This window comes from Abrus precatorius, unplaced genomic scaffold, assembly GCF_003935025.1.
Source record: "Abrus precatorius isolate BTA unplaced genomic scaffold, Abrus_2018 Scaffold8, whole genome shotgun sequence".
Lineage (NCBI taxonomy): Eukaryota > Viridiplantae > Streptophyta > Magnoliopsida > Fabales > Fabaceae > Abrus > Abrus precatorius.
In genome coordinates, this window is record NW_020874428.1 from 6,022,425 (window position 1) to 6,166,603 (window position 144,179).

Below are 144,179 nucleotides of genomic sequence, written 5' to 3' on the forward strand. Positions count from 1 at the left end.
CTTTTATAGTTTTGCATGTGTTTTCCTATGGGCATATCTCAATAATTTTTTTATGAGATTTTGTAACAAAATGCTAAGGGTCAAGAGACTAATCTTTGATCTAGATGGGTTCTTTCCATAAATAAGCACCTGATCCCTATCTTTCACATTTCCTTAGACTTATTTTGTACTCTTTGCTTTATAGGCAAACATGATGCCATGCATGAGAAGCTTAAAAAAGCTTCAAATTCGTGGTCGAATTCTTCCCAAAAAGGAGGGGATGATGTGATCCTAGGATCCAAAGTATCACATGTATTTTCTCTATTTTGTTGCATTGTTTTTACATAGTATAGGATTTTGGGCCTTATATTTGGGCCATGGGCTTGGGCAACCCATTGAAGTTCGGGTTATGTGTTTGTATTCCTTTTTGGCTTTATTTTGGCCCTCAATTTCATAGGCCTATATTTCCATCCCACTCCCCCATTCCCTAGCTTCATTTGCACGAAATTGGAAGCCTATATAAAGGCTTCCACACTTGTATTTTGGAGCTAATGAATCATTTGTGTAGCTTTTCACCAAGAGTGAGTGAATTTCTCTCTACACCATTCTCCCTAGAATACCTAGGTTGAGATCTCTTATCATGGAGTTTCTTCCATGTGGTGAGAGCAATTAGGCTTATCCTAATTCCTTTTAAGTGGTGTCATTTTACCTCCTTCATTCCTTCCTTATTCAATTTGTTACTTTTCTTTCAATTTGCCTCTAAAATCAGCAACTATACTCCATTATTTTCTCTCAGTTTCTTCCATTTTGTTTGGAGCATTAAAGATCAAGATTCATCAATCAGTTGCATCCTTTTGTAGATCAATATCCTTTTCAGTTTTCTTTAGTTGAGAGCATCTTGGATCACAACAGAAGTTAACTTTAAATTTTTTATAAGTATTTTAAATATAACATTATGATTGAGATACCGTTTCTTCTTTTCAAAATTTTACTGTATAAGAAAGATTTACATACATTATGATTGAAATTCTTTCTCTTTTTGTTCTCAATCTTCGGAAGAGGTTTACATACTATAAGGTTGAGATTATTTCTCTTATTCATAATCTTTTAATTAGTAGAGTTCCTTTGAAGATTTTACGAATCAAGGAAAAGGGTATATATAAAACATGCATTATGCAAATTGAATCTTAATCACATCAAAATCGTATATCATATTTCACCCAAAACTCTGATATGAACTAAATAAAAATAATTAAATTACTATAATTATTTTTTAACAGAATCTAAAATTATTAGTTAATATTTATATGTATTCCCTACATTTAACACATATCTATCAATTAATTTGTATCCTAAAAAAAAGTTACATTTTAGTCCATATATCCTAAAATAAAGTTACATTTTAGTTTATATATAAATATTTTATTATGTATTGATTCCTATTATTTGCGTTTTAGTTTTTGTTATTATAATAATTAATATGAAAAAAAATTAAATCATAACAAAATATTTGTATGAAAACTGAAACGTTAGTTGGTTTAGTAGTACAGACTAATACATAACTTTATTTTAAAAGTATAAGAACTACAATATAATTTAGTTTAAGTAAAACATAATTTTTTTAAATATAAAAACTAATTCATAAGCATGTCAATTATAAAAACTAAATATATATTTTAATTAATTATAATTTTAAAAGAATACAATACATTAAATTTAATTGAAAAAAAAGTATTATAATTCAATTTTATCTTCGTATAACACTTTGTTCTTGATTAATAAATAATTTACTTAATTATATATTTATCTTTTATTCTATTTTTAGATAAATAAATAAAACATCAATATTAACATTTTTATTATAAAAATTTGTAACGTATAACTGTATTAATTTATATGTAATACTTTTTTCGTTATAATTAAGTGTTTGATCTTTAAAAAGTTAGCAAAATTTAAATTTAAGTATCTTAATTAATTATTTGTTTATAAGGACTAATCACTTAATTAAATTTATATTTTTAATATGATATATTCATTTTTATAATTTTTTTTTGCTATTATTCTATAATATCCTTTATCAACACTATTTTTATATAAAAAATAAAATATTTATTATATTTGAAATATAAAATTATAATAAGTATTCAGAGTTTGAATTATATCAACATAAATTAATTCTTTTTCTACATATCTTTTATTTAAAATTAGTAAAGACAATCTCTTTTAAATATCTGTATTGAATAATAATAGTATAAGAAATAAGATAAAAATATCTTTTAGAAAAATTTGAAAATATTGTGGAAAGTTGATTGAGATTGGATGGATAAAAATGTAAATAAAAAATTAATGATAGAAGTTAAATTTATCAAAGAACATATTGTTAACCTGACATATATCTTTCTCTTTTATTTATTCATACAACATATATGTGCTCATTCTCTACTCTCTAGTGGCAATAAGCAGTTGAGCACTGTCACTTCCATTTCACTCTATAATTATAAACTCTAATTTACATTATCGATGATTTACAAATAGTAAAATCTTTTCTATAAAAAGACATAAGAAAACACAGAATTAGAAAACGTTGAGATTTTGAAGGGAAAAAAAAAGTTTGTCCAGACTCCCTTCAGTTATTTGGATTGAACAGATCTTAAAATGTTATATAAAGTAGATATATAATTTGCATAAAAGAGAGTTATATGCTAAAAATCATATTCCTTTAAAGTTTACAACGTTAAAAATAACAACATAGAAATTTTTCATTATTACTATATCAGTTCTTTAAAGCAACCGATGTAGAAAGTGTTACTTTTATTTTCTACATCAGTTCTTTAGTAGTGTTACCGATGTACATCAATTCCTCATCATGCTCGACTCGCTTCTGACTCAACCTGAATCAACTTGTTCATCACAAAACTTCAACTCGCCTCCAATAACCTCAACAATTCTGTGTTTTACTTAACTCAAATGAAGTCCCGACCAAGTCAACCACAAATACTTTACTCAAGTTGGAATGAGTCAAACCATGGATATAGATAACAAATAATAATTATCTGACTTTACTTGTTTTGATTACAAATGAGTTAGGAATGAAAGTTGGGAGGAGATGAGAGATCAAAGAGGAATAACCATAAAGAAGTTAGGAGGAAAGAGATAAAAAAGAATTAGAAGCAAAAATTTGACAATTTGTCCTTCACCAACATATAATTATCTAAAATATATTTACTGAAAAATTGTTCAATTCTAATCATTCATTTAACATAAAATTAAATCAATGGTTGATAATTAACTGTATTTATTTATTAAACATTACTTTATTAAAATTCTTATTTATAAAAGTGAATGGGAGAACGTAAGAATAAAAATAAAATAAAATACATAAGTTAAAATTTTGTAAAATTAATAAAAAATCTATCTTTTTAATAAATTAATAAATTATTTTAAAATTACGAAACATAAGTTTTTGAAATTGGATCAATAATCCAAATTTTTGAATATATGTAAAGGATCCATGAAGAAAGATATAAAAAGTTTATTTTTAATCATAATTAAATCTTTATTTCTTATTTTTTACTTTTTATGTATTGTAGAGATTAAAATAAATAGCTAATTATAATCATAATTAAGTCATTCTATGATATTCTAAAATCATACACTGAAGCAATCAATAAACCTTGTCATGGGATTCAAATTTTCTTCAGTTGTGGTGGGAATTAAATATCTAGTTTCATTTTTACTTAAGTGAAAATATAGAAAATGACATAATTTTTTTATACAAAATTAGCTTAAGCAAATTTTTGCACATTCGCTTAAGTGAATTATTGCAGCTTAAGCGAATTTTGTGTCTTCTTTCTCAATCTTTTTTTCTCCTTCTCCTCATGCCTAACACTCCATTCTCAACCTCTATATTCAACCCTCTTTAACCTCCGTATCCAAACCTCTTCTTTCTGTCTTACTCAACTCTTTTTTTTCTCTTTATCCCATGCCCAACTCCTTTCTTTCTCTTCCTACTCTCACCCTATTCCATACTTATCTCTTCCTCTTTTCTTCATAATCAACTCTCAACCCTCTTCTCTCTTTACCGTCATTCTTATACTACCCGCTTTCTTTATCTCCATTTATCTTTGGTCCTTTTTTTCTCTCATACTCAGCCTCCATATTTTCAAATGCACAAAATTTGCTTAAGCGAAAATAATTTGTTTAAGCAAATCAGCAAAAATTTGCTTAAACAAAAAAAAAATTCGTTTAAGCTAATTTTGCATAAATTTTTTGTCATTTTCTGTATATCCCCTATCATGAGTTTGCATGACCAATTTTAATAGCTCAACCTCCTTTCAATCAAAGTAAGACGAAACTAGCTTTTGTTCTATTTTCTATTAAACGTGAGCATAATTAACATAAAATACTATTTAATATACCTTTTTAATATATTCTTAATTATTGATTAAAATTTATAAAAATGTGACAAAAATATTAACATGAGTACAATATGCGTAAATTTTTTATAAGTTTTTAATAAATTTTAATTAATAAATAAGATTATATTAAAAAGAATGTATTAAAAAATATTCCTAACATTGTTTTAATTAATATTTAGTTCATGTATATATGCGTTAAGAGCCTCCATGTCAAAAGTTATAGGAAGGTTTAAAATATATCTAAGAGATTATTTTTCTTGTATTTTGACACCATTTGAAAAGGGATAACATTTATTATCTTCGATATCTTTTTCCAGAATCTTTTCTTTATCAAGAATTAGATCTGAGAAGATATAATTCTTCTTCTAATTCATAATTTCTTAACGTGGCATGTCAATTAAATTGATTCTGATGACTACATTTTTAATTGCTAGATATAAGAAGGTGGTATGGCGATATATTTTTAATAGCAAATTACAAAAATCTGATGACTACAACTATTTAGTTTCAACTTTCAACTAATTAACTAACTATATGCTGAGATATATAGTTAACTTACAATTTAGATATCAACTAGCCATGGATTGCATTGTTTATGAATATCTAATTACTATATATTAGCTATGGAAATAGCTAAATGGTCAAGCTTTAGCTGCTTAGGTAACTAAAGAATTTTTAAAACAAAAACAGCTAGAGTATTTAACTATTTATACTATAAATTTTAAAAATTTGCTATTGATTAGCAAAGAAATATTTTGCAGTTAATCAACGATCTATATTTATAGTTGAGACAAATTCTATAGTTAATTTGGCAGCTATGTGTTTGGCAAGGAAGTAGATATGGATTAGATGTGAAATTTTCCGTCATTATTCCACAAACTTCTATAAGTAAAAAGAAATTAGTATAATAATTCACCACTCACCCAAATAAATAAATAAATAAAAGACAACTCAACAAAAAAACGCCTAGTGTACCATAAGAGAGATTCTTTTTTCTCTCTTATCCGTTATGCTTTTGGCAGAGTTACTTTCAGTAAAGCCAACAATAATGCAAATGAGTGAATCACCTCATCAAAGAATCATATACCACATTTGACACAAGAATCCTATATTATGGACTATGTGATACGAACAATATATAATAAATGCAACTTTAAAAAATTTGAGAGCATTAGATAATTATGTAAAGTGAACATTATACATAATAGACTAAATTAATTAAGTACAATTCATACGTCTACTGAATTCGGTAAAGTAATGAGCTGGATTATAGAAATTCAACTCATTATTATTACATTAGTCTATACTTAATAATAATTTTTAATATTTTATTATTTAAAAGTCAATATTAAAAAACCTAAAAAGTATTTATATTATTTTGAAAAATTAATAACTAATCCAATTTTTTTGTAATTTGTTTTTCGGCCTTCTTCTTTGTTCAATCATCACTGCTATTACTGTTATCATTTTTATTAGTAATTCGTGGATTTAGTTTGTTTCATTGTGCGCCACTTAATTTCAACTAGTGTGTCTTCACATGCACCACTTGCAATCGTCCTCCATCGAATTTGATTCTCTCTCTGGTTGTTGTCTTTGTCGTGCATGGCAACATGTTTGATCAATTTTTTTATCATTGTTCAACTCTCCTAACTTGTTTCGTCAAGGCTATTCTAGATTTGTGGTCATTTTTTAATTTTTGACTTTGTACAATTTTGTTTGGTCTCTTTTCCCTCTGTTCGGACCTCTTCTCTCTCATGTTGATTGATAATGGATAATAGTGACATGGTCCTCGTTTCCTTTACTCTCCTCTACTTGAAGGAGGAGATGTTATGCTACGAAATGCATTGTTGCACTAATGACGTTTTTTAAGTGATAGAGAGGAGGTTTCTTTCTTCCGTAGTGAGTTTCTCGTTCTCAACAGTAACGAAGATCTTCTCCATGAACTCCACCATCTCTTTGTAGCACTCGCTCTACTAGCTTGACCTTGTATGCAAACTCTTCATGTGAAGTGGGAGTGCTTGCCATTGCAAAATTGGAGTGAGATCTGGTTGCAAGATCACAGAAAGAGAGGAAAAGGTTAAAAGAGAAAATGGGTGTAATTGTTTTACAATATAAATTTTTAAATAATAAAATATTAAAAATAATTATTTAATACAAACTAAAGCAACAATAATGAGTTGAACTTTTGTAGATATTTTTTAATAGAACTCAGTTGACAGTAGGAACTAATAGGTTTAAAAAGTTATAAATTTTATCCTTAAAAAAACTCTTTTAATAGTTTGTTTTGTGAGACTGTGTATAATTAAGGCTCTCACTTGTTAAGAGAATTGAATTCATGATCTTCCGGTCATAACACGACAAATTAACTTAACTCGTTGTTAAAGTGTAAAATTGAATAATTATTAATTAAAACTAATTATTTGATATTTTATAAAATACGACTATTTTAAAAAATATATACATCTCTTTTAAAAATGAACACCCTTTTAATTTTTTCGTAAGTTTGAGAATTCGAATAATGTTTATAATGTTGTAGCAAAAGCACAAAGAGAAGCTATGAAACATTCAGTTGGATGGTTTATATTCTAGTAATATCTTTATTCCAATTTGCTTTAAATGAATTTCCGTACTGCTCTAAGCATGGATTCTAATAATTAATAACGGCATTAATTATCTCTACTTCTCTACTACTTACTTAATTTCATACTCCCTCGTCTCATATTCTATATTATTTAGTACTAATACATCTTATAAAAATATTAATTTTTTCTATAATATATCTATTGAAAGTGTTAAAGTTAATGCATTAGTTAAATAATAATTAATTTTAAAATTATTTTGAAAGTTAATTGACAATAATTATTTCTAATAAATAAAGACATTGTTAAAAAACAGTTAATATTTTTATATTTTAAAATGAAAAATAATTTAAAATAAATATAAAATGTTCAAATAATATCTAAATATGGGATAGAAGGAGTCATTATTCAAATACTTGAGCTCAAATTTATTGTTTTATTTAGTGTATGATTAATTGAAAACTAAATATTAAATATATAAATTAAATTGTGATTTTGTATCCTATGAATTAATTATTTGTTCTGGTTGGAAAAATATATTAAAAAATTAAATTATATTAAAAACTCAAAAATTATTTAAAGGTTGTCTTTCAAATAAGTGGAATCATTTAAGAGGAAATGTTTATTGCTCCTTTACGAATTTAGCAACTAAACTTTTATTGGTTAAAGAATCGTTAATTTATTGCTTAATATTTCTCAGGTTTTATGACTTTTAAAAAGTTGTTCTCCACAGTATATGTTATTTCTCATATAGCAAAGATAATATATACGACATCCACAGCAAAGTTTTACAAAAAAAAAAAAAAAAAAAAGTTAACTTTCTTTGATTACTTAAATTATAAATAACCATGGTGTTTGTAGCTACCAAAAAAAAAAAAAAAAACCAAACATGTCTGTTTCACTAATTTTAAATTTGAAAGGTTTCTGTTATTTTATAGTATAAAATACATTATTATTTTCAGCCAATATGCATTTTATGATCACTGTTCACTCCAATGTGCACTTCATACTTGGTGATTGAACAATGGTGATTGGATATATGAAGGGGTTGTGGATGAACCTGCTAGTCAACTTGACTCAAGATACTCTTGAGTCTGGGTTGATATTATTGAAGTCACTGTTTGTGAGGTATTTGGAAGCCATGCATCATGCCATATACCTAAATCGGTTGGAGAGGCACTCACGGAAGGTGTTAGCTCCATTGCTTTTCGTTTACATCTGTTCTTTTTCTATTTTTAAGGATGCTCTGTTACACAAGGTGTCTCCCTACACTGTTCTTTTGCTACGGTCCATTGATTTTTGTTTATTTTTTTCATTTTTTTTGCTCTAGCCTGACTGATTAACTTCCAATTAGTTGATTAATTGGTTTATATTGGACGTATTATTAAAATGTTTTTATTGATTAATATTTGAAGGATAATCTCCCATAAGATGGAAAGATCAAAATTTCTCCATGTAGAAATAGACAATGATAAACGATTATGGATGTTATGCAGTTGAAGAGAAAAATATATCTTTTGTTTATTTTATTTTTGAAATTTAAAAGTTAATAAAATATGCGGAAAAAAAACATGAATCATTGGATAATGAACGCAAAAATTTGAAGACAGATCAATATCCGAGTTCAAGAAAAATTGTCTCCAAACAATGTAAGGGGAGTGGTCACCAAGAATATATTCATACATACACCTTATAAATAAGCATTGATGCTTTTACTTTTATGTTTTAGTGAAAAAAGATTAAATAGCCGGAGAAAGAAATTGTAGAAAATGAATTATGTGTTTAGATATTTTGTATACTTTGTTGTTTTATGTGGAGCTTACCAATTTGTTTTCTCATACAAAATGGTGAGATTTTGAGTGGGAAAGGATATAGGATTTTAATTGTATTAAAATTGTAAAAGTTTATTAAATATATTTTATAAAAATTTATTATTTTTATATTTTAAAGTCAATCTAAAAAGTTAGGATTAACATTTTTCTTACTTTCAAAACAATTTTAGGTATTTTTATATTATTGAGTAACATAATAAGTTAGAGAAAAAAAAATACAATTTCATTAATAAAAATTCACCATAATTGATTATAAAACCTATTATATTATCTTTGCTATAACCTTATCATATTATTCAACAATACGAGAGGATATAAATACTTTTAAAACTTAAATGTATATAATTTATGGGTTAACATAGCATGGATATTTAGTGGATGAGGAGAACACACACCATATGATGGAGATATATTCTTTCTCTTTACTTATTATTCTCTTGTTTTCGTTGGATAACGTTGCGTTCTTTTCGAGTTATTTCAATGTCTATAAGATAATCGCAGATAATTAATGCGACAGGGTGAGTAATCCCTTCTCAAACATGTCCTCGGATACATACTACATTTAGCCTAGGAATCGGATTTTAGTTGTTTCTGCGTGAGAATAATGCAACTTTAGACTAAACAGATAGGATTTTAATTTATAAAATTAAAAATGGATATTAATTCATAGGAATGGTTTCTATCTGTCTGAATTGTAAGATGATTGAGGCACAAATGGTCGAACTTGATTTGACTAGTTCAATATATGATATGAATTGATTCAATATATATTTTGGTATAACCCAATTCAGTCCTGAATGAATGACCGAGAGCATTTGAAAAATTAAATTTAGATACACTACAAAAAATTGTTTATTTGTGGCGGTTAAATTTTATTATTAGTGACAATTTTAACCTCCTCTAAATATCTTTCCAACGGTTATAAAACTGACGTTAAAATTGACGACGTAAAGCTAAATTTGTGGCATTTTTGAACCGTCGCTAAATTTTAAAATTTGTGACAATTATTTAATAGCAGTTCAAAACTGATGTTAAAATTTTAAATTCAAATTTTAGATTGTGCACGACAATGTTCTATTTTTGGCAGGACAATATTTTATTTTTGGTCAGCAGTGATGGCAGGGGCAGCGGCAGCGGTGGCAGCAGTGGCAGAGAGAATGGCAGAGAGAATGGTAGAACTCGTGAAGTTAAGGTAGAGATGAATGATAGCTTTGAATGGGGGATGGAGAATGAGAGAGGAGTGACATTAAATCCTGTATTTTTTTGTGGTGGTTATGCAAAATTGCTACTAAATTTTACATTTTTTGCGACTACTAAAATCAACATTAAATGTTATTTTTAAAATAATTTATTGGCGATTATTATTAACTGTTACTAAATGACACATTTCTTGTAGTGATTTACGTAAGTTTCTAAAGTTGATTTTTAATAAAAGTGTATTTAAAATAACGTAGTTTTTGTTTAGATAATATGTATTAAAGGATTGATTTAGTTTAAATTGTTATTTGAACATTTTTAAGTCAAAATTACTTTTAAAACGGGTAATTATCAAAATAGAGACTTTTAACATGCTTGAGAATTGGAAAGGCCAAATTGACGACCCGACCCATGAAGCGGTGTATTTAAATCACCTAGTGTGAGCATTGGCAAAGGCAAAGGCATAGCCATTGATCCCATTCCCTCTCTCACTCTCACTCTCACCCTCTGAAGTAGATAACTGAGAAAGAAGAGAACAAAAATGCCTGTGTTAGTCCCTCGTGACCAGCCAAAGGCAATTGGGGTGGACTTGGGGAAGATTCAGAAAATAAGGGAAAAACTGAGGCAAGCAGATATTAACATGGACGGTTCTTACAACAAGGAAGAGCTCAAAATTGCTCTTAAGGACTTAGGTGCCATCATCCCTTCATGGCGAGCCTCTCGTTGTCTCGGAAAAGCTGACTTCGACAACGATGGTCAAATTAGCGGCCAAGAAATTGATATTCTCATCGACTATCTCCTTGATCGTGGCTTTGGAAAGTGATTCATCTCCGTACCCACCAACTCAGGGATTATATATTCCTACGCGCGTGGGGTACTTCCTCTGTTATGGTCTATTATTATGTCTAAACCTCGTCTTTTAACCACTTTAGTTGTTTAGTTTCACGCGCCCGCCTTCGTGGTGCTGCTGATTTACAAACAGCTATGTACTGTTGTTTTCATGTTTTCTTTTATATATATAATTTCTTAACTATGCCTATTTCCATGTTTTTTCAAAACGCGTTATTAGGAATTGAAATATTTTTAGAGTAACAATATTTTACACCCTTTTTAGCGTGCTGAATAGAGGTAAAGAAGAAAGAAATATAAGAAAAAAAATAAAAGATAAAATGATGAATGTGAATAAAATATTATGTAAGACATTAGGCGAAAGCATAAACACGTATGATCTTGAAAATTATAATTTTTCATATTTGGATTAGATGAAAAAGTTACGATCGATCGACAAGAACTTTGAATACTATAGTTGAAATTGGTAACTAAAATTGGTTCTTTCTTTCTTTCTTTTTCTCGCACAAAAATAATGAAATTTATCGGGTGAGCGAAAAATTAAATGTGTTTTTAGATAGAAAGAAGAGTACCCATTTATACGTGTTAGCAGTTAATCTGATGCGTCTATTAAGCATTAAAACAACCATATAAAATTAACTTAATTCAAAATTTATTTAATGGATTGTTATTTTTCTTTATCATTTTATATCACTAAATATAAAAATTGTGGAATGTTTATTTCCAACATAATTTTTTTATTTTCATATTGCAACGTCTTTCTAATCAGTAATAAAAAATAACAAATTAATTTAAATAAATTATATATATTTAAAAGATTAAATTTTCTTATAAAAGTATGAAACAGTAGATGTAATGGTGAGAAGATAAACATCTATCTTCGTTGCGATTCCCATGTATCTAAAACGTGTAAACGACGTTATTCACTGTCTTATTCTCTAGTACGATACTATTTGATATGGCATGCCAAGCATATTGCATTATAAATTGATACAAGAGATTATTCCCTGTGGCTTAACACTTACCATGACAATTGTCACTCTGAACTCTCTATTCACCTTTCACACATTTATTCATTTTATCAAGTGAAAAAAAGGGTTAATTTATACACAACTAATCCGAATAATTAAAATATATTTTTCATTTTTTTTCTTAACAAAAGTAAGGCCTATAATGAATTATACTTATTAATTATGCCATTTTTGTGAGGGTGATGGAACAGAAAATCTATATAATATACTAGCATTCTTCTATTAGATTGTTCACTGATATTTTCTCTTAATTTTAATGTTTTAAAATATATTTGTTTCTAAATTAACAAAGAATCTTAATACACTCACTATACGTGGCTGACTCTCTTTCCTTTCCAATATAGTGGCCATACTTTAGGGAAGTGTTTTCTCCACTCTTTATTATATACTTTGCACGTATTGCATCCTAAGTAGACACAGGACTTAATTGGTTTATAGTAAGAGAATCAGTTTTAACATTTTTTTTAATATAAAACACATATTCTAATAAAGAACATGTTGTGTATGGATAAAAACATGTTTGGAATATTGGTGAAGAACAATAAGCCACGGTTGATTTCATTATGACATGTCTAGAACTGGCATTTTGCTAATAATAAATGGTGCCTGGTTTTTACACTCTTAGGGTTATTTCCAAGGAGAGTTACTACGGAGCATCAAATAACACTTGCTTGGCTGATAAAGCTGGCATCAATTTAGTTGGACCAGATAATGTTAGTTTACATTGCCATATTAATGGCATAAATGGCTCAACTTCGAGCTTGTGTTCCAGAAATCTCAGAGTACTTGATGCTTTTGATAAGATGTACCAGGGGTTGTCATTAATTTAGACCCGTCAAGTTAAATGAAAAATTAAAAAAGGTTAAAATAATTAAATAAATTTGTAATATTTGAAAGTAAATTTATAATAATAATAATAATAATAATAATTATTATTATTATTATTATTATTATTATTATAAGTGTTAAAAGCCCAAATTTTTAAACTTTTAAATGTAATTCATAATTAGATCAAAATTAGTTCAACTGAAAGGAAAAAAAATTAAATAATAAAGTTTCACAATATATTAAAGAGATCAAGATATATGTTATCACTTTAAAATATCTATTGTCAGTCTTCATTTAAGTTTCGTTTTTATTTGAATGTGATTGTTATCAATTTAATTATAGTATTTGATATGAAAATTATATAAAAAAGAGTTGTAATCGTCATTTTAAAATGGTAATAGATGAAAATAATAAACTTAAATGGTTAAGATTTTTTAAACAAATAGACCACTTAATTTCTAAATCAATATAAGTGTGTTTATTTTGTGGTCCAGTGGTATTTGTGCCTAGAAATTGCCCTCACTATTTTGAATATATATCTTACGGACATATATGTAAACATTTAATATTTTTATTCTTTGTATAATTTTTTTTCAACTCTCGTTATACTCTTAATATTATATTTTCATTTCTTTGCTTTTATTGTATTTCAATTATCCTTTACAAATTCTCCTAAAAAAATTATCTTTGAGTTATATCAATGAATTCACAAAATAATAGCAAGGTAATGTCTCTTTGTTTTTTTTCATTTTTTTAAAGTTTAAGGATAAATCATTAGGAAGAAAAGTTCAAAAGTAGATTCCACAAATGAAATGTAACCAAAATTTATTTTATTTTATTTTTGACAAAAGTATGCGCATAGCATTATAAGCACATAAAGCCTCCTTATTCATAGTAATAAAACTTTATCTTAGTTATTTTTTATTCAAAGGTGTTTTTTTTTTTTTTTACTAGCTGATGTATATGAAATTGAATATAAATTTTAGGTATTCTTAAGATTAATTTATCATATTTTTTTCATAATTCAAAATTAAGTTATTACAAGTTCTTTTTACTTTCCCCTTTTTTTAATTGAATTGATTGGAACTTTTGGGTTTGAAATTTGTTCTTGAACCTTATATTTTTCTTAACTATATAATTTGTATTTAATATTAAAAATAAATTTACTTCTCTTTTGAGAACACAATAAAAACTGAAAACAATTAAATCTAACACGCTTTAAATTGGAGCAATTTGTTTCGATTTAGACTCACAATTTTATCCATGTTCATAATCGGGCCTAGACACTATTTTAACCCAAACTCAAACAACAATTAACATTAAATGCACAAATGGTTCTTTCATTTTCAACCAAATTTCTTCAGTCTTCACGGGGCTTAAAGCAATTAGTTATTGAAAAAGGAAATAAAATAATTGAATTAAAAATGAATTCAATTGAATAATGAAATAAAAAAAATCCGATGGTATTGAATTGGATAACTTTTATCCTCAACCCACCGAACACCCGTGTAGGGAGCAAAAGCTTTTCTACATTATGAGAAAATGAAAATGGAGAGTCATCCAAGATTACATAGATACATTATACATACATACATGCATAGGTGATGCAACTCATTGATGATAATGAGAAGAGACACGATGTTTGTATTGGTGGGATTCTCATCATACGATTGTAGTTATATCATGCCCATGAAAATCTAGTGCGTTAAATGTTTCATGGATCACTCAAACAAAGGTATCTGATATATGTCACACCATCTGAAGCAGGAAGCAGGAAGCAGGCATAATGTATCTTGTGCTGTCCTTTATATCCTTCATCTACCCAATTCCACATAATGATTCTATTTTCCTGGCATTCCACACATCACCTGTATTAGCAAATAGTTGCCAAAATGAAGCAGCACGCACAAGGACACACAGCTAATTTGTATCATGAAGAGGTTCAGAACATTAGGACTTGAGAAATTCTCTTTAAGGGTGATTTAGAAACACAGCTTAATTAATGTTTATTTAATAAATTCTTTTTATACGAGAGCTTATAATATATTTGATCATAATTTTTTTAAAAGAAAGTTTAAAAAATCATAAACTTTTCATAATTTCTTTCAACCAGAACCTTAGTAGTTTAAGTTCTATATTTGTTGGACATCATCTTGAACATTTAGTCACAAACACCAAACAAATATTTTTCTAGAAAAGTTAAAAGACATTTCCCCAAACAACTTAGGAAATCTGATTAATAAAAGTATACCATCAATAAACTAAAAAGCTTATTGTAGTCTAAACATATTATGTGGAACCAAAAATCAAATTTACCGATATATTTCTAGGAGCAGCACAGCCTGCAGTCCTGCATCTATCCGCACCAGATCATTGATAATATTAAGCTATAAGTGCCAAAAGACCCTTTCAAATATTTATAGCGGAAGGTAACTTCCAGTAATTCCATGAATTAAAATCCTCCTGAAACCAATATTCAGCAGTCAAAATACAAGTTAACGTTGCAAACAAACCCATATTACATAAAACTTGCATTTATAAATTCTGGGAAGACCCAACATAAAAATCACAATCCCCTATTTGAAGAAAAACAAAAACAAAAAGGAAACTGTTCAGATGAATTTGTAGGGGGGAACATTCCATGCACGAGAGCATGCAAAGAAGTATATGATTTTGTGTCAAGACTACGGTTTACGGCAATTTCTCCCTGAAAATTTTAGATATCAGAATGAAAGTTTAGCAAACTAAAACAATTAAGGAATTTTTCGCATTTATTTATTTAAAAGTAATATGAGATTTATTACCCTGGGATTAATGATGAATATTTTTCCTTTTGGGATTCCAACCCTAAGGTAGCTGATTTCATCAGTATCCCTATTTCCAAAACCGGCATAGAAGGGTTTGCAATCAGGAGGAAAAAGTGCCCTGATGTCCTGAATGCATTAAAATTCAAATTATTTTTAATAACATGATGATCATACTGAAAATAACAAATTTTATCAAATTTGGTATGTTACAGTGGGAACCTAACCTCTAAACATCCAATTTTGAACTCGTGAGGAGCCCTTCGGATAACTGGAAATGTATAAGAAATGTGTTATAACCCCAAGTATTATTAAGGCCATTATCAGGGTATTATAGAATCAAACATTCAATTCTGCACACTTGTAATATGTGCCCAATTAGAGTTATAGGAAGAATCTAAATAGAGAAATCCCTAACTGGAGAAAGATTACGTCTGTGTTTAGATTCATATTTGAATGCCCGGTGATTCACATTTATTTCAAAACCATTAGTTGTAACTCTTGCATTTAATCTATGTCTACAGATTTTTCAAAGTGTTTTCAAACACAACCTACGTCTACTTTTATGAAAAGAATAAAATGATGCACAAATATGTCACCACTAAAGACCCTTATCATCAGCACAGGCAATTCTACATCTATCTTATGAATATAATAACAATAGATTATTATAAACCTTCATTGTGGCTAGTAGTAACCAGAACATTTAGACCATAAAAATGTAGCAGAAGTACTCCTATAAGTAAGAAGGGAAAATTATCATGCATGTCACAAGGCAGGAAAAAATAAGCATACCTTCTCGGTATAGAGAAGGAAAAAGTCCATCAGGAGAAATAACAACAGGACCATCTGGTAGAACTTTCCCATCCTGCAATATAACAAAACAAATAAGAGAATCTAAACCGCTTTCTTTCTTCTTGTTTTGTTCATTCATGACATTTAAGATAGATTTCAAATTTATGCATCACCTGTTTTAGGTTGCATAGAAACTGTCTTGTGTGATAGGCCTGAGAAATTGCACGAGCACTGAGAAAAAGTAGCTGGTAACCATTTTCCTGTAAAGCTTGTGTTAGACAAGAGAATATAGCACACCCCGCAAACAAAACCAATCAGAAGATAGCTGTTACAGGCAAAGGACAGTTTCTATCCTAAAACTCCCTAGACAAATTAATTGATCATTGTCAGGAATGTATGTGGAAAATAAAACACACAAGGTAAACATAGATTCAATGCAGAAACTACAAATAGTGACATTAAAGTAAACGTATATCCATAAGCATTTAAGTGCAAATCCAAACATGCTAATAACCAATTTAACAGACAAAGCAATCAATGGACCACCTGTTCAAGAACGTTGCTGAGATAAAAGTGATGCATGATTAAAGTATTCAAGATTTAACTAAAGAACATGTTATTTTGACATTGAAGTAATCTCAAAACATTTGAACACACAGAGAAGACAAACAAACCTTGATATCTGAGAATAAATGAGCAACCCCTGTCTGTGACCAGTCGATTCCGACTAAAGGCATGAATTGACCTAGAACATCTGACCTGTCAAACATAAAATAAAAGAAAGAATTTAACATTGTCACACCATAGAGTAGAATTAAACTCTAGAGCCAAAAACAAAAGAGAAGATATGGAAATTAAAAGCATAGGCATATATATATGGATGTTAGAAATGCTTCTATTAGGAAGCAAGAAATATTTAACCTCCATTGATTCACTCTGTCAATATTTCAGCATGATTGCTGAGGAAATGTTTTTGATAGATACCAACTATCCTTTATTTTTTAAGGTGATACCAAGTATATTTATTATAAAGATAAGCTATCAAATTAACAATGAAAAAGCAAGAAACTAAGAATAAATATTAATCAGTACTCTGTCACGTATAATATCTATCTGGAAAACAATTTCCATTTCAATAAGATATATCCTCACCGTGTAATTGTTCCATCTACATCTGATACCATTATACGAGTGTTCCATTTCCACAAATATATCCGAGCATCAATCTGATAGTCAATAAAGTAAACCAAAACAACAATAAAAGTAAGATCTCAAAAAAAAGAAAGGAAAATTAATCGTCATTTACTTGAAATAAAATTAGAAATTCATTAATTACCAACCTGCTGCTTCCCCAGCATATCTGTAGAGAACCTGAAGGTTACTGTGTTCCTCCCTTCCTTCAGATTCAAGGATGCTAGCTGTTCAGACGTAGGAGTATTTGCACTATTCTTAACTGAACAACGTCTTCTATCAATATTCACAGTTTGAGATTTTCGAAACATTGGTGTGTTTCCAACATCTTTGGCATCACGCATACCAGAATTGGAACAATCTCTTTGCTGAGAATGCAACTCAGATACCTCCAATACTGGCCTTCCAGGATCAAAATTCTTAGTGAATTCCTCAGTTTGTGTAACCTATACAAAATTTTAACGCATGAGTCTCAACCAAAACAGAACACCCTCTTCACACTTTTGCTTTACAGAAGATCTGTTTGGAAGAGCTTCTGAGTCTCGTAAGTTATTTTCAACTTATCCCAATAAGTTTCATCTTTAAATTCATGACATTAGTCATCATTTTAAAACTAGCTTATTGAATAAGAGCTTAAAAATTTAGTTATCCAAACCCACCCTTAGGCCCAATTCAAATTAGCTTCTACCTTACTACTAAGATTCTTACAACACAAAATGTCGAAATCTATTACATTTAGAAGTCCTTACGCAACAATTAGATAAGGTAACTTCTGAAAATGTTGAGGTATATTAGTTTATTTTAACTCTAAGATATTGATTCATTTTATTTTCTGATGAAAAGTTTATCCAAACTGAATCTTATCGAAGAATTTAACATCATTTACCTCAGGTAGAAGTAAAGTTGTAGCATGCAAGACCTGAGGATGGACATGAATTTGTCCACATCCTGAACTTGCAAGGCGCAACATATCGTTAAAGCCAACCTTGGAACTGATCTTATTTTGTTCACTGAAAGAATAAGCTTCCTCCTTCATTTGACCTCTAGTTTTTTTCCTGTCTCTAGGAGGCATTTTATCATAGGTAAGATTGGTAGACCATTTAAGCTCCAACAACTTGGCTGCAATCTCAGCATGCTCCAAAGAATCCACCCCATTCACATCACCATCTTCACCTTCCCCTTTCAAAGGCCTTGGCCCAAACACAAGCCCAAGAATTCTTGAGCGGCGAGAACTAGTCCTACCCACCACAACCTTATCAACATTAGCCTCTGAAAATGACTTGTCTGAATCAAAATTACAACTATTGGACTTGAAATGCCTCTTATTACCCCTTGGTTGGACATCATTGGTTTCAATTTCATCACCAGAAGATGGATAATTAAACACAGATTCCCCCTCTTGTTCTTGTTCTTGGGCATGAAAAAAAGAAGCTTCCCCTTTACGGTTCAAATACATGTGAAAATCAGATTCGAGTCCATTAACGCTGATATTAACCTTGACATTTTCCTTAAAGCTAAAACCCCTGTGGAACTTTCCAAATCTAACGTACCAAGGAGAGGACTTGAAGGAACCATCTTTCTGCTGAACAACAACAATGTCCACAGCGCCACCGAATGGAAGAAACGGCCCTGAAACGGTGTAGACGCCGCGCGTGATGTAGCTTCCGAGCCTTCCCACCGCTTCCATGTTTCTAATTTTGACACAACAACCTCAATTACGATCGAAAATCTATGTTTTGTTTCCTTAATTCGGAATTCTTGATGTCAGAAACATGGTATGAAAGAGATTCAGATGCAAGGAATTGTACTTCAATACAATTGGTGTTTGTGAGAGTTTCAAAACTTAAATATGGAAGCGCCAATGGCAGCATATTCGGTTGGAATGATTCCAATTTGCGTCCAATAATCACCATTTTGAGAATATTCTTGCTAGTTGAGATCCAACAAATCACGTTACATACGTACTAATAATAATCTATGGTTGAATTTAACAACAATTTTAGTTATTCATTTTTTTCACCTACTTAACACAGAATTTATATATATTAATTTTTTATTCAAAATTATATAATTTAATATATTTATATTATTTCTTTTATTTTATATTAAATATCACTTAATATTAATCTATATAATTTTATAAAATAATTAATTTTATCAATATTTATTATAATATAAAAGATAAAACTTAAGTACAATTTATTAAATAATGTTTGACAATTAAAATTAATTTTTCACTTTAATAATTTATGATAATATTAATATAATTATTTTATTAAAATATTTTTACTAAAAATGTTGTTATAATTATAGTTGTTAGGTTATAATTAATCTTAATATTTTAAAGTTAAAAATAATTTAAAATAAATAAAAGTACTAAAAAAACTTAATATAAGATAGGGAAAGTATTAAATATTATAGTATTAATAATATTTTTTATTATTTACAATTTGATGAATTATAAAATTTATTTATTTATTTGGTTTAAAGTTACATTAAATTATTTTATGAAATTAACATTTTTGTCGAATATAATTAAAAATTTATATTTTTAAAAATATATAAATAATTTTTTTTAACTTCAAAATAAACAATCATATCCACATGTGACATGGTCTCGGAAGTTGGAACTCGTAGAGATAGGTCACAGCTTTTAAGGAAGCTCAGGTGACGACAGCAACAACGAAGTTGTAATTTTTAAGGAAAAAATATACAAATTGCGGCTTTCTACGAGTTTTTTACTGTAAAATTACAAAAAATAAAATAAAATTTTTGAGATAAACCTTCTCCCAATTTTATTATAAAACTAGATTTTTTTCTTTTTATTCAGAATTCGATTTCTTAGTAACCGAATTCTGAGTTAATTTTTAATTTTTTTATAATAAATAAATATTATTATTTAAATTTATAATATATTATTTCAATAAATATTTTATTAGTTATATAATAAAATAAGTTTTATTATTTGAATTTTATTTTTATTTTTATATTATTTAAAAATCAATAAAAATAGTAATAATATTAATTTTAAATATTTATTAAAATTTATTTGACATATTTAAGATAATAAATAATATTTTTAGAAAATAATAATAACTAAATTTTTAAAAAATAATTAAATAAGTAAATTATTTTAGTTAATTTTTAAAAACTATTTAAATAATAAGCATATTATTTTAGATAATAATGTTAATATTTAAATAATTTCTACTTAAAGAATACTAAAAATATTTTTCAAAATTAAAAAAATATATTAAATATTTTTCTGTTTATTTATTTATTTAAATATGTAATTTTGACTTAATATTTTTAAATATTAATATGATAAGATGATATTTTGAATAAAAATTTTATTTTAATTAAATTATTTGTTTAAAAATGTCATTATTTAATATTATAATTTTTAATATCCTAAACTCTAAAATTATACTATTATAATTTTGAATAAATCTTATTTGAGAATAAAAAATTTATTTTTAAAAAATAAATAAAATATTAAATTATAATTTAATTATTTATAGTTGAGACAAATATTTTAAAATTAACGTTTTCGTATTATTAAGATAACATTGATGAAGACAAAGTATATTAATAAAAATGATAACAAATTTATAACAACATTAATAATTAACTATCTCCGTAACGGTGGTCAGTTTCACAATAAGGGCGACGTCTGTGACGTGGTGGGTTTCGTCATTGTGATTGTTGCTCTGAGATTTCAGGATGAACTTGTGGAGAATTTGGATCATCATGAAGATTTAGTTGTTGCAATGCATTTGATGAATTACCAGGTTCATTAGCAAAATCTGGTTGTAAAGAAACTGCATGTAAGTTTGTGCTGAAGATGAAGTTGTAAAATCAACTCCAAATAAGTTTGTAAAAAAATCCTCTGATGTTGTTGCAAACGAATGTCTTGTGTTAATTATGTTTGCTTTTGGCTTAATGTTCAGAGGAATTGATGTAGTCTCGTGGTACGACAGTGTGGAAGTCGTACCCATTTCAAATGTGTTGGTAGTCCTTTGTTGTTGGTCGCTCGTCCTTGGATCTTGTAGTAGTTGTAGCATAGACAGAAAATAGATAGAATTAGCAATGTACCATTCCATGTATTCTTGTGTGTGACACAATGGGCCTTGAATTGGATGACCTGTTATTGTTAGCTCACGTCTGTTGTTCCACATCTTAATCCATTGAACATGTCTTGTAACCCAATTTTTATCCTGTCTTCCTCTCATGTCAATTTTGTAGAGGTCACTCAAATTATTCCGTAGAGAATGAACTTCTTGGATTAGACGAAACTGTAATTTGACTCTATTTATTTGGTGTCATTCAACAATTGCAAAACAAAGGATGGCAGTACATGAAGTCTACAGTTGGACATCTCTATATGCTTCCATGAGTATTGATGTTTGCATGTCTTGATATGACGTCCATAAAAACTACAAATATATTTAACTTTGTTATTTAAGAAAATGTGTAAAAGATAAGAAAATAAATATAACGAGTTACCTGATTAGCTTGAATATGATCAAACATTGATCTGTACCCCACAACATCATTGTGAGGTTTATTTCAAAAGTTTAGTACTCTACCCCTACTCTATCTGCACACGAGAGGGTATATTGGTGGATTACTAGAAATTGGCGCAATATATGGCATGTGATACCATGCCCAAGACATTAACATTGATGAGCAACCACCTATTGTTTTGCTACCAACTTTCGTGGCTCTGCATATTTCTCTGTACAACATAGCTAAACAAGCAGAACCCTAACTATATCGTCTTGTTCTTCTAAGATTAGTTAATAAAGCTAAATATATAAGATGTACTTTGTTGCCTGTTTTGTCAGGCATCAAAACACCTCCAATTAAACCTAGTATATAAGCTTTGCAATGGGCGTGAACTTCTTCTTCAGATGGTTCTTCTCTGGTAATGGCAACATATTATCTCTCAGCCACTTTAGTTTTAGCATAGAGTCAATAAGTGACTCTCGCTTGACTGACACAATACCGAGATATGTGTCACACATTTCCTCTCAGTCCAACATTGTTGGACCAATGACTGGTAAACCATCAACTCTTAGCCCAAGTTGAAGTGCAACATCATCCAGGGTTATGGTGCACTCCCCTGTTGGAAAATGGAATGTGTGAGTTTCAGGTCTCCACCTCTCGATCAAAGCTGTTATCAACGCGTGATCCACTTTAAGATGCCTTAGCTTTGCAATCTCAGCAAAACCAAGTTGTTCAAGTATAAAAATAATTAGAGGACTGGGTTCTGGCATTAAATGACAGAAAAATGAAGTCATGTTTTTAGTTTCCTGCAGTTATTAATAAATTAGTAACATTATATGTAAAATATTGATTTACATATTCATTTAGACTTGCTAATGTGTAAAACTTACCGTTCTTTCAATGAAGGCAAATCTGTGTTCGTTTTGCTTCCAGAACAACATTTTTAGTAATGAGAGCAAAGATAAAGAAAAACAAAGAACAAAGATGGATGCAAGTTTGAATAAAAACATGTGACCTTGGATGAACATATTTATAGATAAATGGATAAGTCACTATCTCTTGGCATGCGTGACTAATATGTCATGTAGCCTTGGTCTGCGTGACTGAAAAGTCACTATCTCTTGGCATGCATGACTGAGATGTCATGTAGCCTTGGCATGTCACTATCTCTTGGCATGCGTGAATGGAGAGGTAATCATCACTCATAGAATGTGGTGAAGCATTGAATGATTAAGAATCCAACGTTATCATTATAAATAGCCATATTCGTGTTTATTTTATTCATTCAACCTTCTAAACTTGTTCTTTGTTCTTGTGAACCTTCTCCTTTTAAAAATGTCTTCAATCTATGTCATTGTTCACTCTGATGGTGCCATTAACCAATGTCCTAATGAAAGAGTCACGTTCACCTCACCATCAGTGAAATTAGTACATCTAAAGAGATGAGTGACTCTACAAAGGCTCAAGAAAATTATCCACACAAAACTTAACCGAGACTCAAATGAAAGGGTGACAACCATATATTTTTGCTACCCAATTAGACTTGGCCCGGGAGTTAGCAACTACACATGTGTTGAGTTGAACGATAATGAAGATGTCGAGGCACTCTTCAACATCCATGATTCAAATCAACTTCAATCAGGTATAGAATTATATGTTACATTTGCTACAAACGTAATCCAGCCACCACAACTTTCACCTTCACCTTCACCTTACCAAACTTACGAAACCATAAGTCCATCCTTTTCAACATATGATATGAATTCCAACCTTCAATCCTACACACAACTTTTAACTGGTCCATTCATAGACCTCAATGAAATACTCTCCGAACCATTTGAGCAAATCCTACCCTCTTAGCCTCTTGAAGAACATGTTGTTGTGGGTCTCTCAATTAAAGTATTTGATCCTTTTAACGAGAACGAAGATGAAATCCTATCTCAACAACAGGATGATGGAAAAAACTATCTCCCATTTCCAAATATTCCACTATCACAACCATTACCATTATACAACTCACTTCCACATTTTCTAAATATTCCCAGTCAAATACAAGAACATGACTCTGAGTTTGGCCATGTCCTTGATTGTGAAATGGTAGTGTATCCGCCTAGAACACTATTTGTTGGCCAACGCTTCCCAACAAAAGAACAAGTCTAAGACGCCGTAAATAAATTTCACATTATCAATCATTGCACTTACAAGGTGAAAATGTCAAGCACAACTAGGCTTGTCGTCGAATGCGTTCACAACTACTGTGCTTGAAGATGTCGCGCTATATTGCACACCAAAGAGCAACACTGAAAAATAATGAAGCTTGAAGGGTGCCACACATGTACTTCCCTAATCATTTCACAGGATCATAACAAGTTGGGATTACAAATAATTTCTCAAACCATTCGTGAAATTATTGAGACTGATCCATCCACACCCATCGCAACCATCTTAGCCCACATAAAGTTCACAATTGGTTATACAATCAGCTATAGAAAGGGATGGTTGGGGAAACAACATGTCATTGAAAATATCTTCAGAAATTGGGAGGAGTCTTACCATAAGTTACTTAGACAGGTTCTTGCAATGCAACTATATGTTCCGGGCTTCATATGGAAATTGAGTACACAATCGACATACAACGGTGACTTGCTTGACGAGGGGAATGTGTTCTTCAAGAGGTTGTTTTGGACCTTCAAGGCATACATTGATGGTTTTGCCTTCTGCAAACCAATTGTTCAAGTGGATGGAACATTTTTGACTGGCAAATACAAAGGGACTTTATTAGTGGCAGTTGCACAAGACGACTTTGCAACAACATAATTCCTCGTGCCTTTGCTGTGGTTGAAGGTGAAACTAGCGATGTATGGTTCTTTTTTTTTGAAAAACTTAAGGAGGTACGTAACCTCGCAAGAGGGGTTGTGCCTTATTTTGGATCATCATGAGGCCATAAAAAGTGCATACTTCAAAAATGAAAGTGGTTGGACCGAAAATAATTCTGTCTATGTCTATTGCATTAGACACATTGTCCAAAACTTCAAGCGACGATTCAAAAATGTTGCACTGAAGAAAGATGTCGTCAATATGGGTAATTTTAATTTTTTACACAGTCTATATTGTCATTAATATTTTATATAATTGCTTAGCTAGTTATATTAATTTAATTTCTAATCTTGTTTCCAGCATATGGGATGACTGAACTGAGATTCTTTTACTATTACAACATAGTAAAAGATAATAATCTTGAAGTTGCACGATGGGACAACAGACGACGCTGGAGACACATAACAACAAACCTAGTAGAGTCAATCAATTCGGTCTCGAAGAAAACTAGAAACTTACTAATTTGCTCCATGGCCATGGCAACATACACTTGTTGCAATAAGTTCTTCATTGACAGAAGCAAGGAAGTAGATGCAATGATTAATGCTGAACATATGTACTTGAAGGTTGCAACTAAAGTAATTCAAGATGCACAGTCAAAGGCGAACACTCATATAGTCATCACCTTTGACAGAACAAGCACTAGATTTTTAGTCGAAGAAACGCAACATCCGACAGAAATTTAACCCGTAGGAAGATTTACAGTACTGTTAGATGAAATGTGGTGTGATTGTGGCAAGTTTCAAAAAGTTCACATCCCATGCTCGCATGTAATTGCTTCATGCTTACACACACACACCACAACTTTGACATCTACATATCTCCTGTGTATACCTTACAACAAGTTTCTAGGATATACGAAAGTCAATTTGGAGAACTCAAACACGAAAATTATTGGCCAACTTACACGAGCCCAACTTTGTGTCCAAATCCAAAACTGAAAAGAACTTCAAAGAGTCGACCCAAGTTCAGTAGGATAAGAATAGAGATGGACATTAGAGAACAACAAAGTTGGGCAAAAAATTATTCTTATTGTCATGCTCCTGATTACATAAGGAAGACATGTCCAAACATCGGTCAAGCTTCTAGTTCCCACCATTGATTTATGTTGTTGTTATTATTTTAAAATTTTCTTAATGTCATTTTTAATTTTATGAATGTCATTACAACTTTTAAATTTTTAGTATTTATAATTTATATTCAATATATAATTATATATATAATATATCTACATAATATTATTTAATTATATTTATTAATGTTAATAACATATTTTTTAAAATAAATAATTATGTATAAATATTAATAAATTTTAATATATTATAATAAATAAATAAACTAGTTATTATTTAATACTTTATTTATTTTATAAATATATAATATTGAATAACCAAAAATATAATTTTAGAATATAATATTAATATCATTTTCAAAAAATAAATTTATATTAAATAATATAATAAGAAAAATAAAAATATTATTTATTATCTTAAATATATCAAATAAATTTTAATAAACATTTAAAAATAATATTATTACTATTTTTATTTATTTCTAAATAATATAAAAATAAAATTCAAATTCAAATAATAAAACTCATTTTATTATATATAAATAATAAAATATTTATAAATATTTATTAGAATAATGTATTATAAATATTTATTTTAACACAATAATAATATATAAATATAATTTAAATAATAATATTTATTTATTATAAAAAAAACCAAAAACTAACCCAGAATTTGGTTCTAGGGAACCGAATTTTGAATAGCAAAAAAAATAGGCCTAATCATATAATAAAATTGACAGAGGGTCTATCTCAAGAACTTTATTGTTTTTGGATAATTTTACGATAAAAAAACTCACTTTCTACCGATAAAATAGAAAGAGATTCGGATAGTATATTTTAGATTGTGAACATAGCAGCTTTTATGTCTTACAAAAACAAAAGGGTGGATTAAATATTTATTTTGATTAATTTATAATAATATTAAATTAAAATTATTAAAAATTTAAAATAAAACTATTTTGGGTAAAAAGTGATTTAATAATTATAATAAAAAAAATTTGGACAATTGAACATTTCTCTCCAGATTTTCATTGTCTGGCCCAATTGATTTAAAATTACTTGGCCATGTCAAGTTATGTTTTTGGGTCAAATGGGCCATAAATAGGGGTCAGAAGTGAGAGCATGGTTGGACAAGTCAACAACCCGTGGGTAGGTGAAGCATATAGTTGACGCATTTAATGGGCTCATTCAAATGAGGTGGGCCTGCATTCGTTTCAAATTGATGCACGAAATTAATGCATAACAACTTCTTCGTAAATTGGACCCCAAAAAAGAAAAACTTCTTGGAAAGGTGGGAAATAAAACCTTAAATATATTTATATTCTTTAAATATGACAAATTTTTATTTAATCTCACATTTTTAAGAAGTTTTAATTTAATATTATATTTTTCCCCTTCTTATGTAAATAGTTACTCTCTTAGGGTTTTCTTCTATTTGTTTTAATTTAATGTTATATTTTCTCATTCATTTAGTTCTTTTTATATATTATATTTTTTATTTGATCCTTTGTTCTTAAGATATACATAAATAATTAACGTGTAAAATAATAAAATGATGATTTAGAGACTACATGTGATGGGAGAGGATGAAAAAATTACTAAGTCTAAATCATAACTTTTAAAAATGATGGAATAAATTAAAAAAATATTTAAAAAGAAACAAAATATATTTAAATCAAAGAAATAATTTTCAAATAGAGTAAATGCAACAATAACTAATGTTAAAAGTAAACTTTTGAGAAGCTATGTTTCTATAACATTAATTGATTACATGATAAACAAAACGACATAGGAATGATAAGATAGTTCCCTACAATTCATTCAACAAGGTCAGTGATGACCTAAAACAAATAAAGTAGTTGCTTATATAAATAAATAAATAAATAAAAGTTTTCAAAAATTTACTTATTATTGATATTTTTAAAAAATAGATAAAAATATTAATTAGATGATAAATAATAATAATTAATATGTTCAAATAATAAAATATTAAGCAAATAACTCTCCTTCTTTTTCTCCAAACGTGTCATATCATTGTACCAAAACTTGGATCCATTCAAGTTCGTGAATTCCTCCCCGTAAGTGAAAAGCAAGGCCCCACAAATAACAGTCTCCAAGCGTTAGTGAAGGATTTTATTTTCCTCCATTGCCATGCACTTTGAGCATATTAGAGTGTGACACCAAAAGGCTTTTAAAGTCATTTTTAGTGAGAAGAGGAGGGCATAAAATTAAGGATCGGTAATCATAGACACTTTCTTAAAATATAAATTCTTTTTATTTATAAAATAATATAAACATTCTTCAATTTTCATAATTATATGTAATCTACAAATAATAGCTGTTGAAATTTAAAAGTGATGTCATTGTCAATTTCTTTGAATTTTGATTTCTTGAACCCCCGCCCCGCCCTGTCTTCCTAAACTTTTCATCATCGCTACTCTTTTTCTTCTATTTTATATTAAAATTTCAAACTTTTGAAGTAAGAGTGTTTTCATAAAAACAAAATAGGAAAAATAAGTTTACATATATATATATAAACCAAGCAGCAGGTCTTATATATCATTATACCTGTTTCATTTGTTATAATTTATACATTCACATAAAATTGATAAAATCATTATAGATGAATAAAATATTTAATTCATACATGGATGTAACACAGTGGATAAGTGGCTAATAATAAGTAATGGTTGAAGCATAGAATGGGTTAGTTAGCGTCTTGGTTTCTTCCATCAAAGACAATACGTGCACTTGCTAACATCATGGGTTTCTGTTTCTAATGGGCTTTTAGTAGATAAACAGCTTTGAAGGTGACCTTGTTTAGAAAAGAGAAGCATTTTTTGAACACAGAGAGAGAGAAGCGCTCGTGGTTATCCTTGCCAGTTGCTCGTATCTATATGTAGACTTCATCATTGTGTTCACTATTTATCATTAGTATGATCTTTATGACTTTCACCACCATTTGTCCATCATGATAATTACACATTTGAAAAGTGAAGATAGACAAAGTACTATAATCTTAGGCTTCATATATGGCTGTAATATAATTGTCGTACATGGTACTCATAAATTTCCCTTAATTTGTTCAGCAGCCATCCCGTCCCTATCCATTCACGTCTTTCCTTTATTTTCACTTATAGTTGTTATGATTAAATTATATCCCCACTTTCTAGTTCCTTTCACTGCCATTATCGGTGGGGTCTACAACTGATTTCATTTTCAAACGTTATTTCTTGTTTGATCAACTAAAATGTTATAAATCATCCAAGTTGAGGTTTGGTTCAATTGGAGAACAAAAGTTTTAACTTACATTAAAATCACATTTCTTTGAATTCAATGGGTTAATGTCAAGTTTCTTTAAATTCAATGAGTTAGGTTAAAATTTGACTCTCTAATTCATCAAGTTAGGACATTTACTTTGCATGGTCTCGATATAGACTTCAAACACCATGGAACATCCCTTTATCATGATTTCTCACTTCTTTCCTCTCTCCTTCCTTGAGCTACTTGCTAGAGCCACTGCTTAACCCATAATATAAGATTATCAAAATTAATAGTAATATATATATATATATATAGGTCATGATCTTTTTACATCAGTATAAATTTAAAATTTTTTACATCTGATTTGAACCTTTTATTTAACTTAAATTTAATAAATTATAATTTATTATTTCAGTGGCTGATAGATTTAAGTTAAATAAAAGGTTTAAATTAGGTGTAAGAGTATTTAAATTAAATAAAAGGTTTAGATTAGGTGTAAGAGTTTTTAGATTTATACTGATAAAAAAATGCTTCCTCTCAATCTCTATATATATTTTGTAATATTCTATTATTTTGAATAAAAACTTAATTACTATATACAATTTGTGTCTCATTAGATACATATTACAAACATTAATAAAAAAAATTAGGATTACAACTTTAATATAGTTAATTAAAGTGTAACTAATACATATATTATGGTGTATATACTATATTATAAAGTGTAACTTTTCTTTTGCATTTATGTTTGGAGTTCTATACAAGGAAGTCTATCTCTTAAGAAAATAATTAAGACGAAGAATTAGAAAGACTACAAAGATTTTATATTTATTGTGTATTGACCTCTCTCTTTATATTTCCTCAGTTTGTTTATTTGGAACATAATGATGATATTCCTTATGTTTCTAGGTAAATGATTTGGTTGGTGTATATTGAACTTTCGTAACAGTTAAGTTTGTCAAGAACAAAGTCACACACCTTTTAAGCATACGAGCATTTGTGATTTGTCACCAATAGTTGTAAGGTGTAACGTTACCCTTCACAAATCCATACAACCTTTCTTTGAATGATTGTGACAGGATAGAACAGATAATTATTTGGCAAGGGAATCTAATATATCTGGTCCAAACAAGTCTCAGTTGGACAGGTCTTGGATATGATTTTGAAGGAAAACTAAGTACCAACGCAAAGGAAAATGAAAGAAAAAGAATAATAACAAAGCCGCATAAATAATGCATATGGATCCTGCTAGGACAAGGCAGAGAAAACAATGGCTTTTATGGAAGATAAATTCTGGCACATCTCTGGCTGCTAGGTGTTTATTCGTGTCAAAATTCCCACATATAAAATCTGTACAATTTTTCACCAAAAAGAAAATAACAAGATATATCTCAGTAATATATCTTATTTACCTATTGTATTGTGAACTATGGCATCAATACTTCTATCATTGATCCGAATGGAAACAGAATCAGCCACTAGCTTGAGCTTCCAAAATTTCATTAGATACTATAATACAAGTTGGTCCAGATTCTAGCTAGAACAAGCTAGACACAAATTCATAATCTGCTTAGATATATTATTTCTAGTTGGGCTTTATTCTCATTATTATAGTACAATTTTTTTATGTACACAATTACTTAAAACACCGCATACCAAATCAATAATAGGAAATAAAATTCTGGATAAAAAAAAAAAAAAAAACTCCTATCTGCGAATCAGCACTTGAGCTTCTCTTCTTTTGCAATTGAATTTTTGCAGTGAGCAATTGCAGCTTGAATAGCTGCTTGCAACTCTTCCATGGTACTGTCACTAGCAGAAGGAAGAGGAGTGGCTGCAAGCAAGAGACCACTGTTTGTTGGAGAAGTCCTCATTGATGCTGGTGCTGAATATTGTCCTCTCCAACCCTTCAATTCTTGCTTATAATTTCTCGGAGTTACATTTCCTGAATAAGAATGAGAATGTCCACGGGATCTAATTTTCTCTCTTTTTCCTTTGAAAAGCATGATCCTTGGCTGGACTATTCTTAAGTACTTTTTCAGTGCATGGATCAGAGCAAACTTGAACTTCTTCTTGTGTTTCTCTTTGTTATCTTCCTTATCTTGACACCCTTTGAGCCCTTTGGTTAATCCAAATAATGAAAAAGCAAGCTTGGACTTACCTTGTACCTTTTTTACTAGGTTGTTGTCTTGGTCTTTTTTGATGCTGTTATTGCTGGTGTTGCTGCTGCTGCTGCTGCCACTGCCACTGTCCTTAATGGGATTTTGATCTGCTAAAAGATCTCTTATGGGGAGGGTGAAGCTGTCCATGGAATTGGTTGAAGATCGAGGCGATGAAGGTAGGTGTGTGAGGAAGTGTAGAGGGAGTAAGTGGCCATGAAAGAAAATGTCATCAGCAGGTGAAAGATCAACTGCAAGAGATGGTGGGGCTTTAGAGTTGTCAGGGAATGTGGGGTGGAGAGAGATTGTGAAGGAGAACTCATGAGAAGGCGAAGAGGATGCTGAAGGTTGTGATGAAGATGTTGGTGATGTTGCTTGGTCTTGTATATTTTCTTGCCTTAACTGTGCTAATCCTTCAATTTGTTGCTTTTCCACATCGTTTTCTGTGTTCTTTTGGTGCTGAAGAGTTTCCATAACAGTAAGGTTGGCTTGAAGGATAACAGATTTGATGCAATATCTGAAATTCTTGGCCTATAGTCTTTTCTTTTTGGTCGCCAGAGGAAAAGGTTTGTAATCTTCCTTGTATGAAATGATAACAAACCTTTAGAGGGATAAAGGCATCAAAAAGCAGGAAAAGAATGAGAGGGAGTCTTTGTCAAAGCGCATTTGGTCTTTTAAGTAAAGAATCATTCTATTTTTACTTCATATTTTCACAACACTTTTTTGTTTTCCTATCTTTCTCCTTCTATTTATTCATTTTATTTCACATTTTATCTCTTCTCTTCCTATTTCTCACTTGTCATAACATGATGTGGGAACAACATTAATTTTAATTGGTAACATTGGTTTAAGAAAGCTAACCGTGTAGAAACTCGTTGTCACATTTTTACATCACACATTTATTTGCATATGTTTATGAACATGTGTCCCTGGGCGTGATGCAAGCATGTCGCAAAAATAAAGTTGAAACCAAATCAAATGCATAAATTAAATTAAAGTAAATCTTACAGTATTATAATATTATTTAGTTGATCGAGTTGGGTCATTTTTTTTTCCTTTGCACTATTAACATAGGGGTGTTTAGCAGTGACACTATGGAATGAGATGACCGGTGAGATGATAAATTTCACTCGTGTGTTGAAAAAAAGGTTTGGTTCTTCGTTGAGTCCTTGTCAGGTCGACCAGCAATTGCGCTGGTTTCGGAAAATGGGCTCACAAAGATCCAAATTTGGCCACCAAAAGAAGATGGGATTGGCACGGTGGATTTCACTTGAGAATTTTGGACTTGTTTATAATATTTTTCTATCATGAGTCTTGTGTAATTAGCGATAATCTTAGAAGAAAAGGGATACGTGAAGGTGTGAGGCTCTATAAATGAAAAATATTTATTTATTTTATTCATGTCAATGGGACAAGATTTCATGGTCCTTTGTACGAGTCAGACTTATATTATTCTAAGATTTTTCTTTTCTCTAAAGCTTTTTGTTTGTTTGTTACATTCTTATGCGATACATACTTTTCAATGCATTGTTTCCAAAGATTTTTTTTCACCTTTTCCCAGCTCTTGTTTCTCGTTGAAATAAACAAGCAGAGATAAATTCAAAACCACTCTTAATTAACTATTATTGATTGATTAATAGTGAATGGTTAGTTTATCCCATATAATTGTATTAACAAAAGTCCTTAAAATTAAGTTTAAACATAAAAAAGTAGTAGTAACTTTTGATTAAAAAAGCATTTAATTAGTACATTAAAAACATTTCAAATAATTTTTAATAAAAATATTTAGATCCTTAATATCAGCTTCAAAAGACTGATGTTAAAAGTATTACATATATAATTTTTTAAACATACCTAAGGACACATAATAATAATAAAATTAATAAATATTTATTAAAAATATAATATTTAATATTATAACGCATCAGATATTATATATATATAATTTATTGACAAGTTCTAAGACTTGCACTAAATTTTAATCATACAAATTAAATAATTTAACAGTTAAAAAATTATATAAAAAAAATTATTTGGTGTCAATAAATTCTATATATATATATATTAAAAAGAGTTCCAAATTATAGTACGAATTTTTCAATGGATGCAATGCAAACATAACCTTTTAAAGTATTCCCAATAAATGTGAAATGTCTGGGTGGATAGGTGAGGACCCCAGAAAAAGAAATTTGCATGTCCATTTAGACGGAGAGTTTGAAAATTGAAGCGTCGGTTGAGAAAGGAATCTTTGAATATGTTGCTTCTGAATCTGCCATGCTTCGCTCGCTCCGTGTGATTGGGTTCCTCTTCCCCACGTGCACTCAAACGTGTTTAGAGTTCACAGAGCAATGGCCTAACAGTCAAAGAAAAATCCAACCCAACATATACTTCTACGAACTGTAATGTTTATTTTATATCAACTAGTGAATGGCCTTATCCTTTTGCATTTCAAGATGCTCTTCCTTTCTTTTTCATTAGTTTTCCATTTCTGCAATTGTTACGCAAATCAATATCCATTTACTAGTTCTTCTGCTAGGAAAAAGGGTCATACATATAGATATTAAGTACAGCCATGCATTCACCCAAAAATGGAAATGTATTTTGTACACATTCAGAGGGACGAAGGTGTCTCTTCTCTTATTTTTTCTCTCTCCACATGTATTGTTTTTTATTAGAGATAATCTTATTCAGGCTACTAATGAAGTTTCTCCCTGTCATTATAAATATATTTTTAACATGCATGTACATTACAAAAAATAAGAAAATAGTTTTGATCACGTAAATAAGTATAAATAGTTTGCAAAAGAGAATGAGAACATCACCATCGAATCGTTGGGACCTGGGAACGAATAGTGATTCATTGAGTTCACTTTCGCCCATTCATTAATGAACGATGTTGTTTAGAAGAGAGAAGTCAGGTGAGTGACTCCTCAATACTGTGTCCGTGTATGTGTACATTGACTGGCATGTACACAAAAAGATAGGGGAAAATAAAAGGAATAAAAAAGCACTTAGGTAGTGTGGTGGGGTTTTGTAGACCCACACACACGTGTATACGGTAACGGTGGTCCATGTAGCAAGCATAAAGGAATTTTGTAAGCGTGGTTTAGGTCAACATCTTAATCATGGAGGCATTATTTGGTTGGACAGGCTCGTCCTCACCACTTTCACCACTCAAATTCATGTTCTAAATTTCTTACCTTTCTCCTTTTCAAGATAAGAGTACGAGTTGGCAAAAAAACTATATATATTAACATTAAATAATATGAAAACGGAGCATAAGACAAATACTTTACACTCGAACCACACAGGGGACACAGATCCTCATGGGTACCGAACTTTTTCTTCATTTTCTGATATCAATTTAAGAAAAATGTTATTTATATGCTTATTAAGTACCTATGGCTATTAAAAGATGGGAAAGAGAATATATATATATATATATATATATATAAAATAAGTAACGTGATTTTTAAAAAAGAAAAGAAAAATATCAAAGTTATTTATAAATATATGAATATCATTATTATTGCACTAGTGAAAAAATATATTATATAACACAATTTTATATTAGTCAATAAAAAATTGATAAAAAAAAGTGCAGTAATATTTTAAAAATTTACAAAAATTTTAAAAAAAGTGCAATAAAAATATAAGAGAACATATGTTTTATGATAGATTTTGCAAGAGTTGTACAAGATGGATATAGCATGGCTAATTAGTAAATATATGCAACATTTTCCAAACAACTAAGATTTGATTTGTGATATAAGAAAAAATTCTCTTGAGAGATGACATATTCTAATAATTTGTGCAAAGACTTTAATAAATCTTTGTATGCAAGGTGTATTAATTTTACACAGTTATCACCAATATTAAAATTAGTTAATTTAAAGGAAAAAATGGATGGACTAATCAAAGTTTTATAAAATTGATTCAATTGAAAAACATGCTTCTATAAAATAATATACTTACATATCGTAAATACAAAATAGAAGATATTATGTTCAATGGATATAGAGTATAACAAAATACATGTTTGTCTTAATGATTATATTTTGTATAAAAAAATTATAAAGGGTTGCATGAGTGTCCTGTTTATGGAGTTTCACGCTCCAAAGTAAAGGATGGTGATGAAAGTTGTGATGTGAGAACAAAAGATCCCTAGCTAAAGTTTTATGATACTTTTCAATAATTTCAAGATTCAAGCAATTATTTTTTAGTGTTAATAAGGAAACATGATGGAAAGTTGCATCATCCATCTAATTTTATTTAATAGAAAAAAATTGATCAATTGTTTCTAAAGTTTAATAACGAGGTAAAAAACCTTAGGCTTGGACTTGCTAAAGATAGAATGAATTTTTATGGTAACTTAAGAGTAGTATACATAATTCATGGCATGTTCTACTAGTAATTTACAATTTATCTTTTCGTTTGTGCACAAAATGCAAATATGTTATGTTGTTAATAATGATTTCTTGTTCGAAACAATAAGAAATAACATTAATATTTTTTTAAAGCCCTTAAATATTGAAGACTTGAAAACATTGTGGGTAGAATGTGTTGATGTCTTTGATACTTACCATTATAAATACTTTAAGTTGCACACTATGATTTTTCATATGATTAATGACTTCACAGCATATGAAAACTTAAATGAATATATAGTGTTAAAGGATATAATGCATGCCTTATTTATATGGAGGGCACTTGTTATCACTAATTGAAACACGGAAAGAAAATAGTGTATACTAAATAACAAAGATTTTTCAAACAAAATCATTCATATTGGATATTAAAAAAGGCTTTTAATAATTTTCAAGTGAAAGTAAAGGTATTAGGATATACAAATAATTATAGTATATCAACAACTCATGCTAACACTTTTTGGGGTCATAGTGGATGGGAAAATAAAGATATTAGGATAAAAAGATTGAACCATATTTCATAAAGATCATGTATGTTCCGATAGTCCCTATACTAAGCCATTTATATTGAGACTAAATATATTTAAGTTTGAGAATGGGTCATGATTTGAGTTTGTACATACCTGTTTAAAAGTAAATGGTACAATATAATTGAAAATGTATTGAGTTTCACTTGGGATTTCTTACTGGTTTTGTTTTGTTTTCCTTTTTTAACAACATGAAATGTGAAATTGACTGATCAAACTAATAGTTTTAAGATTTTTATCAAGTAAATCAATTTTATAAAATTTCATACAAAAATAAAATTAACAGTACTTCTTCATATTACTTTATTTTAGTAGGTGTTATGTTTTTAAAATATAAGTAAATATCAAATTTTGAATAACAAATCTACAAATATTCAAATTATATGAAATTTAATATAAATGATCATAAAGATAATATAAGATGATTTAATGGTTATATTGATCAATCTTACATTTTATAAAAAATTATTAAAGATGTAAATGTTTAAAATTAACGTTTAGCGTTAACGAATCTTAACTCACATATTAATTATAGAACTAATCTCAAATATTAATAAATTAGAAGACAAGTTTGATAGTATAAAGTTTAAAAAGAAAATGAGGGAAAAATATATGCTTTTTACATTTTTTTTTCTCGTTTCAACTTTTATGCAGTATAAGCTTACTTCTCTTCAGAAATCACGAAAAGTAATCACGGTGTCTTCCTTGCTTGACATATTACATAACAGTTCGTATCAAGATTGTTTTCGTCTAACCCATGCATGTTCTATAAGAAGATCCATGTGCTCACTGCTCAGTGATCTTGTGACAAGTTAATGTTAGAATAGTTTTAATTGACTTTCCAAATGAAAAATGATTTTCGGACGATTAGTTTTCACAGGTTTATACTTGCAAGTATCAAGTTTGTTATTTTGGCCAATATATTACCAGACATACTTCCAACGTCATATTCGATTGTTAGTGTCAATATTAACGACATTTGATTTCCTGCATGATAATGCTCGAACTCGGATGTCATAACTCGGATCTTCTAAATTTAGTACCGTCAAAATGGAAAAATTAAATACTTCTTATTAACTATATAGTTCATGTTGGCAAGCATCTTTCGTTCAATAGTTCTTGTATGTTCACAGAATGACCTGAATTTGGCCCCTGGATCCAAATAGTGTTATCCTTCGTTCTTCTGCTTTCAATTATATTCGAGAAAGAGACTCAAAAGTTTCATGTAGTCTACCCACGCGATAGAATAGTCAACAGAGATAGGTGCTCTGGTGTGGTTCCCCTTCCTAAGGATGATAACTTATTTTAGGGTCTTAAATTCTAATCAAATCCCCCAAAAAGGAAATAGTAGTAAAACAAAAACAGTAATAAAACAAAAGCATACCGCCAAACATGTAACATTCATTATTGGGGAAACGGTTCAGTACTTCTCAAGGATGAGGAAAATTTACAACTGTTATTTTAACAGAGCTTCGCGCAAAACTGCAAATGCATGCAACAGGCAACGTCGTAAAAATAATTCCAGGCATATGTTCCTGCTTATACATCTAACAAACTGAAAAAAAAAAAAAAAAAAAAAAAAAGAAGCTAGGTGGGATATAATAAGTACCCTTTCTCCTTTTCCAGGAAAACTTTAGGGGGCGTGGGGTTGAGGGGGAAGAAAGGTAGGGAATACTTTCACCCAACATATCTGTTACAAAATACCTAATGTTCGTATAGCAAAAGGAAATGTCAAAATGGAATGCTAAAGGAACAAATCATTCAGAAGACTTAACACACGTCTAACCTACAGTGGAATTGATTCTATGAATTCTAATTAAACTTCCTATTTTACATTATAATAACAAAGACCACTTTCATTAAAGGTCGTCTATGGTAATTCCAAAAGATCCGTACACAAAAACGGATCCCAGAAAAATAAATACATTTAAAAGAATGCATTACCTCTGCAATCCTGCTGTGCACTGCCACTTTTAACACAACCCTTCACAACAGTTGGTTGTTGCTATTTCATACTTCCAAGTCAAAAATCTTCTAACAAGCTGCTATTTGTTTTCTTGTGTATTTCCATGTGGAATTCCAGATTAGATCCATAAAGCCCCTCTGATAATAGAAGGGAGTCATCGTAGCTTGGAAGTTTGACCTTCCCATCATATGAACAATTTTTATCACTCTCACAATGCAAATATACATGAGAGTTCATTCGTCACTTCCACTGCTAAGTCTACCTGAAATCAGAATATCAAAATAGTGGGATATATTATGGACTCGTCTCTCAATTTAAGATGGGAAGAAATGAAGAGTCATAAAAAAACCTGATGATCTTTTCCCTTCCATGGCTTCTTTCTTCTCTTGGCAACTTAAGCAAAGGAAAGGTCCATCCCAAGGACGAACTTTTCGGGAGTTGGGTGCACCCTCGTGTATTGAAATGCCCTCTCCAGGTTTTATCTCTACTTGACATACCGCACACATAAACAGCTTGAACATGTTGCAGATAGGATATTTACTATCTAACCTGCATATCACATAAATACATACTATTTGTTAAGACTCGAGTAAAAACTAGAGAGAAAGCTGCTAGCTAATTTTGACAGCGGCTGTTACAAAACTAAACCTCTCTGAAAGCATAGCAGATCCTTCCTCGTACAATTCCTCCACTACATCTGGCTCCAAGCATTCCTTGTCAATATTAGAAGATGATTCAGAAGACTTTTTACGAAACATGGACTTGAGCATTCCCTTTACTGGCTTCTTTGGTTGTGGCACAGAAACAGGTGGCTTCTCCTGAGGTAATATATCAACAACAATGCAAGTTGTATCATCTCTAAGTCCCTTTGCTTGTACAGCTTCCTGAAGATAGAAAGAGACAGGGTAATAAAGGAGTCAAATACATCATTATACCATCAAATGAAGAAGTTATCGATTCAAAAGATGAACAGTAATCTCACTTCAACAAAAACATCATTAAGACCACCGCCAAATGATAAAGTTATCAGGAGAAACAAATGCAAAGTTGCAAACAATATATCTTATGATTTGCAAGTCAGGATTATTATCATACAATCATACCCAAAATTGAAAACAGGGCTAGCAAACAATTCATAAAAATGATTCAAATTATGTACATTAATCTCACTTTAACAATATGTGGTGCAGCAGCCTCTGCTGACATTCCACGACAACAATCAAGGGCCACTTCTGCAAGCAGAGCATCCCAAACACCATCACTGCAGATTACAAGCCGGCCTCCACCAGTGGACAGCTAATAAACAGAAATAAATGGGGAGGGAAGGAAGAAATTAAATTCTTCTTTAGACAAAAAAAAAATAAAAAGAAAACACGCATAAGGATTTCTTAGAAAACAGATGATAAATTCACAACATAAGAATCCAATCATTTGATCTAACACAATATCATGTGGTTAGCAGAAATACTTGCTTAGAAGATTTAAAACAGATGAAAATCTGTGTAGAATCAAACAGAAGAGAAAGGAACTATATAAGCTAAGTAACCTTGTGAGCAAAAAAGTGTGCATGAGAAAAGTAACTAATCAACATAAACCCAACACTGCTTTTATGAGTCAGATAGTGTAGTGACCAACCTTCACTTGCTTTACATACGGTACAGGGACAATAAATTCACCAATGTCCATATCTCCGATAGATCGTGAGAGACACAAGCCACCAGGCCAACATCTCAAAGGACCAACCTACAATAATCATTAATAGTCAGGCAGGCATATTAGTACTATGATATTATCAACACAGACAAATTTATTATAAAAAGAATATTGGTAAACAACACATACAGTCAGTGTTGTACAAAATTTAAACATTAACAAAAGTGTCCCCAAAAGATTGTAAAAGCTTTAATGCTACGAGTAATATGATTGCAAGTTAATATGGTCTTATCACTCATTGTAATCAACTAGTGTATGCTAGCCTCTCAGTTCTCCACGGGCGATTCACCTAGGTTACTTCTTAATTATGTAGTTTAATGGGGACCTGCATCTTGTACCAAAAATAAAAATATCGGAAGGCATCGGATATTCTTTCTTTCTTTTTGGTAGTGATGGGGAATGAGTGGGTTGAAGTTTGTTATGGAGCAAATACCATCTGGGATAAAAAAGGGCACGTACCTCTGCACCTCCCCCGGTATTTAGCCGACCAACCTCACCCCCACTAGAGGTGATGCGCACCCTCCTGATGAAAGTAAAAGAAGGGTAAGTCTGTGTTATAACTGAACAGCTCCAGTGTTCCATAAAATCATTCAAGTAACAACTTACTCCTCTTCATTTGTTTCTAGCCTATGATCTGCTGACAAGTAATACAGCACACCTTCAGAAGATTCAAGTATGCAACGGGAATCACCAACTGATGCAACTGTTACAAACCATCCTTCTATAATCACAAAGGTGACAGTTGTTCCTGATTTTTGTCCTGTTACAACAAATTATAATAATTAAAAATTATTATTTCATAAGTATAAAAACTATCAATCACATCTCAGTTACACCATGTTAATAACTTTCATGCGTAATTGATATTCAACCATATGATACTCTAATATGCCAATAATTAGCATGCAGTTTAAAATCGTGGTTGCAGTGGCATCGCAGCCACAGTCATGTTGCAGCTTCATGCAAACCAATGTGGTCAACAATTGCAATGCAATGCAACAGTGGCAAGTGGCAGCTGCTGCAATTGAGAGGTAGCAGATGCATCGCATGATGCAATTAGTAATTTCAATCTTATGCCAAGTTTACCATCCATATGGAACCGAAATAATATTAGACAATTAACAGTCATCATGCATTATGCATTAGACAATCTTAAGGGTCAAGCTTAAGCAAAAGTAGTATTAGTAAATTTTAATGGCGTGGCCAATTAAACCACCCAACAAGTGCTAATAGGGGAAAAACCTCTAAAGCCTCTGGAAAAATGCTACAAAAGCGAGAAATGAATCCAGTGTAATTAAGCAAAATTCATAAAACTTTCAAAAAGGGGAAACCACATACATTTTTTTAGGGAGGTACCCACAAACTTAACCTAACCACCTTTAATCAAGGAAGAATGAAACTGCACATCGTGCCAACTAAACCTGTCACAGGGATTTTTCCAGAAAGAATTAACTTCTGTTTGAAAATTTGAAATTTGGTTCTTAATAAATTTGCATATCAAGCCAAATCAATGCCAACTGTTCAAGGTAGTTGGAGCTGACGCCTGGAACAAGTAAGATTCACGTCCAGAGTTTAAAACAGGCAAAGAAAGTCAACCTAAGTCAACCAATTCCTGTACGCACTTTCAAAAAGCCTTGAAAACATGTTGATTAAAAAGGAAAAAAAGCCTCCCCGTTTTGTATCTGAGTTTCCTATCAATGGACAGTTACAACCAAGATATTTAAAAATAAAAAAAGAACTATGGAAGGAGGCAAGAGTATGATAGCTTTTGTAGCTTACTTTCTAAAAGAGCCAGTAGCAAACCTTCCAAACAGATGTTAGAAGTATAAAAATGGTTTTTCTAATATGTACCACATAATAAAAACCTATGTATAATAAGTTTTAATTGAAAATAATAGGGTATCACAGAATTGAATATATTTTCAATAAAAACTTAGTATCTGTTTTTTTTTTTTTTTGCTATTTAACATTTTAACTTTAATAAGCCTTGAGTAATGATGACAACAAATATTAGAAATATGAACAAATACTTTGGTGATATTAACATTAAGATTGCGATCTGTTGTACATAAATTTCCCTCCTAAACAAATAATCAACAGAGGATGGAGAAAACACTAAAAGAATGAACTATCCGTACCTTTCTGTTGAAAATCTTTGTCAGTTTTTACAAAGCCAGCAACCAAAGCCCTAGGCAATGCTGCTATCCACTCATCTCTGTTAAGATCTGAAGGAATCGCACTTAAAACATTATTTAGAAGATTCTCCTTAGCATAAATAGCAGCAGCAGTTCCATTGTGTCCATCAAATAGCTGTAAAACTTCTATATCAGAAAATGAAACCAGGGAAAACGCAAAATAATAATAATAATAATAATAAAAAGCAGAAACCAGGAAAAGCACAATAGTGGATTGAATTATAAGTATTCATAGCATAAATGACTTGAGTCCTTCTCGCGATCCAACTAAAATGAGTGCACGTGAACAAAACCATAACAAGAAAACCAAAGCAAACTAAAAAAACACCTTAGCATTATATTAACCTGTTCACATCAGCTGAGCAATAAAGTCAGTAATATGTAACTTGCTAAAGTCTTTCCACAGTCTATGAAGTCAGTACACCAAATATAACCATAAAAATAAAACAATGGACTCCTAGTAAACCTATGAAAAGCCCCCACTCCACAAGCCTCTAATCATTGACAGTGGTCATCCTAGCATAAGATAGTTAACTGTCACGCAAGATGCTTAAAATCCTTTTTATTCTCCCATTCATCATGTCTCATGGCAGAGAATGGTAACATGTAAAATACGACAAATTAAAATTTGTTGATAAGTTGCAACCCATCAAATCCAAATAAAAAGGCAATGTTACATTCAATCTGGAAAAGCAGACCGTGAGAAATATACCCCAAAAACGGAATATGTAGAGACTCCATCCCCCACCACCCTCTGGCATTCCGTCTTGAGCAGAGTGAAATCCTCCCCTTTCTTGCTCTGACACGCTTGACCATGAAGAATCTCAGGTTTCTCAATTTTCTCATTCGCCAATTCACGCTTCAGGAGCACCGAAAGAGGAACCGTTTGGTGTTCGCTCCTAGCAGCCATTTTTGACGCCCCCGTCAATCCTCAAATGCCGAAGACCACCACCACCACAACAACAATATATAGAACAACAACAACTACAACGCGTGCTTGGGCAGCTTTAAACCTCCATTAAGTGCAATTACAATCAAATCCTAAATAAGGAAACAAAACAAATACGCATTAATTAATTATACGAGAACAAATTGAAACCTCAACACCTTTTTACATATTCTCCAATTAATAAAGCATTTTCATGCGCAATCAACAATAAAACCCACGCGGCAACAATAAGGATCGTAATGCACACAAAACGACGACATAACAAAGGAAATTATCAATATAAGTTTCCAAAAACGGAGGAGAAAAAAACAAAAACACTGAACGTCGTCGATCGATCAGATAAATACAAAAACAACAACAGATTCAACTAGTAGAAATACAACAATGAGGGAGAAATTCGCGAAACTAGAAATCGGATGCGAAAAACGAGAATGCAGCATAGGGAGAGGAATTTTACGAGGAAGAAGAGAAGAATGGCGATGAGGTTCACGCGCGAAAATGTGGAGATGCACTGAATTTGATTGCTGTGTGTGATCGAGAAACGCGGATCCCAGAGTCCTGCAAATATTCCATTGTTGTTGATAGAGAGAACGGAGAATAAAAGCGCAAGTGAACCATTTCATTTTCTTCCCAAAAAAAAAAGCACAAAGCATGATGCGATGACGTGGCAAAAACGCATCGTTTTTTCTTCGCTCGGCGCTGCGAGCCATTTATGAGCCAGCGAGGCACCCAGCGTACTCTCCTCGTCCGGTCAACGTCACTGTCTTTGACTTCTTTTCTCTTTCGGCTCTCCGTGAAGCCTCCCATTAACAAATTCACCCGCATTTTGTGTTGCTTTCTAATATTACTAAATTTTAACCATGTTTTTTATAAAATAAAATTATTAACAAATTTCAACTTACACGAGAAATTGCTTGAGTTTTGAGAACATGCTTTTATGATTGCTTTCTTTTTTGCTACTCTGTCCGAACTGGCGCTAGTTAAGGGCCGGAAGGACCCAGTTTTAGTTATAGCAACCGGTCAACTACGACACTATCCCATTTGGCATATATTACAATAAAGATCAAACTTAAGTTGAATACTATAATCAGCTATAATCTTTTTTTTAATCAGAATTAAAGTTTTATTTTAATGATTTGCATAATAAAATCGATATTAAAAGTGATTAATAACAATAATTATTCGTGAAAATTGTTGAATATGAGTTATTTTGTTTCATAAAATAATTAAATATTTCTAATTTTAATTTGAACGAAATTGTGGTTACTAGTGATGAAGCTGAATGGGTGCATTGCATGAAGCATGGGGCCATTGCAGGGGTAGTAGTCAGAATCACCTTGTTTCACTGCGCCAACCTAAACCTTTGAAACCAATTTGGAGGACCCGCAATTATCGCCGCCAGTTATCGTTATAGCTAGGAACCAATCAGCCAACCAGTGCCGGCCGCGTGCTTATCACTGCCAATGGTATCAGAGGAACAAAGATTGAAGTATTGATAAGGTCAAGGGCTTGAGGCTGAGAGTGTTTTTTCTTTTTTTTTTCTTCAGGATTTTGGGGATTTCTTTCGTGTGATTTTTTGACATGATTATGTCATATGACCAATATCTTTGTAATTAACTTTTCGTGCATGATTCTATTGCATAAAAAACTTAATTTAAATCGACTAATGTCATGTCCTCTTGTTATTTGTTTTTATTAATCATCTTAATATATAATTAAGTATTGAATAAAAATAATTTTGTTAAAGACACTGATTAAATGATTAATATTTACTTTTTAGTTAGCAAATAAGAGGATTCATATTTATAATAATTTATTTAAATATAATATGGAGTGAGTTTGATAAAGTCATTGAATTGGAAAGGAGCAAGTCATAAATAAATCAATGTGCAGGCGCGTGACGGCTCAAATATATATGGAACAAAGTAACATACGCGTCCGAAAGAATCAACCAAGATTAATCAGCTGAAAGACTTAGATCTTATTTATATGTGAAATGTGTCATTTTCCTAATTAGCCTTGAGAAAATCAAAGCTAACTTTTTTCATGGCTCATGATAGCTTAGCCTTAGCCTTAGCCTGAGTGACTAACCTGTAACGCATTATAAAGGAGGATGATATGAAGAGAGTAGACCCAATGTTTTGATATTCCTTCTTTTTTATTACTTTTAGGCGTATGAGATGCTCAAACAACTAGTCAAGCCAGAGGGACTTGGACTTGTGACATGCTTTTGCTAGCTGTAAACATTCACCTTATCAAGCGAGTGTTGCAATCAAATATCAAACTTCAAATACGCGTATTCCAATACAGCTCACTATATCCCATTACTCGCGCTACTTTGAGGCATTATAGCCAAGATTAATGGTTGAGTGTTGTTTTTCTTAGTATTAATTTTGGAACTACAATTTAGTTATATGCTTCTTTTCCATGAAAATTCAGTGATTAAGTTCCCATGCAGGGTATTGGTGCGACCGTGTCAAAAACATGTATTAATAATTCATTAATGATTACATCCACCCACGTTATGTGTGATTTGGATTGGAAAACACATGGTCTCTACTCTCTTGACATGTTGGCCACCAGGTTCAGAATGAGACGTGTGTGTTCTCCCCTTTTATTTCTTGTTAAATGTGAAATTCGATGCCTTTTGTTTTTCAATCAAATGCATTTACAAGGACGAATTTGATTTCTCTAAAGTTAAACATTTTGCATATGAAAATAAAAATATATGTGCCATAAATTTAAAATGAGATGATGAATTCACAAAGTACTTTAATTATGTTTCTATATAGTTTCTTACTTTAAAAAACATAACATTTAACAAAGTACTCCCTTATTCTCCATCTAAAGTCAACAATCCTACAACCTTAAAGCGTCGAAATGGAACACTCTTGCAACTTGAGAACATAATTACACATATCAAACAATATTTGGCCCCAACCCCATGCACACGGATACTTGGAAGGCTTACAGATGGATCAGACCTTGCATTTGTTCATTTGGTAGAGAGCCAACACGTTACCATACGTAATTGGTGTTAGAAAGAAATAGGGAATAACATGAGACATGTCAATGGATAACTTCTTGGGCATTGCTCCGGTGCCCTACATGTTTTGGGTGGTTTTAGAAAACCTTGTGACGTGGAAAGAATTGATTGGCGATGACTGAGTTTAGAGAGAAAATTTATTTTTTAGTTTTTTTATTGTATTTTAATATTGTTTTTATTAATTTTTATAAATTAATCTCGACATATCATTTTTAGTACAAACGAGATAACCCCCATTTTATTTTGTCTTTTAAAACTTTTATTGCTGAAAAATTGATATCTTTAACGGAATGCATGCAATTTTTAAAAATATTAATGTAATTTCTCTTAAATATAAATATGTATAAAATAAAAAAAATTATTTATTATTGATTTTAAATTATTTATATTTATTAAATACTTTATAATTTAACTCAACCATGATGATTAGAACTTTTTTTTTTCTTAAGATATAATATACTATTCTATGATATTATAATAAATAATATCATTTTGTTGCAACGAAAAAGGGAGAAAAAGAAATATACGTGAAAAGTTACGAAAGAGTAGTAGAGTATTAGCGGGAAAAAAACTTAACATAAATACGTTAATATTATATGTTAAATTTAGATACTTAAATTATTTAATAAATTTTTTAATAAAATGAGAGATTTATCTATCGTTAAAATTATTTTATATCATCTTGATAATTATGTATGTAAAATTTTACGTGATTTAGACATTTATACATATATTATTTAAAATTTAATTTTTTGTTATATCTTAAAAACACATTATCTGCTAAAATGTAATAATGTAATGAAATATTTAATAATTTTATTTTTTTATAAAATTTAATAAAGTTAGTCTTTTCAATACAACTTTTATATTAATGATTTGATTAGTCAATCTCACATTGTATAAAAAAAAATAATGTTATTAAGTGATGTAAGTTTATAAGTTTGACATCTAATGTCATGAAATTTATTTTATTAATATTAGATATATAGTATGCTAATACACGCAGAATTGTAGAAGAATAGCATACTTTTATTAACATACTAGGGCTTATATAAGCCTTTAAGCATTTGAGTTTAATGTCCCCTAAAACGTGGAAGACTAGATAGGAATGATTCAACTTACAACTAAGTCCCTAATATTTAGAATTTTACTAACAACAAATAACAAACTAAATTGATTAATAAGAAACCTTATCCTAAGATATCCATCCCTAAACCTGATTATAGTATAATTAATTTAAGTTAGAAACTTTGCAAACTCTCACTAACTCCCTCAATCTCACAAATGCATATACATTGAGTGGTTTAGTCATTATGTCTACCACTTAAATAAATGAATCACAATATACTAACTTCACCTTGTCATCATTGTTGAAGTTACATAAGAGATGGAACAAGACTTAAATATGCTTACTTTGCCCATGAAAGACAAGATTTTGTGAAAAGTTTAATAATAAAGTTGTCAAAAAATAACACAATAAGTTGTTATATACTCTGCTTTTGTAGTTGACAATGTAACTATTGACTGCTTCTTAGAACTCTAGGGCTATAGTTCCACCACTCAAAGTGCTCTTACAATCTTCCCTGTTATCTACATAATTGTTATATATGTAAGCTAGTAACTCCACGCCACCTCTTCGTTTACAAAAGATCTCAAACTCATTTGTTCCCTTCATATATAGCAAATCTCTCTTCACAATTTGCATATTGAGTTCTATGAGATCACCTATGAATATGCTTTCTAAACATAATATGTACATCAAGTTGCATCTTATAACTATTAGATACATCAAGCATCCAATCATATGTTTGTCTTTATTGCATTAACTCTCACTCCACCTCTATCTTTTGTAGAACAATTGAATTGTTCACAAAATTACAGTTTCCCATATCAAACCTCTCAAGTATTTATCTAGCAAACTTTCTTTGAGAAATATAAATTTTCCTATTGCATTGCAAAATTTCTACCCCAAAAAGTTACCTTAATTTGCCTAGCTCACTCATCAAACTCACACTTCATTGACTCTTTAAAGTGAATCATCATCATCTCATAGATTCTTGTAAAAGCAAGATATCTACATACAAACTAACAAAAAAAACTAACCTTTTTCTTTAGTTTGAGAAATAAGGCTTGTTTGAAGTTACACTTCTCAAAATCCTTCTTGAGAAAATAGTCTTATGTTTTGTTGTACCACACCCTTAGAGCTTATTTAAGTTCGTGGAGTGCTTTTTTGAGTTTGTAAACTTTCTCCTCTTCTCTTAACTTCACAAAATTAGGTGGTTACTCTATATACACAGTCTCACTCTCAACTCCCTATGCAAGAACACATTTTTCACGTTAAGTTGGTATATGGGCCAATTCTTTTGAGTTGCAAGTTCTATGATGCTTCAAATGGTATCCCATCTAGCCACATATGCATAAACTTCATTGTAATTAACACTGAACCTACACACATACCTTTTGGCTACCAGCCAAGCTTTGCACTTATCTACCTCACCTTTCTCATTCAATTTCATTTTGAAAATTCATTTGACATCAATCTTCTTCATTCCTATAAGTAGACTTGTAAACTTCTATATTTGATTTCTTTCTATTACATCAATTTGGAATGCCTTACAACTTCATCAAAACCAACTAGATCTTCACTATTCATAAACATTGCCATGTTTCTCATTTCATTTTTTGGTTATAAAAGATTTTTTCAGTTACATAATCTCTACTCTGCATTCAAACAGGAGGCAATCTATTTTGTTCTCCATCCAAAATAGTCTCTTGCACTTCAACAGGTGTATTACTTAAGCATGAACTTGCAACTGCAATTGGTTTGTTCTCTTCCTCAAGTATCACTTCCTTTTCTTCTAGTGTAACTTGCTTATGTTCTTCCCCATGTTCATCTTCCCAAACAAGCATGTCAAGTTTAACCTTTTTAGCACTATTTTTCCAATCTAAGCTTGCTTCTTCTTCAAATATTACATCATTGTTGATTACAATCTTTTGGTGACGGGATTATACATGCAATAGGCCTTAGATTATTCGCTTACACCAAAGAACACACACTTCTAACTCTTATCATCTAGTTTGATTCTTTTGGCATCTAGGACATGGATGTGTTTGATGCAACTAAAGATTTTGAAGTGATCAACTCTTGCCTAAATTCTACTCCACTTCTTTAGTGTGACTCCTTAAACTACGATAGTAGGACTCATTCAGTACATACTTCGATCAATTATTTGTTTATGGCCAAAAATTCTTTGAAATGTCTTTAGCTAAAAGTATATTTCTTACTAGGTTCATAGTTGTTTTGTTCTAACATTTTATAATCCCATTTCGCTAGGATGTATATGCCACAGTGAATTACTTTTTAATTCTATTCTTCTTGCAAAAATTGTTAAACTCGTGTGAAGTAAACTCTTCACCCCCAATTAATTCAAAGACAACATATTAGAAAATTAGTTTTATTCTCCACAAGTTTCTTGAAACAATTAAACATGGCAAAGGTTTTGACTTCTCCGTTAACAAATAAATCTACATATTGTGACTAAAATCATCAATAAAACTGAAAATGTGTCTTTTTTCACTATTAGAAGAATGTGAAATTAGACCACATAAGTATGTGTGTACCAACTCAAGATGTTGAGAAACTCTCTAACTACTTTTCTTTGACATTAATCCTTTGTTTTGCTTTTTCATTAAACAATCAATGCAAATCTCTGTAAAAGGTTGAAATTAAGGTAACCTTTTCACCATCTTCCCACACTGTAATGTTCTTCGCCCTTTGTAATTAAAATAGCTATACCTTTGGTGCAATAAATAAGCAAGTTCCTATGAATTTACTTGCAAACAATATGATGACACAGGAGAAGATAGGACATAGATCATTCTATTTGACGACATAGGAATGGATATAATAAGACCCTTCACTTGATGATAAACTTGACATTCTCTATTCTAAATTAAGATGGCTATACTCTTCTTTTATAATTAACTAACACTTAGCAAATTATTGGGTAACTTAGGAATATAGAGCACATCACTTATTACCTGTGTTCTTCCTTGCACTTCCAATTCAAAGTCTCTTTTGCCACGTACTATCATGCTTGTATCATTGCCTAGCTTTATTGAGTGTGGAAATACTTCGTACATCTTGTAAAATCACTATTTGTTGTTAGTCATATGATTGCTACAATCACTATCGAGGAATCAAATATCCTCTTGCTTTGCATTATTTTCTTTCACGTACACCATCAACAATTATTCCTCTTCTTTATCTAGTTCCATGTAATAACTTAACTTCTCCCATTTACGACACTCATATTAAAAGTGTCCCAGTCAATAGCACTTAAATCATTCAATGGTTGTTTTATTGAAGGATCTACTCCCCGGTCTCTTCTCCTTGCAACTTCACTACCTCTCATTGCCTCACGGCCTCGTTCTCTTCCATTTGTTTTCTCCTTATATGCAATCTTTAAAGCCTCTCACCTCCTCCTTTTCTTCATAATAATTTCTGCTCATGAAAAAGCAGAGAATTTTAAAGTACATCAACTATAAACTTGTTAGTGTCCTTTGCCTCTTCGATAGAACACAATGTAGAGAGTTCATATTTTCTTCTTAACAATCTTACCATCTATCATGTCTTCTCTACAATTTCTCATGTCAATGGCCACCACCATGACTCATGTAACATAGTTTGTGATCATCTCTCCCACCTTCATCTCTAATAGCTCAAAGGTCCTCTAGAGTCTCTAAAGTTGAACATGTTGCACCATAGCATTTCTTTATTCTACAACTACTTGGAAGTCTCTTTTTGAGTGATAATTTTCATAATAGACTTCTTAATAGCTTAAAAAAATAGTTGTTAACCTTTAAATCCTCTAGCCTCATCTCATCTCCTTTACAAAATTGTTTGCCTCAATTGCCATGTCCCTCACACTCATGTTTCTAGCTCTCACACTCTATTAGGCTTCTTTCAAAGCTCTAATATTATAATTTGTTAGATACTAAGCTAATGCATGCAGAATTACAAAATAATAATACACCTTTATTAACATACTAGAGTTTATATAAGCCTTTTATAACAAATTAAAGAAGATTAAGCATCTATGTTTAACAACTCTTAAATCATAAAAGACTTAACAGGAATGATTTAATCTACAACCAAGTTCCTAACATCAATCTACAACCAAGTTCTTAACATTCAGAACTTTATTAACAATAAAATACAAATTGAATTTACTAATAAGATCCTAACTATATATATATATATATATATGAGAATGGATCAAATTATATTGTTACAAGTTACGTACAATCTTACGTCATTAATAATTGAATAAAAATTCAACTGTTAAATTATAATTATATATTACCTAAATTATGTGTCAAAATTTTTCAAAATTAAATATATGCAAGACTGTTATCAAATAGTTCTTATTTTCATAAATTTTAAAAAATATATATTACATTAATTATGATATATATAAATAAAGTGTCAAATAATTTTTAATCAGTCTCAAAATTTACATATATGATAACAATATTGTACATGCTTAATTGATAAAATTTAACACAAATAATTTAAGTAATATATAATTATAATTCAACAGTTAGATCAATAAAAATTATTTTTATATTAAATTATTAATGATACAGAGTGGGTATAACTTACTATAAATAAGATTAAATTTTCACCTTAAAACTTTAGAATACATTCAAAATTTTCAACTGAACAAAATATTCATCCCTCCCATTCGAGAACACAAACATCAAACAAATTTGGCCGATAACCCACGCGCTTTGATGCTTGGATGAAACCTTGCTTGTGTTCATTTTGTAGAGGGCCAGCGGACACGTTATCCCATGTAATTGGTAAAATTTTAGCTTCTCAACAAATTTAGTTAAAAAAAAAAAAAATATTCACATGGCAAGACAAGACTCAATGGACAAGAATAGAGTAGGAACGTCAAGGAAAATTTTAAGGTACAGGTACCAAGTGAAGATGATGGGAAGAAAATCGAATGGAAATTAATTGGTTGATTGAGATATTTGATGGGTTGTTCATCAAAAAAGACAAATGTCAACTGGCTTGACATCGACGTTAGACAAATTTGGAGCATTATTAAAACCTCGATTGGAATCAGCAAGAAGGATAAGGGTAAGTAGAGTTGTTCAAGACTAAGGACATCACAAGTCTTCTTAACAAACTATTAGTTAATGGTTAAGGACCACAAGGGGACGCTTTCATGGAGTGTTCCAACTTCCAAAGGCTTTCTTCATTATGTAACAAGTCAACTCAATGCCAAAATTTAACAAGGTTCGCACAAGTAAATTGTGAATTATTAGTTCAAATTTAAAAGAAAATAACACTATGAAGAGATTCAATTGAAGAACTAACGTTAGTTTGGATTACCAAATTAGTTTTTTATTGTTTCAAATGTGATGCGTCAATGTTGCTCATGTAGGACTATTTTCCATTAGATGTCAGATTAGTAATGCAATAAGGATAGGTGCAAGATATTATTAGAGTCATGTTTGCCTATTTACCTCGTTGCAAAACATTAATGATAATGTAAAAGAAATAATTATAAAAATATTTGTTTAGCATATATGATACATGTTAGACACTGTCACTTATTTTATAATTAAAAACCTAACAACATTTAGAATGAATTAATTTTACAAACGAGTATAACTTCATAATATTGATCCTGTATTAATAATATATATATATATATATATATATATATATGCATAATTGTCTGTGTCTATATATCTATATAATATAAATATTTATTTATATAATTTAGATTACAATATATTTTGATGTAAAAAATTCACTTGTTATGATGTAATTAGTTTTTATTTAAGATGTAGATTTATTGTAAATAGTTTTTAATAACAATTTCCACAGAAAGAAAATACATGAGAATATAACAAGATGAATACTGTAATAAAAATAAAGAAAAAAAATATAACTATGTAAAAATATTATAAAAATAATATACTTCTCGCGAAACATAAACATCGAAGTATATTAGGCCCCTAACCCGACGTGCATTGATTCTAGAAAGGCTTATAGATGGATCAAATCATTTGGTGGCAGAGAGACACGACACTTAATCTATGTAAAGTTGATAGCGTCTTTTAACCCAAGGAATGGAGTACGAGATCATCCCATTTTTTATAGATTACAAGTTTACGACTCTATCTGTCTTTTTGGAAGAAATCAATTAAAAAAAATGTGTAAGTATTTTTTTTTTGTCTAACAGTTTTTTCTTTTTTCTTTTTTTACAAGTTTTTTTCTATTTTGAAATGGAACACTTTTTTTCTCTTAAATTTTGTTATTGGAAAAAAAATAATGTTTTTAACTTATTCTTGAAAAAAATTAATGTCTTTAAAGACTTTTTTTTGTCACATAAGATAAATTTAATAATACAAAAATGTTTTTAAGATGCAAATTTAACTCTTCTAAAATGAGAAAATGTGTCCAGAAAAGGTGAAGATTTATTTATTGCTAATTTTAAGCTGATTATATTTACAAAATACTTTAATTCAAATAAACAGTGGATAAATTCTTAAGATATATGATAACAAATAATATATATATATATATATATATATATATATATATATATATATGCATGCATTAGAATTTAGAAGACACAAAATAGTAGAATATTAAATGAAAAAAGGTTTTAAAAAATAAAGAACAGCTTATGAGTGAACTATTAAAATAGAATAAGATAAAAATTAGTCAATATTTTAATTAATTAATTAATAGGGTAGAATAAAAAATTACCCCACACACATATATATATATATATATATATATATATTTTAATGAGTTATAATTTATTATTTCACTTACTATTAAATATATATTAAATAAAAGACTTAGATTGAACGTAAAAAAATTTAAATTTACACTGTATGAGAAGATTCTTCTCTATATTTATATAAGATTAAAATTAATTTTCACTTTTAAAACTTTAGAATACATTCAAAATATACAACCGAACAAAATAGTCAACTCTCACGTTGAGAACACAAACATCGAACAGATTTGGCCACCTGCGCTTTGATGTTTTGATGGTTTGATCGATGGAACAATTTTTTTTACTGGTCAAATGTGATACACGATTGCAAAAAGATGTAAAAATGCCAATCCATGAAAAATCTCAAGGTGGTAAAAATGCATTTAGAATATTTAAGTGTCAAATATTAGTTATTTTCATTTTCAATTTGTTTATTGACACGTGAGATTTATGAGTGGAAGCAATCGAAAATATGTCGCCGCTGGTTCATTAACATCTTTTGACAAACATAACTTGTCTAAACAATATTCCAGATCAAGAAAAACAAATCTGATCCATGTAGAGTTTAAAAACTAGTTTAAAAACTTAAATTCTTTTCAATATATTTCCATAAATTCCTTTGTAAATTTATTAAAATGAACATTTTTCAACTTATGTCTATAAGTTTTATATTTAAATTAATGATATAAACTGCTTGTATAATTAAAACTTATTGAATAAGTGCTAAATTAAGTCGTTATCCCAATGCACCCTTGGTCAATTTCCACTAAAAAAAGTGTCTGCTTGCCATCCAATTTTGGAAAATGTGTAGGAACTAATTCGCTTTCCCATTCAGTTTCAGTTGAATCAAGATCCCACTAATAATTGATCTCAAGCATAACTTTCTGTAGTGCTTCTGCTGCCAGAGGGATGTGCAAGCAATCTTGACCACCATCAGAATGCTTCTTAATCTTGACCAGCTCATGATCCTTAAATTCAGTCAAATGAGCATTCAGCGTAACCTGACTGCTAACAAGGAAACGTTCTCTACAGACTGTGTACAGATCATTGATTGGCATTCCTATTAAACAAAAAGGAAAACATTTAACAAAACATAGCTATGAAAAGAACAATATATCCAAGTAAAATGGTAGAAATTTGCCTTCTTCAGGGTGTGAGAGTTGATGTTCGGCAAGGACTTTGAATACACTCTGGGCATTGCGTGTCAAACTTAGCAAAACTATCGTAGCTGTTTTGACAATTTGGCTAGCACTGCCATGTGCAAGAATCAGAGGATAAAACATGCCTTCAACCTTATAAGGGGCATAAGTAGGAACATGATACCAGCACCAATTGAACTGTGTGTGAGCCATATTCTTGTCCCAAACTGCCAACAGATGATAAAATTATTAAGCAATAGACAGAGACTACAAAAACAAATTCCACACATTCACAAATCCTTCATTTGTTTTCCTACGGCAACAAAAAGCCATTTCCTAATAGGTGGGGTCAGCAACATAGATTAAAGGACACTTTTGTATGATGTCAAGAGTAAGTCATCAAAGAGGCCATTTAGATATATGTCCTTTTTAATATTTTACTAAAACGTTTTTCTTGGTCTTCCTCTACCCCTAATTCTAGCTATTGGACTATTCTCAACTTGATCAACTCTTTTAACTGGCCCTTCTGCTGGCCTTCTTGCATGACCAAACCATCTTAATATGTTATTCCACCATCTTTTCCTCAGTATGTGCTATGTGGATTGCTACTTTCACTATCACAGAATTTCTGAGCTAATGTGTTCAATCTTTTCCCTACAAACAACTTTAAAGAAGTGAAAAATATTTACAGTAGCAATTTAAGTCTCAATACTAAGAATAATTTTGGTTCATCAATTTTCTGCAAGGGCAATACCACTTCGTCCTCATGCCCAGTTAAACAGAGAAAAGAAAGTATGATCAGAACTTCAGAGGACCTCATCTAACAATGTGTAGATCAAACAAAAAATCTAAATATCATTTTGTTTTACAAAGGAAAATTTATACCTTTTAAATTGTAAATTAATATTGCACCATTCAAGCATCTATTCAAACACTAAAAAACAAATCTTAGTAGAAAAACTTAAATCATTAAAAGTTAATATAATTAGACATGTTTTTTAAGACATATACAAAGATGACACTTACAACTTACAAGGAATAAAACACTCTGTACAAGATAACTTGACAGTATCAACTAAACTTACATAGAGGAGCATTAACATGGTCAATAGAGGCAACGACACGAATGCGAGCACAAGCAGCTAGTCGAGCAAGATATTGTTGGGTTTCCGAGTCCCTTAATCCAGGTCCATCAATATTGTGAATGACAACACAAACAAAAAAATCACTGTCCTCTATTTTCACCTGATCTAAAAATGTAAGAAGATCTTCCATGGATTGAGAATTGAATGTCTGCTGGCTCTTGGGCAAGTCCCGAAGGGAAACTTTTCGTTGAGTTTTCACTTGATCCCACAGAACTTCAGCTAAAGCTATCACTACCTAATAAATTTGTGGGGAAAAAAGATGCAGGATCAGACAAATATTTACGTTTTTGCCTTTTCTTTTTACAATGAAAGAGCTACAATTTGGAAGTAGCAAACTTGGTTCAGACTTCAAGTTTCTAATGGTCGAGTCAGAACAAATCAGCTTCTTATTAAGGCGACAAAATAGAAACTCGAGCCTGAACCTGCATTTTACACTTAAATATACCAAATTATCCCAAACCCAATTAAAGAAAAACCTGAACGGATTTAGACAAAACAACCCAAATTAAGTTAGATCTAAAATTTATAACTCAAACCTTATACTTTTTTTATATATTTTTTTTAAGGGGCTTACGGGTCAGGTTTCCTAATTTTGTCAGACCTATTATAATTACATGAATCTTTGGAATGTGAATTGTTTGGGGTAAAACACAAACCTGTTTTAAGTTAATAGTTTGAAGATATCCGTTAACGACAAGTACCGAGCATTCAGTTAGCGCAGTTGAAGCAAAATCTTCAATCAGAGCCTTCTTAGATCCAAAGCCATACATTAGAAGACCAAAACCACATCTGAATCATCAAAGTAAACAAAAGAAGTGAATATAACACAATAAAAGTACTTTGTAAAAATATGATCCAAACGAACCTTAGCGCGAGAAGCCATTCAGGATACATAGTTTTATAGGAATCCATTAAGAGGGTGACCTCGTTTTCATGCTTGGGTTGAATTTGCGATGCGGCTTCCCTCAGTTCCTAGTCAAGAACGAAATCGAAGGTTGATTGGAGAGAATAAAAAAGGGAAATACAACAACCTAGGAAACTACGAGTGGTACCTGTTCATCAACAACGTTTATGTCGGTAAGCTTGTGTTTTGATTTCTTGGCCGAAGAAGCCAATTCCTTCGCCAGAAAATAATTCCTTGAGAATTCGAACTCTTCTTCCTCATCCTCATCCTCCCAATTGCCATTAATGTTATTGTTCATCGTTCAATTCACGAGGAAAAGCTAACACTGTTGATGCAAATTTATTGTGCACTCTTCTCTCTGCTTTTGTACTGTGCCCTAAACATTTTCCCGCCAGTTTTGCCTGGTTCCGGATACACGACCAATACGGTCGTGTTGGGGTTCCTAGAATATTTAGAGCAGTCTGGGGTAATATATATAAAAAATATAGTTTAGGATTATAGCTAGACTAAAGTTAATTAGTTTTCTTAGAAAGTAATTAATAAATAAATTTAATCATATTTTTAAAAATATTTGTTAAAATAAATTTGAGAGGATATGTCATTTTTAAATTAAGTTTATTGTTATAATTTTTTAATATTTTAAAATTTTAAAAATATTTATACAGTTGTATTGGATTTTTTAGAATATTTAAAATAATATATTAAAAAATATAGTATAAAATTAGGGTTAGAATAAAGTTAATTGATTTTTTAGAAAATAATTATTAAATAAGTTTAATCAATTTTTTTTGTTAAATACTTGTAAGAATAAACTTGAAAGGATATATCATCTTTGAATTGATTGTTATAATTTTTTTAATATTTTAAAATTAAAAATATTTATATTTTTCTAAATAAATTATTGGATTTCATTATTTATTATATATTTAATATAAAATTAATAGAGATAATTGTTTTATATGTAAAATATTTTCTTAATTTACAAGACATCATAGAAATTACTTTTAATTCTTTGAGATAGGTTTTTAATTTTTTTTTTTTCCCTTCTTCTCTTTCCTTCTCCTTTCCTTAACATTTTTCTCATAAGACATTACTTTTATTCATGTATCCTTTTGTGCGGTATTAGTCTAAAAGCATTTTCTTATAATAATAAAAGACAAATGTGTTTGTTTATTATTTTTATTAAATTATTTTATTTAAATTTAATTAAAATTTATATTTTAAATATTAAAAATATTTTTTTAAAAATAAAAAATTCAATTAATTTTATCAAATTAAGTTATTTTACTTTTTAAAAAATTATTAAATTAAAATTATCTAATATTTAAATCTGTAAATATTTATTAATTTTTATTAAGTTCACATGTTATTTTCTGAATCTATATATTGTATAATATTAAATATCATACAACTACAATTTTTATGATGACAGAATTGCATTAAATTTTTTTAAATACAATAAATTATTTTGAGTATTTTGATAACAAATGACTTAATAAATTTAATTAATGTTACTTCTCTTTGTTAGTTTTGTGTTTTTATTTTAATATCAAAATTATTTATTGAACATATGATATTTTTAAAATAATTTTATAAAAAATTAAAAATATTAATATAAAAATATTAAAATGTAAAACATTTTATAGTTAATGTTTAAATAAAATTATAAAATAATATGCTAAAAATATTTATAAAATTATATGAATGAAAAATGCTATTATGATTTAATAATTATCAATAATACAAAAAATTAGATGAATGTGTAACTTAATTTAATAATAAATAATATTTAAAAAAATATTATTTAATAATAGTAATTCATTTTATATATTTAATATTATACAAATTTAATTGTTGTTCATCTATTTTTAAGTAATTTTATTTATTTATATATTTATAATAAAAAATTATTTTAAGTAAATTTTAATATTTTTTAAAAAAATAGTTAACTCATGAGTTAGTCTTATTCTATTTAATCCTGTAAATCTTTTTAAGCTTTATAAAGTTCTTATACAGGGATTTTTGGCAATATAAGAATATATTTGATTTATTTTTTAAAAAGAGTTTTTAATTTTTTTTAAATATAATATAAATTTATACTATATTTAGAAAAAAAAATTAAAAACTCTTTTAAAAATAGAAAACATACATACCCTAAGTTTTTAACCCTATTCTGCATAGATTAAAGCTATATCAGTTAGGACTCATCGTTTGACACTTATAACATTAAACATTGATGATTCAAAAACAAACTATTATTTTGGTCCTTTCGAAATTATATACACGTAACGGTGTAGAAATAAGAAATTGTTCACTTTGTTATATTCATAGCCTATTTTACTGATAATTTGTGAATTCTTATTATTCATAATATTAATTGAAAATTTGAAATATTTATTTTTATTTTTCATATGAATAAATAATTAATAAATAATATTAATTGGATTCGACGGCAGGAAAAGGGTTTTATCAAACGAAGAGAGATACTTTATTTTATTCACAAGAAGAAAATAAAATAAAATAAATTTATTATTATATATTTGAATAATTAAATATATATTAAATAAATAATTTAAAATATTCTTCGAAAATGTTCATTTTTATAGGAGAATTAGGGCTAAATAAAAAAAAAAAAGTCTCTTCTCCTTTCATCTTCTTTTTAAAATGTTAAATCACTCGTAAAAAAAGTGATGAAGGTTTCATTCCACTCTCATCCTCTTCTGCACTTGCTTCCAACCAATTAGTACTTAAACTTCGTCAACAGTAACTTATGGGTGGTGATGCTTGGGGTGGAAAAGAGGAGCTCCATGGCAGCATTGCCACAGTACTGATCTGTGGCCAATCATATGGGGAAGAGATTTCTTAACTAAGTATGTGTTTATGGAAAAAAAAAATTCAATATGCAAAAGCTATAACTAGCAATATTAAAATAAATATAATTTACTTACATTCTAATGTAAACATGCTTTGCTATAATGTAATAGTGTTAAGGAAAAAAATAAAAATATAATTTAATATATATTTTAAAAATATTTTAGATATTATGTTTTACTTAAATTTTATTTAAATAATTATAACTACATTACATATAAAAATTTTATTGAGATAAAAATTGAGTTTTAATTTAATAATACTATAAATATCTAAAAAATTATACTTAAATTTATTCACTATAATATTGTAGATTAGAATAATTAAGTAAAGAATTTCAATTTCACAATTAATTGAGTCAATTGACTACAAAACAGTTTTGTTTTTTTTTTAAAAAAAAATACATGTAATTGAATTAATGCAATTTAATTTCCTTACATTTTAAAAATTTCAAATTTTAAAATACTCCATCCAAACTCAACCTTAAATTTATTACACTCCATCCAATAAATTTCATTTTAAGAATGTGAAATTAGATGATTAAAGAAATATCTAAAACTTAAAAATTTTTAAAGCTTAAAGTTAACAATTATACAAAATATAACGTTAAGGTGTTTTTTTTATAGATAAAACATATATTATTAGAAAAAGTTTAAGGAGAACTCAAAATTCATACATACAGAGAAAAAAAACTAATACTTACTTAGGAAAATAAAAAGCAAAAACATACTTATACATAGTTAAGACGTATGTAATTTTGTGAGTTCAAATACTAATCAATTAACAAAATAATTTCTCCCTTACAAACAAGTGATAGTCATTTCTAGGACTTCAAAATAATAGAATCTATGATTTTCCTCTCATCCAAAACACTATTGGAAAACACAATTTTATTTATATGTAACCACAAAGGCCACATTGTACTTACCTAAATAATTAATAAACATATCTCTTCTCTTCTATTACAACCAATACTAACCTAAGAAAGCAAGTGAGTCAATAAATTTGAAGGTAAAACCAGTGAAAATCTAAGCCAATGCACAATAAAGTACTAGATTTGAGATGAAATTGAACACATTAAAAATAAAAGAGTTGGAAGTTCCTATAAACTATGATAGAGGCAACAAGTATATCATCAATTTGAACACCACGATCAACCAACAAATTTTTACAAAAAAGTGCATTCAACAATAATTGCTAAGAAAATATCAAACATTTAATAGGTACCTTCACTTTCCATAACCTTTGCAAAGTGTTCGTTGTACACTGATTTACACTGTTATGACCATCAAAAAGTTTAAATAGTCATGAATACGCAGATTGCACTGAATAACAATATGAAGAATCTGTCTTCTATACCCATTTATCTTCTTATAATACCTTAATAGAAACTACATCCATAAGCTCTAACAAAATATTAAAGCTTGAGATATCATGTTGAAAGAGTCCTTTTCATCAACTATCATCTCAAACCTATCTAGTGCCATCATCATGAAAACCATTCTCCAATACACAAAATTTAACATTCTCGTCACCGTAAATAATCACAGAAATAACTCACACAATCACATATAATGTTAAGGTTTGGTTCCTATAATTTTATTATGTTTAGATTTTAATCCTTAAAATATATTTAAACATTTGTCTCAATTATCGGTCCATGAAATATAAGTGTTTTGATATATTATTGATAACAAGCATCAAAACCAAAAGATTTAAAATAGTAGAAAATACAATATAAAGTTTAAAGTAAAAAACAAAATAAAAAATAATGTAAAATACAGATGAAGAGCATTTAAACTAATTTTAAAAGATATTAGTGTTTTATTTCAATAAAAAAATTTAAAGTATTAAGATGTGTGTAGTTAATCAACTTAAAATACCCGAATTAGTTAAATTATATAATATAAATTGTGAGTATATATGTTGTATCTTTCACACCCATTTTCTTACATAGCAATATAGCATGGGCAATCCATTGAAAATAATTTAAAGGGTTAGTATATGCGTCACTAGTTCTATTGAGTGAACTTACATTATTGATGCATGTTCGATCGTTCACAAAGATTTTCTTACATAGCTTGGTTGCAACCTGCAAGTGTAAATGTGTATTTGCTTAAGTAAAAAATTTGCTTAAAATATTTACTAAATAGAAAAAAAAAAAAATCCCACGTCATAACGACACTTCAAAATCTTAAAATTTAAATCGATATAAAATGAATAAAAAACTTGAAAATATATCTTCTGAAAATTTTCAATATAAGTAGATGTACAAGTACAGTTGATTTTAATAAATTATTGATATAAACATTTTTATTTTATTTAATGACTTTAATTCTATTAACATTGACATCAAATGTTAATTTTATCAAATACAAAATACTAATCATTAAAACATTTACAGAATTAATTTTGACAAGCATTTTGTTCTAAAATAATAAATAGAAAACTGAGTTAAATACATCAAATCTCTCTTCTTTCCTTTCGAACAGTGGCGCACGTTAGCTGCATGAACACAAAATAGAATCGTGGATCACATGTGCATTTTAGTAGGAGCAACAGGTCCACCATCAATGATGAGGGGAATCACCGAAATTATTAGGTGATCAATCCATCCAATTCCCACGACACTCTCAAACGACAAGCGTACGTTAGCATACACGACCGGTTTGTTTAAATGTTCCACTTCCCTTCACACAAGAAAGCTAGCTGGTCACGATCTGATTCTATTTTGGGTCGCAATATTTCAGCTCAAAATTCCCAAAGTTGCAACCTTTTTTCTGTTTTGCATCGGAAAGAGAAAGTGGGCAATGGTGGGATGAGGAATAAAGGGGAAGCGAAGAAGAAGGGAGGGACATGGCGAGAGGGGAGTGGAGGGTTCAACTTCAGCCAAGAGGGAACTCAATTTGTTCATACAAGAAATTCACTCTTTTAGTTTGCATTTTCAACATTGTCGTTGCTCTCTTCTCTCTTCGCTCTCTCTATGCTTCTCTTTATATCTACTCTGGTAGTGCTGCACAAAACTGTAAGTTATATCAATAATTTTATGATGTTTTTATGTGAAATAAACAAAAAGGGTAGAAAAAAAAAAGGTGTATGCTTTATGATAAATTTTGAACCTGGCGAAAGGGGTTTTGTTTGAGACAAAAAATGTTAAATCTTTTGCTTAACCCTTTTTTATTTGGTTGATTTTGATTGTGTTTTCAGATGTCGTGTATAGACCAGATCAGATTCGGAAAATGGAAGAGTCAAATGAAATTCGGAAGGTATACAAACCGGTGGAGTTAATGAAATTGGTATGACTATGAATCGTTTTATACACGGCTTGAGCAAACACTTACTGTAAAGTTATCCTCAAGTTAATGATGTAAAACTTGTGCTAATAGGTGGAGAAATTAAAAGGGGAGTTTTCTAGCAAAAATGTGGTGGTAGAGTTGCCTCAACACTTGAAACAGAAAATAATTGATGAGGTTTTGCAGAGACTAGGGAACTTGAATGGACGCAGTGCAAACATCTCTTACTCCCTGCGCATTGCTAAGGAGCGAGGTGAGGTTATGCTTGTATAGATTGTGCTGTTAAGAATCTAGTTACTCCTTCTATACTTAAACACTGAGAAGCTTATTGTATTGGATAATATTCTTTACGTTAAAGCTTGGATTAGAAGAAAGAGTGGTCGGAGCTATCGTCTTTACCTAGTCATTTCATTTCTAGGAATGGGGAATTGCAAAGTTTTTTTGTTGCTTGTTGATTAAGTTTTATATATTTTATAGGAAAGTTAGTACCAATTTTACATGGCGAATTTGATTGTTATGCTGAATTATATACGAAACGTGTCCCCTGTGAACTTGATAGGATCTGGTTAATCTGAACTGTTGATATAATTAATGCTATCACTATATGATGCAAGAGGATCAGGATCTCATATTAACAAGACCATTGACACTGAGATTTGACTTTTTAATCTCCTTAGCATATTGGTTCTTTTTGTTGACCCTGAATTGTATAATTGCTACATTATTAAAAGTTTCGCAGCAAACATGAATTTGTTTGGATATGTTGTATTCACAATTTCATATACGATTCCTTTTAAAAAAAAAGAAATTATTTCAATGTATTTGTCGCTTGCTAGCTAGTCATTAGTGAACATTTTGTCGTTTAAGGACGAAACTAGATGTTCGATGTTCGATGTTCGAATGTGAATTGGACTGTAAAGTTTCTTTTGTGTAAATCTTAGGTCAAGTTGCAATTAGAAGACATACTTGTCAGTCTTTTATAATTTTTTAAGGAATTTGCTTTGAGATGATTATTCACTATCCCTTTTTGTTCTCTTTTTTTTTTCAATCTTAAATTTGGAAGGAGACCATTTTGGATTGTACTAATTCCAGTCCTAATTCAAATATTTTCCTTTCAAGAGTGCTTAACCAATCATTTCTTTGATGTCATGTGGCTAAAAATGAGGTTCATATTTTGTATTTGAAAGCCTTCTACTGGGGTGGGGGGTGGGTTAAAATATGTGGAGAACGGGGATTGTTAGTCATTCTATTTCAGACACCGATTTGGTAGTGTTATGTCAATGATAATTTTACAATTTGAAAGGTATTTTTGATGTCTTTGACCCATTTTATTTACAGAAGTAGTTGAAAATTGGCGCAAGGAAAAATTGGAAGAGGTAAAGTTGGTTGTTGTCAGAAGGACATCTAACTCAACCATTCCTCATGAAGAGGCAGGTATGAATAATGATTTTTTGCTGTGTTTCTGACATTTGAATTGATTGTGTGACATTTTAAGAAGAAGCTTGTGTCGTTTGCACACTAACGGATGATGAAAGCTTTTTATATCTTGGGCACCTTGTATCTAATGTTTATTTCAATTTCCTAGAAATGCTAGTGAGAGCTTTGGAGTCTGATTGGGCTGTGCTTTCTGAAGAGATTGGCCTTTGGATACCTAGCGAGGTTGCTAATAAAGAGCACAATGACAAACCTGAGGGCGTAGAGGAGTTAGGTAATAAATTCTCCAGTCAAAACGTTAGTCCCCATCTTACTTTTGTAATCTTTCATTCTTTCCCAATAACCCCTATACAGTAGAAAATTCTTCGCTAAAGTGGTTTGTTGGATATTTTAACAACTTATGATGCATGCTGGTGTGTTGGAATCTGGAAGTGTGTACATATTTTTCCATGTAAAAAGCTCATATTTGTATTTACTAAATACTCATTCTCCCCAGAGGAGGAAGTTCTTCCTGGTAGGTCCCTTCCACCAGAATGCAATGTTGAACTTCATACAGATTATGGTGGCACTGCAGTAAGATGGGGTCTTACTCATCGCAAAGATAGTGCAGCTGATTGTTGTCATGCTTGCCTGGACCAGGCTAAACGTGCCAAAGAAGGTGAAAAGAAATGCAATATTTGGGTTTATTGCCCATCAGAGTTTGGGTGTCATTCACCCGATATCTATCAGCACAAACATCAAGAATGCTGGCTAAAATATGTGAGTGGTACCCTATGACTGTGATTCTGATTCACTACCTTTCCTTTTCTCTATGTATAATGCTTAATAGCCCTTGATTCTTTATTCTATATGAGATCTGACCAAAATACTCTTGAACTTTGAGATAATGTCTGTTATAAAATTTTCCTTGCTAGTTGTGTATTTTCTTTCCTTCCTGGCTAATAGACTTCTGAATCCAGGCTGAAAAACCCAAGCTAAATTTTAAGGATAGGTATCCTGAATGGTATCGAAATTCACACCCATCTGCACCAGTGATCGTTCCATGGGTCTCTGGAGTTGTCAGTGCATGAGGAAACAATCAACACTACAGGTAACATAATCAATCGGAGTCTAGAGCTATTGTAGATGGTAGGCACGCAAAGATGCTTTGGCAAAGCCCTTTCATGCTTTGTGGACTACGATATTGTTCTTCAACATGATTTTACCTTTTTGTGATAAATGAAATGAAGAGCAAAGGATTTTCCCCAATGTTCATTTACTCATTTAGGACTTGGGTCTGGTCAAGTCATGGCTTTTGACAAACTCATCATCTCATTGCCTAGACTTTTTCCCCAATACGAGTCTAATATTTGTTTTAGATTCTTAGATGATGATGCAGTTGGACATCTGACATCATAATGGGTTGTGTTGGGTTACACGTTTGGGAAGCCAAATTCCCTTTTGAAGATAATTTATTTATTCTTGGGCAAATATTTGCTAACTTTAAAAGTACACTGGAAATTGTTATTTTCCTATTTGTGTTCACCAAAATGTGAAACAAACATGCACTAACTGATGAGGAAATTGTTGTGTTGTAAGCTATCTGACATCATAATTCTTTGTATCAGTGGGATTTATAATGTTAATGTTGACGATCATCAAAATCATCTCAATGTACCATGGCTTCCTTTTATCCATTAGAATCACACATCACATGCATAGTGCATGTATGTATGCACGTGTTTAAATATATGTGTATATGTTGCTTGTTATTAATATTAAGTAAAAATTACATAATCGAATTTTGTCAATCAGATCCCGAAGGGTTTCCACAATAAAGTATCAAGCAGAATAGGTTACCGGTATTGGTATTGATTGCATATTTCGTGTAAGATATTACTTAAGAATAACCAAAACCTCCTAGCATCAAGCTCTGTTCATGTGCAAAGTTAGTGGCTAGGAGTTTAAATCGTCTTACTCTTTGGTTAATCCACCTTCAGAAGTGGTTTTCACCTTTATAAACGTCAGAGTGCTTTGTTTATCCTTCTGCTGATATGCTCTTCTGCATGCTTCTCACTGTTAAGAGAAAGTCTAACCTTCCAATTACAATTACAACGAAATCAGCGTGCAGGAAAAGTTATGTATATCCAAACTGAGAATACTTGAAACATTAACGACCTACTTCGGCTTTCGTTTGTTTTTAGCACATTTAGTTTCATATTAGGATGCAGTTGGATTTACGCTTATTTTAACGCTATTAATTATGAACTTTTATGTTGAATTTACGCTTATAGATTCTCTAACGTGTCACAGCAACAACGCCTTAATGCAATCTTGATCTAAACCCAAGTTAGAGAGTCACAGCAATAATTCCTGGCTTCTCGGTTGAACTTTTGGCCGTTGGGAGAATTAGATGAAAGGTTTTAGGTTCGAAAGATCTTGCAAAATTTGCAAGAAAAGGGCCATTTTGGAAGAATTGCAACTACTCACATGCAAGTTGTTGGATTAAATACTCTTTTGAGAAACATTTGAAATACGTAGACTAGACTCTTCCAAAGTGTAACTAAAGTACACAATAATAATTTATATATTATAATTTTTTAGTAAAAATATATAATATAATACATTAATAATATTGAATATTATAAATTTTAATAAAAATATTATTTATTAATTTTCTGTTATGTACTTTTGGGCACCAAAATAAAAAAATCTAAACAATACCTTTAATTTATAACTCATATTTCAATGTAAAAAATAATTTACGCACATTTTATTTATGTTCAGCAATTCAAAATTTTTTTGTTTTCCAAATTTTAAGACAAACATACCTCGATTATGGGGCACACACAAAGAGAAGCATGCTTCTAAATTTTTATGCCAATGAAAAATCTTTTTTTTTCGTCCCTTGTTAACCTTTTAATTTTAGAAGATTGTTTTTAATGATCTATTTGTTCAAAAGTTCAATCCGACATTAGCTCCGGCCTTTTCTTTTATGTCGTTTGTATCTTTACTCGAATCTTAAATATTTACGCACTTTTGACAGTAGATGTCATATTATAATCAATGAACAATTAATTTATTTGACATTTTTACCCTTAATATTTAATGTGTGTTTGATAAAAGATAATAAATAAGTAAAATATTAATTAGTACAGTAGATAAAAAATATAAGTAATAACTTTTTATAAAATTTATAATACTAATTTTTTTAATTCCTACACAAAATTTTAAATGTAAGAAAAAACGAAAGAAGTATTATTTTGATAAAGTCAATTAATCTAAACACGTGCTACAACAATCTTTAAGTGATTTTTTTTATAAAGTGGATAAAGAAATAAATCATTTAACGTTTTTGTCATGAATTCTCTTAGTATTATACAAAGAAAATATGTAATAAATACATATAATATTTTAAAAACGTAAAATGTATTATATTTTTTTAATTTAATAATAAAAAATAGTAAAGAAAATTTAGAATCAAATTATTATTAAACCTTTGTGGTTAAATATTTTATTTAACTATGAAATGAAATTTTACAATCTAACTTATATAGGAAAAAAAAGGTTACTTCACATCTTTATTGTGTGAATTGTGATTTGTGTCCCCAAAAGACAGAATGAAAAGACCCAAGCCCCTAGGGTTTGAGAGCAGTTAGTTACTAAGAAAATCAGTTATCATAGAAAATCGTTACCCCTTTCCCCTCAAATGGGTTCAGGTTCGGGTTCCGGCAAGGTCCACTGGAACGTATTCGACGGCGTGAAGATAATCGCGGCGACGCCGGAGGCTCTGATGGCGGAGATCGACTCGGCGATTGTGAATCTGGAATACTCACGCGCCACCGCTCTTCTCGACGCCGACGATGGATACGACGCTCGTATGGCGGACGAATCTTACAAGGCAGGTTGCGCCGCCTTAGCCGCCGGCAAGCTGGAGGAGGCTCTCCGATCTCTGAACCTTGCTCTCTCGAAATGCCCTCCCGATAAGACCACCGCTCTCGCCAAGCTTCACTCTCTCATCGCTCTCACTTCTCAACACCTTCAAAACTCTTCCAAATGACATCGCCGGATGAATCTCAATCTTCAATTCTAAATCTTCATTCAAAAGATTCAGTAGTTCATCTTGTCTCTCTCGTTGTGTTCTATGATGCATTAATATATTGTTTTCAGCCTTTTTGTAAATTGTAATCGACCCCGTTATAGTTTGTATTATTATTACTTTTTCTTATCAATAACAACATTGACGGTAAATATTTTTTTAAGCAGAAAAACACACACAAAAAAAGTATGTAAAAATTCACCTTAAGTAATTTAACTGGTAAAATCTACGCTATCATCATGTAAGGGATAAAGAGTTTAATATTCTTTTTTACTAGAGTTTGTTTTTTTTTTTATTAAATTAATTTATTTTAAAATATAAAATATATAATTTAAATCTAAAAAATATATAAATATAATAAAAAATTTATTTATCAAAATAAATTATTATTTAAATATTTATAATTTAGTATTTCTTAGCATAAAATAAAATAGCATACAAATATTTTATTTTTAAAATATAAACATAAAATTTATATTATTTCATGATATCATAAATTATTTATTATTATAAAATTATAAATAAATAATTATAACAATAAATTATTAAATATAATAAATTTTTAATATACGTTATAAAATTTAAATAAAAGATATTATAATTTTTTATTTATATATTTGTTTATATTTGTTGAATTAAATTTATATGATAAACTATCTATTTATAATTATAATTTAAAATTATTAACCAAATTTTACTATATAATTATTAAAACATGATATTATGTTTTTCAAAAATAACTTATCAGACTAATATATAAAAAATAAAGTATTCATTCAACTAATGTATGAAATTTTAAAAATCTGCTTTACATATTAATATACACAAAAATATATGTTAATATTTAAAAATAAAAATATATTAAATTTTTTATATATAAATAAAATTATCATAAAAAATATTATAAATAAAAATTAATAATTATATAATATATATACTGAACTTAGAAGTTTACTTTTTGATAAAAAAAAATATAGAATTGAGTTTTTTTTAAATAATTAAATTATTTTATTTTTTTATAACTTAATAGAATTAATATTGATTGGCATTATAAATAAATTAATTTTATTTAATAACTAATTACGTATAATAAAATTATGTTATTTAGATAATAAAATTAAAATAATAAATTTATTAATTTTTCTTATATAATTATCTTTTAATTTTTGAAAATAATTAATATAGTTTGTTTATTATTTATTATTTATTATTTTAATTAAGAATTAATATAAAAATAAATATATCTATAAACTAATTTAATAATGAAATAATATTTTAAAAAATTTATTGAAAGAATAAATATTAATTTAAAAAAAATTAAAAAATAAATTTAAAATGCTATATAAAAAGAAACACATAGATTGAATTAAAAATAAGTAAAAAAAGTATATTATTATTAGGTCTCTAATTATTTTAAAAATATATAAATATAAATTTAATATAAATGTATTAAAATATTATATCTTCATTAAAAAAATAGATATGTTTCAACTATTTTGACGCAAAAATAATAAATTAAATATTTAATTTTTGTTTTCAGATATATATATTTTTTTCTATCTCTCCCATACATTATCTAATTATATAAAAAGAGGTTAAGATTTAGTGAATTTGATTTAATTTTTTTAATTAAAAAATATATAATTTTAAGAATATAACATAATAAATAATTATATTAATAAAAAAATATTTGTACTAATTTTATATTTTTATGTATAATATTTGCATTTTGATTTATATCTTGAAAACTAATTAAAAATTCACAAAATGACTAATTTTTTCATTAGGAAGCACTCTTCTTTGCGTTTGTAATTAAATATTATCATAAAAATTTTCAAAAGTATTAGAATTTATATTCTAATCTAAAAATTTTAAATAATCATATAGTTAGAATATGAAATTCTAATAAATAAATATAATTTGATATGTTAATATAAAAAATATTTTTATAACATTTTAAACACGAACTTCTATTTTTCTTGGATTTAAAATCTTTTAATAGTTGTAAAGATTTAGACTTCATACTCATAAAATTTTAAAATAAATGATATATATAGAAATTAAATATAACATTTAAACTTAATTCAGAGTTAAAACATTATATTTTCTTTATTTATTCATTCATTATGATATAAAATTATTAAATATGAAAATATAATAGTTAAATCATATTCATTTTCATTATTATGATATTTTGTAATTTTTAATTTATTTTAATTATTATAATTAATTAGTTTTAATTGGAGAATTTTAAATTTATCATCATCGTTATAGCATTTTACAAAAAAACATTGTAACAAAATTATTAAGTATGAATATTGTTAATTTTAAAAAAATTAAATTTGTCATCATAATTATTAAAATATAAAATATAAATAAAATATTGTCGATGTTAATAGGTTACACATAATTTTGATATATCAATTTTTATTAAATTATTTTCTAAAAAATTAAAATAATAGAAGAGAAAAAAAGAGTAGTTAAAAATTTTTAGTTAAGATTTAGGTAAAAACTAAAAGAGAATAATTGTTGTATTTAATACAAAATTAATCTCTATATCAATTAAATTTACAAATATTGATATAATATAAAATTTATGAATCACATATAAGGTTTGTTTAAGAACAAAGTTAATATATAATATATATAATAATAAAATAAGAAAGATATATATAATAAAATTATTTTATAAAAGACTTAAATGTTTGGAAGCATTTTATTTTTCAGATTCTAGACAATATTAAAATTATCTATATAATACTGCAATAAAAATAGTTTAATATTCTAAATATTCAATTGTTGTCTTTTGTTTACAATTTTTTACTTCCTCTTCCTTAAGTTACAACTTAAAAGAAAATATCAAATATAAATTATTAATTTAGAAAATTTGAACAATACAGTATAAATTTATAATTTACATTAATTTTGTCATTTTTTTTTGGGTAAATTTGGTATTTCTATGGTTAGAGATATAGGTGAACAACTTATTGCCAAATTATTTTCTTTTGTTTTTACATTTGTATTATCTAAACCTTCTTCCTTCTCAATATATAAATATAAACAATAAAAACAAAGTTATTTATCATTGTATTAATAAAACTCCAATTTAATTTTCTATATTACCTTCACTATCGGCTTTACAATTTTATTTGCAGTGAAACTTTGTCTTTCACAACTTTCAAAGTAAATACTCATTTTTATTTGAACAATATGTGAAGTGCCAATCATCTTTAAAAGTTGTGAAGACAACTTTAACACTTCACCATTACCTTTAAAAAAATTATCACATAAAAATAGTTATATATTTTAATATATTTTATTTATAGAAAGTTAGAAATTAACACATTTGCTTACAATTTCATATGTTGCAATAAGATCTATTAACTTTACTTGTGCTAATTGTTCAACAACTTCATCAAATAAGACAAATATAGTTGAATCTGTAGAATCTTTAACATCAAGTTCAAGATGAAACCTGTAATGTATATAAATTAAGATAATAATATATAATTTAATTTATTTTAATATGAAAATTTAAAAATTATAACACATAATGATAAATTAATTACCTTGTCATTGGATACTTTACGTCTTTATAACATGATTCATATTTAAAATTTGTAGTTATGAAAGAAACTTTCTTCTTGTAACGGGGGCAAAAAATATAATACCAACCATTTTTAAGCATTACATCATTCACACTTATAATGCAACCAATTACGATATTTTAAAAATTAATTAAAAAAAAATTAAATAAAAAGAACAAAGTATAAGAGAGATTAAATTTATCGTATTACTCTTTGATTTTGACATTGTCACAATTTCAGATATGTTTTTGAAATTTTCTAACTTAGAAAAAAATAGTAGATCTTGTATTATCAACATTGTGAGCAATATGCATATTATTAAAATCCTTTCAACAAAGTGATAATAAATAATTGAAAATGTGGTTAAAATAAAAAGTAAAGAATTAGCAATAATTAACGTAACAGAGAGATTTTAAATAATTTCAATACTTGAATGAATCAATAAAATGAGTAACTTCTGGTATGTCAATATTGACATAATTCTTTATTGATCTTGATGTGGAAATATAAATATTACCTATAATACATACATTCATATTTTTTTATAATTAAATATCACAGTCGTGATATTCACACTTTTATTTTCCATTCATCTATCGTTGAATTCAGATCGTTAAGAAAAATTCATTTATCTTCATTGGAATTTGTTGTTCTCCTACAACATCATGGAAATATAAAAGTAAATAATTATTTGTGATGAATATAATAAAATAATAAGAGATTTGATACAAATTAATCAATTAAAAATAAGATTCAATATATTATATAATTTAAAAATAATACTTTATGCTTATTCAAAAAAATAATTAAAATATATAACATAATTTAGTGAAACAAATAAAAAATATCAAACTTGAAAACACATGTACTTACGTAGATAGATAATTCTTGACTGCTGACATTGTTGCAAAATACAAAGAAAAAAATATGATAATTGAAAGAACAGTAAGCAAATTTTTAAAAGTTGTGTAAATATAACTTATATAAGTAGAGAAGAAGTCCTTTCTTAAGATATATGAAAATTTAAAAAATAAAAGATGAATATAATAAAAGTTATCTTTTTTTAAAAAATTTACTCTAATAATATAATTATAATATAAAACAATAATTCACATTCAACGTATATTTTGATTTTTAAAATATATATGAAACTATATATTATATTAAATTAATTAATAAAATCATTTAAATATGTAAACTTACCTTTTTCATTAGAAATGTAATTTAACAATATATAGTATAAACTAATAATTTTATAAATATTTTAATTTTTGAGATATATATTGAACTATATATTATATTAAACTAATTACTAAAATAATTTAAATATGTAAACCTACCTTTTAATTAGAAATTTAATTTAATAATATATAATATAAAGTAATAATTTTATAAATATATTTTTTATTTAAATTATATTTTAGTATTTGAAGTAAATATTAAAATATAAATTAAATTAAACTAATTAATAAAATAATTTAAAAATTTAAAAATAATTTATAAAAAATTTAATTTAATAATATATAATATAAAGTAATAATATTATTAGTGTAATTTTCTAATTCAATATATATAATATAACCATAAATTTTAATAAATTCTTCTTAAATGTATTTTATAATAAGTATGAATCAGATATAATTTTAATTCATAAATTTTAAAAAATGTTATAGTTAATTTTAATAAATTATAATTTAAAGCAATTTGTACTATAAATATTTATGATATCATTTGTAACATAATATAACTGTCAATTCTAATAATATTTTTTTAAATATAATTTATCAAATTCTAATAATATTTTTTTAAATATAATTTATCAAATCTACTAACGATTCTTTAAATATAATTCAAAGATAATAAATATGAATAAAGTATAATTTCAATTGGTAAGTTTTACGTTTCGAATTTTAATGTAGAGAGTAATAATTAGATGCAGTTAACATGAGTGACTTTATAGGTTCTGAATTAATTCTTTAAATACAATTCATCAATTCTAATAAAAATTCTTTAAATACAATTCAAAGATAAATAAGTATGAATAAATATAATTTCAACTCATAAGTTATACATTTCGAATTTTAATACATGGAGTAATAAGTGAGTGCATATAAGAGTGACTTTATAAATTCTAAATTTTAATGCATAGAGTAATAAGTAAATGGAGTCACATATATAAAGATGAGTTTATACGTTTCAAAATTTAATATATAGGATAATAAGTATGTGTAGTTAATTTTACATATAGATAAAGATATAGATAGGGGGAATAATTATTATTATTAATTTTATATTAAAGATTTAGATTCCTCCCTCCTCCAAAGAAATCCTCAAAAACTATTTTAGAAAAAATTCCTTTCTAAGGATTATTAACTCAGAAAAAAATATTACTGAAGAATCTAATTCTAACTTATTTGAAGGAAAAACAACTGGAGAATCTTCTAAAGTTTACAATCATAAATACAACCACAAATACTACCCAATTCTCTTTCACTGAAATTTCTCTTGTCCTCTTAAACTCACCAATGTATAGAAAACCTGATTGAATATACTTATATTCTTGAAGATGCAAAAGTCCATGAATCTATAGCTCCTTTGTTAAGCCCCTACAATGTGTTTAAAAGAAAAAAATCTCTTACCAACAGGATGAACTTGCTGATTCTCAGAAAATAATCTCCTATTAAGGAATATGTCCAGTTTACCAGAATGGACCAGTGTGAATTGCTAGCCCCCTCAAAAGAACAGTACGTTGATCTTGAAATTCCTAAGACATTCATTGACCACTGGAGAACTGAATGATATATTTCTCTACACTTTGGAGCAATTAGATTAGTCATATCATTACATGGTAGGAAAAATCTTCCTATCATTGATAGAATTGTCCTCCTTGATACAACTTATATTCATTATGAGCATGTTGTCATTGCCACTTTGTTAACCACCCTTTATGCTGGAAGCGTGGTCCTGACAATCTTTTCAAATTATAATGTTTCCTTGAAAGATAAGACTCTTCCAACCAGGTTGAAGGTTTAAATTCAGATTACCGGAGCAGAGCAGATTGAAGAAGCTCTATCGGCTACACTCCATCATCAAATGATTTATAGGCTTCAAAATCGTGTACATGATCTTCCTCTTCCAGGAATGACTAATGAGAATCTCTTTGTCATTATTAATAGAAATGAAGACGATGTTCCTTCTATCATCCAAATTCCTAGACAAATTCCTAGGGAAGAACTTCTCAAATTGATCCCACTTGAATGGACAACTAATTATGAAAAAATCTGAAAGAACAACAAGCCAATTCAATCTTTTGAAGTTATCTTCAGGAGATTTGTTGATAGTGGTGTTTGGACAATCTTTAGAAGACTAGAAGATGATCCCATCCAGTCCACTAACTATTTTCAATCTATGATGGTCACTCCAGTAACAGGAGAAGACATAATTCCAGTGTACAGCTTTAGACCAGATGGATTTGCCATCTTTTCTGATAAATTTGATGGTCACTTCAATGTGTGATCTTGACTGTGATTGCTGGATGCACTTTAGTGATACATCTGATGAAGACTCAGATGATGATGATGAGGATAATTCACGAAAAAAGAAAAAGAAGCCTTGCAAGCCACTTCCTAAATAAAGAAGAAAAGACCCTAGATTTACTCTATTGATAGGAATCAGGAGAGAAAAAAACCTCTACCTATTTATCATGAAGCCCTAGAAATCTTAAGAAAAGAAGAACTTTTGTCCAAACCACTCAGTGATCCAGATATGATCATCTGGCCTCCTCTACCATGACTTTGTAATTCTTTTGCCTCTCCTCCCGAAAAAGTTCAGAATCCTTTTCCTTGCATGATGTTTTCTAAATACGATGAAGAATTTCCTTCTCTTAAAAGGAAAGTAGATCCTGTTACTAAGGTTAACACTAGACCTTTAGTAATCTCTTCTGAAGTCCAACTAGATGGAGTCTTAAAAGCTCAATCCCAAGTTGAAGAAGTTCTCAACTAGCAGACTTGGAATTCTTTGGCCCAAAATAAGTTTTTGAAAAAGATGGATGGAAAAATAAATCAAATTGCTGATTCTGTCCATAAAAATGATGAAAGACATCAATACTTATCTGACAAGCTCAGAAAGTATTACAAAGAATCTCAAAAGCAAATTGCTAGATTGGAGTTAGACATTTCAAAGCTAACTGAAGAAAAGGCTGTATTCACAGGAGAATACCACAAGAAAGACAAAGAAATCAGGAGATTAAAGGAGCATATCAAAGAAATGGATGAGTTAGTGTCGGCTAAACAGCAAAATAGATAACATGAAATAAATCCTTTTTTTGTTCCACCTCCTATTCAATCAAGCTACTATTCTCCTTTCAGTCCATCTTCTTTTTATTCTAGGGAGACATTTACAGCCCCTTCATACTCTCTCCCTTTAGCATATTGGCCAAAACCTGAGCCTATTCCTAAAAACTCAAAAGGAAAAGGAAATATGAGTATCTCATCTTCAGATACTATTAAAACAAAAGATTTAGATTCCTCAGAAGATGATCAATCTCATCCTCCAAAGAAATCCTCAAAAACTAGTAAAAAAAAAACTCATTTCTAAGGATTAGTAACTGAGAGAGAAAACATTACTGAAGATTCTGATTCTACTTTATTTGAAGGAGAAACAACTGGAGAATCTTCTGAAGTTTCAGATATGTCTGAAGAATCATCTGAAATAATCTCAACAAAAACAACGGAAACATTAAAAAATGATTTCACTAACATTACTGAAATGATGATGGTCCATACAGCTGAATTCAGCAATTTGAAAGGATCCTTTTATGATTCTCAGGAAGATGAAGAAGAAGTCAACAAGAGGGATAAAAAAGGATCCAAACTTAATGGAGGTCCTTATTTTACTCTCGATGATGTTTTTCCTCAACATTGGAGAAATAGATTACTTGATTTTAGTGCATGGCTTGACACAAAATTCATGAAAGTAAATGCTGATCCATATAAAACCATTGAAGAATTCTGCTGCAGAATGACTGGTTCTTTAAAAGAATGGTACCACAATCTTGGAAGTGTAAAACAAGACTCGTTTCATCAATTGACCAATACACGCTCAGTTCTTGGAGCAATTCACCAAGATTTTGTGGGAGACATGGATCTTTATAATAAAAAGGTCAAGCAAGATTATTTCGAAATGAAGTGTTGCTCACTGAAGAAAAGTTATCTGAATAAGCATCATAAGAGGGGTGGAAAGTTTTTATCTCCTCAATGGATATAATGATAACAGTCTCAAGTACTTATATTTCTTCTCTTCCCCAAGAATTACAACCTGAAATTCACAAGATGATTACTGCTCAAAGAAAAGACTTAACCAACTCAAGTCTTGGACAAATCCACTAGATGACTATAGAAGCTCTTGACAAACTTTGCAGACAACATTTGTTTTTTACAAATGTTATGAATCAGAGATCAAAATTCACTAAAGCCTGCAAGAAGAATTATCTTGAAATTGGCTGCAAAGACAAGAAGCGTGTCTGTTCATCCAAAAAGAAAGGAAAGATAAAGAAGTTCTCAAAAAAAAAAAAAAAAGAAGATAAAATTTTTTAAAAAGAAATTAAAAAAAGGGAAAAAAAAACAAAGACACTAGATGTTTTATATGTGGCAAGAGTGGGCATTTTGCAAAAAAATGTCCTAGCAAAGATCCAAAGCTCAAAATCTAATAAATTCATTAGATCCTATTGAAAGAGACATTGGATTAGAATACTCTGAGCAAGAAGAAGCTGACCAAGACACAATTTTTGCCATACAAAATTCTTCTGATGATTCCTCTGAGAAAGAAAATGATTTCATTCCACGTTACTCTGCATAAGAAGTTCAGAGTCTTACTCAAACTCCTTCACAACCTTATGTTGAAGTCCAAGTTCTCTCTTCAAAGTTTGCTACTCCAAAAAAGACTATTGCTTATATGGATACTAAAGCTTCAAGAACGATGATGAATCCAAACATTCTTTCCAAAGAAATTTGGAAAGAAAGATCCATCCTTTTTTGTAGCTGTTGATGGAAAGCTTTTCAAAAATGATCTAGTCTCAAAAATGCCCATTGGAATTAAATTTTTCTCAGACTATATAATTTGGATGAAAGTTATAGGAAGTCATCTTCCCAACAAAGATATTCTCTTAGGCATGGATGCCTACTGCCTTGCTGAAAAACACCAAATTCTTATGAAAGAGATCAAATTCAAAAGAAACTTCAAGCCTTATACTGATATCTTGAAGCTTTATTCCCTTGAATAATGTTCAGAAGAATATGCTGAAATCAAAGAAAAACTTAAAAAATTATGTGTTGAAGGGCATGAGAATTTTTCTCATCCAAATCCTATTTGGCACAATTTAGAATTCTTTATTTATCTTCCTTTTAAACTCAATGAAAATATCAATCCTACAAAAGCCACTTATCCTGAAATGAGTCTTAGTAATCTTCAACTAGCCAGACAAGAATGCAATGAACTCTTGAGATAAGGATTTATTGAGCCCACAAAGTCTGAATAGGCATGCTAAGCGTTTTATGTAGAGAAAAGATCAGAAAGACTGAGAGGAAAAAAAATGTTAGTTATTGATTACAAACCATCGAACCATCTCCTCAAAGATGATAAATTTCCTATTCCAAAGACTTCATCTCTTCATATTTTGATCAAAGAAGCCATGATCTTTTCAAAGTTTGATTTGAAATATGGTTTTTGGCAACTTGGGATTGATCCAACAGATCAATACAAAACTGCTTCCTGTATTCCTAATGCTTAATACCAATGGAAAGTACTCCTGTTTGGTCTGAAGGTTGCATCGTCACTATTTCAAAAAGCTATGACAAGAATCTTTGAGCCTATTCTAGACAGTATTTTCATCTACATAGATGATGTTCTTCTATTTTCAAAGGATAAAGAATCTCATAAGGTTCTTTTAAATAAGTTTTTTGGACTTGCTGATCTTCATAGAATTATGCTGTTTGAAAAGAATATACAATTGGCTCAAACCCAAATAAATTTTCTAGGAATGCATTTTTCTCAGGGAAATTATCAACCTCAACCTCATATTGCAAAAGAATTACTTAATTTTCTTGATGAAAATTTTTCTGTAAAACAGATTCAACAATTTCTAAGGGTCTTGAATTATATCAAAGATTTTATTCCTAATGTTGCCAAATATACAAGTCCTCTATCAAAGCTCTTAAGAAAAAAATCCTCCCTCATAGGATCCAGAACAAACTGAAGCTATTCGTCATCTGAAACAGATAGCTCAAAATCCTGCACCATTAAAGATTCTTGGAGAAAGAAAAAAAATTCTACAAACTAATGTCAGTGATCACTATTGAGGAACTGTTTTATTGGAAGAAATAAAAAGAAAGAAGGCTTACTGTGGACATACTAGTAGACAATTCAAAGAATCAGAAAAGTATTATCATACCACATACAAAGAATCTGTGGGGTAAAAAATGAAATTCAAAAATTTAATTTTCATTTAAGAGGACATAACTTTGAAGTCCAGATGGATAATTCCTCTTTTCCCGCACTTCTTAAATTAAAAAATAAGATGCCTCCTGATCCTCAAATTCTTAGCTTAAAGAATTGGTTCTCCAGGTATGATTTGTGTTAAACACATTAAAGGAGAAAAGAACATAGTCCTAGATCTGTTATCCCGTCCAAAAAAGCCTATTTCCATTGTTACTTTTGTACAAACCTAACCCTTGATATTCCCACTTAATAATGCAGAAGCCAGCTCTAGTGATAGTCCTTCTCACATGTTTCCACTAGATTTTGCCTGCAATCATATGTTTCATTATCTGGCACTCTCTCTTCATAATCATAGAGTTAAACCAAAACCTTCCTGGTTTCATCCAGATGCTCCTTAGCTAAATATTTTTGCCCTGTTAATGGAAACTCAAATGATTGAAGAAGACCTTTGGTACTTATGGTGTGTTTCTCTCTTGTTCCATTATCTCATAGTTTTTCCCACTTTCAAAATGTTTGAGTTTCTCAATAATTTCCAAAATGAGTCATCCCTCTTATGGAAATTATTAACCTGGTATCAACCCATTCCTTATTGGAAAAAAGATATCCAAACAGAAATGGAGAGGCTATCCATTTAGAAAGAGATTAATTTACCACCATCTGAGTTCCCAAGAAATGTTACTGTGGTAATCATTTATAGGCCTTACTTTGAACATCCAACTTCTAAGTTACTTTATACCTAGAATCAAGTTAGATTTTGAAATACATATGGAAGTATAAAGGATGTATTTGAACCAGAAAGACCACCTTTTCACCAGGCATATTTAATTACCCATCTTCATGTAATTGATGGAGTTCAAGAAGAAATGACCAAGGTAGATTCCACTTGTTCAAATCTAAAACCTATGGATATTATTTTCCCTCCAGATCCTCATGATGATAACATGTGGAATAAGATTCAACAAGTGGTTCCACCTCTTGTCTCTTCTAATCTTGCTTTCAGAAATTGGGAAAGAGAAGCACATGTCATTATTCGTGATGAAGCTGAATCATCACCAGCTGATACTGTGATGGTTTCTCAAGATCCTTATAACTCAGTAATGGATCAAGAAGGGTGAGGTATTGATGACGATCCAAATCTCTCTCCTAGTCATGAGCTTATCTTCAAGGACTGAAGAATCTCTAATAAAGAAACTTTATGTAATAAAGCATCTTTATGTATTATGTTTTTAATGTGACTTATATGTACTAAAAGCTTTATGCTTTGTTTGGTTGTTTAAAGTCTCTTTATGAAAAGGTCAAAATCTTATCCAAACCTTTATCATGTAATAATTTAGTTTGCTTTCCATCCTCTATATAAGGAGGAACTCTTGCCCTTTAGAGGCAGACCGAACTGAAATAAAACGTGTTTTTATATATCATGAGTTCTTTCTAAGTTTCTCTCTGAAAACTTTATTTATGATGATTATTCTCTAGTCTCTGACTAGAAGTAAGTATGCTCTACACTTGTCTTTTCATAAGGATCATGTGTATTAGAAAACTTCTAGGCAGTAGTCCAGTAGCTATGGTCCTTCTTATTATGGCTTTGATAGATTGATTTAACACGAGTATAAGAAAAATGCATATAGGTTTGCTCAATGTATTAGAAAGTGCTATATGTTTCCATTTCTATTATGATATTAAAGGCTCCCGACCACATATGGTATCAAAGCCTAACAGTTATCTTATCTTGAGTTCCTCAAGGTTTATAGGCTGAAAAGTTGACATGCACCTATCAGATAGATTGTATAAATAGTCGTCCTTGTCTGTAATAATGCCACGAACACCTGATTTAACTCAGAGCTTAAAGACTTTGTTAAAAAAAGGATAAATGTGATAGTCATCATAAATAAAGTGAGTAAGATCTTTACAACCATGAATACAACCACAAATACTATCCAATCTTAAAAAAGATATTAATATTTTATAACTTTTAAATATTAAAAGAATTAATGTTATTAATATAAAAATATTAAATATTTTATCAAATTTATGAGTATTATTATATTTATGAATATTATAACAGATACTAATTTCAAAAAAAAATTTATGATGCTTTCAGAATATATATAAAAAGTCATATATAATAATAAATTTATTAAAAATTATAAAATTGAATATAATAATAATATAAAAACTATTTTTTTATTATGTAATATCTAACTTTATTCAAACACAATCTCAACACTCATTTCCTTAATTTTCCATTTCATTGTCGCCACTTAATGCACAAAACGAAAATTTTACTTTATGAAAAAAATGTTTTTTTTTTCTTTTTTGTAAGAAAAATATTGATCTTAATAGACTAAGTGAGAACTTTTTACGAAAATAATATAAAAAATAAATAAAAATATTGAAATAGACTTCTCCTATAAATATTTACCAAATTAAACACTTTTATTGTTGAGTATAGAAATCGTGTCCTTGGGACTGAATCCTGATCTTCTATTTCACGTTCTTAAAATAAATTTATTGATAGAATACGGTTTTGGGGCAATCGAATTTCAGACATAATTTTAATTTTTTTTCATTTTAATCTTTTTTTGTTTTTATATAATAAAAAATATTATGTAATATTTTATGTTTATATAATTATATATTGTCAAATTTAATAATAAAAAGATTGTTTTAAATAATAAAATAAAATTTATTATTTAAATTATATTTTTTTACATTGTGAAAATAAATATTTATGTTATGTTAATTTGTGTGAAATAATAATTATATATTTATATTATGTGAAATAATAAAGAATATTATATTTAATATTTATTTGAATTTTAAAAAATATTTATATATCAAATTAATAAAATTAATAAATAATATTTAGGTATATATTTATTTGAATATGTAAATGATAACATATTTTTGAATTAGTATTTTTTTAAATTAAAAAAAATTGTATATAAGATGAATAAAAATAATAAAGAATATGATGTAAAAATTTAAAAGTATATTTAAAAGAAATTATAATTTATTAAATATTTAATAATTAAAATAACACATAACGCAATATTGATAACAACATTCATTAGTGATTTTCAGTATCACTATCTCCGTAATGATGTCCAGTTGCACAACGAGGACGACGTCTGTTACGTGCTGGATTTCGTCGTTGTGGAAATTCAGGATGAACTTGTGGAGGATTATCAAGTTCTAGTTGTTGGAATGTAGCTGGAGAACTATCAGGTTCATTAGGAAAATCTGGTTGGTAAAAAGACTGCATGTAACTTTGTGCTGAAGATGGAGTTGTAAAATCAACTCTAAATAAGTTTGTAAAAAAAATCCTTTGAAATTGTTGCAAACGAATGTCTTTTGTCCATTATGTTTGCATGTGGTGTGATATCTAGTGGAGGAATTGATGTAGTCTCGTGATACAATGGTGTGGAAGTCGTACCGGTGGCAAATGTTGTGGTAGTGTTTAACTGCTAATGGTTTCTCTTTGGATCTTGTAGTAGTGGTGGCACAGATAGAAAATAGATAGAATTAGTAATGTACCATTGCATGTAATCTCGTATGTGACACAATGGGCTTGACATTGGATGACCTGTTAATGTCAGGTCACTCTATTGTTTCACACATCGATCCATTAAGCATGTCTTATGATCCAATTTTCATCATGTCTTCCTCTCATGTCAATTGTGTGGAGATCATGCAAATTATTGGATGGACAAGGGACTTCTTTTAAGAGCCGAAATTGTAATTTTACTCTATCTGATTGGTGTCATTTAACAATTGTAAAACAAAGGATAGTGGTACATGAAGTCTACATTCAGACATCTCTATAAGCTTCCACATGCATTGTTGTTTGCAATTCTTGATATGGTGCCCATAAAAATTACAAATAAAATTAACTTTGTTAAATAAGATAATATATAAAACAAAATATCACAAGAAAAAAATAAAATTATATTTATGAAGATTTACCTGATTAGGTTGAATGTGGTCAAACATTGATCTGTATCCCACAACATCATTATGAGGTTTATTCCGAAAGTTGAGGACTCTACCCCCACTCCATCTGCACACTAGAGCGTATGTTGGTGGATTATTAGAAATTGGCGCAATATATGGCATGCGATACCATACCCAGGACATTAACAGTGATGCACAACCACCCATTGTTTTGCTCCCGACTTCTGTGGCCTTGCACATTTCCCTATACAACATAGCTAAACAAGCAAACCTCTAACTATATCTTCTAGCTCTTCTAATATTAGTTAATAAAGCTAAATACATAAGATGAACTTTGTTGCCTGTTTTGTCAGGCATCAAAACACCTCCAATCAAACCCAATATATATGCTCTAACATGAGCGTAAACCTGCTGTTCAGATGGTTCATCTGGTAATGGTAACATGTTGTCTCTCAGCCACTTCAATTTCACCATAGAGCCAATAAGTGTCTCTCTCTTGACTGGCATGATACCGAGATATAAGTCACACATATCCTCCCAGTCAAACATTATTGGAGCAATGACTGGTAATCCATCAATACTTAGCCCCAGTTGAAGTGCAACATCCTCTAGGGTTATGGTGCACTCCCCTGTTGGAAAATGGGACGTGTGAGTTTCAGGTCTCCACCTCTCGATCAAAGCTGTTATCAATGCATGATCCACCTTAAGATGCCTTAGCTTTGTCACCCCAGCAAAACCAAGTTCTTCAAGTAAAGGAACAATTAAAGGATTGGATTCTGGCATTGAATGACAGAAAGATAAAATCATGTTCTCAGTTTCTAGCATTTATTAACAAATTAGTAACATGATACGTAGATCTTGAAAGTCATATTTATTAAAACTTACCGTTCTTCCAATGAAGGCGGACCTGTGTTTGTTTTGCTGCCACAACAACATTTTTAGTAATGGATGCAGGTTTGAATGAAAACATATAGCCTTGATAAACATATTTATAGATAAACTTTGGTATGAGAGAGGTGCTTGTGGTGTCATGGAGAGGTCACTCTCACTCGTAAAACGTGTTTGGCAGAGGAGAGAGTTATTACTTGGAAAGAGAAAAAGCTTGTGCATATGGTGTCATTGAGAGGTCACCGCCACTCGTAAAACGTGTTTAGTAGAGGAGAGAGTCATTACTTAGGAGGAGAGAAAGCTTGTGCATGTAGTGTTATTGAGAGGTCACCATCATTCGTAAAACGTGTTTGGCAGAGGAGAGAGTCATTACTTGGAAAGAGAGAAAGCTTGTGCATGTGGTGTCATAGAGAGGTCACCATCACTCATAAAACGTGGTGAAGCTTTGAATGAGAGGGAATCCAATGCTACCGTTATAAATAGTCATGTAGGTTGTTCATTTTCTTCATTCACCCTTTTAAGCTTGTTGCTTGTTCTTGTGAACCTACTCCTTCTAAGTTTGTTCATCTTTCACTTGGTTCAATCTCAAAATGTCTTTAATTTATGTCATTGTTCACTTTGATGGTGTCATCAACCAATGTCCTAATGAAGGAGTCACGTTCACCTCACCATCAGCCAAATTGGTACATCTAAACAGAGGAGTGACTCTACAAAGGCTGAAGAAAGTCATCCACACCAAACTTCACCGAGATGAAAATGAAAGGGTGGAAATGATACATTTTTGCTACCCAATTAGACTTGACCCGAGGGTTAGCAACTACATATGTGTTCAGTTGAACGATGATGAGGATGTTAAGGCACTCTTCAACATCTATGATTCTAATCAACTTCAATCAAGTATAGAACTATATGTTACATTTGCCACCAACGTAACCCAGGTACCACAACTTTCACCTTACCAAACTTTCGAAACCATTAATCCATCTTTTCCAACTTATGATATGAATTACGACCTTCAGTCTTACACACAACTTCACACTGGTGGTTTCATAGACCTCAATGAAATACCCTCCCAGGCAATTGAAGTAGAGCCAATTGAAGAACATGCTATTATGGGTCTCCTAACCGAAGTTTTTGATCCTTTAGTAAGGATGAAGATGAAATAATGTCACAATAGCAGGATAATGAAGAATACTCCCTCCCAGTTCCAAATATTCCACCATCAGAACCATTACCATTATACCACCCACCTCCATATTTTTTGGACTTTTGCAGTCAAATACATGAACATGACTCTGAGTTTGGCCACGTCCTTGATTGTGAAATGGTTGTGTATCTGCCTGGAACACTATTTGTTGGCTAGCGCTTCCTGACAAAAGAACATGTGCAAGATGTCATAAACAGATTTCACATTGTCAATCACTGCACTTACAAAGTGAAGATGTTAAGCACAACTAGGCTTGTCATAGAATGCGTTCACAACGACTGTGACTGGAGATGTCGAGCTATATTGCTCACCAAAGAGCAACACTGGAAAATAATGAAGCTTGAAGGGTGCCATACATATGTTTCCCCACTCATTTCACAGGATCATAACAACTTGAGATCACGAATGATTTCTCAAACTATTCATGAAATTATTGAGGCTGATCCATCCACACCCATCACAACCATCATAGCTCACATCAAGTCCACCATGGGTTATACAATCAGCTACAGAAAGAAATGGTTGGGGAAACAACATGCCATTGAAAATATATTCGAAAATTGGGAGGAGTCATACCACAAGTTACCTAATATGTTGCAAGCAATGCAATGTTCCAGGTTTCATCTGGAAGTTGAGTACACAACTGGCGTACAAGGGTGGCTTGTTGGACGGGAAAAATGTGTTCTTCAAGAGGTTGTTTTGGACCTTCAGGCCATGCATTGATGGTTTTGCCTTCTGCAAACCAATTGTTCAAGTCGATGGAACATTTTTGTACGGCAAATACAAAGGGACTTTATTGGTGGCAGTTGCGCAAGACGGCCGCAAAAAGTTAATTCCCATTGCCTTTGCTGTGGTTGAAGGTGAAACCAGCGATGCATGGTTCTTTTTTTTTTAGAAACTTAAGGAGGTACGTAACCCTGCAAGAGGGGTTGTGCCTCATTTCGGATCGTCCCGAGGCCATAAGAAGTGGATACTCCAGAAGTGGAAGTGGTTGGACGGAAAACAATTCTGTCTATGTCTATTACATTAGACACATTGCACAAAACTTCATGAGATGATTCAAAAATCCTACACTTAAGAAAGATGTCATCAATATGGGTAATTTTAATTTTTTTTCATACTTTAAATTATCATTAATTTTTTTACACTTGTTAATTTGACATATTTTTTTCAGCATATGGGATGACTGAACCGAGATTCTTTTACTATTACAACATAGTAAAAGATAATAATCCTGAAGCTGCATAATGGTTAGATAATGTCCCAAGGGAAAAATGAGCACTGGCGTGGGACAATGGACGACGCTGGGGACACATGACAACAAACCTAGTGTAGTCAATCAATTCGATCTTGAAGAAAGCTAGAAATATGCCAATTTGCTCCATGGTCATGGCGACATACACCCGTTGCAACAAGATCTTCATTGAGAGAGGCAGGGAAGTAGATGCAATGATTAATGCTGGACATGTGTACTCAGAGGTTGCAACTAAAACAATTCAAGATGCACAGTCAAAGGCAAACACTCATAAGTTATCACCTTTGACCGAACAAGCACTAGATTTTTAGTAGAAAGTAGGAAGATTTACAATACGGTTAGATGAAATGTGGTGTGATTGTGGCAAGTTCCAAAAAGTTCACATCCCATGCTCGCATATACTTGCTTCATGCTTACACGCACACCACAACGTTGACATCTACATATCTCTTGCGTATTCCTTACAACAATTTTTTAAGGTATATAAAGGTCAGTTTGGAAAACTAAGACACGAAGACTATTGGCCAACCTGCACTGGCCCAACTTTGTGTCCAAATCTAGAACTGAAAAGAACTTTAAAGGGTCGACCCAAGTTCAGCAGGATAAGAACAAAGATGGACATTACAGAACAACAAAATTGTGCAAAAAATTGTTCCTATTGTCACACTCCTAATCACACAAAGAAGACATGTCCAAATATTGGTCATGCATCTAGTTCTCGCCATTGATTTCTTTTTTTGTACTAGGTTATAAAGAAAAAAGAAAAGCTAACTAGAGAGGACGTTGTATTAATAAATGTCATAGTTTTACTTTCCACGCAACAGCTCCTTCAATCACTTTTGCATATTAGTATTAAAATTTCTCATGTTGCATTTAAAATGAAATACTTATTCAAAATAATATTATTATATTAATATTCATAATTCATAATACATATTTACATATTCAAATAAATATATATCCAAACATTCTTTATTATTTTTATTAATTTGATATACAAATATCTTTTTAAATTCAAATACTTATTTAAAATAATATTTTTATATTAATATTAATAATTCATAACACAAATTTACATATTCAATATAATATTTTTTATTATTTCACATAATATAAATATATAATTATTATTTCACACAAATTAACATAATATAAATATTTATTTTCACATAATATAAAAATAAAAATATGATTCAAATAAATTTTATTTTATTATTAAAACAATCTTTTTATTATTAAATTTGACAATATATAATTATATAAACATAAAATATTACATAATATTTTTTTATTATATAAAAACAAAAAAAATTAAAACAAAAAAGATTAAAATTATATCTGGAATTCAGTTGCCAAAAAACCGAATTCTATCAACAAATCTATCTTAAGAACGTGAAATAGAAGATCAGGATTCGGTCCCAGAGACACAATTTCTATACCTCAACGGTAAAAGAGTTTAATTTAGTAAATATTTATGGTAGAAGTCTATTTCAGTATTTTTATTTATTTTTTATATTATTTTCGTAAAAAACTCGACTAAGTGAAGCTGATTTTTGGAAATAGGACAAGTGAATAAAACCAAAGCCCAAGAGGTAAGAGTGATGAGGAGCCGAATTAGACTTGTGTGGTTGCAGGAAAAATTTACAGGCAACACCAAACATTTAATGTTGATGTTTATCTACAAGTTGTTTTGTTTTACTTCTTCTCTTTCTATGTTGCTTAAAACCCTAGAGGAAATGGAGGGAGGTGACGCTGTTTTAATAATGTGAAGATCAAGGTTCAGACACATCATTATTAACAAAGCAACGTAGTTAACTCTCTTAACGGGTCACAAGTGTAGTCCAATTAACTGAAGGACGAACTGACGAACATGAATAATGGTATAATTTATAAGACCTGTGTTTTAGTTATAAATCATTTTAGATATTTATTCCACAAATATGAGATATTGGTCATTTTCACCTTTTTCTTTTTTGATGATCAGAGAAGCTTTCTTCCTTTTCTCGAAACCTTTATGTGCGGACAGCAACCTTTTTAAGATGTGTTTTTAACACTTTATTTATCATATTTTTAGTTTATTGTTTAAATTTATTAAAAATTATAAAAATAAGAAAAAAAATTTAAGCTAGTAATAAAAAATTACGACATTATTTTTTTAAGTTTAATATATTTTAATTAATAAATAAAAGTGTGTTAGAAAAAATACAATTTTTTGAACACTTTTTCCTTTAATGTCATGCGAGTCAGTTTCAACTTTCAATAATGCCACTTATCACAAAACGTACCGATGCTCTTGTCCCTTTCTGGATTATTATTATTATTATTATTTTCACGAAATAGCTTCAATTAAACGACAACCATTAACCAATTAACACAAATTCATCAAATAGCAGCATCTTCTGTTCGGTGGCAAGTCCTGTTTAAGCATGACTTTAGCTTCAAGTGTAACTCTGAACAAGCACCACTACTTACGGAGAGAACCTCACCAGAGGTATTTACTATTTGAAGCAGTCAAACAAGCATTTGAATCACAAGTTGAATTTTCTCAATATTCATAAAAAGTGTGTGTGTATGTCATTTTAACTTGCCTTTACCTTAAAGAACGGAAAGCTTAGTGGGGTTTCAGTAGGCTGCAAGGCCACTATCAATGAAGCAGATCAATTCGAGCATCAACACAAAGTGTTCATACAAGAGGGTATTGGTATTTGGTGGTTCAATATAATAATATATATCCTCTTGTGTGAAAATTTGGATCAAGTAGTTTCCACCATGGGTGTCTTCTACCATGAACATGAAGAGCCACCAAACCATACCAAGAGATGCAAATGCCTTGGTGAGACTCTGAAGGAAGTGTTTTCACACTGTCAAACTTTTAGTCGACGGCTTTCAACTACAAGCCTTGAGGATGAGTGCTTCAACAGTGATATTGATGAGGAACAGCAAGTACATTCAATCCACTTTTCAACTTTCATCATATTCATATACCCTTCTGAAAAGTTCTTCACTTTTGGTTATTGTGAATTCATGTTGAACTTTGAAGTTTGAAGTAACCTCAGAGGTAATTGTTGTTCTCTTGTGCAACTTCCTCAGGTTGTTGTCTCAGCAGTTAGAAGCCGAGCTATGGAAAAACAAAAGCACAAGTTAAGCCCATTGAAGGAAGTGTTTGTGACACACACAAAGGCACCAAGGGTGGTAGGTGATGGAGAACAAGATGAAAGAGAAGAGTTTTTGTCCGTTAAAAGTTGTCTCTCACGCTGTTCTTCAAGTGGAGAAGCATTTTATTCTGTGAAAACTAACCTTTCAAGGTGTTCAAGCATGAATGAACTTGACATCACAGAATTTTGGAGACGTTCAATGATTCAGGAGTTTTGTCATTGTGAGGGATGGCCTTTTGGTCTGTGCCGTAAAGCTGTGTTGCTTCCACCACTGCCCAAGTCTCCATCTGAGTCATGGCTGTCGCGGAAAATACAACGAAGCACCAAAGTTACTTGAATTTATGTAGCTTTTACTGAATTTGCCTTTCCTTTTTCAACTATGTCTAGAATTAGTAAGAATCAGAATTTAGTTTAAGATTATCAAATGAAATCAGAAATAGCTCTCAAGCTTCACTAAAGATATCTTTCAGAGACGAGAAAATTAATCCTTTGGGCTGCATAAAGATTATTAGTGTTTTTTGTCTGTCTTAAGTTTAAAGAACCCAGCTATCTCCGACTTTGTTGATAAAATAAATGAGGTAAAGCAAATTTTTATACTATTGCATAACAGAGGAATGCCCAGAAATCAGTTTTCTGAAATTTACTACGACTAAAATATCAACCAAAACAAGACGAACTTTGTCTACTAATTGGCCAAACCGCCAAGATCAGTTAAAAGAATATCTTTACTTAAACTACTTTAGCTTCAAGCTTTTAGCTGATACATACATGAACAAAAAACAATAACCAATGGTGCCTTCATCTTTCAACCAGCAAATCTCTTTAGTAACTATGCTGATACATTTGGCTAGATAAAGAAAAGGAAAATCTAAAAACTAGCACCACCGTTTTGCTTGGCCTAGGACGAATTTTATTACTTCGTATGATACAATGGTCTTCACATTTATGAAGACAAGCGCATTTCATCAAATATTGTAGGCGTTTTAATGTTTCATTTTCTCTGAAACGCGTGCTTGCAGATACAAAAGAGGAGTAGCTATACATAATTAACTTCTTGACTTGTTATTTTCACATTTTCAAGAAGATATAAACAAGTCCCTAAAATTTCAACAGCATTATTATCTTATTGAAAGTGACATTGAAACTGAAAGAAAATCCGGCATAAGAATAATTATGGTTAACAAAGTTATGCGCTCTTATTTCCATGCCATCGCTTGACAATAAAAAAGGTCAGGAGAAACAAATCGAACGGGTCTATAGCCATCAGAAGCATGATACAAAACACAAACAATTACATGCACTGTTTCTAAAATATTTCTGCTATGCTCTTTGCTCAACATATGAACCAGCAAGTCCAGAAGTTCCAAGAACAGTAACCTGCAATAGAAACCCCAGATAAGATAAGTAAATGTGAATTGATCTGCATTCATAAATGCAGCAATGCTATTTCCTACGGAAATATTTTATACAAAAACCATTACGAATGGCTAATAAGTAAACCAATCATGATGGGAAGGAGAAAAAATCAAAGTTGAAAAAATAGAATGAAGTTGACAAAACACAACAATTTTCCTTACATTTTTCTCCTTCTAAGAGTTATTTTATGAAAGCATATTCATACTATATCACATTATTTTATAAACAACCATATAAGACGGAGTGACAGACTACCAACCAATAATGTATGAAAAATTTAATTCACCGAGGACTTTGAAAAAGCACATGAAAAAGTTAAAATGATAATCCAGTAAATGTTACATACAATATTTCAAGGACTTAAAAATCTTCTTGCAATTAGCAAATGCACACAATAATTTCAATTCAGTGTACTGAATTGGGCTATGCTGGTTTTGGGCGGCCTTCACCATAAACCTCTATGGTGTGAAATTTTCAAATGGTGGTGCCGTGGTGTCAACCATGAATAGTGGCAGCCATAAATTTGCGTGCTATGGCAAAATACCCAAGTGAAATCAGCAGATTTTTTGGATATTTCACCTCATTTTTCTCTTTCAGACAATGGGCTTGAGATTGTCAATGTAAGCCTTAAGGGTGAAAATGACTAAAGGGAAACTGTGCAGAGATCTCTGAAAACTAACACACAAACACTTTTGCAGCTATGGATTAATGGAACTCATTTAGAAACATACCCCCATTGGCCCCCACCACTGATAATGTAATTTGAAAATTGAAATACTACTAGATACGTGACAATGAGGGAAAATATATGATACCTTTCCCCACTCAGAACCAAGGCCACTGCATCTCATTTTTAAGTGAATCATCTTTGTGCCCAACTCTGTCTCCACTTTCTTCCGCAGATAGCTCTCATCAGGCCCAAATGAATTCAAATAGGTGGCGTAGCGATCAAAAATGGTTCGCAGAGCATTTTTTATATGAGGAGGCAATGGCTTTACATCCTATAAAAAAGAAATTGAATTGTCAACCTAATATAAAGGTCGAATGAGAATAGAATGCAACAGCATAATTTTACAGGTATATGTGTAAATTGACATACCTCACCACTCAATCCAATGCTATCATCAATTTCCATTTTTAAGGTGTCTAGAATCCCACCAAACTCCTCAACAGCTTCAGCTACACGGAACACATTTTCCACAACCTCCTTGCCAGCTTTGTCATCAGTACTTTTAGATAGCGCATTCTTAACATCGTAAACAACAGAATCCGGAAGCTCACTCCAATTTTCAGCCATCAAATCCTTGAAAGCATTTTGAAGCTCGGGGTCTTTAATATTAGGCATGTGGGTAACATCTTCACTATAGAATCGCTTGCTTCCTAAGCCCATTGAGAAAGGAGATCCGCACTCTGCGAATGTTTTTCATGCAAAACTGATTCAGTACATAATAGCCATCCTATGTACAACACTCTAACTCAATGCCAAACAATCAACAAAACAACAGAAGCAAACATGCTCAGAATGATTAACATTCACCATCCTCTCTCAATTCAACACATGCAGAGGTTTCAAACTCGTACTTACTCTGATTAACCAAATTCATAATTAAAGTGAATCATTATCGGCTGGGAGCCACTAACAACATGAAATCACTGTTCACACTCCACTACACCATGACACCACCATCAATTTTGTCACCAGAATACAAAATCATGCATTCCAATACTAGTGTCTGCCTGTCGTTTAAGACCATTGATGGATGCTTTCTTCAGCGCGATTAAACATAAAAAATATAGCAACAACATTAAGTTCACAATGAGGTGAAATTAACAACTTTGGTTCCAAATAATTTCAATTTGTAGAGCCTGTATCCAGGCTGATAGAGTCAAATATACAATAGCAATGGATTGATTCAGTCATGGAGTTGCAAAATCGAAGTCACAAAGATAACGAAGAAACTACCCACAGACACCGTAGGGATTCGAACGAACACGAGATATAACGAACATGAACAATAGCATCTTATTCGTTAAAGCGTCGCATATCAGTAAATTGAATATTAAATCAGAGACCAGAATAATTTAATTTAATTTTTAAAAAATCAAATTCAGTGTTGCGGTGAAAAATGCGAGGGTTGTGGGATGAGTAATAAAAATGATGGAAAAGAAAAACCTAATAGAATAGAGAAAAGTACCTGAGGGCGAGGGAGAGGGATTAGGAGAGCGTGAGAGAAGAGAGAAAGAAACGGTTCGAAGGGCGAAACGGTTGGTGGATGAAGGCGCGGCGAAGGCATAATGAGATCTGAAACTCACTGATCGGAACAATGATCTGAGTCGCACCATTTTCTCCATCTGTTTGTTCAACACTCCGTAATTTGCAACTCGGGGATTCTCCTTGTCCACCTCCAGACATTGCACTTAAATCCAATTTATGTAAATAATTAAATTAAATTAAATAATTTTAGTTAATCAAATTTGTGCTTGGACCATGAGATTTTTAATTTGAATAACAAAATATAGATTTAATTTAAAAATTAATTAGTGAGTCAGGGATTTATAACAAAAATTATGCAAGTAATTTATAACTTTCATATGTTGTTTTTAATTTGTGTCAACCCGTGTTATGCTGAAAGTTATGGTATTAAGAAATATTTAAATATAATATATAATTAAGTATTTATTTAATAAATTATTTTTAAACAATATTTTTTCACATAAATTTAATCATATAATTGACTTATTTATTTAAATAATATTTTTTAAAACTAATTCTAAAAATAGGATGAGTTTAACACTATTTTTTTGTGTATGATATTTTTCAACAAGTCACCTTGTCACTTTATGTCTGATACAATATTTTTAATAATATTTTATTATTCTATCATCCTACTGCAACTAATACAAGGGCTAAAGTTGATATGTGACGAAGATCAAGCGTGTATCGTCATAAAAAGAGAGATAAATTTGACAATAATGATTAATATATGTGTCATTTCTCATAATAATATCAGATAATCAAGAATGATAATATTGTTATTGGTCAAATTACATTAATAGTATCAAACATGCAGAGACATAATATTGCTTGTCAAACTGTGTAATGAAATATTGTTTTATCTTATGGTCCAATATTTAATACACCTTTTTATCCATTTTAGATGGTATAAATTGCACTACCAGAAAGTAGCGAAGAAGTTTATCAAAGTTAGTAAAATTTAGAATTTTATTTTTTTAAGTACGAGATTTAATTTTTGTAAGTTTAAAAATTTGTAGAATTTCATATGGGTAGTATTTAATTGTAAGATATATAAATTATTTTTAATTGTTAGTTTAAATTGAAATTTTTACATTGTTATAGAAATTTTGTTAAGAAAGAAAATAATGAAGAATATATCGTGTAAGAAAAATGTAGAGAAGATGTAGTATTTAAAAAAATGTATAATTATTTTATACAGTATTAGTGATTACAAATGAAATTTTTTTTTTAGATGTTAAATAAAAAATATGAAATGTGGAAGTAAAATGTAGAGAAAATGATAAAATTTTTGACATATTAGTCATTATATGGGTACTAGTTTCTTTTATAATTTTTTTGTATTTTAGTAGTTGTTAAAGAGCTTAATAAGTTATGAAAGCGTAATAAAAAATTAATTTAAAAAAAAATTGAAAATATGTAAAGCACGGTAGTAATTGTTTATATTGTATATGAGTATTTGATTGTATATGTCAATAATTGATAAATAAGTGTATTTTTATAAATAATAGTTAGAGAGTATTTATGGAAGACATTGATTATGTAAATAAATTTTTTTTGTACATTATATGGACGTTTGATGTTAAATTTTGATGATTTAGGAAAAATTTGTGATATGTGAATTTAATTTGTTGATGCAATTTTGTGATTATCGTATATTAGAATAGTAAAATATTTTCAAATAATGAGGGTATTACATTTGAAGGAAATAATAAAATGATTAAGATTGAATGTGGAATAAGTTTTGAGACATTGAAAGCAAAGATACATATAAAATTAAAATTGTCTACTAATGAGATTATATCTAGATTGATTTCACAATTTTTAATAGATCCAATTAGTAGACAATACATAATTATAAATATATGTGATGATGAAAATATTGATTGCATGTTAAGTGAATTTTTTACAACAAAACTAGAGAAGTGCAATTGAAGTATATGTAGATATTGCGTTTGGTGAGACTTCTTGTATTCGGTCACAATGTGTGGACTTAAATTTATCATTTTCATGTGATAATATTTGTAAGGATGATGAACCTGAATTTGGATCAAGTATAGTAATGTATTTGGTTTGATGATAATTTATATTTATTTTTATTGTAATTATGTTAATCTAATAATAAATTTTATGGTGATGTAGAAAATGAATACGATGATGATGATGTTGATAACAATGAAAATGAATGAGAAATTTTATCAGATAGTTCATTGTGGAAGGTGATTTAAATTCAATGTTGTTGACAATGTAGAATAAGGAGGTATTATATATTTTACAAATAATTTTTAACTTTCATGAAGAAAGTAAAATAAGTTGATTATAAATTTGATATACAAGCACAATTGAAACTCCTTATTGGAATTCAAGTTCGCCTTATGCTTATATTAATCTAAATTTGTTATCTACTTGATGACTAATGACATACTCTTTTGTTTCAATCTTATAGATAGATCTCAGAACATGTAATTGCATACACTCTAACCATGTTAACAATGTATTATATGATTTATCATAGTCACTTTTAGTTTTCCCTTCTAAGTTTTTTTTACGAAATTTTATATCCAAATTAAGCAGTTATCCTTTCTTAATCTAAACTTATAGGCATTGATGATTTTTGATTCACCATGCATACACCAAATACAACAATCCAACACAAAATAATGTTTCAAACTCATATTTTAAATATTAAAAAATATAATACACATTGTATTTATATATGTACTGTAACACCCCAAATTTAGTAATGATATTTTAATTATCAAGGTAAGTATGTGTGTATACATATATGTGAGTATTAACTTGGGTTGGATGAAGCTGATGGAAAATAGTTTAAGTGTGTAGTACTGGGGAGCTCTCGTTGCAGCGAGAAGACCTTGGGAGAAGGACGTGAAACTGTCGCATTCTCGCTGTAGCAAGAGTGTCTCGCTATAGTGAGAGGTCGGCAGTGAGGGGTGCATTTCTGGGCGCAGTTTCGCTGTAGTGAGAGGGTCTCGCTGTAGCGAGATTTTACAGAAATCAGAGTGCAGTTTTCTCTGAGTAGGGACAAGGAGCGTCGCTGCAGCGAGAGTGTCGCAGTCAGAGGAGTATTTAAAGGGTTGAGAGTTTAGAAAAATGCATTTCTCACTTTCCCTTCATTCTCTCATTCGGTTCTCTCAATCTCTAGCCTTTTTCACTTATCAAATTCCCTTTAAGCCATTTGTGCCCTAGATTGAAGGTTAGATTCGTGTTTGGAACATTTGAAGGTAAGTATATTGAGTTAGGGTTCTCAGTTTTTACCCCCTTCTTCATCTATCTTAGTTTCTCATGGATTATTCCATGTGTTTAGGGCAAGAATCCCTGTGAGTGGTGTTTCTACCATTGATTTCGTGGTGGGCCTCCATTCCAAGGTAAGGGGGAGTAAATCTCAAACCCTAACCTCTCTTGGGTAGTTAGAATGGGAAATCTATAACTATTTTGATAACTATCTAAACGTAATTTGTAATAAGGGTTGTAAATAAAACTATTTTTGAAGGAACACTACGTTTTTAGTAAACAAACATTGTTTGGGGTAGTTGAAATGATGTCAAACCTTAGGATAGATGATCCTATTGTTATTATTGAGAAATGTGAGTGATGGGTTGTACGACTGGGCTGAGTCTGGAGGTGTTCGACCTCTGGCACATTGTATTGATTGTGTGATGTGTGAAATGGTGTGTTGGATGAATATTCAATGATGATTGAGATATGTTGGCATTGGTTGAACAAGGTTGTAATGAAGAGTGTTAAAGTATTGCGAATGAATGAGTTGGTTGATGATACTTGCATGATGAATGATATAATTATTGTATATGTGTTGTTTAATGGTTGAAGTATGCAAAATGATTGAACCGATGATATAATGCAAGTGTTTGACTGTTCTTAAATAAAGAAAGGTTTTCTGTGTGATGAGATTACGGTGTCACAGTGAGCATGACTACTTGCAGTGAGTGCACATGTGAATGAAATGCTGGAAAAAATGATTATAACACGGGAGTCAGAATAGATGAATGAATGTGATTGCAATACAAGTATTATGGTACGACCCAAAGGGTGTATTTATAATATAAGTATTGTAATACATCAAATTATTTGGTTAAGACTCACGTATTATGACACGTTGCCCTATAAAAGGGTGTGGAAAAGAATGAGAAATGTGGTGGTAAGTTTAGATAGCTACAGAGATACAACTAGGGGTATAAAGTCCAGAGAAGATTTAGAAAATTTTGGGAAAATGAGGATGATGAATGCTAGTGTGAATAGTGCACAACGATTTGCTGAAAATGAAAGGCATTCACAGGCCGCACACTTATCTTCTGACAGGTCTCCTTACTATACCTTTGCTAGAAGGGGTCGACACACGTATATTTGTGTTGCTGCGCCTAACCGGCAGGTATCTAAACTATGAAGTCCTCAAGGGATCCCAGGGGCATTGAATGTGAACGTGAAATAAACGCGAAATTGTGATGTGTGTGAAGTAGTATAGAAATTGTACATTTGTAATATATGCATTCTAACATGTCTGTTGATATTGTTATGATATATGTGTTGTAATACATCGGCAGGTGCGATTAGGACACATGTGTTGTGACATATTGATTGACGTAGTATAATACATGTATTGTGACGTGCAGATTAGTAGAAAAATGCATGTTATGAAAGTTTGTGAACGAGATTGATTGTCTATCTTGTGTGTACTAACTTGTGATAGTGAGTTGTATGACATAAGTGTCAGTGTTAACTCAATCCATGTCAGAAAGTACTTTAGTGATATATATTATATATATATATATATATATATGATTATTTTGTTATTTTAAATAAGAGATTTAGTGGGGGCGAGAGATACTTACCATTACTAATATTTTCAGGTAATGAAAGTGAAGAGATAAAGAAGTCTGGTCCGTCCTAGAATCATAATCCAAGGGTATTGGAAGGAAGACTGCTCTATAGAGACTGAGATAATTTGAGAAAATTGTATTATTTTATTTAATTATATTTTGTGCTGACCAAAGTTTGTAAATAATTTCAGTGTCAGAATTTAGAATTTAAATACTTGAGCAAATTTGATTGTAAAGAATATTTTGGGGAATGCCCTTAGCAAAATTTCAAAATTTATATATATTCAAAATAAACTAAATGATTTGGTGGAAGTAAAGTTAAGTTTTATCTAATTATTTCAAAGTTTATCCTTGGAAGCTTGACTCTTTTAGAATTTTATGAAACTTTCATCCGAAGGAAATATAAAATTTTGGCTTGGTTCTATTATTAAATCTATGAATGGAAATAAATTTACTTTTATCTGCCATAACAATTTGTTTATTTGGATAAAGAAAATTGAAGGTGTTACATGTACTTAACGACAATGCATGGGCAATCAAATTTGAATCAAACTTTTGATGGTCTTGAGATATTGTAGGATTTACACATGTGTACTACCTCACCCCGTTATATTCCACTTATTTGGTCTTTTAAGCAATGAAACTCTCACTCTCCATCGATAATTATTACTATGATTCAAACACTTCACCTGTAATTTTATTGGGTTGACTCAACTACAAAATAATTTTGATGTATTCTCATAGTATAATGTTTTAATGCATTTTTAACTTCTTCTTTAGAATTAAATAACAAACGAACATATAATAGATTTTCTTGAAACCATGATTTTGACTCATTTAAATCTTTTGTTTTTATTTCTTGATCAAGGTGTTCCTAATTAATATACTTGTAGTGTAGACTTATATTTCAAAAAAAAATTTAACCATACTTGTATTTAAACCTTATCAATATTCATCATTCAAACTTGTATAAGCTTATGAGTGATAAAAATCCTAATCATTAACAATACCTCCAGTACTTTATTATGGTAAGTTTAAGTTTGAATCAAAATCACCATCCAAGTTAGTATCACATGAACTGTCGAATAAAATATGTCTTTTATCATCCTCATCTTCATGTTCACTTCTTTAAAATTATAATATGTGTTGTCATAATAAATAATTTAAGTAAAAAATAAATAAATAAAAATTTTTGTACCTTTTGTAACTAGATTCACCATGTTGATATTATTAGTCATTAAAATTGATAAATTTAAGTCTGACATATGTGAGACAAATGTTGAACTCTCACCAAATGTAACATCAACATATAAATTAATAACAGTTGTATTACTTTGATGTTGATATGCATTAATCATGTAATCAATGTCTTCATTGTCACATATATTTAATATAGTAGATTGTTTATCACTTGAACAAATAAAAAAACGTGAAATTAATCTAGATATAATATGTCTGAGAAATATTCAATTTTTCACGAATTTTTCTTTTTAAAATCTCAAAATTTATCCATATTCTTATCTTGACCATTTTTTGTTTCTTTCAAAAGTCACACTTTCATTTTCTTTAATTTTTTTTTTCCATTTCAATATACAATGATAACAAATACACTCATTTTGTATTTGTAAAAGAAAAATTCCAACATAATATTATTCAACGTGCCCAATTTTTTAAAATAATATAATTAATATTTCATAAATAATTTAATCTATTTTTTTTTAGTAAATACCACTAAGTAATTTTTTGGTTGTATTCAATTTATTCATCAAATTATTAATCTAATATTCCCTAAGTAGAAATATAAAAATAAAGTATAATTTAATTGGAAGATGTTAACTAATTAAATTTATTGAAACAAATTTAACTAAAGTAACTAAATAATTAAATTAAACTTATTCAGATTTTTTAACTAATAAATATTAAAAATAATAAAATAAAGTATTAATCTAGTACTATCAATATTTTTCAAATTAATCTTTAAGTTATTTCAGACTATGATGCAAATGCTCTTAGATCATTATTTATACACCAATATTTTTTTTTGGATAAAATAGTATAGATGCATATTTTACTCTAAGAGTATTATCACATAACACAACCTTATTAAGTTTCATTTGTATAGAATACAAAATTGTTCAGACAATAATGCGTGACATAATCATAGCAAGTTTCATCTATGATAAAGATGAAACTAATTTTGATGTGTCAAATATGAAACTTGTTGCGATTACTGTTTCGTCTTTAGTACATATTAAAATTTAATAGGATTTGAACTTGTGTCTTAATCTCCTAGTTTTATATCTTTTGTTGATAAAATTTAATTAAAAATATAAATTTTACCCCTTGCATGGACGAAACTAGTGATGATATAACAAAAAATTTTAGATAATAAAATTATTTTAAAAAATTATTATTTTATTAATTTATTTTAAAAAGTTAAAAAAAAGTCAAACAATTCAAACACAATAATCTCAATCACTAATCAACACACAATAAAGCCTAGTAATTCAAACAAAAAATTTTATTTAATATTTTTGTTGTTATTATATTTTATTATTTATGCATATAATATATGAGTTAATTAGTATAATTTAATGAACACGTGAGATATATTATTAATAATATTAACTCATTATCGTTTGAAAAATATTAAAAGTATAAAAAATAAAAGTATAGATACTACATTATTATCTACATTAATTATATGTTATACTATATGAATCAAGTTAAATATTACATAAATAAATATTAAATAAAAGTAATAAATAATTAGTTTTATTATGTTCTTAATTCCTATAAAAGGATTACTTTTTTAAATTATTTCTTAAAAGAATTTTGTTAAGATTTAGTCACTCATATTTTTAAAATGTTTGAAATTATTCTATGTGTCAAATGTTTTTTGTCAAGTGATGTGTTGGATAACTAAAGTCTTTTGTCATTGACACATAATTTAAATTTTTTTTTATTTAACATTTAATATTTGTAAAAAATTGCTAAAAATATTTAAATTATTTTAAAAAGTTAATAATTAATTAAAAGTTCAAAACATCTTTATCAACTTCTTCACTTTTTAGTTCTTCTTATCTCTAGTGAGTTGATGATCTGACTTAATTATCTATACTATGTGCCTAAATTTTTCTTATTAGAAGTGCATGTGAGGTCTTCATCTCAATATTATTTCCTATGTTCAAGAAACTAGACCGATCATTGATCTAGTCAAAGTATTGGTTTAAGATTCAATGGTTGAATTGTGGTAGAATCATTTTAATTAAATAATATTTTTTGAATAAATTATAAGTAATATATTGTATAAATTTTTCAAAAAGAAAAAAATAATATCATAACTTCATAACACTAAAAGATAAAAATCAAATAATATTTCTAAGTTCTAATTGTCAAAGTTTCACTTAATTATAATGATTGAGTGAAACGATATCGTACAAGATTAACATTTAGAAAATATACTCAGAAAAAGATATTAATTTCAATAAAATATTCTCTCTAGTTGTTAGACTCACCAGTATCAAAGTAGTTTTAGATATGTGTGCGACATTCAACTTACATTTTCAATAGGTAGATATAAATACCATTTTTCTTCTCTTTCTTCGTAGAGAAGAAGAAGAAATATATATGGTCCAACTAGAAAACTTTGAAGACAAAGAAAACTTAGTTTGCATGTTGACTAAATTTTTGGACGGGTTGAAGCAGGTGCAAAAGTGTTGGTACAAGATATTTGATTCTTTCATTATTAGTCTCAGATACAATAGGTTGAGTTCAAACCATTGAAGATGCTACAAGAAGTTTGATGATAATAGTTTCATTATTTTGCAGTTGTTTATGAATGACATGTTGAATGTAGGCTCTAAAAAATATCAAATCCAAGAATTAAAGGCACAATTGGCTAGGAAATTTGATATGAAAGACTTGAAACTAATAAACAAGATTTTATGGATGCAAATTTACCAAGACATGAAGATAAGAAAATTTAGCTTTCTCAAAAGAACTATTTATGTCTTGCAGCGCTTCAACATGCAAGACTGTAAGTCAATATCTATCTCATTTCTTATCATTATAAATTATCCTCAAGTATATGTCTTAGTGATGAAATGAAGAGGATGTAAATGTCTCGAGTATCGTATATATTAGTAGTGGGAAACCTATGCAATGATTTATATTAGACTAGATATTGCACAAGCATGGAAATGTGAGTCATTTTATGGCAATTCTTGGAATGGAGCATTGAAATGTTGTTAAGAGGATCCTAAGATATATTAAAGGAACTTCTGGTGCTACATTGTATTTCGGAGGATCAAAGTTCATTGTTAAATGATATGTTGATTCAAATTTTATAGGTGATCTTGATAAAAGAAAATATACTATAAACTATGTGTTCATACTTATTGGAGGAACAATAAGCTAGTTATCAAAGTTTTAGATTGTTGTTGCTCTATCTACTATAGAAGTTGAATACATGGCAGCTATGCAAGGAGGCAATTTGGATTCAAAAGTTGTTGGAAAAACTTGAGCACAAACACCAAGATATTTCTATGTATTGTGACAGTTCGAGTGCCTTGCACATCTCAAGGAATCTAACATTCCATTCCATGATGAAACACATTAGTGTTTAATATCACTTTGTTTGTGTAGTAGTAGAAGGAAGTGTGAATATGCAAAAGATTCATACCAAAGAGGACCTAGCAGATGAAATGATGAAACCTATTAACACTGACAAGTTTATATAATGTAGATCCAAATATAGCTTATGAGAGACGTAAACACGATAAAACTAGAAAGAAGAGTATTTTTGAAAGCATAACAAAAGTGACATTAAGTGAGAGATTGTGAATATAATAATATCACCTTTGTGGCTTGAAAAGGTCAAATAAAATAAATAAGAAAAATGTAAGAATAAAAGTCATATTTTATTGCTACATAAAATGGTGAGAGAAGGAGAAGAAATCTCTTGTGTCTACAGTGACATTAGAGGTTAAAGTTTGTGAACTTCATATATAAATCTAAGTGTCTTATTTTAGTGTAATCATCTTATATTTTATAGAAAAAAATTTTAGAGAGGAAAATAATGTAATTTTATGTTTATTTAATAAATTAAAATGAAATATATAGATATTTAGTAAAAAATAAATAAAAAATACTAACCTAAAAAATATATATACTTACTTTAACAAGTAACTCTTTGATAGTTAATATGATTGCAAAATAAAAAAATAAAGTTAAATGATAAAAAGATTTGTTAACAAATTTTTAAAAGTTATATAAATATTACTCATAAGTGGAGATGAAGTTCTATTTAATGATATATGAAAAATTAAAATAATTTCATAATTTTTTTAATATATTATATTATATATATATATATATATTATAAATATAAAAATTCTTAAATTTAAGTTGTTTATTTAACTTACGTTATATATAATTATAAACTCGAGTATTGATAAACATAATTGCATTTGAGGTGTGGAGTGAAAGATAGCTGTTGACCATCTATGCTGAAGATAAAAAAAAAAACGATGGATGGTTCAAATTGTTTATAAGAGAAGTGATCCTCATCATAACCTACCAACATTAACAGTATTAGCAACTCAGCATCACTCACTCTCAAGATGGAAGACAACAATTCAAACACCACGGACGCACAACAGAGCGTAGCACGCCACTTGCCGGGTCTCTTACGGGTCTTCACCGACGGTCGTGTCGAGAGGTTCATTGGAAACGACTTCGTTCCGCCCTCAATTAACCCACAAGCGCCAGTTGCATCCAAAGACATCACAATCCACCCTCAAACCAACGTCTCCGCTCGTCTCTTCCTCCCACAAACCACCACCAACCACCGCAAATTGCCTCTCGTAATCTACGTCCACGGTGGCGCGTTCTGTGTCTCCTCCCCCTTCACCGCAAACCACCACAATTACGTTTCCGCTCTGGTTGCCGAAGCCAAAGTCGTGGCCGTCTCTGTGAAATACAGGTTAGCGCCGGACCACCCTATCCCCGCCGCATACGAGGATTCATGGGCTGCACTAGAGTGGGTGGCGTCACACCGGAATAAAAGTGGACCGGAGCCATGGTTGAATGAGCATGCTAATTTCGAAAGAGTTTTCTTGGCTGGGGACAGTGCAGGCGCAAACATAGTTCATAATCTAACAATGATGGCTGGGAATCCGAACTCGGAGCTTCCGATGGACATTCTTGGAGCTTGTCTGGTCCACCCGTTTTTCTGGGGTTCGATTCCTGTCGGGTCGGAGGCATTGAATCCGGATATGAAGGGCATGATGGATGAGTTATGGGCATTTGTGTTTCCGTCAATGGCAGATTATGATGACCCGAGGATTAACCCGGTGGGTGAGGGTGCGGGGAGCTTAGAGTGGGTGGGTTGTAGGAGAGTGCTGGTGTGTGTGGCGGAGAAGGATGTGCTGAGGGATAGAGGGTGGCTTTATTACAATGCATTGAGTCGTAGTGGGTGGATGGGTGTTGCGGAAATTGAAGAGACTGAAGGGGTGGATCATGGATTTCATCTCTCTGGTTTGGGCACCCAAAAGACCATAGATTTGATCAAATCCTTGGCTCTCTTCTTCAACAGAGACCCTCCTCCTTCAATTTAATTTTCCATTCTTTCTCTCTCCTCTTATCGTGTTTGGGCCAAATGTTCTACTTTTTCAATGCATCCAACTCTCTTTTCCAATTTTCTCTTTAGATTCCAAATTGTCTGTGTTAAGAATAAGGAACCATCACTTCCTAACCCCACTCCGTATCATTTTGCTCTCACAAGGTGTTTTCTAGAGACTACAGTGCCTTTGAAAGTAGGATAGCTAAACTTAAATGACGTGCTCCTATGTTTTTGTAACATATGTTTGCTAAATATTTAATCCTGTCAATCATGTTTGCCAATTCTATTAAATTTATTTTTTCACATAAAATCATTCTATTCCATGATAAAATTTCAGTGCAATTTGACTTAATTCGGTTTAAGAACATAATTAAATTTAATGCGATCTAATAAAAAAATACTCGGATAATTCAATTTTGTAATTTTATTTTAAATTTAGTTAAAAATAATAATAAATACGTTGTATTAACACTTTTTAAATAAAATTATTTTTATATAAAACATAAAATTCAAGAATACTTTTAAAGTATTCTAAAAATATGTACCTACATAATTGTGAAAAAATAAAATGTTTCCTAAAAAATAATAGTATGGTATAAATTCAAATTGAATTGGATTAGATAGATTTTTTAAAATAGAATTCAAAATTCAATTTTATTGAATAAAAAAATATTTTTATAATTTTTAATTTGTCCCGTTTTTTTTATTAATTCGGTTTTCTATTTTTTTTTTAGTCAGTTTTTGCAATGAGCACTCCTACTTGCAACATTAGTATCATCACATGTAGTGTCCAATGACAATGGTTTCATGCTAAAATTCAGTTTTAGATTTCACATCAAGCTTGCAACATACGAGTTCAACTTTTTGAAGATGGTACAACTTTCAAATGGTCGATTAACTTGATAAAGCTTGATTTATAAATTTTTTTTTACCGAAAATTTCTTTTCTTATTTGAGATTAAGAGATCATGATGAATACATTTCTCATGTTTGGTCTTAAATGGTGTTAAGAAAGCCAAAAATAAAAATTATTGAATCTCTTAGGTTTAATTTGAAGAAATTTTTAATAAATATTAAAAAATAAGTAATAAAATAAAATTTTCCTGTACATTAAAATTAACTTATACTTATTTATTTTTTAAAAATTTCTCATTTAATTTTTATAAAATTTGAAAATAAATTATTTTTTAGAGAAATTTTATTTAATTTTTATATTATTTTTTTCTTATAAAAATTTTGAAACTTATCCAAATCTTTGTTTCCTCCTTTGACAGTGGAGGTGCAGGAATCCAACACTTCCATCATTGTATAGAAGGCCATGGTAGTTGCTCTGCCTGTACCGAAGATGGCAATGAAGTTAACTTTCCGGTGAGAAAAAAAGAAAACGTAGAATAGTAGACATAAAAGATAGATAAATAAATAAAAGTAAGATTAATGACGTATTTCTCTTTCAGCTGTCGGTAATGTATGATAAGAATGAATATTTCAGATGGGCATTGCTCCACTACTTTTCGGTTCCTCTAACGTAGAAGAACACAAATGGTACTGACTGGGTTTACTAGAAAAAAATAATTATTAAATTATTAACTTTTATAAATTAATCTATCATCTTTTGGCAGTCGCTCGAGTGTTCCACTAAGTACCACACCACCTAGCAGGTTGCCTAAATGCTGATTCACGGTAAAAAATTGGACTTAACTAAACATGAAACATATCTGAATTATTTCTAGTTTTGGTGAAAATTAGACTTCTAATTTTTTATTTCGCTTAAGTAAAAAAATTTGCTTAAGCGAAAATGAATTATTTTCACTTAAAATCATAACAAAATAGTTTAAGCTAATTTTTATAAAATAAATGGCTTAAGCATTTAAGCGAAAAATAGACCGAGAGCTTTAATTTTCACTCAATGTTCTCTTCTCTTTCTCCTTAAACCTAATATATATTCCTCAACTTCCTTTAACCTCCATATTCAACCTTCTTCTTTCTCTTATACTTAACTCTTCTTTTTTCCTTTTAATTCTCTTTTCTTTCAACCTCATTCCTAACTCATTTCCTCCTCTTATCATTCTCACCTCACCCAATACCTATCTCTCCCTCTTTTATCTATACCACCCGCTCTCTTTGTCTACATTCATTCTTAGTCCTCTCTTTTCTCTACACCCAACCTTCATATCTTCAAATACGCAAAATTCGTTTAAGTTAAAATAATTCGCTTAAGCGAATATACACAATTCGCTTAAGCCAAAAAAATTAGCTTACACTAATTTTGCATAAAAAAATTTTGATAATAAAAGAAGAGGAAAGTGAAGAGTTGAGTATAAATAAAAAGAGGAGAAATAAATATTGAGTGAGATGAGAATTAGAAGAGGAGGAAAGTAATTAGGTATGAAGTTGAAGAAAAAGAGAATTAGGAGAGAAAGAGAAGAGTTAAGTATAAGAGAGAAGAATGTTGAATATGAAAGTTAAAGAAAGTTAAATATAGAGGTTGAAGAGAAAATATTAATTTAAAAAAAAAAAGATTGAGTAAAAATTAAAGCTCTTTGTCCATTTTTCACTTAAGCTTATCATTTTTGTTTAAACTATTTTTTTCGCTTAAGCTATTTATTTTATAAAAATTGGCTTAAACTATTTTATCATAATTTTAAACAAAAATAATCTATTTTCAATTCAATTCCCGCCTAAACTGAAGACAATTCAGATCCACATGAAACCCTTTTTTATTTAGTAAAGCAACAAGTTAAGGCTTCAAAAGGCACTTATGCCCTTCTTACTGACAGCACAGCAACATGATGGCATGAAAATGAGAATATTTTTTGTAAAAATTAATTTATTCAGAAGAGGGACTAAATTGAAAATACAAAAGAATTATAAACCAAATGTCTAAAGTACAAGAGAAATCTCCATTTCAGATTTGACAGGCACATGATTAAACAATAAAGGAGAGGATCCCAATCCTTCAAAGGAGACCAAGAGCCAATTTACTGATGCACATGCAATTTTGATGGCTCCGTCTTTCAACTGAGTCAACAATACCGTTTATAAAAATAAATAAATAAAACTCATGCACATGTACTAAAGATCTCCATGACATTTATAGTGATTAAAATATGATTCTCACTCAGTGACCCGCAAATTGCTCCCGCATTTGAAACGAACACAAAATGCAAAACACTTCGCAATAAAACATTTTCTCTTAACAAACAAGTCAAGCGAGCTAATGAAAATACTGTTAGACATAATCACGAAGAATACAGTGGATGATGCTTAACTCTAAAAAACAACTGTGTCGAGCATCATTCCCAAAGTCTGAACAATGTTTGAAGACATCAAATTGGAAACATGCTCTTCAAGGTGTTTCTTAGCATCTTGCCTTCCCACGTTAGCAATTGCAAGTTTTTCTGGTGGGAGCTCATCTTCCTCCTGCACTGCCTTGTTGTACTTGGCTGCTAAATTTAGCATCTCCTGAATCACCAGAAATTAAAAATTGAAAAATGAAAGAAATATTATCTCCTTTGAAAAGACTATATCCATAATGCAATAAATCTTATATAGGGTAAGTATAGGTGTCAACTTCTACTATCATTTTTTCTAGCCAGCTGTAGTTTTAATTTTCATTTTATTCATATGTTTATATGCTATCTACATTGGGATTGATTAGTTGCTCTCTTAAAAAAGGTTTCCATTATTGAAAAATTAAGCACCGCTAGGGTCCTACCCGCCTAACACCATCTAGTGAAAAAAGGAAGGTAGAGCAGTTTTGGGAGTAAGGACGTAGTGCTCCCCATCATCTTATCCTTTCTTCATTACAGGAAATGTTGAGTTTAGAACAATTATTTTGTCTGTTGTTATGTTGTACATGTTGTCTATAAATATTAGGTGCTTCATAAATGAATGAAAATCATTTCATTTTGAATCACTTTATGATATAGAAGTCCTCTGGCTTCACAAGCCCTTTTGATCCTCGTGGCCTCTTCATCCACTGCTGCCACCAAAAAAGTTGTTTCCCCTACATTACTAATCCTTATCACCTCATTGAATTCAACGTCACTGTCAATCTTCCTATCAAATTAAATGGAACAAACTATCCTGCTTGGTACAAACAGCTTTGGTCTCTCCTTGTTGGTCATAATCTTTAAGTTTATGTCAAGGGCAACTCCCTATCCTCATGCCACCATCAACCAAGGTAATGCAACCACCTCCTCTCAATGCAAACTTTTCTCATAGCCCTATATAATAATGGTTGTGGTAAGCATATCTCAAACAATGCCTTCCTATCTCCTACCAAGATCTCTCTACTTATGATATTTCTGTGGCATGTCAATTTTTCGAAGGGGAGAAAAGGGGTCTAAGTGCCAAAACCTACAAAAAGATCATTAGCTATCCACCTAAAACTAATGCTCCCCACTGCTACTTGTCTACAAAGACACGCCATTCCTCGCCTTCCCACTTGGTTGTCGAACTCGAGCTATTAGTGATTTAATGAATGCATCTATCTAGAATGACTATGCTGGCACTGGTCAGTTACCATTTACCAAGGCCTTCCCATTACACATGCAGATTTCCCTAGCATTTCTACCCCTATTCATCCTCTTCAACTTTCCTCTATTTTATATGTTCCAACAGTAAGACAAAATCTTATTTCAATTCCTCAAATCTCAATTTTGCAAATTATGATGTTTCCATTGAATTCTTAGTGTTTTGAGATGGAAAATCCAAACACAAGGACAGTACCGATGTGTGGCCTGAACAAGAACTTGTATAAGCTCCCTCTCCCTCTTCGCAAACTGTTTATGTCTAGTCTCCACCATCCCTTCATCTATGCCATTAATGTCTTGGTCACCAAACTCTTCAAACTCTTACATACCAATGCACTCAATAGTTCATACCTGGCTTGTCTCTTCAAAAGTTATAAATTATTGTTTTATAGGTCTAGTATCCATCCTTTAAAATTTTACTTTGATGTTTGGTGTACTGCCCTCACCTAGTGAGATAAGGCTGGGTTGTTGTTGTTGTTTGGTGTCTTGCCCTAGTTTAATCAAGCACCACCTCTACTCACACATCTATCCATAGGCCTCTCATCTCCACTCATCCCATGATTACATGCCAAAGATGGAGCTTATAAAACCAAACAGCTAAAATCAAGCATCAAATATCCCATTCCAAACTTAGTGAAGTCCATGTGTCTCATGAACTCTAAAGAACACTAAATGTAAACATGTCAATGAATATATTGCTCTCATGAAAGGAAGTACATGGTGCTCTTGACGCACCTCAATCTCATTACAACATTATTGGCAACAAGTTGGTTTTCATACCTCAAATAAGTCATGAAAAATTTATAGCTCACCAGTCAGCACAAAGCAATACTTGTCAAAAAAATTGACTTCAAAACACCTCGAGTCCATTCAATACACTTCATACTATTGAAATAGTTTAATTGCTCTCCATAAGAAATTATCTATTACTCAAATGGATGCCAACAACACTTTTTTTTGCATGGGACTCTCCCTGAAAACATGCCTGCATGGCCTAACCATTATTAGGTTTCATTCTTCCTGTTAAGATTTTTCACTTTGGCTAGGACTAGAGCCAGGATACTCCTTATAATGGTAATCCTCTCCTTATGAGTTAGCTTTTGGGAGTGAGTTAGACCCAAATTTCTTAACTTGGTATTAGAGTCTGTCCAATTTGAATGTTGGGCTACCCACAAAGGTCCAGTCCTGTTAGGGTACTCATGCACGTGTCTAGTCTTACAAATTTCACGCATAGATTTCAAGTCCTAGGTATGATGGGGGGAGGTGTTAAGATGTCTCACATTAGCTAGAACTAGAGCCAAAACACTCCTTATAAGGGCTACAATAGTCCTCCTATGAGCTAGCTTTTGGGAGTGAGTTAGGTTCAAGTTTCTTAACACATCCCATTTATCAAACCATGTATGTAAGCTCAATAAAGCTCTTTATGGTCACAAATAAGCCTCCCATACTTGGTGTCTTGAACTTAAATTTTCTTTTTCGTCATGGCTTGACAAACTCCCACTCTAGCTCTTACTTATTTATCACATGGTCGAAGACAATTTTCTTGAATATGTTAACAGTCCTCTTATAATTCTACTTTTATACACCACTTTCAACAAGCTCTTGTGAAGAAGTTTTCTCTCAAAGATCTAGGCCACCCAACTCAGGTTTTAGGAGTGGAAATTATTTCCATTTCCCAAGGACTCTTTTTCTCACACAACATCAAGATAGTTGTGTCCTCACCCCTAATCTAATACTTCTACATGTAATGGTGCAGTGCCATTTATCATTGACTTGCTAGCTGCCTTCAACCCCTGGCAATAACTAGGCAAGAGCCCCATATAATGCTTTTTGTCTGCACAAGATATCTCAATACAAGCATGCACCTTTTTTGTGCATAAATTATCTCAAAACATGCATGCATTGTAAGACCTGCACATGCAAGTCTTGTAGAAAGTCCTAAATACCTTGAAGGAATAGTGAGTAATGGCCTCAATCTTAGGAAAGACTCTAACCTTACACTCTTTCTTTTACCATCCAAACTGAGCAGGGATGAGAGACCAAAAAATCTACACCAACCTACATTGTCTAGTTTAGATCCAATGTTGTCTCTTGATCATGCAAGAGGCAAACTGCAATTGCTTCAACCACAAATGAGTGACTTTGCCTATGTCAACTTCACCTCAAACTTGGCCTTTCTTCAATCTCCTACTATTTTCTCAAACAACCTATGACTTGGAGAAACATATTTATATGTTAATCCCTTGTTCATTACATGATGAAACATTTAGCCATTGATTATCACTTTGTTTGAGTTCTGGCTGCCAACAATCATTTGCAAGTTACGTGCCACCTCCACCATCTTGTTGAAGCATGCTGGAGCAATGATCTAGTGCAACCCAATTATCTTACCCTTTTCATAAAGTAAATTTTCAAATTAGTTTATCAAATAGTAGCAATCATGCATATTAGTCATTTACTTATTTAAATTGTCTTGTTAATCCCTCACATATTAGTCTGTCATGCATTTAAGTCTTTACTATTAATAGATGTCAAAAAAACTTTTGCTTTTACCGTTAAATGATACGTGAAAGTTAAAAAGATGTTCTTTCACACCTTCCTTCCACTCTCTCTCTTCCTCCTCCTTAAATCCACATTGCTCACGGTGGTCCATTGCCACCTCTGTGTGTGTGTGTGTGTTTTCCTCTCCTTAGAGCCACACTATTTGTGGTTACCGTCTCCAAAGCCCCCACTTCTTCCCCTCTCCTCAAAGTCATATTGATCATGATGGTTCGCACTCTCAAAGCCCCCACCACCTCTCTCTCTTTTCCCCTTTCCTTGGAGCTAGTCATAGTGGCCCACATTTCCAAAGCTCCTATCACCTCTCTTTTACTCTCTCCCCACAGTCACACCATTAAAACCCAATAATCAGCTCCTCACAAACAATAACTCCAATAACATTGCATTTTCTAGATTTGCAAAAACATTGTCACCATTGTTAGAGTTTGAAGGTTTGTGTTTGCATTAAGGACATTATTGATTGTTGTTTGAAACACCAACACCACTATTGTTTTAAGGTTCTATATGTGTGTGTGTTTGAGAGAGAGAGAGAGAGAAAGAGAGGAGGTGGTGGGAGCAGTTAGGAATGCTGCAATTGTGAGGGAAGGAATGTGAGAGATAGGTGCAGAAGCGCCAGCAATGATGCATACTCCATGAGATTAATCCTTGGTATTGTGTCAAATGACATTGTTTTAACTTCTACATGTCACTTAACAACAAAGTTAATCATTTTCAGGCATTTGTTATCAACAGAGACTTGAATGCATGATAGACTAATATGTGAAGAACTAACGAGACAATTTAAATAAGTAAGTGACTAATATGCACAACAACTACTACTATCTAATGGACTAATTTTAGGCTTTACTCCCTTTCCATAAGTATGCAATAGATTTAACTTTTGGAACTCATTTTGTATTCTTATGTGGTTGTATCATAGTTATCAATAGCGGGCTATAGCAAAATACTAGAGTGGCCACAGCCCACAAGTCACTACAAAATTTGAATAGCATAATGTTTTTAAATATGGATTGCAACAGTGGGCAACAGTGCCACAAAAAATTTTAAAAAGTCATTTTTGCCTTAAAAAAGAACTGTTCCTTTTTTTTTTTTTAACTTTTATTTTTATTTACTTGTATGTTTTGCTTAAAAGATGTGACTTTTTATTTTTAATTATGAATGTCATGGATTTTGAGGTTTTTTTTTTCTTTTTAATTTTTGAGCATTTATATATCTAGTATAAATTATTTAATATGTAGATAAAATTTCTAAATAGAAGTCATTTTGCTATGTGCTATCTTGCTACAGCATTTTTGGCATTGGTCTCTACACGCCGCTGTCCAAAATTGATAACTATGGATTGTATGTCTATAAATATCATTACATATATACTTCAATAATTAATGAAAATCATTTCACTTTAAATCTCTATAGGAGGGAGGGAGGAGAGGTTGTGAGAACAACAAGGAAACAACAGAAAAGAACCAATCAGCATAGTAAGAAATTTATGAAACTACGTCAGCAGAATCTCCAATCAAGTACCACATCAATAACTAATTGTTGCAGTGCAAGAGAGTAAGGAATGCATGCAGTTACATTAAAACAGGCTCCTTTGCCTTATATCTAGGATACATACAGGACAACAAAACTTATTAATTTTCGAAGTCTTGTATTATGCTCGAGGAAAAATGTTGAAGCAGGAGAAGAAAACAGAAATTAAAGGGTTGAATGATCTATATTTCTATTTCACATTGAAGAATTTTTACTCACCTGAACAGTCTGTTCATTAGTTTTAGAATGTGAATCAAAACGCATAAGTGTCAAACCATCAGTCCATTTCTTCTTGTGAAGGTTAAGCAACATCTTCTCTTCCAGCTCATTCTTTCTGTAATTAATTGCAATAGAGTAATAATGTCGATTCAAGCCATGGATCAGGGCCTAAAAAGGAGAATACAAGGTCAAAAATAGTAATGACAAAAGACAAAGAAAACAGAACACAATTTACTCTTGAATAGAATAACAGAACACTCACTTGGATAGATGGCTTGTTTAGATGCCCCAAGTTGGAAGTTGTCTGTCGTGGTTCCTGACCCAGCATCATAGTTTGTGGATTAATCAGCCGGAAAGCATCAATCACCACCTTGCCTTTAACACTCTGAATAGGATCCACCACCACAGCCACTGCCCGTTGATTTAATGCCTCAAAACTCTGCATTATATCAAAGAACACACATATTATATATAACTTTCTAAAACTAACAGTCTTATCAAAGAAAGGCTTGTCATTGTTCACTTAACTAAATTCTACATTTTATTCTTCTCAATCTGCAGTGAGTTTTATGATATCCACTAATTGACCTGTTGAATCATAATTTATAAATTAAGCTTTAAATTTAGGTACAACAGTCCATCTACCAACTTTTCTTAATCATATTGGATTTACTTAAATCACAGGAATACAAATACAATTTTGTTACTCAAGTAGTATTACATCTTCACAAGTTTCCATAGTCATCCAGCAAGCTTATAGCACAATTAGCACCAGCCCCAACCTAAGACTGGGATGAGATGATAATGTCGGAGGTTCAATCCTATACCAGGCAACGTATCACCATCCCCTACATTTGGCTTCGCTTCACTATGTACCCAATAAAAAAATGTTAATGCTGCTTACATATAAAATTATGAACAACCAAACTTAAGCAAGGGCATTACTTGTCTATAGTATACAATTATACATTCATCTCCACGATTTCACCAATAAAAAAAAGGTAATTTTCCATCTTCACGCCTCAGAAGTTCCATAAAATCATGTTTCAGTTTGTAATTGTGTATGTTTGGTAAAGAAATAAAAATATGAAATATGAGGTTATAAGCATAAATGAACATTAAAATAACAAAATGTTTACACAACCACACCACAAACTCTGCTCACTTTTTGTATTCCCCCCCCCCCCCTCTTCTGTCATGGTTTTTTCTAAGAGATGCATCAATTTAATGGCATGCCTTGTTTTTCAATTGAAGAAAGAATAAAAGGAAAACAAATTTTACCCTCATCTCATCTATGAACCACTTGGTTTCAAACACAAAAATAGCACAATATCACAAAAAACAAGCTGCCGTGATGAACTAAAGACTGAAGAAGAAGCCAAAAACCTGTTGTGTATTAATGTCCACTCCAGAAAGCCAACATCCAAATCCGGGATGGGAATGATACCACCCTACAACCATCTCGGGCCTGAAACAAAACGCCAAAGATTCAACTAACTGATTCAAAATAATCAAAACATTATTATTCATGTTACACAGTTATAAATCATGTAACAACAGACCATAACTAGATCCAACAGTTATAAACGCATAAAAAAATGTACAAATCAAGAAAATAAGCTTCAATAAACAATAAAATGAAAGACAAAAATACCTTCCAGTCTGCTTCAACATATCAAGCATGTTAGTCTGAAAGACATGGTCAACAGCTTCAACACTAACACCGGTACCACTCTGAGGCATAGCAAAGACATCCACAACCCGCACAGTGTACTCATCCACAAACTCCCCCAACATCAAACCCATCACTTCCATGGGTACACCAGCCCTTCCTATCCAATCAATTAGGGCACTGATTTATTTTTTAAAAACAAAACGGGAAAATGGAAATGTAATGAATATAGGAATCAATAAGAGAAACATACCGTGTTTGAGCATTTTGAGAAGTGCGAGAGATGATATGTAAACCTGCTCCGAGGAATCGAGGGTGGGGGAATCAGGTGGTGGATGGCCCAGTGCTCCTCCAGCACCCGCAAACATTCTTTGAAGCCTTTCCATGCCCGACATAATCGATGAACAACCGCGCTCACCAATAAAAAAGAACAACAAAATCAAACTTAGTTTGCTTTTCTAAGAAGCGAGGAATTAACAGAAGATTGCTCTCTCTTGATGTGTTGATTCTACTACTAACCTTGCTTTGTTAATGGCTACCGATCACAGGCCAGTGATGCTTAAATACGACGTCGCAAACGTTGACGTTTCCATCAAGAAACTATCAATTAGAAAACTTAAAACGGCCCACTGCTGTTATATTGGGCCTACTTATAAAGCGGCCCACTAATATTTTCTTAGTGTAAAAATATTCGATAAGCGGACACAAAATTAATCATGGAAATTGCACGAAATCATTAGTTCAATTTTTATTAAAAATAAAATTATATAATAATTAAATTAAATTAAATTTTTAAAATATTATAACATGATAAATTTGCATTATTTGGTGTATTCGAATTAGTCCTATAATAAATATAATTAATTTAAAAAATTACCTTATAGAATAGAAAAATATATTTTAACTTTAAATTAGCCTAAAATTTGGAACAGCAACAACGCAGTTAATTGAAGACTACCAACATACGTAAAAACGATTAAATTTACACATGTAATTTGCCACCTTATGTAAATTAGCTCATAGTTAAGTCATTTAGTTTCGTTTATATCATATATTTTATTTTTTATCTTTTATTTTTTTATCTATATTATAAGCTGATAACACACAAATTCAAAAAAACAATTAATACAATAATTTATATAAAAATTATTGATTAAATTTTATTAAAATTATAAAATTATGAGTGACACTCATTAAATACAATTAAGAGTGAAATATGATAATATTTATAATTTTTAATCAATAATTAAAAATGTGTTTATGTTAGCTTGCTATCAATATGAGTTTTAATGATAAGACAAGAGGATATGGATAAAGAGGAACTTCTCCTCTTAAACTTTCTTCTATATTCATATTATATTTTTTATGTTGACCTAATAGTCTTATTTATAGATTGTTTGCATAAGATAGTTACATATGGATTGTTAGTTATAGTTATTTATTTTGTTGCACCAAATCTTTCTTGTGGTGATGTGTAATTGTTGCAACCTTATCAATATCCTTAGGTTCGAAACGAGCCTTGTCCTCAAGGTGGAAGAAGAAGTATCGACTAGGTACAAGTAGAGATAAAGAGAAGGAAAGAGATATGCATTTTCCCATGAACTGGCATACTAATCATACTTATCCCAGTCAATCAAATATTGAGTTAAGATGGCTGTGTCGTGTGCAACGTTGTGGACACCAAGTATTTTCTTAGGGTAGGGTAAGGTGTTCTGAAACTATTGGGTGGAGACTGCTAATAGTTGTGAAGGAGTAGGGCCATGATAAAATTTGAGTAGGCTCACATGAAACATGAGGTGAATAGTGTAATCAGTAGAGAGAGCAAGCTTGTATACAACTGGACCAACGCTGTGTAGAACTTGAAAAGATATCTACAATCTAGCTTATGACTGAATTATTTGGTGAGTGTGTGTTAGCAATGTTGCTGCAGCTTAACCCAAACTCAGTCCCCTATCATAAAAGAACGATATTAGCAGTTCCGGTCGTCAATTCGCTGCATGCAACGGTAGACTTTTAGTAGTTGCGAAGTAAACGATAGAAGTAGTTTGGTGCAAAGCTGGAGACTCTCATCCAGGGAGTCAACTGTTGCCAAGTCTGATGTATAGCTTGGGATGGGAGAAGGTTTATGTCCATAAAATGTCTAAAAAAGGGTCATACTTATTGCAAAATGATAAGAAGTATTATAATAGAGCTCAGTCCAATTGATAAAACATGTTTTATGTCTAGATTTCTAGTTTTATTTTCATTTATAAACACTTTTAATATGCTTTGTTTTTATAGTTTTTACCATTTTTTTACTTATTGGAATAAATTGGGTCTATTAGAAATAAATGCTTTAATTTCGTGTTTTTTGGTAATTCTGACCTCTGACTACTCTTTTGGCCATAACTTTTTCTACAAATATTGTTTTTGATTGATTCCAATTGCATTGGATTCTATACATCCAGGACTTTAAAATGCATGTACGGATCACTGTATTTGGAGTTATTTTCAATTTTTTATGATTTTTAGAAGTTGAGGTAGATTTGCTGAATATTTTTATGGGATTGCATTTGGACCCTTGTTATTTAATAATTGCATTTGGGCTTTTAGATATTATTGAGGCCCAAATTTTGGCCAATTAGTTTACCCTAATCAGAACCTATAAATAAAGTAATGAGATTCTGAATTAATGTGTGCGCGTTTGCGCATGCGATGAGACATTTTAAGCTTTTGAGACTTAGCCGAAATAAAAATCCTTGTTTTTACTTTCTCTCGAACTCTCCCGTTCTTTTCTCATTCTTGCGTGGGTTAAGCGTTTCGATGGAAGGCTAAACCTCTCGTTCAATCCGTAAAATTTAAATGTTGTAATTCTGACTTGAGTTCTATGCTAAATAGCTACGAGTTTATTCTCTTTTCTCTCTAATCTCAGAATTGTATATTGCGATCATGATTAACTTTTCTGTTGTTAGAATTTAAATTAGGACTCGATTGATGCTTTGGTTTAAAAATTAATGCAGATTAGATTAAATGATTATTTGATTTAATTTGTAACTCTATTCAATTAGGATATTCAATTGAATTAATAATTGAATTGAGTGATTGTTCAAACGCGGATTTAAATATTTAGATACTGTGATAGTCAAAGTTATACGCAATTGGTATTCTGTGGATTGATATTTTTTAATTTATTTTTTACTAACTTTAATTCTGTTTATAATTTAATTTAATTAATTTGCAATTTTCAAAACCCCAAAAAATCTTATTTACATCTTTTAAAACAAAACTTAAAATTGAATTTGACTGAAAATGTGTCTCCGTGAATTGACCTAGATTTGACTATATACTACAAATCTTTAGAAAACTTAGTTGTTTTGATAGCAACTCAGCAATTGTCTATCACCAATACAGGTAGGATGTCCAAGCCGTAGGTAGGAAAAAACAAAGGCATGTAGGTACTATTCTAAGCATTGATTGAGCACTTCAGATTGGCCATCAGTTTGTGGATGATAAGTCATGTAATACTATAAGGTGGTGCCGCTAAAGTAGATTAGTTGTAACCAAAATTTGTTCAGGAATATAGAGTCTCAATCAAAGAAAATGATTATAGGAAAGCTATGGATTTTGACCACTATGCTAGTAATATCTTAGCAATAGAATGTGCATTGAATAAGGGTGAGTAAGGCATCGAAGTGTGTAGATTAGCTTATCAATAGTAAAAAGTATGATTATAGATCCTTCTGAACTTGGTAGCCTGGTAATGAAATCCATTATAACCATTGTCCATACAGACGTTGGAATTAGGATAGGTTGTAGTAGGCCCACTGGTTTCTCGATGAAATGCTTGGTTTGCTAACAAGTTATACAGTTTTTAACAAAGTCTTTAATCTCTTTACACATGTTGGGCCAAACAAAAATAGTAGTCCAACATTTGTAAGTTTGTAAGAAACCGATATGCCCACCCATCGGAGAGCAATGTATTTCTTCTATAAGTCTTTGCTTGTACTTAGAGTGAGTTGCCAAAACTATGCAATCTTTAAAAATGAGAGTGTCATTTTTTATAGAGTAGCCAAGAAGTAGGTGATTGTCAAGAAAATGTCATAACTCTAGGTCATTTTGAGCTTCATATTGTAAGGTATTGGTCTAGTGGCAATCAAGGGAAGATATTACTGCTATGCTCGCAGGAGATTGTGGTTCATGCTCATATTTGTGTGATAATGTGTCAGTCACCACATTAGAATTGCCACTATGATAAACAATATCATATGTGAATCCTAAAAGTTTGCTAAGGTAGTGGTGTTGCTGCAGGGTTTGGACAGCTTGGCTCATTAGTTCTTTCAAACTACAATGATCAGTGATGATAGTAAAACGGGTTCTTAAGAGATAATGATGCCACTTTAAATGAGGATGTTGTCAAAATATATAGTGATAAATTTTCTAAGGAAATCTTTGAACACTAAGTTCATCAAAGCCTGAAATGTTGCTGGAGTATTGGATAGGTCAAATGGCATAACTAGAAACTCATAGTGGCCATACGATGTATGAAAAGCAATTTTACTGACATCATGATAAGTTTGTATTTAGACATTCTTTTATGACCCATATATTTATATTTGACCTTTATTTTATTTGGGTTTTATATTAATTTATATGTTAATTGTGTAGTTTAGTATAAAGAGGCTACAAGTGGATTTTATGTGTATTTTGGGCTCAAATTGATGAAAAATCATAGCTTCAAAATAATCTACACACCCAAACCCTTTTAACAAGCACGGGAATGTTTCAAATCCATATACGACTGTACTTATGGCCTTGCATAGTCATGCTCATCTACAGTAAGCCTAATTAATGAAGAGCTTTTAGGGTTTTCAAACCCTATTAAAAAGGAACCTCAGGGATCCAATTTTTACTATTTTGTCCTTGTTCTGTGATACACCTCTGGTCTCTCTAATCCATCCAACTCGATCTTTTTTGGCATACTTTTGACAGGACGTGGAGTTTTAAGCAGCCATACTTGAAGACTGGAAACTCATATCATTTTAGTTTGCTTTTCTTTATGGCTTTGTTTAGTTCTTTTCTTTAGCATGAATAATTAAGTCTATAGCTAGGGTTATGAGAATTCTTATTTATGAATTTATGGGATATTGAAGTTTGAATCTGTGTTTGATTTCCTTTTGTGATTAATATTTATCCTATTGCGCATAATCATATAACTTTAATTAATTATATCATCAGGTAACTGTACCTCGATTAGTTAATGGATCTATAAGATAAAATGAGACAAAGGATTAGATATACCAAATCAATCTTTCTCTTCCAATCGTTATTAAATTAATAAGTTCATAGGTGCTTTATACTTTCTTGACTTAATGTCTTGCATGACTATTGTGTATGTTAGTTAGAGAAAAGAATGTTAATATTTCATGACCATTGGGTATTGATAGGAATTGTATGAATGATTAGTAATCATAAGAAAATCAAACTTAGAATTAAACGAAAAAATAATATAAAGGATTGAATGAGAAAACTTATATGCCCTACGTTCCTCTCTTATAAGTTCAACCAAGACATGCATTGTATTCCTTATTCTAATTTTTGCAATTGATTTTATAATTAATTTCTTAATTAATTTAATCTCATATCCTTTAAGCTCAAACAATTGAATTAAAAAATTCTTAGTATTTAGAAAACAATCCTTATAGAATGATAATTTTGGAAACTTATTTTAGAACTCTATATTACTTTTTAATAGGTACACTTGCCCACCAAGCACATCGTCAGGATGCATGAGAACTTGGTGATAGCTTGTGCAAAGATCCAAGTTTGAAAAAATACATGCACCATGCAACTCGTTCAAAAGCTCATCAATGGTGAGAATCAGAAAATGATCTTTCACTGTGGCTGAATTCAACACACAATAGTCTATGCGAAAGCATAAAGTTCCATCTTTCTTCTTAACAAGGAGCACAAGTGACGAGAATGGGCTTTGAGTGTTACGTATAATCCCTGCATTAAGCATTTCTTGGACCAACCTTTCGATCTCTTGTTTTTGGAAGTGTTGGTAATGATATGGACATACGTTAACGAGTGTCATGTTTGGTAATAGATGAATTCGATGATTGACGTGGCGAGGTGGTGGAAAAGAATCAGGTTCATGGAAGACTTGTCCAAAATGGTCTAAAATATAGGTGATAGGATCTGGAGTAGTTGTCTACACTAGGGTAGAGATGTCCATGTGGAACAAGGTGGCGATAAACGCCATGGTCAGGGCTTTATAATTAGTGAGAATATGACCAAGATTTTGTAACCACTGAACTCCTATGATCATGTCAATGCCATCCATGTCTACAACAAAGAAATCGATAGTAAAGAAATGGCCTTGCACTAAAATTGGTATAGCCTTGCATTTGTTAGTACATGTGAGAAATGCATCGTTGCTAACCATTACGTTGAATAACAAAATGAGTGTCATCAGAATTTTTAAGCAGTGGACTAAGGGTCGCTTAATGAAGTTCTGTGTGTTGCTGCTATCAATGAGAAGACTAACATCATGGCTATCATAGGTACTTTTCACCTTAAGCGTTTGAGGGTTGTGCTGGCCAACAATGGTGTAGACGAATAATGGCATCTTGCGTGAAGCATGAAGGTTCAAAATGTGTGTCACAACCAGACGGTCGTAATGGTACGACAAAAATGTTTTAAAATAACATCTTTTAGGAATAAAAAATATTTTCTAAAAAATTAAAGTAGTTGCCACAAAAGTTTATTTAAAAAAACCTTGGAATTTTTTTTAAAATCATATGATTTTTGAAACAAAAAGTAAGTTTGATAGTCATTTACGTATAAAGAATATATTAGCACCCTACAACGTCCGTTTAAATAATGGTTACCTTAAATTAATTGTGCAAATTTATTTTAATTTTAAAAAGTATTTACTTAATCCCTAAACATTAATTATTGTTATTTTTATTTTTAAAGAAAGAAAATTATTTATTGAAATATAAATGGGTATTTTGGGAAAGAAAAAAAATTATTTTGATTTGTCGGGTCTGATTCCCACTCCTATATATTCTTAAGTGCAATGGGGAACTCAAAGTCACGTAATTCTATTATAAAAATTATGAAGTTTGTGGATTAAAATTAAGTTTAGTAAAAGAAATTTATTTTTTAGATTAAAATTATTTTATCGAGATTATAATGTTTAGGATACAAGATAATGCGGTTATACATGTATCATATATTGAAATTTGTTAAAAAATATTTTTTATTTGTAAATGAAATATTTGAATTTATATTTAAATTATAAGTAATATTTTGAAAGAGAATTTAAGATAGTGTAATTTATACATAAATCTCTTATAATTTTTGAATAATCGAAGGTAATGTAAATCACACTTCAATGTTATAAAAATTTGTATAATAAAATAAAGAAATAATTGGTTATTTAATTTATCAAAGTTTGAAATATGAATTAAGAAAAATTAAAATATGAAATTAATTCTATTTAATGAAAAGAATAAATATATTTGAATTAATTAACAAAGATAATTATTTAATAAAAGATCAAAAATTCATTTAATAATTTTATATTGCATAGGACCCAATGTGACATTAATACACAAAAGTCTTAACTATTTAAAACGTATAAAAATAGAGACGCTATACAATAACACTATAAATCAGTGTATTAATATGACAAAAATATTCTAAAAGATAAATTTTAATAAAAAAAATATAATTGATTAATTTTAGAAATCGGATAAAATTTTTAATGTATTGATAGTATGTAAAACTTACATATAGGTTTTGACAATTTATAAAGCTTAAAGATAAAGTCGCTAAACATTAGCATTATAAATTGTTATATTAATAAAAATAAATTTAATTTAAATTAATCAATTAATAAGTTAGTAATTAAAAGAGGAACATATTTTGATTAATTATTAAAATAATTATTTAATTAATTAAAGAAAACATACGATAAATTAATATTGTTTAAAGTTAAGGTAATGTAGGTACACTTAAACTTTATCAATTTATAATACATGACGATAAAGAAGTTATATGTTAGGATTATAAACTTATATAATTATATTATTATTCATTCATTAAATATATATATATATATATATAATTCATAATATTAAAAGAGATAAATCATAAATATAAAATTAAAATGACTATCTACATTCTACAAATATAAAAAAATAAAATAAAATAAAATAAAGAAATAACAATTCTAAATGGTAAATAACTAACATAATAATTAAGACATAAACAATGGAATAAAATAAAAAATTAGAGAGAATTTATTGCAAATGTTAGAATGAGATAAATTTTACAAATAAAAAAATACAACTCAAATATAATATAATAAACAAATTATATTATGCTTAATAAATTTTAATTATTCTAATTATTATTGCTTGAAAAAGAAAATCAATAAGTGAAATTAGGAGAATTAATTTTAAAATATATTATTTAAGATAAACTATATAATTAAAATACAATCTGAGATAAAAATAACAAATAATAATAATGATAAAAAATAATAACTTTCATTCTTTAGAAAAGAGAAAAAAAGAATAGACTAAAAAAAACCAATAAAATAAAATAAAATAAAAAATAAAAGAAAATAGGACTTAAGCATCAACCAAGAATAAAAAACATTTAAGATAAAAAAAATATAAAGAAAAAGAGAGAGTAAAATTTGATGAAAGACTTTTAGCGTTGTAGAGGTAGCATGATTGAACAGAAGAAATAAACAAAAACATTTCAGATAAAACAATCTAAAAGAAAAGAAGAAAAAAAAAAGGTAAAAGTTGATGAAAGACTTTCAGCACTGTAAAGGTATTGTGCCGCAGTTTTATACTTTATTTCAAATTAACACTACAGTATTATATAATAATAATAATAAAAAAACTAAGAAACGTCGAAAACCCTTTTATTTAACTTTTATTTCTCATTCAACTTAACTTTTATTTCTCATTCAACGCAACTCTTTTTTAAACATTTCATTTTTATTATCGTTATTCTTCAAGAACATTTGATAGTGGATAAAGTATGGCAAAAGAAATACCTAAAATAGGTAATGAGTTGTATTTTTTTTTTTTATTTCTAAATTCTTCTTCCTCTCTTTGTTCGTCTTTTATTCTGATTTCTCTCTCCTTTTGTTTTCTTTTTTATCTTTGAAAATTTTTCTTCTTCCTCAAGATCATTTTTCAGATCTCCCTTTCTAAAATTTTTCTCTCTTTCTCCCTTCTTCCAAATCTTTCAAAAATCTTTTTTTCTTAAAAAATTTTGCCCCCTCTTCAAATTTCTTCCTCCCCTTTTTTTAGATTTCTTACTTGTATTTTTATACTGGTCAATTTTAGAGTTTCATAAAAGTCTAAAATTCTGAGCCCTTCCCTTTCTCATGCTTTCTTACTTGTATTTTTATACTGGTCATTTTTAGAGTTTCATAAGAGTCCAAAATTCTGAGCCCTTCCCTTTCTCATGCACAAAGTTAGCTCTGGATGCTAGGTACAAGCCTACACAATGCATCATTTCTTACTTGTATTTTTATATTGGTCATTTTTAAGGTTTCATAAGAGTCCAAAATTTTGAGTTCTTCCCTTTCTCATACATGAAGGTGGCTCTGGGTGTTGGGTATATGCCTACACAATGCATTATTTCCTTTTTCGGAACCAGATTAATTTTTTCAAGCTTTTTTTTATTTTATATTCTGTTAAGACAACTCCATTATTTATCTTTTTAATATATACATATATATATATATATATATATTTAAAATATTTGAGGGTAAAAATAGGTATTCACAATGTGTAGTGGGTTCCTCAATGCAAATAATTTCTTCCATCAATTTGTAGGATTTACATCGATGCTCATCCTAAGAAAGTAATGTACTTGCAAGGTATATTTTTCATCACAATAAAAACAAAGACTCTTCTCTCTTTTATCTCGAAGTTCATCTGATGATAGACGTTGAAATGACACTATCTTAGGTGCAAAATCTACATTCTGAGTAGAAGGGGCATGCGAATACTCATTTATTATTATTATTTTTATTTACTTCTTGAAATTAAATAAAATAAATGCAAAACAAAAAAAGGAAGAGATATCTGTAGAATGAGAAACAAGTAAGCTACTCTAACCCTTTACAAATATCTAATCAAAATTGAAGTTATAAGAAATGGGAATAATGTGTGTGAGCAAAGGAAAATGAGTGTGAATTATATGCAAAAAATAAACACATGTAGAGACATGAAAAGAGGAACCACGGGAGTGGGACATCAAAAAAAAAATTGAGAAGGGAGGAAAGGGGAAGAACAAAGAAGGAGGCATCAGAAGAATGGAATAAAAAGAAAATATAGATTAAATCAAAGAATAGTTTAGAAAAATCTAATATTTCACGTATCAAATTCGTAACAATTCTTTCAATTCCTACATATATATTTTTTTTAATATTTTGCATTTGTTCCTAGACTTATAAGCATTTGCATGTCTTGTATGGTGTCATGTATACAATACATAATCTCATGACACATAATTCAACTCAGCATCAATATTAAACTCCCAAATAGTTTAAAATAAGCTTCACATCAATAATCAAATAAAAATAAATTACAAAAAAATACAAAAAGAATAGAGAAAGAAGAGTAATACTCACTATTTACAAATACAAAAGCAGCATGAATGATTGAGCCTTTTGGCTCAAATTTTGGCCTATGTGCCCGAAAATAAAATAAAAGTGGCTCTCAAAGTTGCTGAGTTCCTAGAGGCTGACGAGTCAGATTCAACCATTGAATACAAAGAGAATTTGGCTTGTTTAGCCGAAAGGAAGAAGGCAACCTTCGAGACAACAGAAATGGAGCAATTCTTGATAAAGCCTCAGGAGTTGCTGACAATCGAAAAGATCCAATGCAAGGGATAAGAAAATTCGGTCTTAAAGACTGATAGTCATGAAATTAGCTCAATTGCATTTATGATGACTCGCTTATTGGTTTCGAGAATTCATCTTGAATAGAACAAAAATGGAGGGACAAAAAATCTAAAATCTGAATCTTGTGAAAATTTTCCTGTTCTTTTATAATATTTTGGGGCAAGGAAATTAATATTTTGGGGGGTATCTGTTTGGGGAAAGGAAAACTTTTTTAAGTTATAAAGACCTTATCAGACTAAGGGTCCTAGGCTTCCACACTGACAAATCAAAGACTTGAAAAATTATCTAAGTCCTAAATTCATCTTGAAGATTCCACTCTTCGAGGAGTTTTGAGAATATTTAGAAAGTAGTTTTTTTTCATAGAGAAAGAGTCTCATTATTTATTGAAAAGTAGGTTTAAACTCAAGAAGTGTTGGAAGGTTTTTAAGAAGAACCTTAATTTCTGTTGAAAAGGTTACATTTCGAGTTGTTTTAGAGATTTTTGGTCACACTCTAGATTTTCCTCAAAACTGCTTGAAAGACAGGAGAGTAAATTATTCTAAGTCCATAAGACTGAAAGCCTTTTCGAGGAATTTTTGAGGATTTTATAGTCCTTGGACTGAGAATAGCTAAAACTGGTCAAAAAATGAGACTGACAAGAAGATTATTCTAAGTCTACAAAGACTGAAGGTCTTTTCGAGGAGTTTTTGAGGGTTTCAAAGTCCTTGACAGACAAAATTACTCGAAAAATTGGAAGTGATAAGAAAATATTCTAAGTCTATAAACCTGGTTGAGTTCTAGATTTTCTCCGGAATTGCTTGAAAATCAGGAAGCGATCAGAAAATATTTTAAATCCACAGACCTGACTAAGCTCCAGAGCTTCTCCAAAATTGCTAGAAAAATAGGAAGCGGTCAGAAAATATTCTAAGTCCACAAACCTGGTTAAGCTCTAGATTCTCTCCAGAATTGCTCAAAAAACAAGAAGTGGTCAAAAAATATTCTAAGTCCATAGACCTAACTGAGCTCTAGAGCTTCTCCAGAATTACTCAAAAAATAAGAAGTGGTTAGAAAATATTCTAAGTCCACAAATCTGGTTGAGCTCTAGATTTCCTCTAGAATTGCTCGAAAATTAGGAAATAGTAAGAAAATATTCTCAGTCTACAAATCTGGTTGAGCTCGAGATTCCCTCCAGAATTGCTCGAAAAACATAAATGAGCAGAAAAAATATTTTAAGTCAACGAGAACAAAAAGAGCTCTCAGATTTTCCATAATTAGTTGAAAAATAGAAATCAAGGAAAAAATTATTCTAAATATATAATGCTAAATGAGCTTCTTAGATTTCTCTCAGAACAGCTCAAAAAATAGAAAATAAAAAAGAAAAGATTCTAAGTCTATAAGAGTCGTGATAGGACTTAAAAGTTATTACAAGGCTCAGAAACGGTTACCACTAGCAGAAGGTATAACAATACGAAGAAGGATCATGGGTGATTGCAATTATAAAAGAAGTCTCAACCAAAACACGATCACAAGTAATCGTGGAAAATGGGCATAAGCAGTTGAAGACAGTTACTAAGAAGTGCCTACCAAAGAAGGAGAACCATGATGGTCCTCCTGCCTATAAATACTCTAAAGCGTCATTTGCCGAAGGACGACTTTTGACACCTAGACACTTGTACCCAAAACCTCTGCAAGCTAAAAACTTGCACCGCGCCAGACACCATCTACCAGGAGACTCACGGTGTTGCTGTTCATTGCTAGGAGTCGTACGTTTTAATTTCTGCACACTTACCTTTCCACATTTTAATTCCAGTTTGCTTGCTTATCCCTTTTCTGTAATTTGGTTCTTTTAGCAAATTATTGTAAAAACCTCTACGTTGCAATTCAATTTTATAATTTTCCTATTTAACAATTTGTTTTACGACATCCATTTAATCACAACACACTTAAAAGAACCCAAAGAGGACCTAATCCAGTCCCCATATTACTCTTGAATTATTTGTTTACAAACTATCATTTTTCACCGTAAACAGCACGATATCCCAGTTCTCATCGATTTTTGTTACTTGAACAATACGGTTCACTTATCGTACATATGCAAAATTCTCATCACAAAGCCTGACATATGGAGGGAAGCAAAACTTGATACGTTGGTGTTTCAAGGTCTGATAAATCTCAAATTCCTTCAACATCCAAGCCATCAAAGTGCGAAATATCAATATGCATGCCTTTAAAGTGCTTATGGTTTGGTACGGTGAGAGCGTTGTTGTTATTATCTGAAGTCGTTTCTTAGTGCCTAAGAGTGTAGCCAAGATGTTGATGTCGACGATGGCCTTGTTGCATATTAGCAATCATGGTTTCAATATTTTTATGGCAGCATCCATGATGTCAAGTTGTTGTAGTTGTCTCACTATATCTTTAAGAAACGCTGCTTCATGTTGTCAAGAGTTATTCACGCATATTTTTAAGGCTTTATTTGAGAGTTTGGAGGGAAAAGAAAGAGAAAAGTTTAAAGGAGGAAGGAGAGGAAAGGAAGGAGGTTAAACTCCTCATTTATTTGGATGTTTAATATTGAGAGGAGAGGGTGATGTAGGGTTTAAATATATAAATAATATTATTATATTTTATATCTTTATTTATATTTTTTATTTTTATAAAAAAATAAAAAATAAATATTTTATTTTTCTAAAAATTAATAATTTTAAAAGTAATATTTTTAAAATTAATATTTTTATTTTTTATAAATTTTTTTAAAAAATTCTCACTTGAAAAACTAACATTAAAAAAAAAGGATTAAAATCTTAATTATGAAAGAGTACCAAAGAGTGCCAGAGAAAAAACTTTTGAATTGAAGGAATTAAAAAAATTAGGGTTGAGAGGGCTTGAAGAGTTTAGAAAATTTGTCAAACTTTTTTTCTCCTAATTAAGTAACTCTCAAATAAGAGTTAAGCTCTCTTAACTTCTCCCTTCCCTTTCTCTCCTAAACATAACTCCAAAATATAGCTTAAGAGATCCATCAAATCTTGCAAGACATGTGTCGTGAGCTATAGAAGGCAATAAAAGATTAGTTTACTGCTAATATAAACTTTATTGATAAGATGAGAGAATACGGATAGAGAGGAGCTTCTCCTTTTGAACTTCCTTCTTTATTCCTATATATTTTTTATGCTAACCTAATAGTCTTCTTTATAGTTATTCATTTTGTTGCACCAAATCTTCCTCGTCATGCGTAATTGCTGCAACCAGTTTAAAAGAGTTTTTAATACTTTTTGAAATTATTATATCTTTTATTTTTTTCATTTACGATTTTTATGTTCACGTCTAATTACATTTCTTTCTTTTATAGGGGTATATATGACTTTAACAAAATGTAAATATTGTATAAAAATTGAAAATGAATTTTTTTTTCAAAATAGATTTAAAGCTAAAAACAAAGATAGTACTGAATATAATAAAAAGAAATTCTAGAAGATTAAAACTTCTGATACATAAGGAATGTTAAACTGACTTTTACATCAAGATTTGAGAGTAATAATCCATCGAGAGTAAGATTTTATTATTGCAGTCCATTTACAACTGATATCAAAAGAATACAAAAATACAAATAAAACAAACGAACAAGTCACTGAAGTTACATTTTGTCAAAATAAGTGATTTAATTTTACCTTTATCTAAAACCAGTTCTACTCTAATAGTTTACTGACATTTTTTCTGTAAGCAACAATTATGAACAGTAATTAAATCAATAAAGTTGATGGAATTAATTAGTGTCTCCAAATCTAACGATTCAAATACCTTATCAAAATGGAGAACTGCACAACTAAATATAGGAAGGAACCAAGAAGCTTCACTGTTGAGGGCAAAATGAGGAGGAAAGCGAGAGAAACTGTCTATGTTCTTTAGTACTGAAAGCACATTCAAACAAAAAGTAAAGAAGAGAAATATAAATTTTTAATATGGTTGGACAATTTTTATTTATGTTCATGAATTGTTAATATAATTTTATTATTTTATAACTTTTGATTAGATAAAATTACATATTATTTTGCCTAATTTTTTTGATTAGATAGATAAAATTACAAACTTTTGTTTGATGTACAAGTGTTTAAGTCTCTAACTGTGAGTGTATAACTTCAAATCCATTATAACCAATTATAAATTATAAATTTTTATTTTTATTTAAATATTTTACATCTTTTGTTTTTTACTTATTTGTATAAATTAATTAATAAAATGTGACATCTATATTAAATATTTATTAATTATTGAATAAAATTTTAGAATGCAAAACTTAATTTGAATATTTAAAAAATTATACAAACTAAATATTAATAATTAAAATTTAAAAATTGAATTAAATTATAGAGATTAAAGATGTAATTAAGTCAAAATTTATAGTCAAAAGCCTAGACTTTAGCCTTATATACGTTAGTGAAGAACTTTAAATAAAATTTTTTTTAATAAGTCACTCCAAATATAATTAATATTTTAAAATATGGTAGTGCATGATATTTGTATTGAATTCATAAAAAATAATTTAAAAGAATTATGTGTAAAAGTAAATAATGAAACAATACTTCTTTTACCAGAAGTGTATACATTTTCAAACGATAAAATAAATATTTAAAATAATGCACAAATCGATCCCAAAAAGCTCATTAAGGTTAATTATTAAATTTATTTAAAATGAGTTTGAAGATTTCAAGATATCTATATCACAAACAACATTTTGACAAAAGACATGTTAATAACAAGTTTCAGTCTAAAAAATTAATATTTTATTTACTTTATCTGAATATTTCTTGAAATTTTTTTATTATAGTTTTAAACTTATTTTTAGTTTATTTTTTGAGTTGTTTATAATTTTTAAAGATAAAATTTATGTGTGCATGTGACTATTAACATGTTTACATGTGAATAACTACGTCTCATGTGAAGTTTGGTAAATTTAAAAGGATAAGCAGTATGAAAAATTTTAGTTATGTGAGAATTAGAAGGAAAAAATTAATTTCTTTGAGTTGTCTTATTGGATATATCTAGAATAATAATGTAATCTTGGTGTCACATATATTGAAAAAAAATATGTGAGTGAATTTTGAAAGAAAGACAAAAAATAATAGAAAATGTAATTTTAATTCAGAGTACTTGAGTATAAAATTTAAGCTTCTCACAACCATAATTGAATAGGTAATATACATTTAAAATTGCATGTTATATTATATCATATAAGGAGGAACTTACTTTTTTTTTTTTTTTTAGTTAGTTTGAAAGCCCTTGATAATTACTCATCCAAAATATCTTGATGTATAGATTTCAAAGAAGAAAAAATATATGGAATGAAATAATATGATTGTCTTGTATTTTACATTACTATCTTCCACTTTTGAGGCACTAATTGAACTAAATTTCTGCTTTAGGAAGATATGTTCTAAAACATTGAGTACAGAAAAACTTGAATTTACTTGATAAAATAATAGTTAGTTGAAAAAAAAAATCCTTCTTGAGTGTTTGACATAATGAATTAATGATCTATTTAACTATTCACTTAGTAAATAAGGCAAAGATGGTTAGACTAGTGCAACATTGTTAGATTATCTTATTGAAAGATACTTGTGTAGTCTTAAATCATATGTGAGAAATAAAGCTCATTCAAAGGAATATGATAACGAAGCATACGTTGTACAAGAATGTTTGCATTTTTGTTCAAAATATTTGTATGGAATTGAGATAAAATCAAATAGATGTAAGTAATAGGAGCGAGTATGGGTATGCAAATATCTAAAAAATACGAGTATGGAGATTAAAGTTACTATCCACATAGATATAGGGTAAGGTACGAGTACTTTTTTAAAATACAGGTATGAAAATGGATACGATAGTACCTTATCCATTGTCATTCTTATACGTAATTAATATATTTTTATCATAAATAATATAATTATAGTAATAATTATTAATTAAATTATTAATATTGATAATATTGGTCACAATATAAAATATTAGTTATGATTGAGAAATTTTGTCAACAAAGATACAAAATAAAATTTTTGATACACAAAAAATATCAAACTTACTTTTAAAACTGAGATTTGAGAATAAGTAAGATTTTATTATTATAGTCGATTTACAATTGATATAAAAAGAATAAAAAAAGTACAAATAAAACAGGAAAACGAATCATTAAATTTATAATTTTATTTAAATAATTATTAAAGATACTAACTTGTAATTAAGCACCTTAATAAGTTTTTGTCAAGCATTTTTTTTCTTAGTTTATCCTTGACATAAATATTTAAATACTGAAAAGGTAAATATTTCACTTTACAATTTAGAAATCGATATATTGTGTCTAAAAAATCATCCGTCACATTTATCTCCACAATATAACTTTTATGAAAATTAATTTTAAGCTTGAATATAAGCTCAAAGCTTTGTAAAATAGTCTTTGTTGTCTATAAATTTTGCGCAATAATTTCTCCTATAATCAAAGTATCATCGATAAATTGTAATAATAATTTTTTAAAAAATGTGATTTGAATTATTTTAGTAAAAATAATATTTTATTTAAATGTGATTGATTAGATGAATCTTCTAAAGAAACAAGATATATAAGAAAGATAAATACAATTATTTTTATCAATAATAGTTAGTGAAGAACTTTAAACAAAAAATAAAAGTTTATCATTAATGTTTTATATCAATAACAAAGTATATGTAACTAATACATTTTTATTATAATTAATAAAATTATAGTAATAATTATTAATTAAATTATTATTATGGATAATATAGATGGCAATATAAAAAATTAGTTACAATCGATAAATTTTATCAACAAGGATACAGGTTAAAATTTTGGCAATATGTCATTCACATTTTTTCTCAGTCTCTTACCCTTTATAGTACCCTTTATAGTCTTCCACAACTACTACTATAACTCCTCCTTCCATGAAAATAATTGTCTTCTTCAAGAAATTTTGTACACCCATTAATCCATCTCAAATCGTCAATTATCCATCACTTGAGCCACCTTATTAGTTGTTGTTGAAAAATATCCTTGAGTATAAATTTGCCAATGCAATATTTCTTGCCCAGTTATCTTTCAAAAAACTAAAAGAACAATCATCGTCAATCAATCGTGTGACATTAGAATCTATCCACTTATTGGCTTGCTTACAGACCTATACCACGTCCCTCCGTCAATCTAAAGCATTATATGCTACCTCCAAAAAAATTAACATATCAACACATGATTCATATTGTTCTCAAAGCACATCAAAGCACATTGAGTTTGAAAACTCTAATCCTTTTTAAACACATTTACCCAACAAGCTCCAATTGAACCATTCCATATTTATCACCCTAAACCACCCTCATGCTTTAGCATGCATACTTTTCTTCATTCAATCAAAGCTATTTTTAATTATTCCTTCACTCCACTCCAAAAAAAACTGACAAATCTTTGCCACCTCTTTAATTACACATGGTGACATTTTTCAAAAGGATAAATAATGTAGTGGAAGACTATTTAGAACAGCATTAAGAAGTGTTATTCTACTCCCAATAGAGATATATTTGTGCTTTCATGATGCTAATTTGTGATTAAGTACCTCAATAAGCTTTTGCCAAACACTTTTTCTTCTCGGTTTGTTCCTGACATAAATGTTTAAATACTGAAAAGACAAAGATCTCACCTTGTAATTTAGAAATCGAGATATTGTGTTTAGAAAATTACCTGTCACATTCACCTCCATAATACAAATTTTATGAAAAGTAATTTTAAGCTTAGATAAAAGCTCAAATCTTTGTAAAATAGTCTTTGTCATCCACAAATTTTGTTCAGTAGCTTCTTCTATAATCAAAGTATCACCGACAAATTGTAATAATAATTTTTTAAATGTGATTTGAATTATTTTTGTAAAAATAATATTATTTTATTTAAATGTGGTTGATGATATGTATCTTCTAACAAGATAAATATAAATTTTTTTATCAATACTAATTAGCGAGTAAAGAACTTTAAATTAGTGAAGAACTTTAAATAAAAAATAAAAACTTATCATTAATATTTTATATCAATAACAAAGTATATGTAACTAATACATTTTTACTATAATTAATAAAATTATAGTAATAATTATTAATTAAATTATTATTATGGATAATATAGATGACAATATAAAAAATTAGTTACAATCGAGAAATTTTGTTAACAAGGATACAAATTAAAATTTCAAATACACAAGGAATATCAAACTGACTTTACAAGATTTGAGAGTAACAATTACATCAAGAGTAAGATTTTATTATTATTGACTTACAGTTGAAAAATCAACTGATATAAAAAGAATGACAAAAAGTACAAATAAAAAAAATGAACGAATCATTAAAGTTACATTTTGTCTAAACAAGCAATTTAATCTTTGACCTCTATCTAAAACCCGTTCTATTCTAATATTTTACAGACATCTTTTCTATAAGCAACAATTACGAGCAGTAATTAAACCAATGAAGCCAATGGAATTAATTAGTGCCTCCAAATTTAGCCTTTTTAGTGTGTGGGGATTTCATTTCACGCACTCTTCTCTCCTGTGAAAGTATCTTTGCAAACCTGAATGCATTATAAACAGAAGCGTTATTAATATAAATTGCAACGTGTAATAACTGAACTGTAACATGCAATGTAATTAAATGAACTGCTGTACAAATTATTACGATGAAAATGTCGTTTTTAAGCTTACCTTTTGAGAGCATCTTCGTTGGTTTCCCCGTTTTTCAGTGGCTCAAACATACCATTCTCTAAATTGACCCTAGAAACTGGTTTCTTTAGTAGCTTTTCTCCAGCTTGGCAAAGTTTCTCCAAGTTCTCCTTTGTAGCAGTGTCAACTGAAGCAACCGTTCCGGTCAATGTGTCATCCTGCAATGTTGTGTTGCACAAATTTGATCATTATTTATACTTCATTAGCTAGAATGATTTTTAATCAATTGACATTAGAAAAAACATATATATATATATATATATATATATATATATATATATATTTGTAATATATCAAATTAAACTCATGTATCATTGGGAAATTTACCTGAATTCGAAGGTAGTTATCTTCCGAATGAAGGGCTTGAGTTACAGTAGATAAATGGAAATCAACCATATCGGCACTGGATTGAGAGAAAACGTCAATTAAGGGGGTGCAACCACTGTGTGTTAGCCAATCCAATAAGCCCCATTTGGCTGCCATTTGTGCATTGAACTTTTCCTCATTTTTTGCTGTCCCAGTGCCAATTGAAATTATGAGGAAGCGGCCATATTCGAGAGGCTTGATTGGAAAGAAATCAGAATTTTCCTTAATGATCTGCTTTGTTACTTCGTTCATGGCAACTAAAGTCTGGATCATGGAGTTCCCCAAAACAATTAAATTAGTGATGTTTGCAAAATTAGAAATTAAATAAAGCTTATAACAGCGATTAATTAGTGAATAGTTTATAGTTATGCATACCGGGTTATTTGCACAAACGCCGCCATCAATGAGGTTGTACTGGTGTACATTCCCTTTCGAATCTTGGTTCGTGAAATTGTGGGCAGGGAGATAAGTAGGTGCAGCTGACGTGCTTATGCATATGTCTGAGAGTTTAGCATCCATGCATGGGCTCTTCTTAATCTGCAAGAATTTCTAATCTTTTTAGCCTATGTTTTATCATTGACTTGACTTTGCTAAATTGAATTTCTTTATAACTGTTTCTCTCACAGTCAATCATATAGTTAATCATTACTTTTACGTCTCATAATTTATATGATTTTTTAAGAAAAAACATAAAATATATTATAACTTATATAAATTAAATCAGAGAGTTAATTGTTCGTTCTACTTTATAAAACAGCATAGCTGACTTTAACCAAACAAATTAATACAACAGTACTATATTTTGTAAAAGAAAATAATTTCGTAGTCAATATATGTAATTACTGTTTGAGATGCTGTATTATTTCTTTGGAGTCAAATTTTCGACCCCCGAAAGTCCAAGTAGGACCATAAACAAATAAATATAGCCCTCAATCCCCAACACCACATTAATTTTTCCGGTGAAAATAAAACAAAGAAGAGAGAAAGCGAGAGAAGGAATTACCTGATATGAAGAGAAAATAATTGGCTGCAAACACTTGATGTCGAAGGTGGGAATGACAACGTTAGTGAGGGTCTCATGCAAGCAAATGTCTCCAAGTTTCTCTCTCACCACCCCATGAAGGTATTTTCCATCGTATTTGGGTCCTCCCAAAGATCTTATTACCTTTGCTAATAGCGTTCCACAAAGGCCTCTGCCAAATATTAACGAATTCCCATTATAATTTTTAATCTTAATTCATACTAATTACAACAATGTTGGCAATTGGTAACAATAATTAATTAAACATTTGTTGTATAACTTCTTGTTATATAAATAGATTATATCATATATTAAAAGAAACTGTGGAATCATAAATTATTTTCCTAAAATTTTTACAATTAAACACTCTTATATGTAGCTAAACAAAAATAGATTAAGCAAGACATCCGTTGTTTATTATATAGCAATATTAATTAATCACCTATATTGTGGGAAGATTTTCGGACAATGGTTCAAGTAAAAAGGCTTGATATCTTTGGCAGCAAAAAGTGGACGATTATTCTTGTCTGGAGCAGTCAACATAGCGGTTACAAGACCTCCTGTGCTTGTTCCTGATATCACATCAAAGTAGTCTGCAAGCCTTGCATCAGGACCATCCAATTCCTGCATGATCGAGATCAATTATTTAATTAATCATTCGTTTAAAATAATAAAATAATACTTACATCAACTGATTCTCTATTTTTTGAAAAATTATTTAAAATATTATTCTTTCATAAAAAGCTTTTGCATTCGTGCATGCTTTTTACTTATTCAGTTTCTACCAACAATACATTATTGTTGATTAATTTTTTATCATGTGCAATCTTACATATGTTAGAAAAATGTTAACCTCTCTAAGAACGCCTTAAAAACAGTAGTTATGTACTTAGCTAGCTAGTTGGAGATTTGTAGGTGCATTATCATCATACCTGAAGCTGAGATTCAAGGAATTCAATAATGGTTGCGGGGATGATGCCCCTAATACCACCCCCATCGATGCTAAGAATGGTTATCAAGTTTCCGTAAGTAGGGGGCTGAATTTGTTCGATGGATAAATTGGTTACGTCCATGGATCGATATATTGAAAATTAAGGTTATTTGGTGATTTGTGTACGTGCACAAAATATGTGTTCTCTCTTTGAGTAAAGATTAATGTTAAAGGAAGAAAAGCTTATTATCAAAGCAAAGGGTGCTGTTTCTTTTAGGGCAGAAAGTACTATGCAACAAAGAATCAATGGTATGGGTATGATTCTGTTGGATATCCTCATAGTGCTATATATAGTGGCAGGAACCCATCAATGTTGAAGGAAGACATAGTCAGAGACTGCAGAATGGTAAAAGAAGTGGAATTGATCTCCCTATAACAGGACACGCGCTATTTCAAATGAGCTATTTTCCGAGAATATGCAGAGTGTATAGACCAAACGAGTGCATAATTTTCCATCGTTTACTAAAGACTCACACATATCAGATTCGATGGCTATTAGTATAAATAATTAGTTTAATTGCGAAGGGGCTGAGTAGCACACGTGGGTATAAAAGATCCTCAAGAATTGTAGACCTACCCACTTAAGACGTGATAGGATTAACGATAACATGAATTGAATCTTCCTTGTTTAGATTCAAAGGAGACTTGTCAATCATTAATATTTAACTACTTGCTTTTGTCTCATTCCTCGTAGTTGACTGAAAGGGTAAGGATGTTGATTTCTAATAATTGCCTCGCACCCACGACAACTTTCATTTTCGAGAAAAATAAAATCAAATACGAAATCAAATCATCTATTTAACTTAAGATTTTTTTCGATTTTTTAATATTTCTGTATTAATGATCATAAAAAATGCCAAATGATTATAGATCGAAATATTATATATTTTTACACTCGTCTCTTTAATTTATACTTTTATTGTTATAAGATTTATATTTTAGTGTGATGTTTTGGATTTAAAAATTTACACGATTAGAATTAAATTTGATATAAATTAAAATATTATTTATATATTTACTTTATTGTGAATTAAAATGATAAAAGAAATATTATATTAACGCTGTATGGCATGAAATCTTAAAAGGAAACAAAATTATATGTTTTGACATATAAATAAAAAATTCAAATGATCTTGGAAATTATCATATGGAAATGATATTAATTTAGTAATAGCATTAGGACTTGTATTTGGACGAAATAATTAAAAATTTTAAAAATTATAAAATTATAAAATATGTAAATTATTTAAAATTAAAAATTTAGAAACAGTATATGAAGAATTATTTAGAGAGTGAAATGCATCTTCAAATGAAACTGTCAATTGAGCTGGTTTGTTATTTACTGAGTTGATTTTTTGAATAACATGACATGAGTACATGAGATGATAAATATCTTATAGAATTAAACTCACTTAAAGATAGACAACTCTTGATTTCTTTATAATAAAGTTCACTGCTTCTAAATAATCAAATTTTAAAATCATCTTATAATAGCATTTTAATTTGACCAAGTTGAGACTTCAAAATATTACTTTTAATTCATCACTGAAAGCAAAGTCATTATCATAAAAAAAAAAAGTAAATCAAATTAATCATTTGTCTCTACAATCTTGTATAACATCACCACAACTCATATGGTCCAACCTGTAATTACCAATCACATTAATTTTATAGTACTCAAATGATGATAGATTTCATGGCATCTCTCGAAAAGAGGTAAGTTTGAGAGTTAACTTGTTTAAAATTAGAAAAATATAATCTTTTTTAGGTTGACTAATGAAATAAAAAACATGATAGATGCTCCATTTTTCCTTATCAAAGATATACAAATTTAAAAATAAAGAGAGATAAAGAATTTCACTGACTTTTAAAAAATAGTGCATGAAGTCCATCTGAACCAGGAGATTTGAAATTACCGATAAAGAAAGCTGATTTGACCTCTTTAAGGGATAATTTGGAGTACAACCTAGCTTTATCTAAATCTCTAAAGGGAGGAAAAGAAGACTGAGACTAAAGACTAAAATTATTAGGATTAGTATCTAAATAGATCTCTCTGAAATAGTGTAGAGCAATAAGCATAATTTTAGAAGGGTCATATTTTTAATTATCATTTTCATCCTTGATAGCTTCAATACTATTTTTATTTGAATAGTGGTTGCTCTATGAAAAAATTTAGTATTTCTATTCCCTAATTTAACTCAATTAAACCTATAGTTATGGTACCAAAAGGATTCATCTTAATCTAAAATAAGTTGGTATTTTGTTCAGAGGTTTTTTCATTAGGTTAACCAAAAAAAGGATTGTGCCTGCTAGCTAGTTTCCTAGATATTCCCTCAATTCTATTGAATAATTATTTTTTATTTTTAAATATATACCAAAAATATTTCTATTCTATTCAAAAATATTATTCTTGAATCTATTCACATTATCGGTCTAAGAATTGTTAATTAAATAATAATTTTGAACTTGTGTATGGAACTAATTAATTATCTGTCTAGGAGTTATCTAAAGGGCAAGGAACTTGAAAGGTTTGGGATAATCACCTATGGAATCCCTATTTCTGACTTTCAGCCATAAACCAACATGGTCATACTTTAGGACAAGAATGTGAATAACTATACTAAGATGGAAGGTAAGTCTCCAAAACTCATTAGCAACTACCCTATCAAGTCTTTCCTTAACACTACCCCTCTGCTAGGTAAAGAGAATACCTTTCTATCCTAAATCCTGGAGGCCACAAAGATGGAGGCAATCTGTAATTTTTTTAGTAACATGAAATGTGGCATGTCTGCCCCTTCATTTTTTAGACTCAAAGAGGACAAAATTAAAATCTCTAGTCAAGCACCAGGGGAGATTGATAGAGGCACTGAAAGTAATTATCTCCTTCTAGGACTCAGATCTTAAATGTTCCTAAGGGCTGGCATATATTGAAGATAATATCCATTCTTTAACACCATAATTACTAATTTTTAAGTGAATAACATATTTGGTTTTAGCCAAAATTGAAACTTTAATGAATAAAAGAGGAACTAGTCACTCCTTTCGTATCCATTACTGGTTCATTAGAATAGACAAGTGAGTTAGTATGAGATGGGCTAGGAATATAGGTTTCAAGGCAAGATTTCTCTATGACCATATTTACCACAACTAAAGCAAATAAGGTGAAGTCCTTCATATTTACCATACTTGAAGCCTAAATAAAGGCCTCTACCTTTGGATTATGAGGTAATGGTTAAGAATCAACTAGGGCTCCTTAAAGAGAGCAAATTTGTAATCATCTATATTCTCAAACATAACTAAAAGAAATTGTTATTTAAATCTAAGATTTTCAAGGATCCTTTTTTCCTCGAAATATTCTCTAACATCTTATTCAAATAGTTAAAACTAATATATTTGTCTAACAATTTTACTATTAGGGTACCTTTCCATGGAGAGCACTAGGCCTCTTAATCATCTAAAGCAATTTTTAAGTTTGGATAAAGATCTTGGTTATTGTCATTGATTATATTAAAGTCATCTTCATCAAGAAAAATATTAAAGTCTTCTATAATAGATTTAATAATTTCATCGTTTCCTAAAACGAGATCTAAATTTTTAGATTCTAAGACTTTGTCTTTGTATGACATGGATACAAAAATAGGTTAGAAAATATAACATCCTTAATTTCTTATTCATTATAGATAATAATTTATAATAAGGAAGGAAAATAAAGTGAGAATTTCTTTATATTTATGACTTAAAAACTTGAAGAAAAGTAAAAATTACATTTTTTTAATTTAATTTTTATAAAGATTATCCCTCGCTGAAGTGAGAATACGTGGGGTTAGAATATTTTAGAGATTTCTCGCATGAGAAATTCATTCTATTTCAAACGTCCCTCTTTCAAGTTTTCTTTAAACTCTCTCTTCCTTTTACTTAGATAAAAGCCTCAGAAACTCTGTTTTATCTTCAAAGTCAAACTTAGACATTGAAGCTAATCGACTCTAAGTAAGTTTCTTCGGGTTAAACTTGAGTTTCTCTGATCATTTTCTTGTTTTTATTTTTTATGGATATCACTTGATATTCAGGAGAACCTTTATAGTTGTCTCTCGATCCTTTTCAATATCTGTCTATGAGCTCATCTTCGAGGTAAAGAAAACTCTATTTTATCGTTATAGTACAATATTTATTTATGTTCATAGAGTACTGTTATGTGAATATGGTATGAGAATATATGGTTGAGATATTTGTTGGGTGGAGTATGAATAAAAATATGTTTGTTTAATTGTTTGGACTGTTTAGTTGCTTGGATTAAGTGGTTAAAATATATGTGGATATTATATGATGAGTACTTAATGTGAACGATGATTGAATTTGTTGAATGATTATTATGTGATTGTGTGGAGTATGTATGAATAAGATGAAATGATTAAGTTTGAAATTGTATCAATGAATATATGAGTGAAATGGAATTAGTCTAGAAGTGCTTTACTAAGCACAATCTTATGAATGAGAAAGAGAATAACCCTGAGAATGACCTAAGAGTCAGATATAGATGAAATTTAGTGTGAATAGTTACAAAGATACACTTGAGGTATAGAGTTTGGAGACAATGATAATCTGGGAGAAATGTAGGGTGGTGAGCCGCATTTGCGTATGTGTACGCACTCTTTTTGAGAGTGAATGCGTCATATGACCTCACACTCGTTTTTTGACTAGACTCCTAACTATGCCTTTGCTAAGGGGCCCGATTATTGTACATGTATCTGGGTGCATAGGCTAACCGGCGACTATTTACCTAGTTGAGTAAGACCTTGAAAAGTGTTGAAGGCATCGGTATTTGTGATCACACTGCATTAGAAGAGTGCGTGTTGGAATAAGAGAAAGGAAAATGGATAATAAATTATTGATTGTTATGTGATGTGAATATATTTGTGAATATGAATTCATGAAATTGAATGTGTTGTATTTATGTTAAAATTATGATGTTATGCTAAATGTTTGTAAAGGATATAATAGACACTCATCCTTACTAAAATTTTCAAGAAACCAGGATAACAGAGCTTGAGGGAAGAATTAGACTGTTAGATAGATTAGTATAATAGGCTCAATTATGTATTTAATGAGCCTGAGAGTTGGAACGCTGGAGATAAGTAGGACATATCTTCAGTAGTTGGTTTTGGGGAGACTACTTTGGTACTTATACTTGTTTATGTAGTGTAAATATTATGGTTATGAATATGTTGTTTAAGTCCCATCCATTCTGACAAACAATTTGTAAAAATTTGATGTTAATGCATGTACTTTATATTTAAGTTTCTCATAGAGACTATTAAGTTGTATTTGTGATATTTATTCACTCTTTCCAATATTTATTATTGTTGTTATATTAGTATTGCAAGTTTTAAAATTTTCATTTACACACAGAATTTAAAGAAAAATTTTCAGTAATTTACTATAATAAATTCATTAAAAAAAAGAAACAAAAAAAGAAGTATTATATTAAATAATTAAGAAGAATTCATACATCGTACATATTTTGAGATAAGAATGTTACACGAAGTATGTTATCTAGTACACTAGTTAATTAGAAATGTTTATATAAACTTCTTCTTTCAAAAATATAAAATAAAGTTTTTTAATAATATTACATGTTATTTTGCAAATAGTTAATTATGTATAAAATAATTAATTTAGATGAGGCATCTGATTAATTTTATTTCTTGTAAATAGATATTTGAGTTGTAACAGTTAGATAATTTAAATATATTTTAAATTATTTTTAAAAATGTTTATCCTAATCATGAATGAATTAACTTAGATATATGTTTTGTTAATTAATTTTTTTTAAAAAAAACTTATGTTACAACGGGTTAGTAATTCTAATATTTATAAAATATAAATATTTTTTATAAATATTTTTTTTATGTAAAAATGATTAATTTATGTGAGGCAATTTTTAATCTTGCATCTTATTTAATTTATCTCATGTCATGTGACAAATTGATAGTTTTGAATTATTTTAAAATTAAATATTAAGTACTTTATTTTTTAAAAGATTAACCCAAACAATATTTTT

General features: G+C 29.9%; 12 protein-coding genes across 16 annotated transcripts; 5 read left to right on the plus strand and 7 right to left on the minus strand.

Moving 5' to 3' along the window:
* Nucleotides 1–10,518: 10,518 nt before the first annotated feature.
* Nucleotides 10,519–10,828, plus strand: LOC113848323. The gene has a single exon (XM_027477784.1). The coding sequence runs from the start codon at nt 10,547–10,549 to the stop codon at nt 10,826–10,828; it is 282 nt and encodes a 93-aa protein (XP_027333585.1). The 5' UTR covers nt 10,519–10,546.
* A 3,207-nt stretch (nt 10,829–14,035) lies between these two features.
* LOC113847710 (phosphatidate phosphatase PAH2) lies at nt 14,036–19,387 on the minus strand. Of its 4 annotated transcripts, XM_027476956.1 has the most exons (11): nt 18,489–19,252; nt 17,653–17,949; nt 17,465–17,538; nt 16,987–17,071; nt 16,486–16,572; nt 16,313–16,385; nt 15,745–15,788; nt 15,518–15,646; nt 15,325–15,420; nt 15,030–15,179; nt 14,369–14,562 (listed from the first exon to the last, which is right to left on the minus strand). In XM_027476956.1, exons 1-10 carry the CDS (start codon nt 19,188–19,190, stop codon nt 15,123–15,125), a joined length of 1,644 nt encoding a protein of 547 aa, XP_027332757.1. In that variant the 5' UTR covers nt 19,191–19,252; the 3' UTR covers nt 14,369–14,562; nt 15,030–15,122. The 4 variants fall into 4 exon arrangements, with proteins under 4 accessions (XP_027332758.1, XP_027332755.1, XP_027332756.1 ...); XM_027476954.1 differs by having other exon boundaries at nt 14,226–14,562; nt 15,030–15,420; nt 18,390–19,323; XM_027476955.1 differs by lacking the exon at nt 15,325–15,420 and having other exon boundaries at nt 14,227–14,562; nt 15,030–15,176; nt 18,390–19,323.
* Nucleotides 19,388–30,519: 11,132 nt separating this feature from the next.
* Nucleotides 30,520–31,967, minus strand: LOC113848324 (BRI1 kinase inhibitor 1-like). The gene has a single exon (XM_027477785.1). The coding sequence runs from the start codon at nt 31,859–31,861 to the stop codon at nt 30,947–30,949; it is 915 nt and encodes a 304-aa protein (XP_027333586.1). The 5' UTR covers nt 31,862–31,967; the 3' UTR covers nt 30,520–30,946.
* Nucleotides 31,968–37,813: 5,846 nt separating this feature from the next.
* On the minus strand, nt 37,814–43,749 carry LOC113847385 (probable protein phosphatase 2C 12). Its single transcript, XM_027476467.1, has 10 exons — nt 43,622–43,749; nt 42,928–43,256; nt 42,159–42,330; nt 40,627–40,780; nt 40,480–40,543; nt 39,943–40,050; nt 39,478–39,603; nt 38,956–39,191; nt 38,657–38,856; nt 37,814–38,569 (listed from the first exon to the last, which is right to left on the minus strand). Exons 2-10 carry the CDS (start codon nt 43,123–43,125, stop codon nt 38,541–38,543), a joined length of 1,287 nt encoding a protein of 428 aa, XP_027332268.1. The 5' UTR covers nt 43,126–43,256; nt 43,622–43,749; the 3' UTR covers nt 37,814–38,540.
* A 10,853-nt stretch (nt 43,750–54,602) lies between these two features.
* LOC113874138 (origin of replication complex subunit 2) lies at nt 54,603–57,507 on the minus strand. Its single transcript, XM_027512361.1, has 6 exons — nt 57,358–57,507; nt 57,171–57,277; nt 56,962–57,094; nt 56,246–56,540; nt 55,163–55,387; nt 54,603–55,081 (listed from the first exon to the last, which is right to left on the minus strand). The coding sequence occupies exons 1-6, from the start codon at nt 57,505–57,507 to the stop codon at nt 54,879–54,881; spliced, it is 1,113 nt and encodes a 370-aa protein (XP_027368162.1). The 3' UTR covers nt 54,603–54,878.
* A 5,124-nt stretch (nt 57,508–62,631) lies between these two features.
* LOC113847851 lies at nt 62,632–66,451 on the plus strand. 2 transcript variants are annotated; one of them, XM_027477147.1, is made up of 7 exons: nt 62,632–63,105; nt 63,288–63,376; nt 63,467–63,626; nt 64,712–64,807; nt 64,959–65,081; nt 65,304–65,566; nt 65,767–66,451. In XM_027477147.1, the coding sequence occupies exons 1-7, from the start codon at nt 62,937–62,939 to the stop codon at nt 65,875–65,877; spliced, it is 1,011 nt and encodes a 336-aa protein (XP_027332948.1). In that variant the 5' UTR covers nt 62,632–62,936; the 3' UTR covers nt 65,878–66,451. The 2 variants fall into 2 exon arrangements, with proteins under 2 accessions (XP_027332948.1, XP_027332949.1); XM_027477148.1 differs by having other exon boundaries at nt 62,803–63,105; nt 64,715–64,807; nt 65,767–65,927.
* An 18,944-nt stretch (nt 66,452–85,395) lies between these two features.
* LOC113874139 lies at nt 85,396–87,578 on the plus strand. Its single transcript, XM_027512362.1, has 3 exons — nt 85,396–85,950; nt 86,169–86,705; nt 87,369–87,578. Exons 1-3 carry the CDS (start codon nt 85,396–85,398, stop codon nt 87,576–87,578), a joined length of 1,302 nt encoding a protein of 433 aa, XP_027368163.1.
* A 2,289-nt stretch (nt 87,579–89,867) lies between these two features.
* On the plus strand, nt 89,868–90,960 carry LOC113848043. Its single transcript, XM_027477404.1, has 2 exons — nt 89,868–90,210; nt 90,358–90,960. Exons 1-2 carry the CDS (start codon nt 90,037–90,039, stop codon nt 90,757–90,759), a joined length of 576 nt encoding a protein of 191 aa, XP_027333205.1. The 5' UTR covers nt 89,868–90,036; the 3' UTR covers nt 90,760–90,960.
* A 428-nt stretch (nt 90,961–91,388) lies between these two features.
* Nucleotides 91,389–94,235, minus strand: LOC113847148 (succinate dehydrogenase subunit 5, mitochondrial). The gene is made up of 4 exons (XM_027476050.1): nt 94,034–94,235; nt 92,938–93,248; nt 92,654–92,839; nt 91,389–91,799 (listed from the first exon to the last, which is right to left on the minus strand). Exons 1-4 carry the CDS (start codon nt 94,188–94,190, stop codon nt 91,743–91,745), a joined length of 711 nt encoding a protein of 236 aa, XP_027331851.1. The 5' UTR covers nt 94,191–94,235; the 3' UTR covers nt 91,389–91,742.
* Nucleotides 94,236–104,533: 10,298 nt separating this feature from the next.
* LOC113847699 (probable carboxylesterase 2) lies at nt 104,534–105,832 on the plus strand. Its single transcript, XM_027476942.1, has one exon. The coding sequence runs from the start codon at nt 104,573–104,575 to the stop codon at nt 105,566–105,568; it is 996 nt and encodes a 331-aa protein (XP_027332743.1). The 5' UTR covers nt 104,534–104,572; the 3' UTR covers nt 105,569–105,832.
* Nucleotides 105,833–108,389: 2,557 nt separating this feature from the next.
* Nucleotides 108,390–116,662, minus strand: LOC113846533 (26S proteasome non-ATPase regulatory subunit 14 homolog). The gene is made up of 6 exons (XM_027474921.1): nt 116,341–116,662; nt 116,070–116,247; nt 115,802–115,883; nt 114,678–114,854; nt 114,416–114,583; nt 108,390–109,034 (listed from the first exon to the last, which is right to left on the minus strand). The coding sequence occupies exons 1-6, from the start codon at nt 116,480–116,482 to the stop codon at nt 108,843–108,845; spliced, it is 939 nt and encodes a 312-aa protein (XP_027330722.1). The 5' UTR covers nt 116,483–116,662; the 3' UTR covers nt 108,390–108,842.
* An 18,534-nt stretch (nt 116,663–135,196) lies between these two features.
* On the minus strand, nt 135,197–138,380 carry LOC113845850 (patatin-like protein 2). The gene is made up of 7 exons (XM_027473496.1): nt 138,063–138,380; nt 137,573–137,754; nt 137,113–137,302; nt 136,485–136,646; nt 136,071–136,373; nt 135,726–135,901; nt 135,197–135,595 (listed from the first exon to the last, which is right to left on the minus strand). The coding sequence occupies exons 1-7, from the start codon at nt 138,201–138,203 to the stop codon at nt 135,508–135,510; spliced, it is 1,242 nt and encodes a 413-aa protein (XP_027329297.1). The 5' UTR covers nt 138,204–138,380; the 3' UTR covers nt 135,197–135,507.
* Nucleotides 138,381–144,179: the final 5,799 nt, after the last annotated feature.

Coding starts and splice junctions, on each gene's coding strand:
- LOC113848323 (XM_027477784.1), top strand. CDS start 10,547: ATGCCTGTGTTAGTCCCTCGTGACCAGCCAAAGGCAATTGGGGTGGAC.
- LOC113847710 (XM_027476954.1), bottom strand. CDS start 19,190: ATGGAAGCGGTGGGAAGGCTCGGAAGCTACATCACGCGCGGCGTCTAC. Junction 15,789..16,312: donor TCCTTCTCTATACCGAGAAG/GTATGCTTATTT, acceptor ATACATTTCCAG/TTATCCGAAGGGCTCCTCAC. Junction 15,421..15,517: donor TATTCATCATTAATCCCAGG/GTAATAAATCTC, acceptor TAAAATTTTCAG/GGAGAAATTGCCGTAAACCG.
- LOC113848324 (XM_027477785.1), bottom strand. CDS start 31,861: ATGGAAACTCTTCAGCACCAAAAGAACACAGAAAACGATGTGGAAAAG.
- LOC113847385 (XM_027476467.1), bottom strand. CDS start 43,125: ATGGCTGCTAGGAGCGAACACCAAACGGTTCCTCTTTCGGTGCTCCTG. Junction 42,331..42,927: donor CTACATATTCCGTTTTTGGG/GTATATTTCTCA, acceptor GAAGTTTTACAG/CTATTTGATGGACACAATGG. Junction 40,781..42,158: donor CAAAGATTTTCAACAGAAAG/GTACGGATAGTT, acceptor TTGTTGTAACAG/GACAAAAATCAGGAACAACT.
- LOC113874138 (XM_027512361.1), bottom strand. CDS start 57,507: ATGAACAATAACATTAATGGCAATTGGGAGGATGAGGATGAGGAAGAA. Junction 55,388..56,245: donor CCATGTTAATGCTCCTCTAT/GTAAGTTTAGTT, acceptor ATCTGTTGGCAG/TTTGGGACAAGAATATGGCT. Junction 55,082..55,162: donor ACTCTCACACCCTGAAGAAG/GCAAATTTCTAC, acceptor TTTGTTTAATAG/GAATGCCAATCAATGATCTG.
- LOC113847851 (XM_027477147.1), top strand. CDS start 62,937: ATGGCGAGAGGGGAGTGGAGGGTTCAACTTCAGCCAAGAGGGAACTCA. Junction 63,627..64,711: donor GCGCATTGCTAAGGAGCGAG/GTGAGGTTATGC, acceptor TTTTATTTACAG/AAGTAGTTGAAAATTGGCGC. Junction 65,082..65,303: donor TGAGGGCGTAGAGGAGTTAG/GTAATAAATTCT, acceptor CATTCTCCCCAG/AGGAGGAAGTTCTTCCTGGT.
- LOC113874139 (XM_027512362.1), top strand. CDS start 85,396: ATGTCTTTAATTTATGTCATTGTTCACTTTGATGGTGTCATCAACCAA. Junction 85,951..86,168: donor CCGAAGTTTTTGATCCTTTA/GTAAGGATGAAG, acceptor TTTGTTGGCTAG/CGCTTCCTGACAAAAGAACA. Junction 86,706..87,368: donor AAAAATGTGTTCTTCAAGAG/GTTGTTTTGGAC, acceptor TCGATCTTGAAG/AAAGCTAGAAATATGCCAAT.
- LOC113848043 (XM_027477404.1), top strand. CDS start 90,037: ATGGGTGTCTTCTACCATGAACATGAAGAGCCACCAAACCATACCAAG. Junction 90,211..90,357: donor ATATTGATGAGGAACAGCAA/GTACATTCAATC, acceptor CAACTTCCTCAG/GTTGTTGTCTCAGCAGTTAG.
- LOC113847148 (XM_027476050.1), bottom strand. CDS start 94,190: ATGGAGAAAATGGTGCGACTCAGATCATTGTTCCGATCAGTGAGTTTC. Junction 92,840..92,937: donor GCATTGGATTGAGTGGTGAG/GTATGTCAATTT, acceptor TCTTTTTTATAG/GATGTAAAGCCATTGCCTCC. Junction 91,800..92,653: donor TTGGTTCTGAGTGGGGAAAG/GTATCATATATT, acceptor TTTCTATTGCAG/GTTACTGTTCTTGGAACTTC.
- LOC113847699 (XM_027476942.1), top strand. CDS start 104,573: ATGGAAGACAACAATTCAAACACCACGGACGCACAACAGAGCGTAGCA.
- LOC113846533 (XM_027474921.1), bottom strand. CDS start 116,482: ATGTCGGGCATGGAAAGGCTTCAAAGAATGTTTGCGGGTGCTGGAGGA. Junction 116,248..116,340: donor TCTCAAAATGCTCAAACACG/GTATGTTTCTCT, acceptor TTGATTGGATAG/GAAGGGCTGGTGTACCCATG. Junction 115,884..116,069: donor ATGTTGAAGCAGACTGGAAG/GTATTTTTGTCT, acceptor GTTTTGTTTCAG/GCCCGAGATGGTTGTAGGGT.
- LOC113845850 (XM_027473496.1), bottom strand. CDS start 138,203: ATGGACGTAACCAATTTATCCATCGAACAAATTCAGCCCCCTACTTAC. Junction 137,303..137,572: donor AAAATCTTCCCACAATATAG/GTGATTAATTAA, acceptor AATATTTGGCAG/AGGCCTTTGTGGAACGCTAT. Junction 136,647..137,112: donor TTATTTTCTCTTCATATCAG/GTAATTCCTTCT, acceptor AAATTCTTGCAG/ATTAAGAAGAGCCCATGCAT.